Genomic DNA, 144179 nt, shown 5'->3' on the forward strand with positions numbered 1-144179 from the left:
AGAAATGCTGGAGTCATTAACAGGTCTCAGGGCATCATGACCACTCTCCATTGCTTTACGGCTAGATGGGGGGCTTCTGAAACTTCTGTTGTAATGTGGTGTCCTGGTATAGAAAAGGTTAAGAACGACTGCTATAGATTATTCTATCTTTGGAAATATTTTTACCAACAGGGCTTAACAGGAAATCCTCTATTATATCTTTTGGCATGTAGAGTCTCTTGAGCGCTTCTACAAACTATTTAACTCAAAAACCTATCTAGAGTCTTCCACTCTATCAATTTTTGATGATATGAAAGCCAAACAATGCTGTGTTTTGCCCTTTTCCAAATCTCCCAAGTCAGAGGAAATAGAATGAAATTTCTTTGCCCTTCCTGATTTTCTGAGTGCATGGGAGGGGTCGGACAAGTCATAGTTCGAAATGCCGGTAGTCCGACCCTTATAACACTAGTGGCTTGGGAGTTATGCATATAAATGACTTTTGCCTGTTCCCAAAAGAGCTGTATATTTCTGGAAACCTTCCCTTCAGGCTGATAAAGAGAAAGAGACGTTCCATAGCTCTGTGGTCAGAATAAAGGATTCATATGAGCGTCACACGCGGACAGAGCGTGATTATTCAGAGCTGCAATAATTAGTGACTTGACAATATGATACTGAACAGTGCACAAGTGCTGGCATTGACTGGGATTGCTGGGGGGAGATGGTGGACATTGTAATTTAGAGGACTGGGTTTCAACAGATGGGCCCTGTGGTGGCAAATGATTGTCATAGCTGTTTAAAGAAAAAAATGCTAATACATTGGAAGTGGATGATTATATTCAGGGAAGTGGCCAGCTTTTGTGTTTTAGGGGATGGAGATATTTCTTTTTCCCCAAGGATGGTATTAAAAGTCACATATATACCTTTTTATACCTTATCATCTTATGCTAATCGCTCATTATATCTCACAAACTACAGAGTCAGGCCAGGAGCTTACTTGAATACAAGACCTCCAAGGAAAACCCAGTAGCCTTAGCTAGTGGTCTTGGTGAGTCACCAGCTGGAGATCAATATTGATTCAGCACTCTATTGTGGTGATGGCAGGTTCTATGCTACAGGAGGTGCCATGCTATAGATGAGATATAAAACCAAGATGCTGACCATCTGTGGTCACAGAAGGTCTCCTGGCTCTTTTTCTAAGAGAAGGGACACAAATGCCAGTCGTGTTGCTCTTTGCTGTTCAACAGCTTCTGTGTTCCACCTCAGAGGTGGATGCATTTTAACAGTGGGCAAAGTGATCTCAGTATATCCCTTACTTACTTCCTGTGCTGTTATACAGCTAACTTAATTAAGCGCTTTGAAATCAAGGCAAGATCATGAGGTACTCAGATATTATGGTAATGGGGGTTCTCTGAGTACCTAAAATAGATAGATAATACAATTAAAAAGCATGTGAATTTGAAGCCTGGATATCTCTGGTGGTGGGAAGGAGACAGGCTTTGTCCGCCTGTTCTTGCCATGCCCATGATTATACTGCTAGGTCAGGTCCACAGATACCCCACAGCTGTCATACCAGACATCTTGACTCCAGCAGGCTCAATCAATAAAGCAAGTTAGCTGATCTCTCAGCTGAAAGGTGCTTCAGAGCAAAATGGCACTTTGGCTTCTCCCCATCAGGAAATAGAAATCCAAGTCATGAGCAGATGGCTCAGCTAGATCCCTTCCAGGTATCTCTGAACTGATGCATGGGAACCATGGTATGAAGTCTAAAGGGTTAAACATCTGCTCAGGTTCTGTGACTGGCTATAAGAAGAGGAGGATTTGATGCCTGAGAACATCTTCTTTCTGAATTAAGCTCCTCATTGTCTGTGCACAGTTCTGGTCCAGTCTACTGATATAACTCCCGTTAGTGGACTATCTGAGCACCTCACCAACTTTAATCAGGACACTGCTGTTATCCGCACTGCACATGTAGGGAACTGAGGCACTGAAAGGCTAAGGGGCTTACCCAAGCTCACTGAGGAAGTTGGTGATGGAGAGCCTGAGTGTCCCAAAACCCCGCTATTCCTCCCTGCCCCAACCCTAGGACCGACCATCCTTCCTCTCTATCAAGATATCAACTAGGTTATTTTAGTGGTGCTCATTATCATAATATGTGAGCTCCTCCCAAGAAAAAATAACACATCATAATGGGCTAAATGGCCTAAATTGTCTACAACCACTAGAAGATAGAGGAGAGGGAACCAGTATGATCTCATGGGTAGAGACAGCAACTGGGAGTCAGAAGTGGTTTCCGTACTGACTGGCTGTGCAACATGGGAAAGTCACTTAATTTCTCTTAAGCAGCCTCCCACTTCCTATGAGCCAAGTGCCCTCACCTTCCTCCTTCACACCCGCTTGCGGGTCCGTATATAAGCTCAGCATTGCCAACCCTCAATGGTCAAAAATCATGAGTCAGGCCCCCCAAAATCTTGAGGTTGCATTAAACATCACCAGGTTTTGTGTTTTAAAAAAATCAAATACATTCTGATTTATTTTATTTGCCTGCTGGTTCCTGATCCTTTAGGGGTCTCTGGGGCCACATTTTCAAGATTTTCTCCACAATCAGGAGGGCTAGAATTTTACTTTCTTGAAAGCTGAGAATCTCATTATATTCACAGGACTTCAGAAGCTGGAGCTTTGAGAAAACCACCAAATATTGCATGACCCATGTTAAAATCACAAGAGTTGGCAACACTATGACATCTTATCTTTGGCACCTTCTCAACTGTTCCCCCATGTGACATACTCCTCTGAGGTAAGGCCTGATCAAACTCTTTTTGAAGTTGATGAAAGTCTTTGCATCGACTTCAGTGGGAGATGGGTTGGGAGATTACATGATAAAGTCTTCAGGCCAGGCGACAGTCCTATTAAATGATCCATAAAGCTCAGTGCATGTTTAATGCACTGTACAAATAATAAAACATTCTGTTCCATATTGAATATTTCACGGAAATAAATAGGAGAATGAGGAAAGGAAGTTCCCTAACCTCTAGTGGATTCACCATCTCTTGGTGTCTTTAAATCTAGACTGGGTGCCTCTCTGGAAGATGTGCTTTAGTCAAACACAAGTTATTGGGTTTAATACAGGGGTAACTCATGGAAATTCTCTGGCCTGTGATATACAGGAGGTCAAACTAGATTATCTATGGTCTCCTTCTGGCCTTTAGCTCTTTGAATCCAAGATCAGGGCTCTCTTGTACTAGGAGCTGTACAAACACAGCGTAAGAAACAGTCTCTGCCCCAAAGAGTTTACAGTCTAAACAGACAAGACAGAAGATGGGTTGTTATCGCCATTTTGCAGAAGAGGATCTGAGATACAGGAGATGAGTGACTTGTCCAAGGTCACACAGGGAGTCAATACCAGAGCCAGGAATTGAACTTACATTTCATTCTAGTCCAGTACCTCTTCCAGCTCCTATTAGCTTTTTATTCTAGTACACCTATTAGACCAAAGTTGAAGTCTCTTTCCCAGCTCCTCTGGCCAGATTAGCAATAGTATTGCTAGTGAATTTACTCATACACAAAAGGTTTCTTAGAGGCAGGATACCTGTGAGATGTCTCCGCAGGCCCCGCTTTACACACTACACTGGATTCCCTGAAATAATCAAATTAACCCTACAGAATGGGAAGTGGAACGGAACAATTCTGAGATAAAGAGTCAGATTCCACTACATTTAAGCCATTTGGAACATTAATAGGGTACTGATTTGGTGGTTGGGTGGGATAGAGTTAATTATACCTTGTTATACACAATATAGGTAACAGTCCAAATTAATATATTCATAATCTGTAAAAACTAACATGTATTATCTTTTAAAGCCTGTTTATCCACTAACCCTTTGGCCCTCCACAGTGACCTGGAATTTTTGCTCTGTATGGCTTTCCTCAGTGTAAATGAATCACCAGAACAGCTTGTGACATTCTTATATTCCTCTCTATTTCTTTTTTTAACAGTAATTGTGTATATTTTAAGATTTCTTGAAAACCACTTCCCTTTTCAAACAGCGTTAAGTACCTTCTCACCAGTCCTACTTCCTCTTCTGACTTGCTTAACAAACTTTTAATCTTTCCATTAGTAACAGAGTTGTCTAAATTAAAGTACAAATATTGAAATCTTAAGACTAAAATGCTCCTAAATTCAGCGAAACTTGGAAATCCACTCTTGTGAAATTTCCAGCATGGTTCCAGCACAGACATTTGTATAAATTCAATTAAGCATTAGGGGAGCTGCAAGATTTTTGGAGTACTGTGTACAATTTTGGGTACCACACTTTAAGAAACGTATGGACAAATTAGAGAGAGTCCAGAGGAAAGCAACAAAAATTATAAGAGATTTAGAAACTATGACCTGAGAGGAAAGGTAACTGAGCGTGTTTAGGCTAAAGAAGAGAAATTTGAGAGGACAACTTGATGATAGTCTTCAGCTCTGTAAAAGGTTGTTATAATTGATTCTCCATGTCTGCCAAGGAGAGGACAAGAAGTAATCAGCTTAGTTTGTAGAACGATAGATTTAAGTTAGATATTAGGAAAAAAAAACTTTCCAACCGTAAGGATAGTTAAATAGTGAAACCGGTTATCTCGGGAGGTTGTAGAATCTCCCGTCACTGGAGGTTTTAAAGACCACGTTAGACAAACACTTGTCAGGGATGGTCTAGGTATACTCGGTCATGCCTCAGCTTGAGGGGATGGACTAGATGACCTCCTGCGGTCCCTTACAGCCCTACATTTCTATTATCGTATTAGGGCTGTCACTTTCTGGAGTTTGTCAAATAGACAGGCTTGTGTGTCATCATAATGCACCTAGTGTTGATAGTCATCATGTTGCGTCAAAAGGTCTTCACAACACAATGGGATTCATAGATTCCAAGGCCAGAAAGGACCATTCTGATCATCTAGTCTGACTTCCCATATAACACAGGCCATAGAACGTCCCCAAAATAGGTCCTAGAGCAGATCTGTTAGAAAAAACGTCCAGTCTTCATTTACAAATTACCAGTGATGGAGAATCCATTATGATCCTTGCTGAAGAGTTCCAATGGTTAATTGCTCACACCATTAAAATGTACACCTTATTGACAACTGAGAGTATGTCTACATGGCAAAGACAAACCTGCGGTTGGCCCATGCCAGCCAGCTCGGACACATAGGGCTTGGGATGCGGGGCTGTTTCATTGCTGTGTAGACTTTTGGGCTCGGGCTGGAGCCTGAGCTCTGGGACTCTCCAACTCCAGAGGGTCCTAGAGCCTGGCCTCTGGCCAGAACCTGGAGGTCTGCACAGCAATGAAAGAGCCATGCAGCCTGAGCCCTATGTGTCCGAGCTGGCATCTAGTTGTGGTGTAGATATACCCTGACAGGTTCTGAATGTGATACATGGACCGATAAACATCCCAGTACTAGTGATGTTTACCCACGAGAACTAAAACAAACTGTGGAAGGGTTGGAGTACAGTGACTATAGTTAATTTCCAGGGCAAAAGTAATGTTCACTGACAGAGGAGACAAAATGGTCTTTGTGGTTAGAGCTCAGGACTGTCATAACTCCCTTGGTGTGATCTTCAATGAGTCACATGTTTATTCTGAATGAAATTCACCCCTGTGCAAAAGGCCAGCATGAGACCTATGTCCTCCAAATAGGATTCACATGGTGCACAGCAATTCTCCTGATTCTCTGTACAGGGTTGGATTTCACCCTCTGTGCCTCTGCATTTTCCCTTGCACAATGTGGATAATGACATTTACCCTCCTTTGTAAAGAGCTCGGAGATCTTTGCCTCAAATGAGCTCAAGAGAGGGCAACATATTATTAATTGATTGATAATGATGATGATTCTTATTGAATACTAGCCAGCATAATGCACAGCATTGGAGAGCTTCCCTTTACATCTGCATTGAAAATAAAAACCAGAGGAAGCAATTTAGATCACGAGAGAGAGGGGAAGATGCTGGCAGAATTGGAACAGGCCAGGTGTTTGCTACAGGGTAGAGCTATGTGGTTACCAGATAGAAGGGAGCTAGATAAGAAGGACTGTGAGCATATTTATGGCCATCTGGCACCTCTAATTATCCAAATGATGAGGCTGCCTGAGCATTCACTGAAATGTGGAGAGGGAGAGAGTCTGTTTAGGCAGAGAGTCGCAAGTGCTGCATGCTTTTGACGTATGTTTTTTTGGAAATGTTTTATATCACTTACAAGATTATTTATGTAACTAGGGAAGTATGAAAATGAGTCCAGAAGGAGATTTAGAGGCTATTCCTTCTGAGCTTTCCTTTCATGCTTGTACCAAAGAGACAACAGGAAAGAGAACTGGTGCATCTGTAAGGCAGTGTGTTCTTGTGAATTCAGCACAATACTGGGAATCAGAAGGTACTGGCTCTTATTCCAATATTGCCACTAACATGTTAATTCTTGCAAACTGTATCTTCAATCTTGTGATATCTGGCGATTATCTTAGAGCCCCTGCTCCCAGAGTCATGTTATTTCATGGGAACCTCAACTTTCAATTTAAAAACACAAGTAAGTTTCTAGTCCTCTAGTCCCAAAGTTTGAAAATGTGACCAGAGTACAACCTAAAGTTTCAATAATCAGAAGGCAAATAAAGAACCTAAATGGTATTGTTATAATTTTATTTTTTAAATGAAAAAAAAAAATCATGGGGGTGCAAAATGCTGGTGGATTGGAGCATATAGCCCCATCATCTCCCCCTCTCTTTTTTCACTCCCCCTCTCTACCACCATGCAACTAGCCAATCATGCATCACTGTAAGTTTCATGATTTAGGAGGCTTTATTCATGATTTTTGAACACTTGGCTTGTTGTGTGTGTGTCACAATTCTGGGCAACTGCACCTGTATCTCCCTTAGTGATCCAGCAAGGGCACCCACTCTCAGACTTCCAGCCCCTTAGCTGTTGCCTTTCTTGGGTGGAGACCAACATCTCTCTCCCTCTTGACTGGGAGTATTTCCAGACTGCACAGCTCCCAGCCTACACTGTGAATTCCCCAGCAAAGTCAGGCTGCTTTACTTTTCTCTTTAGAGATGGTAAACAAGGTAATTGCCACAGTAAAGCTACCACACAGCTTTTTCTAAGCAAGCACATTTATTCTTAAGGTAAAAGCATCACAGGAAAAACATTTAAAACAATAGAAGAACCTATGCACATGCTAATAAGCTTACCAGAGATCATCCTCTGACTCCAACCAAGGCTCTGGACAGTAAACATCCTTCAAACCCCACCCAGGGGTTTTCCTATGGTCACAAGTTCATGACAGCTTGAGCTCAGAACAAACACACTCAGTCTTATGGGGACCTCAGTAGGCCACAGTCCTTCAAACCCTTCCCTAAGGATCGGGGCTCCCATTGGGCCAGAAGTCCTGTCTACTTGCTGGTTCAGAAAAGGTCTTGAGTCAGTTTAAACTCAGGCTATTTATCCAAAAATCCAAATATTTATCAAAAAATCCCCCCTCTTCTTTTAATTCCTGAAGAGCTGTGGTCCTCTTTCCCCATGGAATTACATACAATTCCTGGTGCATAATGATACTTCAACTTAATTAAATAAAGTTTAACTTATTAAATTAAGGTTTGTCCAGGATATTGCAGGAAATTGCCATCTCGGTCTCACAATGATCTTCCAGTACAAATTTGATACTTAGACAGACCAGTGATTTGATCTGGAATGGCAAGAAGCTGGATAATGGACTTAACAGAATGACTGTCTGCTCTGATATGGCAATTCCTACCTTAGAAATTATTCATATCTTGTTTTGGGAGCAGTATTGGGAAATAAGTCCCTGTAATGGTGCACAGTGCTCTCTCTTGCCACTGAGCCAAACTCTCCCCACCAAAATGCATATTGTTAGACAGCATTAAAGTACTAGTGGATTCCAAGCAAACAATGTATTACTGTTCTGGAGCCTAACCTCAAAAGTCTGCTGCTGCTTGAGATAAGACTCACTGAAATTAACGTTAATGTGATTTCAGTCATTCATACACAAACAGGAATTGAGTTTGAATCTAAAATCCAGAGTAAAGAACAAAAGTTTATCAGTAGCCAAAGAGGGCTAAAAGACCCTGTCAGAGAAGAGCTGGTTTGAGGCCTGGTCTACACTACAAAGTTAGTTCAAAGTAAACTGCCTTATGTTGGCTTAGTTGTGCATATATCTAAACTTAAAATTTTGATTCCACCGATGTAAGCACTCCATTATGCTGACATAGTAACACCAACTCCGCAAGCAACGTTTAGCCATGGTTGATATATCGATGTGAATGCAGTGCGAATGTAGACACTATGTCAACCCTAGCAGTCCTCCATCAGCTGTCTCACAATGCCCCACACTGACCGCTCTGGTCACAATTGTGAACTCTACTGCCCAGGGGTCACAGAAAACAGAAGCCTGCCCACCTTTAAAACTCTGTGAATTTTTTAAAATACCTTTTTCTGATTGTCCATCTTGGCAAGCATACCTAGCAGGTCCCCTTTGCTGTGTGCACCTGCCAGCTGACCATGCTGGCTACATGCTCCAGACATGCTCTGGCTTGGAGTAGACATGAAATATTGGATCTCCTGGACTTACGGGGAGAAGAGGCTGTGTAAGCACAGCTATGGACCAGCCATAGAAACATGGACATCTATGAGCATATTGCACGGGTGATGCAGGAGAAGGGGTACAACAGGGACCATCAGCAGTACCATATAAAAGCGAAGGAACTCCGGCAAGCATATCAGAAGGCCAGAGAAGCCAACTGTTGATCCAGTGCCTTTTTTAACTTCTAGAATGAGATATTGGCTAAAATCACCCCCGCCTGTGGAAAATGTGCCAGTATTCGGTGGCATTGCCCTATACTCATAGTTTCATGCAACCGAGCAATTTCCTCCTCATTTCCCTCACCCCTGGCAGGCCATACTCACGATGGATGGTGCTGTGAGTGGTGCCATGCACATGCACTCTGAAGCAGAAGTGTCAATAAGCATCTCTTGTTTAAACTTCAAGGCCAGCAAGGGAAGGGATTTCTGAACCTTAACATTATCTTTCCATTGTGTCTATACTGACATTGGTACTACTGTGTGTTTTATATGTAAATGTTGCTGTTGTAGTTTTGAGGGGTTCCCCTTCTATCCCCATGGAAAGCCTGAGCCAGATAAGGAGGAGAAAGAAGAGGACATGGGATGACATGTTTAGTAGATCCTGCAAGCCAGTGCTTCATCAGACCATGAACAGAGGGCCTGGAGGATGAATATTGCAGACTATATGGAGAAGAAAAGAACAGACAGGAGAAAGGCGCAGAAGTTGGAGAGGGAGATACATCAGGACATTACAAGGCTTCTCCAGCAGCAAACACAGACGCTGCAGACTCTTGTGGACCCACAGGTTCGACAATCCCAAGCTCATGTCCCTTTGTAGTCCTCGGAAAACTCCATTGCAGCACCTCCAAACAACCTCCTCAACCTTCCACATGGCATCAGGGCCACATCCCTACCCATACCACTACTCTGGGGGACATTAAGGACAACCACAGCTTCACATACACTGACCTGTGAGAGGCACAGCTGATGTATGTGTAGCTAAAATGGACATGGATGTTCCTTCCTCTTCTTTAAGCTCTGTTCCATACATTTATGATGGTTTTGATGTATTTGCTTTTAACTTGCATAGAAGTTTTGAAGTGTTTTTGTTACTCTGTGTTAGGCGCCCAGGCTCCCTGTACAATGAATGGGGAGAGAAAGGCACCTTAGAATGAGATTCACAAAAGCCAGCATGCTAGACAGGGAGTCACCTAAGATACCCAATGGGAGATACCAACAAGAGGGGTGTGTGCTAAGCCCTGCCATGTCTTGGAGGTATGTGCCTAAGTCCAGGTTGCAGGGAGACGCCCATCTCTGCTTGAGATTCTCAGATGTGAATCCTTTCTTGTTGGTAGGCACCTACACTGTCAGCAAGAAGCTGGAGCGGGGGACTTCCCTTATAATTTTTAGCCCAGAGGTTAGGGTACTTACTAGGAATGTGGGAGACCTAAAAATTCAAGCCCCCCCTCCTCCTCAGAGGGAGAAAGGATTTGAGCAGGACATTGCCACCTTCTAGGCAAGTTCACTAACTATCAGGATATGAGATATTCTCATGTGAGGCTCCCACGGTCTTTCCTGTTGAAGTTGTTGTAACTCTGGATAAATAAAAGAGTCAATAGGGTGGTGGAACTGGATCTTGAGTCTCCCAGCAGAGTGTTCTAACCAGCTAACAATAGAATCAGTCTCATGCCTGTGCAATAGAATCAGTCTCCTGCCTTTTGAATTGAAATCCAGGTCTCCCAAATTGTAGGCCGGTGTCCTAGCCACTGGACTAGCTGTATTCCCTTCAGAGCACAGCTTGCAGGTCTTTTCTCAAGGAACAGCAAATCATGCCTACAGAGTAAATGCACTGAGGTGAGCAAAGGAGGGGTGACAGGATAAGGAAAGCACTTTTAGAAGCAGCATACATACCATTACTTTGTGGCAACAAACGGGAACGGATAACACTGAGGTAGTTCACCATAAAATAAAATAAGGTGGAAAGTGACTGGAACTCATTCTCATCTCCAGCATGCATAACTGCCAGGAGGCAGCGTTCCTATCAGTGCAGAAGCTCCTCAAGGCACGGCACTGGCATTATTAGCATGCATGGGCTCTGCTGCAGGTACTGCAGCACAAGCAATTACATTTAAGCAGCCTCAGGGCTGGGACACAGCCAATTTTTCTGTCTCACTATATACCATCCCAAGAGTCAGCAAGGGATGCTTTTAAGAGCAGCACTGGAATTCAGTTGCTAAGCCTCTTTCATTTAGTCCAGTCTCCCCTGCTGATGCTTCCTCACCTGTCTAAAGCGCTTTGAGGTCTTTGGATGAAAGACACTGACTAAGTGCAAAGGATTGTTTTTAGCAATCCAACCCTGCTTGTAAAAGAGAATTTTGGAAAGTAATTTCATGCTAAAGACTTATGAAGGGCCAAATTCCATCCTTTAACTTCAGTGAGAATTAGATGCATGTGTGTCTGAGTGCAGAAATTTGCCACTCATCTTTAGCCTTTCTGAATTAAGTTTACTGGAGTGTGAACAGAAACTTGTCTTCCTCTGCGTTCTGTCCAATGATGGCCTCATATCCCTGGCTGTACTTTGTCATCTGGTTGCTCACTGAAGTTATAGGAGACATGTAGAGATGAGTAATATGCCTTTGTACTGTTATATGTTAGTATAGGGCATGGCAGAAGTTCCAGCACCCAAGATGGATAGCACATATGCTTCTTCCAGAAGCAAACACTAATGTGTATGGGACAGGGGAAGTGTATGCTACTCTTGGAATCTGTAATGCACACTTGAGAGTGTACCATCAGCCATGCCCCCTCAACAGGGAATGCTGCCCTGGTTGGCAGTATTATATCAGCGGAGGATGCACTAGCTAGCATTTCTCCTTCCTCTACTATTGCCAGCCTTGACAGGTTTTGGCCTCCAAGTCTCCTAATTCCCAGGCTAGTGTCCTAACCACAGGACCGTCCTTCCTCACAAGTGATGAAGAGTAAAATAGATTTTTTTTTTTAAATTCTTTCAGATGCAATAGTCCAAGACATTATCAATAACACAGGTAAGGGATTTTACATATATATGACTTTTTTTTAGCTACATCCCTTTAGCCGCATTTTCTCCTTTATTATTTCTTACTACAGAGATTGCAGAAAATGATGATGTTATTACGGTGCAGTGCTACAATCCTGAGATGGATTTATTTTTGAATGTCCTTGCCCAGCAAAGAATACATGTTGCCAATCTATTGTGCAAAGCATCTGTGGCTAAAGGAAGTGGTTTCAGCATGCCTTCAAGCCTGCAATCTTATTGTGAGAGCACCTGACTGCATTTACTCATATGGAAAGTCTATTCAGCTTGCACAAAATGGACACTGAAGAGCATGTATGAGTCGCAATGCTTGTGTTGTCTTCAGAAATGCTCTTACTAGTTTCCACTCACTATTTTTTGACCTTTCACTTTCCTGTTTAATTTCACCTAATAATCAGTTGCTATTTTAAGGCACACTGACTCACACCCCAGATTTCCACTCCTCTTCTAGTAGTACCCTCTTCAAATGTTCTGAAATACTTCTGGAACAATGTTCAATAGTGCTGGCACTGATTTTAAATGCACCCAGAATGCCTATTGGTTAGAACTGATGGCACAAACAAGTTTAAGTGGGTTAAAACACCCACAGACCTTTGCCCATCATTCTAACCATACCTCCTGTGAGATTTGAACTTTACACAACTTTGTTTTTCATTTTTGTCTTCTGCATTTCCAGAGTTCAGATGCAACTGGCAGCACTGACCTCTAGGAAAGGTTTTTCTTGTGGTATAGTGAATCCTGATTTTTATGAAGATCTCAGGGGAAATTAATATCTAAGGCATGTAAAATCATGGAAACGCAGTAACCTGCAAAAACTACAGTTTTCAGTATTGTGAACAGGTGACTTGTACACTTGCACTACAATACAGTCTGCACATCCTGTGTAGGGTCAAAACACCCTTTTCCTGGGGTTTAACTATTAATAAATTAACAACACAACAAAGCAAAGTTCAGTCCAACTCTTCAATTATATTCCCTGTTCACTCTAGTGACTCAACCTGTACTGCCAACCTCAAATGTTCAAAAATCATGAGTCAGGGTCTGAAAAATCATGAGATTGGCTTAGAAATCATGAGATTATTTTAAAAGAATTATGCATTTTGTGTTGGTTTTGCTTTCTGGTTTTTTAGCCTTTAAGTATTGAGTCTTTAGGAAAAATATCAAGTAGCCCAATATACTTAATAGAAATATGAGAATTGGCAACACTAATTGTAAATATACATGTCTCCTCAAAGCCTGTGAAAACAGATGGACATTGCAACATGTCTGGAAGGTTGATTAAAGCTGGGTTCTGGTTTGCCAAAGAGAAAAACAAATGCCTGATTGAAGGACACCTCACGGAAAATGCTCCTTCCTGTTTGCCACACACAGTGCGTGGAGGATCATGGGTCATACAATATATTGTGAATCTTACGAATATGTTTGCTGTCCTGAACAGGCACAGCCAAAGGTAATGAACTTGCTTACTCCTATAGACTACAGGAACACTTGGCAGCCTGAATCCTGATAAAGCACATTAGATTTTGAAAGAAAATTGAAAACGTATTTCTGGGAATGAAAAGGATAAAATAGTTTGAGTACAGACAGTCCTGGATAGTAGTTTCTGAACAGCTTGATTAGATTGCCTGGGAAGGAACAACCATCCTGGATGCTCAAAGGAACATTGATGCTTAGGAAAACAGTGATATTATCTTACATCAGATTGGGTAATTTCTACCCACCCTGCACCTCCACTTCCATTTCCTTTTTTTAATCTGGCTCACAGATGTAAGGGTTTGCTATTCTACATTATTTGTGCCCAGGTTTCACTTCGCACAGCCATGCACTTCAATGCTCTTTGAGATGAGTCATCATGTTGAAAATAAGTTTCTTGATGCAACATTAGAGAATCCCAATAACTTGAAAGTTCAGAGACAGTCTGTGTACTTGTGAAGTGTTAATTCCACCCATGTTTTCTCAAAGTGATACAGGAAAAAAAAGTTGTGTTGATTTTATTTTTGGCCTAAGCCACTGAGAAAAGATATAATTGTTTCAATTTCTTTTCCAGAACACTACAACCTGATCTATAATATTTTAACTAAGAATATAATCTTTATACTAAAGAAATTCTGTTATATTATGGAATTCAGTAGCATTGTGGAAAATATTTGCATCAAACCACAAATACACTGTGCTTTAACAGAATCTGGGATTCCAGGTTCAATGTGTTTGTGAATCTCAAACTACGCTCACAAAAGTTTGGGAAATATGGGCTATGGCTGTTCACATATCCATGAAGCTCATAAATCTCGTTCCCCGCGGGCAACCTCTCCCACCTCCCCAACAAACATGAGAGCTACCACACAAGACTGATTAAGGAGAGGGAAATGGTTGGCAGATGGGGGTAGAAAGGAACTGGCCGTGGGGGATGTCATCCAATTTAAATGAACCTGCCCTTTTTTGATTCACTTGACAGGATTCAGTTTGCAAACTCCTTTGTTAAACAAACACTTGTAATGTTTGATGAAAATGTGCTGTTTACTGTTAAAATAGCAGTTCACTCCAGAGATAGAAGCATTTTGGAAATGGATGAAATGATCCTTATTTATATTGTAGCTTGTGTAATATTTCTTTATGGGCCTGATTCTTCATTGCCCAGCACCTTGTGTAGTCATTCACACCAGTGCAAATTGGGTGTAAAATGTTGCCAGTCTGATTCAGTAGTGTATGAATCAGTAATGTAAATGACAGTACAAGGAGAAGGGCAATAGAGAATCAGGCCCTATGCCTGTAAAGTACTTTGGGATCATATACTTGGATATCACAAAGCAAACACTTGCCACAGTATTGGGGTTAAGGATTATCTCAGAACCAGGTAAATTCAGTGGTGATAACATGAGAAAAGACAGCAAATTAGCCATGACCTGCAGCAATATCATCGCAATCTGTGAGTTCATTAGACTCTATGAGCTAAGCAGCGTTGGCCCAGCTTAGTGTTGGGAGGGGAGACTGTCAAGGAACTCCTAGGTACTGTAGGAAATGGTGTTGGTGCTCAAAGACCACAGCTACCTTGGTAGACTGATTGATAATTTAGTAAGTGGCACTTGTCCATAGAAGCCAATAATGAACCAAGATCCCATTGTAGCATTAGGGGACATTGTTGATGGTACTGTCTTTTTGATGCAGACATAAAACTAACTTCCTGGCTTCTTGTGGTCAATAAAATATCCTGTAGCACTTTTTTCGAACCCCAGTACATTGGCAAAATTCGAACTAGAATGATTACATTCCATTTACAGAAATATCCCCCATGGTTTCAGTTGAATATAGCACTCTTTTTCATTTTCTGCTCCAAACTGCTATGTAGGTTGCTGGGCATTATTAACCATCTGCTGTCTCACAACAGAGATGGATATACAGTGATTCACAAAGTGATCCCAAGTAGAAGGCTAAATCCAGAAGTTCTTACTGAGTTCTTACTCAGTCCTTTCTCAAGCAACATTATGATTAAAAGGTGGCATAATTATTATTTTATCACAGTGGTGCTAAAAGCCCCAGTCCTGGACAAAGATCTCATTGTGCTAGGTGCTGTACAAACACAGAACAAGGGTGTGTCTACACTGAAAATGAACATGTGATTGTAGCACAGGTAGGCATATCTGTGCTAGCTGTAATCTAGCTAGTACAGGTAACAATAATACTGTAGATGTGGTGACATGAGCTTAAGCACAGTCTAGCTGCCTCACTACAAGCTCATAAGGGAATCTGTTTATGCTGAAGGCTATGCTACCTTGTCTACACTATCATTCCTACCTGTGCTACAATCAGACATAAGAACATAAGAACTGTCATACTGGGTCAGACCAATGGTCACCAATCCAGTATCCTATCTCTGACAGTGGCCAGTACCAGAGCTTTGGGAGAAGTATACAGAACAGGGCAGTTGGAGTGCTCCATCCCTGTCTTCTCCTCCTGGCTTCTAGCAGTCAGAGGTTTAAGGTTGCCTCGAGCATGGGGTTTAATCCCTGACCCTTTTGGCTAATAGCCATTGATGGACCTATCCTCCATGAATTTATCTAGTTCTTTTTTGAACTTAGTTATACTTTTGGCAATCACGACATTCCCTAGCAATGAGATCCACAGGGTAAGTGTGATAGTGTGAAGAGTACACACTTTCACTTGCTGTGTAAACATATCCCAAAATTAGACTTGGAAGCATAACATTTGTTGTCAGTAAATGTCAGTCAATGTCGATTTCACCATCCAAAAATAAACAGAGAAAAAATATTTCCATTGATAATAATTTAAATTTACAGGTAGGCCAAGTAAGAAAAATGCTGCTTGAGAATTGAGTTTGATTTAAGGGTATTTACGTTGTATATTTTGACTTGTGACATTGACAATTTGTGTTTTAAAAGTTAACTTTAACTTTCTGAATCTCAGTGTCTACTGTCATAAAACAATTATTGCCTGATTCCCCCTCCATAATTTCTTGCAACTGTTAAAATGTATATAATTAAAAATTTTAAAAAGCTTAAACTCCACATTGTTGCACAACTATGAAAAATTAAATAGATAAAAATGCTTAAAAATAAACCATCAAAATGATTAAAAAATTGAATTTTGCCAATCCTACCCAAAAGACATAAATGTCATTTCATTTCTGGATAGTTGGAACGAGGATGCATTGGTTGTGTTTAGCCCTGGTTTATTTCTTGATCATTTTCCATCTTCTGTCAGTGTCTGGTTTTTTTAGTTAGGTAATACTTGTGCTCACTAAACAAATTCAAAGTCGGCTGTATTTAGTAATGGAAAGACAGTGGTGATCCTATAGTCATCTGACAGACCAGACCAGGAGACAGTCCAGATGCAAGGGCAATGCATCTGTGTTATCAGTAGGCATGTCCTTTATATGGATTTCTCCTTGCATTCGTTCATTGTGTTCAAAGTTTTTAAATGCAAAACGTGTTCCATATGTTCTCTCTGCAAATGCACATAGTCAGGGATGACATTTCTCATCACATAGCTACCACAAGCAGGTGGAGGAGGCTTTCTCTTATAAACTTTTTCCAGATTACTGTGCGTCCCTGTTTTTTAAAAAGCAGAGGATCTGAAAAAAAGCATTTTTTCAACCCATACCAGCATTATTCCCCTGAAAGTTAGTGGTGGAAATGAGGAAGCTAGGGAAATCCCCACTCTGAATTAGAGGTTCCTTGGCTATAAATATCCAATAATTATCCAGCCAGAGACTTCATTCTCCCTTCTTTGATATATTGTCTGTGGGTTGTTATCCTCATTTGCTAAATATATTATGACATGCTATTTACTTCACATCCCTGGGATGTTCGTGTGGTTTTTTTTACCCTGTAGGAATTTCACAACTAAATCATTGCCCAACTGTGTTTGTGTAAAGCCGAGCTCTGCACCACCCAAGTCTTCTCTCATTTTCCTTTGCCCATTTTATTCTCCCCTCATTTGAAAATGTCACATGGCTTGATTCCACTTCCATTTATACCCATTTGCACACGTAGAAAAATGCTGAATGTTGCATACCGGGATTTGAAGGGGAGGTAAATGTGGTGAGTGCTTTCGCTTTTGAGTACGTCTCCTGTAAATCCTCCCCTTTTCCATTTTAACCACTAGTGTGATTGGGTCTTGACTTAACCAAAAAAAAATCTATTAAAAGAGTTGCTGTGAACCTGCAATGATGAGTAATTCTGTGAGCATAAGAGCTCTGCTTTCCCCAGAGCTATACTTCATTTCCTAGGAATATAGGATGTGCAATACCATATCAGATTGTTGGCCAATCTATTCTATCATCCTACCTTTAGCAGTGGCCATTGCCTAATGCTTCAGACTAAGGAGGAAAATAATACATCCAGTCAATTATACAATACTGTGCAGAGGTCAGTTTGTACCTTAAAGCGTCAGATTTGATTATTTTATCTTAGCATGCATGTTGTGACACACAGCTGAGCTACAGCCATGTTGTGACTCAGGGGCTGCTCTAATTTACATAGTCTGCCTATGGCCCCTAAAGGCTGTTGCAGCAGACAGGAATTACCAGGACAAAGGCATGGCCTGGCTACAGCTCCATTTCTCTAATTATCCTCCCCTGCACCAGAGGTCTAGAAAAGGGGGTGACAGAAGAGCTGCTATGGTTGCTCTACACCACACCGGAAAAGACAGCTAGACAGGGAAAATCCTCCAGTGATTGGATCTGCTGGGATTAAGACTGCTTTGTGCTACTGGACCAGCCCAAAGCAGTCTGGGTGCACTGGAGGATCTGGCCTTGTAACTGTAAATATAAATCCAGTCCTTTTTTTAAAAAAAAATAAAACAGCAGTATTTAAGATGAGGATTTCCTCCTACTGCAGTGAAGTCAACAGGATAAATATATGACCAAAGGCACCATAGAGTGCTGGGAAGAAGACATGGTTAGGCATCAGGAACTGTTAAATCCTATCCCAGCTCTACTACCAACTTGCTTTGGGCAAAAAACTTCAGCTCTCTGATTCTATTACCCCATCTGTAAAACACAGATATTAAACATCATACCTAAAATACAGGTATGATGTGAGAATTAGCTAGTAAATAGCTGATAAATCCTTTGAACAAGTAAAGCACTATATGAATGTTAAAGTGCTCAGATACTACAGTGATACTTGTCATTAAATAAAAATATGAGGCCTTATTTTCCAGGGCTTTGCACCTTGCGTAATCATTCACACTGTTCAATGTGCAGTAAAATACTACCATTCTGATCTGGTAGTGTTTACACCTACTTCGCAAAGATGCAATTGACTGCACAAGGTGCAAGACAAAGGAAAATTAGGCCAGCTCTCCTTTAACTGACAGCCATGATGACATATGTCGCTGAGTACCTAAACCCTGCTGATGTTTATTTATTCAAGTCCTTGGTTTTCCTTTGGAATCATACATTAAAAATTGCATTAATGAACAGTGGAAAAACATTGCACTAACTGTTCACTGTTAAAAATTAAAATATTTTGTTACAGAGTTTTAGGGATTTTTTGGGGAGGGGGGTTGGTTATCAGTTGAAAATATTCAAAATGATTTTTTTTAAATATAAGACACCATTACAAACCCATCAAAATGTTTTTTCTGTTCATAACAATATATTTGAAAAGCTTTTAAGTAAAGCAAGCCACCTGCTCTCAGCTTGTCACAACAAGATATGTATAATATCAAAGGAAATGATGTTATATGCGTCATTGCTTTCTTTGGTAAACAAAAATAATGTAATTAACATTCACATTCCCAGCAATGACAATTTAAACAAAATAAAAAGACATTGTGATAGGAAGCACATTCTGTAGAAATGCTAGTGTTTAGAGTTGGAGATGAATCTAGTTTTCAGGCAATTAGCTAAACAAGAAGTTACAGTCTTTTCATACCAATGTGATATATTGTTTGCAATCTAATTTTGCATATCCTGCTTTTTTCCCCACTTTGTTTGAATGAAAGGAAAACTTAACCTCTTTGCACCCCTGAATTCTTTGTTATCATATGTAAAATGTCCTGTTTTGTTTGACAGTGTGAACCTGAGTTCACTGACATTTACTTTAAGAAATGATAAAGAGGGATATTCTGGTATAAAGATCACCCTGTTTAAGCATGCAGACCTTTCCAGGTGAAATTAGATTATACATATTTGAAATGTAAGAGTTAAGATCCACCTGTGCATGATACATTGGTTTGTGCAGAGAAACCACTTCTTGTGAAGGTCAGTTAGATAATTAGTGCCGGGTGGATCAGTGTTGGATTAGGGTTGATCTTACTCAGCTGTCTCTTTTTCTGCATACCATACATCTTAAAATTCTCAGACATGCAGTACATAGTGTACACTCAAACTATTAACAGGCAGATATTAAATCAGCATCTAATTTTAACTCTATGCCAACACTTACAGATGCTCTCACAAAGCTATGACAGTGGAAAGCAAGAGTGGATTTGTTATCCAATAAGGGTCACCTAAATAAATAAATAAATTGAAAGTTGTTTGACTTACATTTTTTACTTGGATTGTAAACACACTTGGGGGAGGGATCATCTTTTTTGTCCTGTGTTTGTATTGCACCCAGCACAATGGGGTCCTGGTCCGTGACTGAGACAGGCATCAGTCCAGGTTGCAGGTGATAGCATGACAGCTTCTATCATGGCTGACACTCTAGGAATTAACTGGGGACCTCCTGAACTGAAAGCATGAGTCTTTACAACAGGAGTTAAAGAGCCAAGTTCTGTAATTGAGGACAGTAATAAACTTACATCACCTGTGGATGGAGCACTGAGGGCAACATAACACACACTGACCAGTGGGTTACAGTGCCACAGGCTTCTTTCAGTGCTTCTGCTACCTCTGTCTGATGGTCAAGTTCTGATAACTAATAGAATTAATCTCTCCCAAAGCCTTTTTCTTATTCTGTTATGACAGTGATTGGATAATGTAACACACATACTACTTGGGCCATTAGTGGATTTCTCAGATGATGGAAGCCACTGCATTGTCCTAGCTTGTTTTTTACATTAAAGGCAAAGCATACGTGGTGATCCTATGGTTCATACCTGTAATACAGCTGAGAAAACCATACCTGTCCAACTAACACAATATATGCAAGTGGAATTGTGCTGTAAATAAGGTGTCATGAAACAAAAAGAACATGGAAAATTATCTTTGCAATGCCAGCAGATGCTTTTGCCCCTTCTCAAGGCTGAGTTTAATAAGATCAGCAATATGACAAATACAGTATATTGTAATTGTTTTGTATATTTCAACTCGGAAGTCTTGAGGCTGAATCATATCTAACATGCTCAGACCACTATATTTCAAGCATACTTGGAAAAATGAAAAGGTCAATACTGTTTACCGTAGATTCTTCTCTCTACCCCACCTATAGCGGCAGGTATGGCACCTAATCTTCAGCCCAGGGGGTAAACTCTAGTATAGTCCTGTGGATTTACTAGACTCCCAAGAATATACTGCCAAAATATAGCACCAGTGGCCTCTACAATATGTCAGACCCAACATAAAAAAATTAGAATGAAATCTTTTGGACGTCTCGTGCCTTGTTTGGAACAGTGAATTTAAGAAGAGAAGCAAACTTTTTTTTTTTTTTTTAATAAATTTGGAGTATTGGTTTCACAAAGCCATTACATACCAGACAATGTGGTACAAGAGTCTCCAGGCTGTTATGTGAATGAGGTCTTTCAGGCATTGCACACTGCTTCACTTGTTCCCTAAAGTAGTCCTTTCTGGTAGCTAACCTCTCAGCTGGTGAGAACAGAGGAAGCTGGACCAAGTGCCATTTGTCTGTCAACTATATATATATATATATACAGATGTTCCTTTTTGTATTTTCAATTATGTACTTTTTACTGCATTTAACAATATAGGAAAAGACATGATATTCTTTTAAACTAAAGAAATCAGAACTTGATCACCTCAGATGTCAGCTGTTTGAGAATAATTTGCACCCCTTAGGAACCAGCTCTAATAAAAATTAGGTCTGAGCATTGGAAATCTATCACAACTAGCTTGTACATTGTCAAATATTAACATAGCAAGAAAGAAGTCCTCTATCTCTCCTCTCCCTACATCACATAATCCTCAAGTGAAAGGGCAGGATAGAATGTTTGCAGAATGTATCCTTCTCCTATGCACTGGTTCACTAAAGAGAAATTGTTAACTATATGTTGTTTATAAATACTGAGCTTTGTAAGGATAGCGTTTGCTGGGAATAACATCAACAGAAGTTGATCCAATAAAAGATATTACCTCACCCACGTAGTCTCTCTAATATCCTGGGACCGACATGGCTACAACTGCACTGCACCTTGCAGGCTTAGTTCACTTGCAAATGGAAGTGTAAGTACTGTAGCAATGATGTGTATTTCACCATGTGAAAACCAATCACTCCTTAGCCTGACTTGAGTTCTTCAAATATCATTACAGACAGAAGCAGATGCTATTTGCTTTGCTGCTTTATTACCCTTCGAATGCTGAGATTAATTAAACAAATTGAGCTAGAGATTGCAGAGCCTTCCAAAAGAAGTCATTTTAATTAATCATTTTGGATTCCTTACAAAAAGAAGATAGCTTAAGTATGGTAAATTTGTGATCCCTTATTCTGTGAAAGATTCCAAAACTACTTATTGGTTAGACTTTTGTGCAGATGGTGCCCTCTAGTGCTTGTTCTTTGTATACAAAGGGCCTTAGTGTAAATGAGAAGCAGACCTTTGTCATTTAAAAAAACACCTCCATAAATTATTATAATTAAAGAAATATGCACATCCTGTTGGGGGCTTTCATTGGGATTGTAAACTCAAGGACCCTCCATTTACTTATTATTTATTAGAATTGAATATTGATATTGTGGTAGCATCTAGAGGCCTCAGTAGTGTTTGGGAGGCCCCATAGTACTCGGCACTGCACACTCACACACACACACATATGAAAAAAGACAAGCCTTGCCTCAAAAAGCTAAGTTTCATCAAAAGCTCCACATTGCAATGACCCGTCCTTCTGGCTGAAGTGCAAATGTGGGTCTCTCTTGTAACCTGCCTGCCAATGCCATTTGACGCATCAGCCAGATGGGGTCACTCAAGATCAAGATAAAAAGGGCCTCCATAGTACAGTACTCAGTCTCTTGTGAGAATACAATCACTTAGAAAGGGATTTGAATTTCTGGACATCATTCTAGGCAGGAACCTTATTTGTATCAATAAAGCATTGAGGCAGAAATAAGATTTCAGTCCTGTCCTCCCAATACACAACATTACTGTGTATCTCATATCTAAAATGGTAAGCACAGTAATTGTGGAATATATTGCTCCACAACCATGGACAGGAAATCCCAGTAAAGCAAGAAACCATCCATGCAAGATGGTTCTACAGGGGAAATCTCATTGAATTTTCCTTCTTTCTTGGCCCCCTTCCACAGGTTTTCCACACTAGGGAAATCTGACCTAAGCTTTGATTAGAAGACTTAAAATATTGTAAAGATATTTTAACAGTTAGGAGGAGATTTTCAAAGCCCCAACAGGAGTTAGTTGCCCAACTTCTATTAACTTTCAGTTGAAGTTGGTGCCTCAGTGCCCCATATGCCTTTGAAAATCTCCCCTTTATTCTGTATTTTTGTGATCTCTAAATCTCTTACTCACCAATCAGACAGCAAATAGCTAGGACTTTCACAAGCTGTTGCTGTGTTTTAGAGGCACAAGGGAAAGGTGGCAGACACCTTGCCAAACACCTGGTTATACAGAATATGGCTCCTTGTAATATGCACTTAAAAATAATTGAAAGTACTAAACTGGAAATTACTGTCATGTAACTGGTGCCTTGATAGTAGGAACTGATTTCACAGCACTTAAACCCCTTTAAAAAAAAAAAAATACATTTTGTTGTCATCTGACTTCCAGTTAACACTGTGTAATGTGACCACAGTAACAGTATTAGAGTCCAATCCTGCACTCCTTGCAGAAGGAAAACTGAATTTGACTTCAATGAGAATTTTCCCTATGAGAAAAAATATAGGATCAGGCCTTTAATAACAATTTACACTATTAAGCAACATATTCAAAAATATCAGCTGTCAAAGAGGTGTGATTTAATTATGGGAATAGAGACGGGGGACAGAAATTTCTGATTCCAATCCCTGCCTTGACAATTACTTCTACTGTGACTTTTTGCAAATCTTCTCATCAACTTGGGCAAGTCTACTTAATATTTCCCATCTGTAAAAAGAGGTTTACAAAGTGTATTGGCCTATGCATTCTGAGGATTAATGTTTGTAAAACATTCTGAACAACAAAAATATGTATCGTTATACCATTCTGCCCACCATCTTGCATGCAGAACTCTTCTTCAGCTCAGTGATGGGTTTTGCAAAAAAAATCAATGGCAAAAGATATTCCCCATAGTTACATTTTTTCATTTGCCTACTCTATTTTCTTGTTAACAGTACTAAAACAGAGAAACTTTACAAATGTATGTTTTATAAATAGCAGATGCTCAGCTTCTGCAACCAGTACAACAAAAATATTTTCTAAAGGATAATGAAAGACATTTTTTATATAAATGTACAGTAAAAAATACAATATATGTTATAAACAATAATTTTACAAGGAACACACAAGATAAAAGATACACTGAAATAAACAAGGGAAAGATAAAAGTAAGTACAGATAAAATATAGAATATCCATTTTAACAGTGCTAAAGAAAACACAGGGCTGGGTAGACAGGTCAGGAGCAGGACACAAACACTATACCCTTCTGCACTCAGTGAAGGTCCACTAGAGTTTCAAGAGGAAATTGTGGCCAGGGTGGATCTGCAGTAGAGAGGCTCCAATAAAGCCAAACTATGAGGGGAGCTGCTGAGGGTCCAAGCTCAGAGGCATTGGGTCTCTGAATGGATGACCAGGGCCTATCACGTATTCTCTGGGAACCATTAGATTTGTGCACTGAGCCCATAGCCTCCCCACCACCTGCATACAGATAATGGTGAAACCCCTATAAGGGGCTCTTCATGAAGACTACTGCCTCAGAGCCACATCATGGTTCGACCCTATCCTTTAACACAGTTAATGCAAGTAGTATAGAGTGTCCCTTAGAGAGTATGACATATACACTAAAAGATGCAATTAATTCTAATTAGCTATGTATGGAAGAGGCGAGTCTGAAACTAACCTAAGGCTAGTCACAATACATTTCTTGTTATATATGTTATAATTTTACTTTATAAAGCAGAATTTTAAAAAAGGAATTAAAAAATGGGGAAAAACTCAGAGACAGGGATTCCAGCACAGATCTTTACAACACAGTCTGGCCTGATAGGTTAGTGTTAAAAAGCTATATTACATTTGATTGGGTTTTCAACAAAGACTAGTAACTGCTCCTGGAAAGCAAAATCTCATCTAGTTGTGCAATTGTATGAATAATATGTTGGTAAAATGCTTGTTTAAAGTTGAATTCCATTTAACACTATCTTTGGAAGAAAATTTGAATGAATATTCAGCACCTGACTCATCATTTTCTAAAGTGGCTCATCCACTAAGGACCAATTGACCCTCTGGATTTCAGAAATTAACACTGTACATGTGATTGTGTACCCTGACTTAATATAGTGTTAATTATTTCACTTATGCTAATATTAAGAGTAATTATTTCACTTACTGACCCTTGACATTTTGCATTAATGTAAATGTGTATTCCGGTCAACATCAACTCCAGATTCAGTTCCTTCCAACAGGCTATTTCTAGTCAACATGGGAATAATCTGCAGAAGGGGCTATGAGTAGAAGGCATGACCACATCAGTGAGCACACATGCATACACATCTCAATCATCCCCCTTGACTGTTAAATCACACCATAAAAAGCCCCTTCTGAACTCCGGTCATGGAAGGTCTGTAGGGAAACCACTTTCTGATCATGTCTGTAAGAGGCCAGAATAAGTACAGCCAATTTCTGCCCTGTGCTCCCATTGCTGGCTGTGAGCAGTGTGAAAATTTTGCCCTCTGACCTGTGTAAAAGTTACAAAGACAAAAGTCAAGGATATGCAAATGAAAATATTGGAATAGAGCCCAAAGGTCTATTGACCCTTTTAGAGTGTGCTCTTATGAGGTGTTATTTTAATGGACTTGCTTTCTGTTTATCCAAAGTAACTTCAGCTACTGTATATGCTTGATATAACAAGTTCATGTGAATGAACACAGAGAATCAATATATTTGAATAAGAACTTAAAAGTCTAGCTAAACAAAACGGTATTTAAATAATATTTAAAGTACTATTAAACATTAACAAACTTCTAATACTTTATTTTGGTGGTAAAATACTTGAATTCACTTTGACAGAATAACATTAGTTTGAAATTTTTTTTAATTTTATTAAACAAACTAATGATTTGTTTCTAAGAAATTAAAAAGTTCAAATTCACATCTTTTTCAAAGTTTCTTTTCATTCTCCCCTAGAGACTGAAATTGAGATGAAGATATTTTTGTAGAGATTCTTTTTTTCTTCCAATTTGCAATATGAGAATTTCTTTCACCCCTACAATTTTAGATTTGAGTCAGTATTCCATAGGAATTTTTTTTATTTCTGAATTTTTTAAAACAAAGTATGTTAAGGAGTTTTTAGGGGGTTTCAGCAGAAGTTTTGCTCAACTGTTTAACATTTTCCTGTGCCTGCTTCAGCATCTGCTGTAGTAAAATCCTAATGAATATCTTTAGTTCTCTTAGCAGTTCATGCATGTGGCCAAGTTGCATTTGTTTTGATCTACTATTACGATTGTTTGATATGTGTTTTACTGTTTCTGCCAACTTCAAATGATTAACTAGGCTAGCAGTATTTGCTTCCTTTCTGTGCCAATTACTTGTCTTCTGTCTCTTAAAATGAGTTGACATCATTAGGTACTCCCAAATTTGCTGTGAATTGGGGATTTTGTAGTAATCAATCCTACATTTACTAATTTATGGTGAATTTTAGACACTTTGATTTTTTTAATCTGTTTATTTTTTATATCTCCTAATGAAAGCTGTAATTTTGTGCCTATCGGTCTTTCTGCCATTCCCTCTTCTGTTTTCTTTATCTGCTTTACTATTTCTTTGCTCCCTTTGGTTTTTAAAATGCTATTCTGATCATTTGTTTTAAATGTATTGAATCTGAATTTATGCTCAAAATTATGCTTTATCTTATGAAAAGTAACAGAATGAGGAGTTTTCCAAGAGTTCATGTGTGACAACTTTCTTTTGTTTTCAGTTCTTCCTATATGTTTTGGCAAGGACACTGTTACTGGAGGCTGAGCAGTACTTTTTGATAATATTAAAATGTTCATGTTTGGTTTTTGCATTCTTATGGGAAAATGAGTGTTATTTGGGGATTTTTTTATTTTAATACTAATATCAATTCCTCTAATTTTTTCGTTACCAAGTGTTCTGTGTTTTGGCAGGTATTTAAGAAAATCACCAAATTTCTGCAAGAAATTATTCAAAGATGTTTCTCTTGAATTTCTTCTAAAACCAATTAGGTTTCTCTTTAGTCTTTTTGATAATTTACTCTGAACAGTCCCTGGTGTAAAATAAACTGACAAACAGTTGGATAAGTTATATAGATCTACTGGATTTTTAAAATCCTTTACTCTTTTCTGTATGTATATTTCTCTTTTTCTTCTTTCCTTCAGTATTAACATTTGCTCCTTCTTGGCATTACGTGTTGAGTTCTTTTTTCTCCAGTTAGCTTTTCTGTTCTCAGTGTCTTTAGTATATTTTAATGTTTGTAGGTGTTTTGCTTTTCCAGCACTGGGATATAATCCTTTGAAACATTTAGGAGTTTGTTTCTGATTTCTAAATGTTATATTCCTGACTTGTTCCTGCATTTTGCCTTTAATGGTCTGTTTGTTTTCTATCATACATATTTGTGTTTTGTTGCGTTTTCTGGACTTCCAACTGTCATTTCTTATAGCCATTGGCATTGGCTTTGCTAAAATAAATCTTTTCCTCCTTTTTTTCCAAGGTGTTCTCTTTTTTTCAGGAACCAGTCTAATCTTTTTCTGTGAAACACCACAGCCTACATGAGTATTTTGCTTTTTCTGAGCAATGATCTCGTGAAGACTCTAAAAAAGAAAAATATATAATAAATTATTAGTATGCTCCGTAGTGCATGTGTGTGTGTGTGTGTGTGTAATTTTATATTTTCATTTTTATATATCTGCCATCTGTTGCAGGTCACAAACTACCTACCTACAACTGTAAGGTACCTAGGAATTGTCATACTGGAATATTTCATCTAGTCCAGTATCCTGTCTTTGATAGTGGCTGTTACCAGATGCTTCAAAGAAATGGACAAGAAATCCCACAATGAACAGTTTGGAATAACTGGAGGAGGTTAGGAATAACAGGAGAAGCTGCTTCCTGACATCCATCAATTAATGGTTGATTTATATTTTAAAGCATGAAGGTTTATAACCATACTAAAAGAATTTTAACTAACGTAACTGTAGATGTTCTCATTATTCGAACAAATGTGCCTGAGTCTTTTCTGAATTCTACTAAACTCTTAGTTTTAATGATAGCTTGTGGTAATGAGTGCCATAGGCTAATTATGCTTTTTTGTTTTGTTTTTGTTAAAGTAAATTCCTATATATACACACTATTGCCTAGTTTTCTGAAGTTTTTTGGTTTTTTTGTTCAAATGCTTTAAGAAAACATATAATGTTGATATAAAAATATGAGGGGAGGAGGCCTACCTTATTCGTATAGTCAGTCTGCAGGCTACAGACCAAATGCAATATATAGATATTGATTATTCACAGTGATGTTTGTGTAATGCAAACTGAGTGTAAAACATTACCCAGATCAGAGTGGCAGCATTTTACACCTTACTTTCATTCACTTTGCTCATTGTAAATGACTATGAGGAAGTGGAGAATCCGGCCTTGTCTACACTGAGACTTTATCCTGGTTCCAGCAACCATTAGTCAGCTACCAGTGCAGCTGCATTGATACAAACCCTGAGTCTAGACAAGGAAAGTTATGATTTGCACCAGTGGAGCATATCTCTGGCTAAAACTGAGCAGAAGCTCCATTGGTACAGATAGGAGTTTTCCTGATCTACATTTGAGGTTTACACTAGTTCAGCTATAACAATAGGTGGCCATCGATTAGGAAGGTCATCACACCCTGAAATATTTCCAGAAAGGGTCCTGGCAAAAAAAGTTTGAGAACCCCTGTACTAGAACAAGTAACTCTATAATAGACATTTTTTCATACCACATTTGGGAGGCAGGGTTGTTACATTACTAAAATAAAATAAAATAATTTAATTAAGAATAGATTGTTTACAGAAGTACTACTGTATATTTGTTATTATTTTATATATGGAGATTTTTTGTACAGCCGATAATATATGTAAAATATTCATAACTTATTATAGATGATGTAATTAATCTGTCACAGATTTATGGGGCTTAGTTGCATTTTTTCTATTACTTAAGTTTAAGTAACATTTGCATTATTTTTACAACTTTGCAACACAAATTAGAGCAGCACAAAAGTTGACTAGCCACTTAAGTTCCAAACATAGGGGTCTCTATTATCTCTGAAACTTTGGATTTATGTGCAGTTCTTTTAATAGTGCTACTCTGTGTTCAAATCCTCTAAACAGTGATACCAGTAGAAGAATAGATTTAAGAAAATTTGCTGGTTTATTTTTTAGAAACACAAATTCTTAATAAACAACAATGGTGGTTGGCCCCAAATCTCCTATTAAAGACATGTTTCCAGGAATGGAAGATAGGAGTGTGAAAAAATTAATGCAGCCTTGGGCTTTATTAACTTTTTGTTAGGATTTGTCTACATGGGAAAGTTTTTCAGTATAAAATGGACAAGTTTTACCAGTTAGGCTTGTCTATATGGGAAAGTGTTTTTGGTATAATCTAAAAGGTTTGAATTTAAATTAATATAGTTATACTAGTATAACCCTCTATGGGGACAGTCTTATTCTGATATTAGATTGCCTTTTTGGGGGGTTTAGCTTATGTTGCTTGGGAAGGGACTTAAACTGAACCAAAAATTCTTACTTTTACCAGAATAAGAGTGTCCACACAGACAGGTTATACCAGGATAAATATACCTGTATGATTATTTTTGTATAACTGGTAAAATTTACCAAATACACAAGGCCTTATACTGATATTTAAACAGTTGATCATATAGGTATAGTTATACCAGTGTAACTTCGTGTGTAGACACTCTTATTCTTGTATAAAACTGCGTGTTTAAAGTTTATCTTAAACCCATTCCCAATCAACATAAGCTAAACCAAATAAAGACACTCTTCTATCAGAATTGTTACATAGGTATATCAGTTATAGGTGTGAATGATATCAATTTACATCATAGGTTACACAGAAAAATCATTCCTGTGTAGACATGGTGTTACATTACCTACAGGGTTTGAAAGGAGAATATGTCCCCAAACCAGCCTACGCCTCTCTACTCATACCCCTTAACCTTCATCTACACAAAATGGGGGAAAATCAGCCACACTGCATAGTCTGTTCTTGGTCCAAATAGTGGAATGATCAGTCTTTGCCTTGTATTTAGTAATTGTATCTAACTTTACATTCTTACCTTCAAAGCTAACTGTTTCCTAGGTATTACTTCTGTTGGTTCCAAATCTCCCAGAATCTTTGACATCATTTCATTAACTTCTTCACTGCTGTGGTGCATATGTGATGTCAATAATTCCTCTATTGAAATAAAATATCATAAAAAACCCTGTCATAGGGATGCACTAAACGTATCAAACAAACAAGTAGTAGCTTGAGTGTACATTCATTTTTGGAAATTATTTGATAAAGTGTTTTTGTTTAGAATACCTCCAAATATTTTATATGTCTTAAAATGGGCTGAATAAAAGGAGGACTCTGCCCAGACATTACAAAGGGGTTCAGAACCATGCACAGTCAATTAGATACCTTAACCACATTTTATATATATTTTGGAGGTGCTTGTCTCCATAGTAAAAAAAGTCTTTGAAAACATAGTTAAAGTGTGGATTTATTTAATAAGTTCAATAAGAAAAACAAAATATTACTTCCCAATCAATCAGTGGTTTTTAATGGGATCTAATATTTAACATTTTGTGAAAATTGTAAGTGATTCCATTGAACAGGTGTAATAAAATTAGAAGCATTTTGAAATATTATCTTTTTTTAAGTGTACATTGATTTTATAACATTTATTTGTTTCCTTCTCATATTGTTAGAAATTAGAAATGTAAAACTAATCAATATAGGATATGTATTTAATTTAATATTTACACAATAAAGTGCAGCTTATTGTGTAACTACTTCCATTTATGCCAAGGTATTGACAACGAACACATTTGATGATGAATGCATTTTACGATAGGGTAAAGAAGGCATTTTGTTTACTACAGATAGAGAAGGCAATGAAGCCAACTTAGACTGTATTAGCTAAAAACTGCAGTCAGGATTTACAGACTAAGGATATGAAGTCACAGCAGGGCTCCCAGAACCCTACCATCATATCTCATGGCTGCCCTTGGCATCATCCCTTGCAGTTTCATCTCCTCAGAAGGCTTATTTTTGTACCTTCCCTCCATCAGTATTTGTAATACCCCAATCATACAGACAGGCAACCAAAATCAATTCAATTAATTGTATTTCAATTCAGTAATACTTTATTGGCCTTACAAGCTAGACAAGCATTGCTACAGTGTAAGAGAGGCAGAACATAAGAACTCTATCATAAGTAGGTACAATTTGCCCAGAATGAGGCAGTATCAGTAAGGGACAAATTGTCTATGCAAGCTTTCATTTCTTCAGTAACAGTGCTTATATTCACATTGAGATTATTCTATTAACAAGTGTATGTAATAATGTTTCCAAACTAGAGTTCCATTTCTCAACAGTCCTGCCCTCTTAGTGGGGCTTCTCTGTGCCAGGCTAGACCTCTAGCATAAATGACACTGCTCTAATTTGTGCTGGGCTACCACAAAGTCCATAATATCTCAAGACATCTGTGTAGTCCTACAGAAGGTTGTAAGGCTAATGTTTAAAGCATTTTAAATACATAACTATTGTGCCAATCTAGTTTCAAGAGTCCTGAATGAGCTCGCCAAAACACAGCTTTGTAATCTTAATATAATTAAGAAGAAAAAATGGATTCTTAGCCACATTTTAGAATCACCACAGAATAAATAGTAGCTACTAAGAACAAGAGAAGCCATACACTGGAATAGTACTATATTAGGAGCTAGTCTGTGCTATTTACCTCCCTTTAATTAAGAAGCATCAAAGTTCCAAGCAAACATTAAAAAAATAAAACAAAAGGGCTAACAATACAGCATTATCCTTATGTTCTCAGGTACCATAATGACAGCATGAATAAGAATACTTATGCAGATAAAACAGACACATAGATTTAGACACTCCTACCAATTTAAGTCTTCAGATCATTAAATACTCTAATGATAGTCTCAGACAAGAAAAATATGATCTGCTTTTACCTGATTCCTTTGGCATTATGATAATATCAGGTTTAGATCTTCTTGACTTCATTGAATCAGTTTTAAAGCTGTCAATCTGTGTTAATCTGACCTTTGAAAAATATAAGTGATTCAGGAAATACTGTGTTTACACTTCTAAAAGCAGTAGTGAATGTGTTTGTTTCACTCAAAACAAAATGTAAATACAACTATCAAAAGTCTAAATTCAATAATTGTGAAATCTGACAGAAGCATAGTAACAGCAGGGATGGACTGAGCGAGAATTTGGATGTGAGAATCGTAAGGAACTTTCAGGAAGTGGTACTAGTGTATAAATATCTGGTATTCTTTCTTTAGAGTTAGTACTTAACCCAATGCTCTATTGTACAGCACTGTACTGCAAAGAATGCACACAATGTAAAATAAAGTTCTTAGCAATTTACTGTTATTAAAAATCCCATGATTATTTTGCTAAAGCATGTTATCCCTGATGTCCTGAATAAATTCTAATGTGGATTCTCCTATTCTGCCTATCTAACGCTCCTTTGCAGTTTCATTTGTAGATGTTTTCCACTTCTTTTACTAAGCTTAAGTATTATTGTTGTATGCTGTTAAACACTGGCTGAATTTCAAATGAAGATGAAGTAATTCCTGAATACCATTTGTATGCCAGTCTCCATTTTTAAAGTCTCTTGGGTTCTTTCTGATGAAAGATGCTATCACTGACTTACACATGATATTGTGAATTTTATAAGTGTTTAAAATTCAAAATACTAACAGTTACAATACAAATATAAGGTCATTATTATTAAATGTGTGTGAACCTATCAGTTAACTTAATTGAAGTGCTATAATAAAAGTTTAAAGTGCTTCAGTACACTATCTAGATGCTAGGTTAAATTCATCCATCATGAAACTCCATCAGTTATAGTAGAATCTGAAAAATGAAGAAAGCTTTCCATTATTCTTGCTCACATAGTGTACCACAGAACTCAGTCCACACACAAGCTTGCCTAAACCTTTGTGTTTCTTTCCAAAGCACTAGTCAACTCAGATCTGCTATTAAGCAGTTATATACAACACTGTTTATAGGTGTTCAAAGTAAGATTTACAACAGCTGAAAACACTGGGTCTCTATCCAGGAGCAAACTTTTGTTTCTAACCTTAATTTTTTTTTAAATTGAAGATTACAATAAAACCACTTTCAGCAAAACAGAGTTAATCTGAAGCATGAAATTTGGTTAATGATTTTCTTAATCACTTTTATTACATAGGGAGAATATGCCTTAAAAATACTGTTATAGTAAAAAAAGTTGACTCTAAAAATCACATTGTGGTGTCCCATATGTAACTCTCCCTCAAGTATGTCCAGATCCAGTGTGCTCAGTGCATGTCAAAATTATTTTTTTTCTATTAGCAGCACTGTGACCTGAAAATCCAACTGTAGTTTTTGCTGTATACAGACTAACACGGCTACGCCTCTGGAACTGTATTATTCCTGCCTCCTTACATCATTACTAGTACAAAAGATCCTAAACTCAGAATACAACTGATGATTCTGTTGACAATGCATACAGCTCTTTCAACTAAAACTGTATTGGCTCTGCAGTGCTAACAGTATTTGAAATTTGTTTGTGTATATTAAGTAAAAAGAAATTGAAAGTGCACAGGAAGCAGAAATGTAGAGTAAAAAGGTGCCAGTATTTAACAGTCACTTCTCTGAATACAACGTTTTAATATATCCTTCCTAATAATAAAAAAGATTTTACCTTGTATGCAATCTTGCGACCTGAGAGAAAAGGAAAGTTGCATAGTTTAGAAGGATATCCATAAGAAATCTTACTTGACATTCTTTCCAAATACTTTCTTTTGATGCTTAAACATTTTCCATCCTTTGTTAATTAGAATATACAACCACTCAGCAATTGTAGATTTTGAATCCAGTCTCCATTTTTATTATATTTTATTGTATACTTAATATTACAAAATTAATTTTCAAAAACATGGGATCTTCTCTTTAATTTTACCAATTTTCCAATTGTGTAATTTGCTCTTATTTAGGTGGGTTTAAATACTTTCATGTGCCTTTGATGTTTTAATCCTGTCCTTTTAGCAGAAAATTTTCAAAACGAATTTTGTTCCTCTTTTATCCAAAAGAAAGCACCATTTTCAAAGGTGGATTTCTCCTACTTGTTTATTTAACTAGAGTTTCTTTTCTTCAAAGAGCAGAAGTCTTTCCTGCTTGCAAGAATGTAGCAAACAGACACTGGGAGGATGGAAGAGAATGCATGTAATGGGAGATGCACTTGGGTAACTGAGGTCAGAACTGTGCCTAAAGTATTCATAATAATTACTCTATATTCAAACAAATAATTTTTAACTGAGGACAGTCTAATTTATTCCTTCCCTCTCTTCTGAATTACCTCTTCTCTCTGATCCTCCCCAATTTTGTTATCCTTCTCCATTCCTTTCTTTCCATCCAGTCTGTATTGTCACTTTCTTGTGCCTTCTTTTTGGCTACTCCCTTTTACTATGCATTGTCTATCGTTCTCCTCACCTTCCCATTTCCTTCTTACCCTACTCAGCTCTTGCTTTCTGTATTAAATTCTTACCCTTCACTGCACCTCACTCAGTTGTCTCCCCCTTATCCACTAGATCTGTTCCATTTCTACCACTCCCTTGATTTTGCTTCCCATCCTGTTCCTTTTTTATTGTTGTGTTCAAATGCACTACCTTACCATTCTTTTTCCTTCCCAATCAGTTTCTAAATACTTTTACTCTCATCCCATTCAAAATGTTCTCTGCCTTTTTCTACCATATCTTTCTCACCCACATTCTACTCTCATATGATCTGTGTGCTGCAGAAAAATTAGAATCCTAATCTCCAAATGGCAGGAGACAGGCCCTCTCCCACTCACCCTCCTATTCTGCATGCGAGCTGTCAGACAGCGCTTCAGAAAACGGGATTCAAGTAACTTTCATTTTGCTACCCATCTGTCAGCAATGCATAAATGCTTATTTTTAATCTGAATTTATCTTTATTGTTGAAAGAAGCATTAGTAAATGCTAGAACATATCATGTATATTGTTTTAAAGCACCACATAAAGATGGCAAAAGTACCTCTTCTCTCCAGCATAAAAATAAATATGTAATCTGAATCCATTTAATTTTCTGGGACAGGCGCCCTTTCCCCAGTGCCAGAAACTGTCAGTTTTTATGTAATATGTGGTTTTCTTTTGGTTTGTCCTGGCGTCCATTAAGTTTATTTTTGGATCTTCCCCCGTTTTTGGCAGGTGAGTTAAGAGGCATGAGGATAGGGTTTCCTCATCTCAGTTATTTTTTTAAAAGGGACATGGTCAAGGTGGGAAGTCCAAAACTAAAGCTTAACATATACTATGGTTTAAATGTTGCTGTCTGTCCAGGCAAAATCATGAGCCCTTCAAAATTAAGGCTAAAACACAGTAACATCATTTTTTTAGATGACTGCCCACTGAGTAACAAATGCAGATCATGAACCTATGCATACAATACACATGGAGTCATCTCTTTCTGCTGTGCCAGACTGATCCATTCTTGTGAATAAGTAGGATATTGGATCCATGTGAACTGCAACACTCTCACTCTCCCTACCTGGCCACTTTAGTCTGAGCTACTAGCGAACTGGAGCTATTCCCATTCTCATGAATGTGTATACATTTTGTGTATTGTAATAAAAATGGAACACTGAATCTGCTGTTAGCCATATAACAAATTGCAATCACATGATACATGTAATTTGACAGATGTTTTGCTCTTGACACAGGAACTAAATTTCAACCAATTGCTAGAGGCCCTGCCAGGATTATAGGCTTGCCCAACTTCTTCCCCTCTTCTTTCAGCAGCAGAACTCACTTATTCCCCACTTCCCTTGTTGGCAGCAGTCCTGGAGTAGACAGAAACTCTCTATGCTGAGACTAACACAAGAGGCAAGTCATCATTCAATTCCCCCATCCCTCATGTCCCACAGAAGGATCAGGGGTAGCAACACTAACAACCTCCAATAGCAGGCAGACCAAATGGAAGGCAATTATTTGCCGACCTACCCCATCTCCAAGAGCCCTCTTAAACTCTTATTTAAATCAATGACAGTCTATCATTAAAGGGAGTCAGATTAGGCTCCAACAACAGTATGGGATTGCCCTCTGCTTTTCTAGTCACTTATGACCCTGCTTTTGTCCACGGTCCCCATTTTATAGGTGGTGCTCCCAAATAATATTTTGTAAAGGCCCATTTCCTGGACACGTGATTAGGGGAGAATCTCGGCCTTCATTTAAAGTTTCTAGCCTTTATGGCTAGAGAAAAAATTGAAAATGTGAACCAAGTGTACCCCAAATGCTCAGAAACCAGAAGGCAAATAAAAGGAACCAAAACTGTTTCAGTTTTAATCTATTTGTAAACCAATTTCATTATTATTTTGCAGCCTGACATGATTTTTTTAACATTTATATTTATCAACAGTGAGTATATAGCCCATTTTCTTTTAACCATTTCTTCCCCAAACTGGTTGCTGCCAAGCACAAAATGTCCTCGCCATCTTGCTTGTAAGGACATAGTGGCTTAGTGTTGCCAGGTCTCACAATTTTATCACAAGTCGCACAACATTTGGTGCTTTTTTTAAAGCCCCAGTTCCTGAATTCATCTGATTACATGAGAATCTCAGCTTCTGTCTTTAAAAAGTGTTTCTAGCACTCATGGCTGCAGAGAGAAGATTGAAAACATGACAACTAAAAGCTACATCAGAAGATACATTTTAAAAAAAAACCAAATTCTTATTTTCTTTAAAAAATCACGAGTTTCAAGACAATCTCATGATCTTTGAGTGTACGGGATTGGCAGTTATTTATATGCAGATTAAAATATACCCCTATGAGTGAAATATTACCTGGGGTGAGATTAAAACAGCTAGCAAGTAAGAGATAGCAGAATAGGGTGCCTGTCCCAAGGGAGATTAAAGCCATAGTACCCAAGTGTGCCTGTGGGGGAGTTACGATATTTTGCCAGTACTTATTGAGTCCAACATAAAAAAGAGGGTGCGGGGTGTAATGGTCTCCAAATCTCCCAGTGAACCAGCAAAAAAATAATATATTCAGAGAAAATTTGGGGTGGTGCAGATATTTTGTGACCTGTGTACTTGACAGAAATCGCCTTATTTTTTTTTATTTGTTTAAACTAGCAACTGCCAAATAAAAAACTTTTAAATCTATGAGGGGAATGATTATTTAAAACAATTCTTTGGCTCTGGAGCACTACAAAAATCACATTTTCCAGTCAAGATTTGAGGTGAAAGTTCAGGATTTTGGGTGGGTGTTTCTCTTCGGGAAGGGGGGGGGGGGAGGAATTAAAAAAAATTAACAAACTGACAAGAATGAATTTATTTTCTGGACATTGTGTAGCAAATGGTGGTTCAAAGGTGGAATTTATGGCACTGGGCGGGAATTTCACCCTCCTCCTCCCCCTCCCCAAAATAAATCATTGCGCCACAGTGGGGCAAAAGGCGCGGGAGGCTGAGGAGCGACGGTTGGACTGGAGCCGAGGGAGCAAGCGCTCGCGCCACTTCAAAGCTTAATCCCCGCGCCGCGCCGGCTGCGCACAAGGCGGGGTGGGGGATGGGGGGGACTGCGGCAAATTTCAGCCAGTCAGCGGCGGGTGGCTTCCTCGGCCCCTGCTGCTCCACGGGGTAAAACCCGTGGATAACGGCTTTCCCGCGCTCAAGGGCCAATCAGCAGCGCCGCGGCAGGCAGCCCGCGTTCGGTTGGAGTCCGGGGCGGGGGAGGGGGAGAGAGTGTGGCAGCAGGCGGTCCCCATCCCCATCTTAGTTACTACCACAGGCGTCTCTGAGGAGGCTGCTGTGTGTCCCATTTGTTAGTGTGCAGTGACCCTGGGGAAAAGACAAAAAGGGAAGATGGGGAACAGCACTGCCACGGAGAGAGAGACACAAGCATAGCAGAAGGAAGGCGGGGGAAGGGCAGGAACATAGGGAAGCAAAATATGGGGCATAAAGAAAGTCAAACAAGTGAGGGGCGGAATAGGACGAAAGGGGAAGGGACAGGCAGTAGCTGGGAGGAACTAGAGAAAGTATGAGGACAAATATGCACGGGACTCGTGCAGCTACTGAAAATCTGAGTGTCATGGTTACAGGCTCCTATCTTGTCATGACCTTACCCGATAACAAAATGGATGACACGCACCAGTACAAACCTTACTAAAGGCACATCTTATCTCTGTTCATTGAGAGAAAGCACCAGACTTTGCAAACTTGATACTGACATAACTGTCCTACCCCTGGAATCCCCCCACGGTCCATAAATGTGCTCAGGCAGCAGCTATCACACAACTAGCAGGGCAGACAAAAGCTATTAAGATAGTTTTTGAAAGGTTTATTAGACTGTAGAGAGAAAGTACAGGTCATCATAGTTGATAAAACATGATACTCACGTTTTCAGAACACACCTAATAATCCCCTTAATATGAATGCCTTAAGGCTTCACATTATTTTTTTAAAAATTTAAATGGAGAGTATTGTGCAGTACAATTAAATTTTCCCTTTTTCTACTGGCATACCATAATGCAATATTTTTACTTTTGTGCAGACTTGCAAGGCTATGAAAGTGTACCAGCTCACATCCAAGATACAACCTTTGCCATTTCAAAAGTCTAATATTTTACTCAGCCCCCACCATTCACCTCCCCCCCCAAAAAAAAAAAAAAAAAAATCCACTGGGGAAATAAAATAAGCACACAGGATTTTGTGAGGCTAATTTAATGCCTTTCATTCTGAAGCATTGGAAGTGCTTTGGAAATACACCAATGGAGTAAATCAGTCATTTAGGAGAGAAACCATGTAGGTAACTAGCTTATTCAAGTGCATCCAGGGGATTTTTGCCAAGGATACTGGACCAATCCCAAAGTAAAAGCACTGGGATTGTCAAACTCCTTGCAGAGTATAGAGGGAATAGCTTTCTAAAGTCTTACCCGAAAGAGGTCTCATTATACCTACCTCAGAAGAAAAATAGGCTAGAAGTTTAGTTCCAAGAGATACCTACCTCAACACTTTAGTATTTACTTATGGGCTTTTTTTCTGGAAGCCAATATTAATGTGGGTTGTGGGTTATTCAGAGTGTAAGGTCTTTGGGACAGTGACAGTATGGTACATAGCAAATCGGACCCTGGTCTGTAGGAGCTACAATGCAAATAAATATCAGAACCTGTTAACAAGTTCACTAAACCTCAATTCTATAAACAGCATGTCAGTCAATCTTCTTGGAATCATCCTTTCACAATTTTAGTCACTTGATTCTCTGAAATATGGAATTCAAAATGCTGTTGTGAAAAGCACTATGTAAGAGCTAGGAATTACTGCTTATACAAGACTGAATTGTTTTCTCCCCCCTCCATAACAATCCCACAGACCTATGAACAACACTTTAATATATTTTAGAACTTGAGGGAAGTGCTATTACAGTTATAAGAACTTTACAAGAACAGGTAACTGGCGGTATAAAAAACAGTGTAAGTTTCCATTAACTGAGAACTGTACTTGGAAATAGCAAGTGCTGCTTATTCCACACTGATACAAACAAAAAATGCAGATATAGACTGGAAGCTATATATTAGAACATTAATCCAATACAACAATAAAATTTCAATTTATTTGAAATAATTCAGTTTGAAAAATTTTAATTTAAAATTTACAGCACACGGGGAAGAAACACATTGTTACAAATAAAAATTATCAGAAGAGTGCTGCAGATTTTTTTTTTTTATTTAACACTGTCATGGCTTTATTCAAAACACAGTTGCACAAAATCAATTACTTCAAAGTTTTTAAGGAAAGGGTTTGATAAGGAACTGAACACACTATATACATACTGCCATACAAAGAGCATTAAAATAGGACAAAACCTCTACAAAATATAAAACCCACCCTTACATATTTGCATGAAAAAGACCACCCACCAAGCAAAAAAATTTCAAAAGTTATCTGGAGGCTCTATGTGTTACCTTTATTTTTTAAAAAAAGCTGTACTATCTTGGTTACATGTCAAGCTGGCTGGCAAATGTGGAACTATATTTAAATGGTAACTGTGGAAAAAAGACAAAGTTACTTAGAAAGTCAGAGCTGTATGTGAGGCTCAGACTTCTGTAAGCAGCAGCTGATGCATTACATTGTGAACTGTTTTAAAAAATGTAAGCCTGCATGTTTTATGGAAGGATCTGCTGACCACTCCAAAGATAATTAAATACTTTAACCTTTGTAGCATTGGATATTTTAAGGCAGACCTGTTGATTGAAACAAGACTGTTGGTAACTTTAGTAATTTCCATCAAAAATCTCTTAAAATAATTTAATTTCAGTTTAACTCTGTATTTAAGTACAATTTATATATGCCTCAGTATGACAGTCAAGTATAACCTTCATATTGAGAGATATTTTAAAGTACATATTTGTAAATAGGAAGGTTTTATCATTTGCCGAGACTAAAAAAAGTTAACATTCAAAGACAAACATATAGGGAAAAAACTTTGAGATAGTAAAGATGAATACAAAGCAACTGCTTTGAACACAGAGCCTCCATGACAAAAGAAGGGGTGTGCACTTAACCTAAGATTCTAATTCATTTAATATTCATATAACAAACATGGGAACTTAGATTGTGGTTGCAAATGTTGTTTCATTAAGTACTTTTCTAATGTCTTTACAGATATCCATTTAAAATTTTAACCCATTTAATCAATTTATTTCCAAATCTTTTGCCAACTGCCTCAAACATTCCATTCAAATGCCTCTAAAAGTTGGCTATGCTTTACAACCACACAAACTATGATTTAAGGCTCTAATTCAGGTGGGAAAAAAAACAAGAAATTGGGCTTTGTGGACCTCCTTGGCCATGCGGTTTGTCTTAACTTGATTCAAGAATCATATGTCACATTTAGGCTGCGTTTATACAAGCTAGGAGTGTGATTCTCAGTAGTTTAGCCACGATAGCATGGGCAACGACAATACGGTTTAGCAGTGCGGAGTACAAACCCACCTGAACCCTATGGGTATATACTCAGCACAGCTACACCATGCTGCTGCTGCCCATGCTACTGCAACTATATACTATTTATACTCATGCTACCTCAATGAGAGCTAGCGCAAGCGTATGTATGCTAGCTGGAAATCACACCCTTAACTCATAGTATAGACGCAGCCTTAAAGTCTGCCAGCATGTGAAATGCCTTATTAAATATTTACAGGTAACTCTGATATATGGGTGACTCCACTATACAGGTCCAGGAAATACCCCTGGTATCTTCCCCAGTTTAAAATGTAGTTACTGTCAGCCAAGAAAGATATATAATAAAAAAATAGAGTCTCTTGAATAAAGCTGTGTGATATTTGGTTGAGTATCTATTTGAAACAATGTAAGTTAGTGTTGCATTGAGATGCCTTGTTTGAAATCCAAATTACGAATGTGAAAGAGGAGTGCTGTGTGTCTGAATTTCTATTTTGCATTGGCTCAAATGGGAAGTGAGAGAGTCCATCAGGGCAGAATTTATTAACATCTGCTGATCACAAGTAATCTACCAGAGAAAAGACAGGCCTGCACATCTCCTGCATTTGCAATCAGCTATGTGAAGTAGAATGAGTTCCCGTAGCTTTCCAAGATAGAAAGCCAAGAACTATTTACTGATGAAAAGGAACTTGAATGATTTAGCTGCAACCAGATACAAAAGTTTAAAAAGTGACCTGCAAAGATGAGAGAATTGAGCTCACACTCCTTTTTGTTGCTTTTTTATAGTTTATAAAGGCCTTAAAGGCTACTTTTTTAAATTAAGAAGTGTGTTTGATAGAGATACCCGCTTATTTTTACATTAGAAATTCAGGTCCTGTTTCACCTCTAGTCTATGATAGTTGGGGACCTAATGCAATGACAACATAAGAGCCAAGTGAATGAAAGTTGAGCATGTAAAGCCTTGTCTACACTAGCCCTTATCCTGGCAAAACTTTTGTCACTCAGGGGTGTGGAAAAAACACCCCCGAGTGACAAGTTTTGCTGGCATAAGCGTTTGCGTGGACAGCATTATGTTGGCCGGAGACGCTCTCCCGCCGACATAACACAGCTAACACAAACACCTATGCTGGTAAAACTTATGTCACTCGGGGTGTGTTTTTTCACACCCCTGAGTGACAAAACCTTTGCCGGCATAAGTGCTAGTGTAGACAAGGCCTCAGAGGGAAAGGGACTGTTAAAAACTTTGGATTGTTTTTTAGTTTTTTTTTAAATACCTATTTAACGTCAATGACTAAACATTTTGGAGAAAGAAAGCCTTTGTTAAGAATTCCACATCTCCACCATTTCATTTAAAGCATGAGAGCTAACAACACACATCCTCAAACATATCCAGCAAGTCCTTCCAAGCACACAGTCAATATTCAGAATTAACAGGGAAAAGTAAGCCTTAAACCTGTGTGGGCCTTCTTCATAAGTAATAAAATAGCTAAAGAGGGCATAAGCTTTTTTTTTCCTTCTCTAAATCATTCACAGGTCACTTAAAAAAAAAAGTGAGAATAATCAAGTTGATTCCAAGTAGGACCTGTGGTCAGCTCAAATGGATATAACCAACTTTTCATTTGAAATAGAGTGTTGACTTTATCACATTACAGCATCTTTGATTTCAGTTTATATATCACTTTAAAATCTTGAATGAAATTCACCATACTAAACCCATGTAAAAATCTGTCTTTTTTAATTGTGGACTAATAATGACAAACACAGCAAGCTTGTATATAACAAAAGAAGTCCAAATAAAATTCTAGGGGAAAACTTGACAATGGGTTCAGTGATTATAGGGCTGAAAGTTGTTTTCTACATATGTTCACTACCAGGCTATTACATCTTATTTGGAATGATAAAAAGGGAAAAAATAGTAAAACCACACTTTTCCTATAAAAAGTTAACATGTTATCTTCTGTAAGGACATCTATGGTACATGGAGACATACAGATCTGCATGATCACTATTGCGTATTCTGTAACTTAAAGAGTCTGGTCCTATTTGTTTCTATAGTGACTTAATCATCCTCTTCCTCGCCCTCATCTTCAGGATCTCGTTTCCTCTTCTCCCCTTGGACGCCCTCTGCTGAGGAAAAGAAGTTTGCATATATATGATTACACTAAATTTAAACACCAACAATTTAATGTGTTGTGCACTTACCTATACATCTAGTGGACTACTTCAAATTATCTTATTTCTTGAATGCATTCATTACTATACATCTTTGTGCTGTTGATATTTTTGAAACTACCAGTTTCTTATTTATTCTGAGTAACTCAGGTGAGCCATATTAAGTTGAATACTAAAACTGAACATATTACATTTCATATCGTAAACAAGTTATTCTTCAATCTGTCAGACATCTGGATCCTTTCATGTCTGCACTATAAATTATATATAAAGTAAACTAGATTCTATAGAAATTTAAAATGGAAAAAGGACACATTTAACATGATTTTGGTTTTACTAACCTTCCTTTCTTAATTTTCAACAGTTCATACAGAAAATGTGGCGATAATTAATCCAATTGGCCTACTATGCACTCTTGTGGCCAAATCATGAAATGCAATTTAAAAAACTTAAGATTTGACATTCTCAGGCAAAAAACATTTTCTGGCCATTTAAACATCCTGACTGACTGCTTTACTGTTTCAAAAAGTACAGGTGCTACTTTTGACAGACTGAAAAAAATAGTATTACTAGTTCAATATTGGAGAGACAAGATAAGTGAGGCAATGTCTTTTATTGGACCAACTTCTGTTGGTGAGAAAGACAAGCTTTCGAGCTTACACAGAGCTATTCTTCAAGTCTGGGAAATGTAGTGTCACAGCTAAATACAAGGTGGAACAGATTGTTTAGTGTAAGTAGTTAATGCATATTTCAAGGAACCATTCAAGGTGTTAACGGGCGACTTCACCTTGAATGGCCCCTTGAAATGTGCATTAACTAGTTATACTAAACAAATAAACTGAGAACATTTCTCAGACTTGAAGGGTTCTGTGTAAGCTCGAAAGCTTGTCTCTCTCACCAACTCTCAGAAGTTGGTCCAATAAAAGTTATCACCCCACCCATCTTTCTCTAATACCCTGGGTACAACATGACTACAACAACACTGCATAGTTCAGTATTGGTGATTTTAAAACCAGATCACAAATCTCCAAAGACGTATCCAGTTAAACCAAGTGTTTAGAATAAAAAGCTACCAATGCAATCAGGAATTTTAAGGTTTGTCTAAATTAGTTTCAAAGGGCTAAACAAGAACTCAAACTTTTCACCCTGTAAATCTCTCTAAAACTGGCCAGTCCTTACTGAAAATGAGTAGACCCATATAAATAACTCACCCAACCCATCACAGTATGTACATGTTTACTACATATTCAGTGGTAGTAGTATAATCCTATTATTAACAACAGAACAATTATTAATCTAGCATCCAAAAACATGGTAGGCATTTCATAAACATAAAATGACTGGCTCCAGCCCTAAAGATCTTGAAATCTAAACAGACACCCTACAGGGATGGAAGGGTACAACCCAAAGTTCTTTTAACATTTCCTTTTTTGCCACCACTTTTGTCTATTTGTCTTTTGACTGGCAGTTTGTTTGTAACCTTTTCTTATTATATTTAAGGCTTACCCAATTTCTCTTGTTGATTCTTTTCATACTTATTGTACGCATGAATATATAGAAGTATCCCACTCGTATCATGAAAAGAGAATTCTTAATAATCTCAAGAGACAGAGCTTAAGTTCATTCCTTCTAACACTATGTATGACAAGCCACTTTTCCTCAATACTAGCAATGCATTTAGTACCAATATATTCTCCGAGAAGGATGAATTTCCTTTATCTTTGTTTGTTATCAGGCAGCTGGTCACTTTGCTTGTTAATATCCTCAAGTTCCTAGGTCTCAAGATGAAGTCATACAGAACTCCTTTCTCTCAGACATCTATTGCCAAGCCTGTCTATATTTATAGAAACTACATAAAACAGTAATGTATGGGATTTAATTTAAACTCTAAGAAGCTACTGAAAAAAAGACTAGATGTGAAAAAAATCCAACTAATGAGTTTAAGCATACAGCCTCTAAACAGGACATTGGATTTTGTTTTTTCTTAAATGACACCCCCTTAAAATACTTTATATAGATGCCATTGTGGGGGGATGGACGAAGTCCCGAGAATGTAGGCCCTGACCAGGGAATTCAGACACTTCTGATGCATTAACAACGAAGATCTTTTAAATTTGTGCTAAATGAAGTTTACAAAGTTCATGCAACATCCCCACCTTAGGAAGTTAAGATTTCTATAGCTCCTCCACTTGGCAACTTTCCCCGTATTCACTTTAGGACATTAAAATGTTTCTATAAAAATGCTTAGAAAGTTGTTTTTTTCACTTTTACTCAAAAATTAAATGTGAAGGTATATTGGTTAAGGGAGAAAAGAGAGCATATGAAGTAATGCATGGCTGTTTAACTAAATGCCTAACTTTTGAAATCTTTTGTAAGCCCATATCAGGATACCTACCTTCTTTCCCTGTGTTTACATACCTTCAAATAGACTACTTAGACACAATCTATACCAATGGACTGCTAGTCTCAACCTGCTAAATTACAGAAGTTGAAAGAACCAAGTAATTCAGAAGGGTTCTGAAACATGCTATTTTCACAATTAGTGAAACTTACCTTCTTCTTCCTCATCACCTCTTTCTTCAACATAGTCATCATCATCTTCTTCATCCTTCACAATATCCAATATTTAATTAGATTTTTAAAAAGTGCAGTACACCTAAGGTTAGTTTAAGCAGACTTTACTTTATAAAAAACTTGAAAAAAAGCACTTACTCCGTTTAGTGATCATATACTGTATTTACTCTCTCTCAGTTTATTACTAGACAGTTGTATGAAGAAAGGAGGCCAAATTCTTCTCTATATTGCACTTAACTGGGTTGCAGAGATATAGACAACCAGAATTTGGCTTGTAGTCTGAGTTTTTTCCTGTTACTTCCCACTTATCAGTCCTTTGTGATGCCACCAGGAACTTACAAAATGACACATTAAGGAAGAGCAAGACAGTATAACAAACAACAAGCGGTTATCAAAAGGTCACAGAAATAAAGGATTGTGAAAATGTGTAGAAACCATGGCAGCAAGAGTAGATGAACTAAGAACAGATATAACTTTTTGCAACTAATGTCAATAAAGAAAAAAATACAGTAAATGTCAGTTGTTTCTAAACAATGAGAAGCAAATTGCTCTTTCGGGTTTGCAGTTGGTACGTTGTCTTAAATTGGACCAACTTGTTGCTATAAAGCCCAAACAAGCTCTCACAATGTTGTGAGATCTCTGCAGTACAGCCAGAATTGATGACAAACTAGAGCCTTATTTGCTAAAACAGTAACTGGTACATTAGATGTTATAACGCATTCATTTATTACACCATCTGGTAAAAATTTGAAGGCATTACAGTTAAAATGTCATCTAGAATTTTGTCTTTAAACACAAAAAGAATTTGAGACAAATTCTTGCTGAATTTAAGGGAAGTTTTGAATTAGGCTGCTTATTTCAAGGTCTGGTTTAAATGGTATAATTTGGCTGATTCTAGCCCTCATTTACACTTTCCAAAATACGATAAAAATCTAACAGACTTGGACTTTCTGAATTGCATGCTCAATATAGGCCACCTTATCAGTAGCAAATAAGAAGCATCCTCACTATCTACCTCTGTTGTGCTACCATGGTTTCCAACTCCTCTAAAGCCCTTTTTATGCATTCTGTAATTCCTTGTCTCCCAACAGCAGCTGTACAGAGAAGCTCCACAAACACTGAAGATTTTAACACTGAAGAATTTCTATTCTTCTTCCAAACCCTTGTTTGTCCATTCTCAGAGGAATTTCCCCAAAGGTTCTTTCTCAACTTCTCAAATCAAATTTAGTTCAGACTTCATGTAGGGTCTTTCAGCCATCACCTCCTCAAAAATCTCAGTGCTCTGATAAAAGGTTACACATATTCTGTAAGACTATACAAAGTACTATAAACATTTCATTATGATCAATAAAATGACCATAAAGATCAGTGGTTCTCAAACTGTGGTGTATGTACCACTAGCAGTACACGCACAGCAGTCAAATGGAATGCAGGTTGGTTTGAAGAATAGTATTAAAATAAGAATCTGTTATAGCTGCACTGAAAAGTTATGAAGGTGGTATTCCAAATACTTTTGGTTCTAAATGTGATACAGAAGGTCTTATGAGTGCAAGAACTGCTGCCACACAGAAACAAAAATAAATATCCTGTTTTCTGTACAGAGAAAGTGTAGATGTCTAGCTGTTAGAGAGAAGGACTAAGAGTCAAGACTCCTGTGTTTTATTTCTAACTGCCACTGATTCATGTAGCCATGATTAGGTCATGTCACTTTTTCCTAGGCTCAGTTCACACAACTAAAATGGAGACACTTATCTGCTTTTTTCAATAAGCTTGTGATAATTAATGTTTGTAAAGATCTGAGATCCTTGAATTAAGGTGCTGCACACCTAGCATAAAAAAAAATTAAGTTCTGAGAGGAGTTACTGGTGATCCAAGGGGATAAAAGACCCCTAAGGCAGTAGTAGTTACAAAAAGCTTGATTTTTCCCCGCCTTGTTTAATTTTAATGTTACTTAGATAAAGTAGTATTGACAATTGTTGCTATTCTAGATTACCTAGTCGAGAAAAAGAATATTTTCTTCGCTTTGTCTATAAAATTAGTTATCTACTTTACTCCAAAAAAAGATTCTGACAGTTTAGTTGGTAGTAGTGTACAATTTCAGCATTCTGGGGGGAGTCTTGTTTTGTCTAGCTTACAGAAAATGCAGAAAGATTTCATTTTAGGTGGTGGGATGGAAGTTTAGAAAAATAAGAGTCATATCCTGAAGTGAAATGCAGAGAGATATTTAGTTGATAGGCAACACTTATGCTGAGCTAAGTCCTTTGGAGAAAGAACTTTATAATCAAAATTTAAAATAGTCTGTAGCTTTACATACAATACTAGATATATCAGAATCAGTTTCTATAAATTAATGTAATGCATCTGTGTTTAGTCACATAGCCTCATGAAAATTGTAAATCCTAGAAACAGAGTTTGTGAAATTAAAATTTCTTGGATTGAGTAACTGAAGTATAAAATTTACCTGAATCTCCTCTTTCATCAGATATGACAGGCCCACTTCCTCTTCTTCTTCACCCTCCCCCAAATCTGAACCACCATCATCTTCATCCTCATCCTCTTCATACTCTCCTGGTGGACCAGCTTCATCCTCATCTTCATCATCATCCTCATCTCCTTCTGCAAGACAGTAAATAGTTCCATATATCCTTGCTTAAAACTTGACAATTTGTTCATAAAATCATCTTACACGCTTCCCAAAAATTTAAGAGAAGTTAGTTACGAGGTCTTTTCCAAAAGTTTTAAAAAACAGACAGCATCCTGGTGAAAAGAAACTTAAAATATATGACGACTATAAATGTATAAACACATCACTAAACAAGTAATTAGATACCAAGGTGATAGGGGCAAAACCTTGATCCTATAAGCGACTGTGCATGTGCAGACCTCTAAGCCTGCAGGGAGCCTCAGTGAAGTCAGAAGGAAAGGGGATTGAGTGGTTTTTGCTGCATGGAGTCCCTTGTAGATCAAGGCCTAAAATTTAAAAGGACAGCCAGTTTAACCCAACACACTTGACTGAATTGTATCTCCTATTAGTCCCAGGAAACACCTCTAGTTAGAATGACAAAGATCAGAGAAGAGATCTGATTTTATTTTGTACATTTGCAGTAGCACATAGCCACTTTCTCTCATATAGGCAGTTTTGTATAGGGTTTTTCATACAGGGAAGACGTTTTAAAGATAGGTAAATATAAGCGTGAACTGCAAAGGCTGGCAGAGGGAATTTAGGGAAAGGTTTAGTATCTGAAACTACTTTTTTTGAATTTACTAAATTTCAGGTTGCTGCCCATTAAGAGATTTTCAAATACTATTAAGTTTATGTATCTATTGTTTACACATTCAAAATGGAGCATTTGACAGACTTAGTTTCTCTTTGGTGTAATTCTCTTAAAGAACACAACTCAGATTTAAGTGTGAGGACTGAGACGTAATTTAAAGCCATAGGACAATCCACCACAATAGCAGCACTGAGACACTCATGGACAGCACTATGTGAAACAAATATTTTAGATGTCTTTCATAATTGTTCTGACCATGTTTACTAACTAGTAAAGCTAACAATATTTAAAGAAAGGCTTGCTTCCTTCTATCTTTACAATGAAATCAATGCAGAAATTGTAATAACTTTACACTTCTACAGAGCCTTCTCTCTAATTTCAGAACCATTTACAAACAAACTTTGCTATTGAGGGCAAATTCATTAGTGAAGAAGGTGGTATCCCTATTTTAGAGGTACGGTAAGTGGATGCGAGGTCACAAGGGGTCTCCAGTACTAGTTTTGCTACAGACCTCCTCCTGTCTGTTGACTTCGAATACAAAGTATGACTACTGAAATAGAATTATGATTTCCACATAGATCAGATATGAAGTGAGAAAATCCTCCCCAAAAAAGCTTTCATTAACAAAATGGATTGCCACTGGCTGTCTTATTACTTTTAGTGTAATTATATCTTTACTCAAGTGCAAGTCTCTCTCCTTTAACAAGAATTGCTAAACATTCTTGACTATGTCCTGAATGCAGTTCTTCCTATTACTGTATAACTCATCATAAACATTATTTGAATATTGAGTGAATGCTACAGATCTCTACTGCAAAAAATGCAGCTTATGATATTGTGCTACTGCAGTTCAAGAGTCACTCTAGTTCCAACTTTAGATATTGATAGCTTAAAGTATAATTTTTGTTACTAGCTATACCACATTTAGAAAAATTACCCTCATCTTCCTCCTCTTCGGAGTCAGGTGCCTCGTTATCTTCCTGATCAAATCCATCTAGGTATGTGATTTGGTGAAGCAGCTCAAAAACACTTTCTCTGTAATCCTCCAGGTTTGTGATCTCACAGTTGAACAAGTCGAGACTCTTCAAGTTTTTAAGATTTTGCTGAAAATGAAGAATTAAGAATTCTCATCTTTTTCTTCCAGTTAACACACAACTACTTGGTGCCTTGAACTACTGTACGGTCATTTATCAAGTTGCAAGTCATAGCCTATATATAACAGACAGTACTCAGCTACACAATTTATTTTGTACTCACCACCTTGGCTCTTCACTCTTTGCACTGACCCTCTTTTATATGCAGAGTTCAGTACAAAGTCTCTGTTCTGATAATTAAGGAAGCCCCCCATAAGGTCACTGAGATATCACCTGTCCCTCTGTATCTATGACTTTTCACAACAGGTATATTCCACCAGAAGAGTGAAACTATCAGCCAATGGGAAGTACCTTGTGAGGGCAGAACTCAGATAGGAACTGGACCTAGACTGTGGAACTTATACCTCAAGAGATAAGAATGACCACAGAACTGACCACAAGATTTATTTCTTCAACTTAGCTTACCCTCAGTTTCTACATATACACAAACTACTTACACACACAAGCAAATTCATAGGACCTAATCAAGCTATTTCTCCGATAAGCTTGGAAGGAAGAAAGCTTTTTTTTTTTTTCCTTCCTGTTTTTTAGATACCGAAGAGTTGCTTAAATCCTGCAGTTACAGGGGTCATTACATCAAAGCGCACTACAGAACATTTAGTGTGCCATGGAAGAGTCCAAACACCAGCTGGTGTGCTGCAATCCAAGGTGCACACTAACAGACTGTACAGATAAGCGCAAAAAATCTAGTACAGGTGACTCCCAAACTTTTTCCATACTACAGAACCTCTCTTAAAAGATAGTCTCATGGATACTTCAAAGTCACTTAACATTCGTGGGGCAACTATAATTGCTTACACAGAAAAGTTACTAGGCAAGTAATTATAGCATTTTTAGCTTCTTTCAGTGCATTTTAGCAACTGAAAGCCAAGGAGCTCAGCAATACTTAGCTAGCCAGCTCTACATGGACTATCCACCACAGTTTGACAACCTCTGATCTGGTCCATGACCCTGCTAACACAGAATAGCTTCCTATAGTAAATTTTCAAGTATTGTCTTGACTGAACTATGGGATGATGAATTTATTACAGCAGAGTTATTCAATACAGGACTGATTGGGATATTGATAAATCTAGAAAGACAAAACACACAAGTATTACTTGAACTGGCAAAAAAACTGAAGTATGGAAAAAGTAAACAATATTTTGCTCACTGGATGCCTTTCAGTTTTGTTGAATCTATAAATAGGGATAAACACCTAGTTTATATTTTATTGATCTCCTATGTAACATTAGTTTAAACTCCATTTATTGCATTATCCATTGTACTTGTAATGCCTTCCTAGTGTCATCCACTTACAACCGATACTATTGTGTTCAATTATAATATTATGCTCTCCTTTTTTCACTGTGATACTACTTTTTTTTTAATTTAGAGATTTAACAATGGCTTACAATGCTTATAAAAACCCCTATTTTATGCTTACCAGGGCTTCCACAGTGCTAAGATCTTTGATTTTGTTGCCGCTTAGATTTAGGTATGTGAGATTCGGACATTTTTCTGCCAGGACTTCCAGGCCTCCTGAAATGATGTTGTCACTCAATTCCAACTATCACACAAAAAAATTGGATAATTAGATGGTTGGTTTTATTGCTACAGAAATTAAGAACCTGTATTTTATTGTAACAATAAATGAATCACAAGACCACTTGACTTCCTGCATAGCCCATAAAAACCTCAGACTACTTACATAAAGGAACCTATACTGAATGCGTATTACTTATTTCCACAGCACTTTAAGGAATTATGTGGACCAGGCACATTGTAAACAATTTCATATTTGGGTCCCCATCCTGCAAACACTTAAGTATGTGCTTCACTTTAAGCCTGAGTAGTCCCACTGACTACAACTGGACTATTCACATGCTTAGCACAGTTAGTTTATCATGTGCTTAAGTGTTTTCTGGATTGGAGCCTTTTAAGCAGGAAGTGAAATCTGACATTAAATCCTTGTACAGATTTAACTTGGGCATAATGGTTGAAATCCTGGTTCCACTAGTCATGGGCAAAACTCTCAGTTACTCCAATACAGCCAGTGTTTCATCCACTGGAGCTGGTTTTCACCTAATACATCATCCCCAGCTCCTTTCTCTCTTTCCATTCAACTGCATGAAATATCTTTTACCTAACTGAAAAAGTAATATTGTACTCTTGATCACTCTCCCAGACATTAACCAGTGCTAGTTACATGTGTTAATCAGTACTTGAATTGTCAAACTCTGTTTGAAAAATTACTTTGAAGTTTACAGAAATTACAAAAGATAATTTCTAATTAGAAGCAATTAAACTCAGGATTTTTTGAGATCTGATCTTTAAGTTAATGATGTACATGACAGAGTACACACATTAATGACCTATAAATATTATAAGAACATAAAAACAGCCATATTGGGTCAGACTAATGGTCCATCTAGCCCAGTATCCTGTCTTTCAGCAGTGGCCAGGTGCTTCAGAAGGAATGAAGAGAACAGGTAATCATTAAGTAATCAATGATGGGTGTATTCTGTTAATAAATCATTGATTAAAAGCCACAGCATCAATGAAAATGCTACTAACATAAGAAGGATATACCAGACCCTCATTTCTAGTGTTAAATAGATAAGCCACTTATTGTTCCAAGAGTTTTTGGACATGAATAATTTGAACATAATTTAAAAGTATCCACACCAATGTTAACTCTTGAAAAGTTTAGATTGTCATCACTTCACAGCCCTGCAAACATTCTAGTAAGACATTTCAGTGTGACACAAATATGATTGTGAATACTGGAAGTGTACAAGATGTGTTATCCAATGACTTTTACATAAAAAAGGGTATAACACCAGCAAAAGAGAACTGACTGTTGTAGTCTAAAAGTACATACCTTTCGGAGCTTACTTAAGGTGGGGAGTCTGGCCAGTGATGTCAGTTCTACATTGGCCATACTGAGAAACTCTAGTTCTTTAAATGACTCATTCAGGCCTTCAATTTCACCATTGCTAGATCGACAGTTATCAAGCACCAACTCTGTCACCTTCAAACAGAATACAAAGTCACTTTTCAGTTTAATGAAGACCATTAAGCACACTGCATTTGATCTAAACCAGCAGCTTGACGAGTTAAACAATTAAGACATGTTTTCTTTTTAATTTAGGCAAAAACTGAAGTTACAGAGGCCGCATCACCCCAATTAACAACACCAACCTATTAAAAAAGTACAGTATACCTATACTTGCAGCAGTAGAGTTTGAAGCATGGTCATAAAAAGGAAAATAAGTAAGAGGCAAACTTTAGCATGTTAATGGTCAGAAATATATGGCTGTGGATAACACAATAACAGAACCACAATGATACATGTGGGCTTTTATATGACTAGAAACATGGAATTGCCAAACGAGATCAGATCAATGGACCATCAAATCAATTACCCTGTTTCAGATATAGGGCAGTACCTGATGCATCAGAGGAAGATTGCAAGGAACCCCATGCACACTGGACAATTAAGGAATAATATGCCAATGAAGGAAGTTTCTTCCTTAAACCCATCAATTAAGTGGTCAACTTATACCCAGAAGCAAGAGGGTTTTATATCCCCAATTTTTTTTTAAATTCTACCAATCTAACTGTGGATATTCAAAAGAACCTAATCCTTTTGCAAATCCTACTAAAGCTCTTTGCCTCAATACCTGGTGGCAGTGAGTTCCATGGGTTAATTGTGGATTATGTTAAAGAATTTCCTTCTGTGTGTTTTAAAAGTGTTACTCTATTTCACAGAATGTCTTGTATTATGAGAGGGGGTATATAGGATCACCTAATTGACTTTCTTTATACCATCTGCTGTTTTATATACTCCTCTCATAGGTTATAAAGAGGCACTACATTTTTCCACAAACCTCTGACATTTTAAACATCCTAGTTGCAAGAAAAAAGGATGCAATCCAATATCAGGATGTTCAGCTTTGAAATAAGTGTGGTTCTAAAGAACATCACTTGTTGACTGGCAACTTCTTGGTTATTTTGGTGGATAATAGACAAACAGACACAAAATTTAGAGCCTTATTTCACACCATTACGAGAGGAGACAATAGAAATATCATGGCTTTGCTCTTACTTTTGTCAATTTGAGTTGGAGCCTCAACATTGTTTTAAATAAAGTTTGTAGAGGATTTTTCTTCGAAAACAAAAACAAGCTAATCTTTTATAAAAACCCTAACTAGTCTGTTGGGGCTACTCCAGTCTCTTATGTTAAATGTTTATGCTCATCTAAATGCATTTAGGCTTTTAAAATATCTGAAATGATCATCAAATTATGTACTGTTTATTCAACAAATGGTTTTTATGCACTTTTCCTAGATTCACTGTAAGTCAGGTCAATCTTGCAGCCTGGGGCTAAGTAACACCACTTTCTGATATCAAGAAATCTGGACTTTACTGCTGGGGACACCTAGATGTACTGGTCAATAGCATTCTTACTGACCTAAATGCAAAAGCATCTGCTACAGCCACAAGTCATTTGTTGGCTGAATTCAACAGCAGGGAAGCGAATGCTGCACGTTGATCAGTCTGCTCTCCATGCAGCTAGCACAGCAGTCAATGAAATTACTACAGGAGATTAATTGAACCACCTCATCTCACCCCCAGTAAAGTAGAGTGAACCAGAATCTTTCCCAAGACAGAAAACAAAATATCTATCAATTAGAGTGAACGCCTGAAAATGGTTGCCTTAAACTTCTGTTAAATACGTTTGTTTTTTTAAGTCCCAACAGGCAATCTATAGGAGCATACTTGTCTACATATAATTGAATCTTAAAATATAAGCACACACATGGGGCTCCCCAATTTAAAAAGAGGTTCATCATAACCAGACTTGCTTGTATCTGCCTGAAGAGGAAACAAAACGCTAAGAAAAATATTTAACATGCAATCCGCACGTGGCAACGCACTTCAGGACTTTCATCCTGCTTCCCTATAAAAGAAACAAAAAGTTCCACTATTAGCTGCTTCCATTTCCACCAGACTTTTGTTTTGAAGTTAAGTTCGAGCAGCAGGGGATGGCATTCTCTGTAGCACTGCCGGGCTGTGACTGTGTGTACACCTCCCCACTCCCAGCACGGAGTTAGCGTAGGAACTACAGCTCCTAGTACCTGACGACTAGCCGCATGGCGGGCATAGCGAAGCCAACCCTGTTGTACATGACCTCGCAACATCAACCCTCATTGCTTGGTGGGTGGAGGTACAAACGAGAAGCCTATCTGGTCTCTGATGACTGAACGGGACCCAACAGCAATCGCCTTATCTGCCTTTAGCCATTAGGAAGGCCGGTTATAAGCAGTACGATTTCAAGGAAAAGAGAGGAGGGTGCCATTACCCCATCATGCGCTCTCTGGGCAGAGCTGAAAACTCAGGGAAGGAGGGGGGTAAGGAGAAAGAAGAGAGTAAAAAATGATCTAGTGCAAAATAAACAGCAGCAAATATCAGCAGAGAAAGAAGGGGGGGGGGAAAAGCATTTTACAAAGATGTTTTATAAACGTCGCCTGCCTTTCTCAGATCACTGGAAAATGCACGGCAGGAAATCAAAACCATGTACCCAGCCAGGTCTAAAATGGATTCGGTGCAAGTGTGACCTGTTTACAATATCCAGTACTAGATAGAAGTTAAAAATAAATAAGGCAAATCACGCCAGCGATGGCAACCAGAGGAGGGGTCACAAAAGTTAAGGAGGGCCATGTATTCCTCTGCTCCAGCTCGAGGGATCCTAAAAAGAAAGAAAGAAAGAAAAAAAAAACCCACCCCAACCCTCCAGCTGGGGAAGCATGGTGGGTGACCCAGATTTGCCCATGCACAGAGAGTTAAGTTAGCCCGGAAAGGAGGGGAGAGAAGTTCTCTTTTCACTCCAAATCCAGCCTGGACCCCGAACAGGGGAAACACCCTTGAACTCCATCAAGAACGAGCCTGGCAAAACTAAGAAGAGGGTCCTCCAAAGGGGGGTGACCCAGGCCCTCAGCGCCAAGAAGGGGGGGACGGGACACGACACGAGTTAATTTCTGCTCTCGGGTCACCCCGAGGAACCCTCTCAGCCCGGGCCCATCGGCAGGGCAGGGGGGCCCATCGGCAGGGCAGGGGGGCCCGTCCGACGCACGGGCTGCCCCCACTTGTCCAGCAGGGCCGCGCCGGCTGAGCTGGAGAGGGACGCCCGGCCACCGGCGAGGGGGAGACGGCGAGGGCTGCGGGGATGCAGCGCGGCGGAGCCGCCAGGGGATTACGCGGCTGCACAAGCCGCCCCCCCCCGGGGAACCTTTCGAAGCGTGAGGCGGAAGGAGGGACGGACGGGCGGGCGGGAGCACGGCGGCCTCGGAGCGCAAGAGGCGCCCGGCCCCACGTGGCGACTGCCCCCAGCCCGGACCCGGGCGAGGTATCAGCTGTTCAGCGATGGGGGGAGGGGGTCACGTCCTCTCACCTTCTCCGGGGCCCGATTCCTCAACTCCAGCGTGATGCGCTTCTTCATCTCCATCTCCCCCCCTCCCTGAGGCCCCCGCGCCGCGAGGGAGGGACGCGCCGCCGGGCCGACGCCGCTGCAAATGGAGGCAGCGAGGCAGGCGGAGTTGGGGCTCGAACTCCGCCAGCAGCCACCCCACCGCACCCCCTCCCCTGGCACGCTACACACACGCAGCTCCTGCCTCCTCAATGGCCGCTCGCGCACTGAGCCTCCATGACACGGCGCACGGGGCCCCCTCCCGGACGCCCCGCCTCCGCGGAAGCGTCGCCTCCCCGCCACCCATTGGCCCAGAAGGGCTCCACGCCGGGGCGACGGGATTGGCTCTGCCGGACGCCCGTCAAAGGGCGTCTCTTCCGAGCCCCGCCCCACCCGCACGCGGCGCCTTTCCTTTCTTTGTGCGCTTGGCGCGCGCCTAGCCCATGTGGTCCGCAGGGCAAGGGCAGGGGGCTTCCCTGCTGGGTGGAGTCCTGACTAGTGTAGGGCGGCGGGGGTGTGCAGAAACTGAACTGACGTATGGGTGTGTGTGGCGCGGCCTTGCACACTACACTGTAGCATGGTCGTGTGGCACAGAATGATATGCACGAAACTTGTAAGGTAACGTTGCATTAAATATCCAGGCCCGGGTACAAACTGGTTTCTGGCCCAGTGCACAAACTCCATTGGCTAAATGGAGACCAGTTAGCTCTCCTTTTGTGTTCCCCAAATCCAGACTAATGCATTCCTGTACCCAGAGTCTACACATTTTGTGCGGGGCGGCTCTGCAAACTCCATAGGTTAAATAGAATAAGTTATATTACACTTACTTTAGTTAAAGGGTCCTGATGCAAGAATACCATAAAAAGCTTCATCTTGACAGTTTTTTACCCCAATCCTTTAAATTTTGCTGCCTAAATAAAAAAGAGATTTAGCTGTTCCCAATGCACCTGTGATACCTTGTTCCTGATACGTGCTAGTGCAATAGCAAAAACAAATTGCCAAGTTTGGGGCTCTGCTTAAAAGTTGGATCCTGTTGGGGTTTTGAGCCTTAAGTACCTAGGTTTCACTGCCTAAATAAAGAATAAATGTAAATACAATTTTATATTTAAATAGAAATCCAGACCCCAATGCAGCTTGGTGTAACTGCCACAAATTCCCAGGTCCAACATCTGGATTCTGCTGCTCCTATTGTACCAACCCCCATCCCTCTCCAGAAAAAATAGCTGGCCAGTAATGACACATACCAGTCCAGAAGCTCTGCAAAAAACTATATCCTGCTAGATATAGCCAAACTTTTGCTCACAGCCCCATCTTCTCCATACTCCATTGCCTAAATAAAGAACACAAGGCCCAGATACTGATGGGGTGTTTTGGGCACTACCACAATACAAATAATGGTAATATGCATACTAGAAGGTCAATTTTGAGTCATATTTTTAAAATTAAATGAAAAGATTTAACTATATGAAGATAAATGCCAGAAATCCCTACTGCCCAAATACCTGTTTGTTATCAGCTGGCAGGTACCCAGAGGCACTATGGTACAAATGGATCTTAGATGTATTTGAAGGAGGATGAGAGCTGTGACTTTATGGAGTAATTTGCGGTGAGTGCTCCATAAAATAGGGGTGCCCTGTAAAAAAGCACAAAGTTTCTTGTGATTAAAAATAGGCAGTGAAGGCAGGCACTGTTGATGAGGGGCAGTCGTAAAGATACAAGAGCAGATTAGTAGGGACGTCCTTAATTGTGAAGGGCCTTAAAGATAAGGTCTAGAACCTGTATTAGATGTAAGAGGGGGGAAGGGATAATATGGTCAAGAAGGATTAACTGAGCAGCAGTAATTTGAACGGACTTGTCAAGAAGGCCAGAGATGAGGGAGTTATAGTAACTGTGAAGAAGAGATGGTGAGTGCCTGGAAAAAGGTTTTAGCAGTGTGGATGCAGAGAGACAACTATGTCTTAGAAAAAGTACTGAGGAAAAGGCAGCAAGATTTGGACTTGTCCTGATATGAGGTTCTAGAGAAAAGGCAAGAGTCCAGTATGTCACCTGGTTACAGGCCTGTGTGAAGGTGATGTTGTGAATAGTCCAAAACTGGACATTATAATAATTGACTAAGAACACAAATATTTGCTCACTGAGGTTCTGTTTGTGAAAATTGGCTTCGCCAAAGCTCATGGGGCAAGGGAGGGATGTGACTACCCAACAGACAAAGCTGGGTTCACTATTTAGACCAGAGTGGATAAAAATGGTGATTTTATAAAGATTACGTTTTAAAGTCAGTTTTTTTTTAGTTTCCATGTTGCTAGTTCTTTACTTTCTTCCTGTTTTATAGTCTCATATTGGTAGCAGGAATGTTCTGTACTTGTTTTTTTAGCAGAATTTCAGATTTTACATAGAGATTTGTTTTTCTCCTAAGAAGTTTCATACTAAAATACTCATCTGTGCTGCAAAAGACAAGACCAGAGCCTCGTTAACACCCTTACTGCAAGAACCCCACAAACTCTCACACAAGATGAGCAATGGGGGTGAAAGCATGGCCCCACAGAAGTCAATGGGAGTTTTTGGCATTGACTTCAATGGAGGCAGGATTTCATCTGTGGGTTTATAAGGTCAAGATCTGTATGTCTCATTATGACTGAGGTTTGGTCTACACTAGCAACTTATGTCGGTATAACTATGTCACTCAGAGATGTGGAAAATCCACACCACTGAGTGATGCAGTTATACCGACCTAACTCCCAGTGTAGACAGCACTACGTCGACGAGAGGGCTTCTCTGGAAGGTGGAGTACTGACATAGGTAGCGCCTTCATTGAAGCACTATTTCTGCATCGGTGCCACTGCAGCATATTAAATGCAGACAAATCCTGAGATTTCTCAGATACAGAAGAGCTAAAAGTGGCATTTTAATTTCTGACTGGGAGCATATGACTTCTTCTACAGCACCTTTACTCTAAGTGTCATGGTGGGAGACACCAGGTGGCCCAGTTACATATAGTCTTACAAGTTCTTTTACTTAGCATAAAGATATTGTTCAGTCTTTGAAGAAATGTTGCATTGTTAATTTTGTGATGGTGTTCCTTTGGGAGAGCTAAGGCTAGCAGCAAGGGAGTTTGCTCTCTGCCTTAATCTCTCTAACTAGGGTTAATTTTTGAGGCGGAGTTGCTTCCTCAGAAATGGGTATTGGTGTTTGGGCTGAAATTCCTGAAAGAGGGGATTGCCTGCATGCTGTTTGACCATCTCTGTTCAAGGACTTGTGTATATAGTATAAAATAAAGAAGTTACACTAATATACTAATATACTAATACACTGTACCATATACTTGGGTGATAGATTCTAAACCTAGTTAACTAATTAAACAAGCCATAAGGATTAGCTAAGCTAAACATATTTTTCTAGCAACATCCAACATAGCAAACAGTGTAGGAATTTACTTGTTAAATCACATTTACACTAAAAGGCATAGAGTCTTGAAGAATGATGCATTGCAAAGTGAATTATTTAAGTTACTAACCAGTTGATTCACATTGTTCTCCAGGCATATCCACATCTTCATCCACATAATTTTCTCCCAATAAGCAGTTTTCTTTATGATGTTTCATTCTTGCAACTAGGCCCTGCATCTCCTTCTTGCACTGCTTACACTTGACACGTTTTCCTTTTTTATCCAGGGAAGGAATTTCTTCAAAATATTCCCAGATAAGGTCCCTCTTACACCCAGAAATCATGGCAGTTTTTCTGTGGAAAAAGCGTGGGGGAATATAGGAAGCTGTGTGTGTACTGAATAATGTCTTCCCTTTTTCTTTCCAGTCCACTCCACTGTTCCTTTCTACTCTGCCTCTGTCCTTTGTCTCTCAGTTTTTAAGATAGTGTCTTAACTAACTCCTCTGCCGTGCTTGGCCCAGCTCCACCACCACATAAGCACAGAACAACAACAGTCCTATCCAGCCTGTGTCTTTCTTTGCACATGTGAGTTTAGTCGGCTGAGAAACAGAATCTGAGACAGAAACTGAAAGCCCAGTACTTTCAAGAAGCAAGAGCTGGTGGCTAGGCTGGGCAGACTAGAGCCATTAATTCATTTTTGTGAGACTGTAAGAATAGGCTTAGCATGTTTGTGATGAGATTTAATTGTAACTGTTATTTTTTAAATGAGAGAGAAATTTAGTATTTTATTAATGATTTAAAAAAAAACAATTTAAATAAAAATAAAGATTTAAATAAAACCCAATTTTTTAATTTTTTTTTTTAAATCATTGATTTTTATCCACCCTGTCTGGCAAGGGGTTAAGAAATGTTATGGCAAAAAATACTGAATATTCTCCCACCTCTGCAACACATTTGGATTAGAAAGTACTCTTTATCATTCTGAAGAGAATAAAAAGTCACTTGTTAATGCAATAAAAATGATGGTCTCTCACATTTGTTCTAGGAGCAAACTGCAAAGATATTTGTTGTTTGCTACAGTATAGTGGGGAGGTAGCATAACTATAGTTAAGGATGAGACTAGTTTACTGTTTAACAGCCAATATTTCTAAGAGCTCTAAAATCCAGATGCTTACTTGGATGTCTTGAAAATTGCTGTGCCTCGTAGAGATCTGGGGTAGGGTTCGTGCTCCTAATTTGAGCAAGGAATTCTAGAGATAAGGACACCACCAAAAGTTACATGACATCAACATTTTACAGTTCTTATAATTTTTTTGCACACACTTGGAACTGAAACTGTGGCCGTGATCCTCCATCCTGTAGTATGGAGAACAGAAGACTGAGGGGGACATGACAACAGTTTTCAAGTACATAAAAGGTTACAAGGAGGAGGGAGAAAATTTTTTCTCCTTAACCTCTGAGGACAGGACAAGAAGCAATGGCCTTAAACTGAAGCAAGGGCGGTTTAGGTTGGACATTAGGAAAAACTTCCTAACTGTCAGGGTAGGTAAGTGCTGGAATAAATTGCCTAGGGGGGCTGTGGAATCTGCATCACTGGAGATTTTTAAGAACAGGTTAGACAAACACCTGTCAGGGATGGTTTAGATCAGTGGTTCTCAACTTTTTTTTACAGAGTACCACTCGGGTCAGGTACAGTCAGGTCAAGTACCGCTTCACCTGACTGTACCTGGCCCGAATAGAACTCAGTAAATTGGCGGGGTTACGTGGAGGGATCGATGCCCTCCGCCGAAACCTTGCCGCCGTTTGACAGTTTTCGGCGGCAGAGAGGATGGGATTTTCGGCGGCAGTGGGCTTTCTCGGTGGCGGCAAGGGGGGAGTGGTCGGCGGCGGCGCGGTTTCTCGCCGGCGGCAAATGGCGGGAAACCGGCGGCAAGGGGGTTTCGCAGCGGGGGGAAATTCGGCGGCAGAGAGCTTTTTCCGCAGCGGCGGGGGGAAAGATTCGGCGGCGGCAAGGTTTCTCGGCGGAGGAAGGGGGAAAGAATTCGGCGGCGGCGAGCTTTTTCGGTGGCGGCAGGGGGGGATTCGGCGGCGGAATCGGCGGCAAGGTTTGCCTCGCGTACCACCGAGCCGTCCTCCGCGTACCACTGGTGGTACGCGTACCACCAGTTGAGAACTGCTGGTTTAGATAATGCTTGGTCCTGCCATAAGTGCAGGGGACTGAACTAGATGACTTCTCAAGGTCCCTTCCAGTCCTACAATTCTACGATTCTGTAAACTCAGTAGCATCCACTCAGGACTGATTTCAGCTATAGTCTGCATCCACTGCCCCTTTGGGAAGCAGTATTTTTAATATTCAGGGTGGAAGTTGTGTCTTCAGTGTGACTTTAGCCAAGATGACAAGTCTGAGAACCGGAACCCATACGGAGTATCGTAAAACAATTACAACCCATACTTGATGGGGACCACATCCCAAGAGACAGAATATTTGTAGATCTTTTTTTTTTTTACCTCGGTTAAAATGGAAATCCTGGTGCAACTGTATCTATTTTTGCACGGCCAACCCACCATGGTGTTACTGTGCTACATTAGGGCCAGGAATAGAGTTAGAGTGCAAGTTGGAGCACTTGGTAAAGGAGTTCCTCAGATATCAGTCCCTCCACTCCCAAATAAGGAGATGATTTTAATAATCAAAGGGAGGTTATCTTAAAAACTGTTATGTCACTAAAGGGACAGGAGTATGTATACCTCTTGCTGGAAATTTGCAGTATTTTGGTCAAGAGGTTTCTCCGGTACAGTATTCCAATAAGGAGCTGATTTTAATATTTAAATTAGTATTCCACAAGAGTGGCTGGGGTAGATCTTGAGTTAGAGGAGAGGAAATCATCCATGGGGATGAATAGGTCAGTTCATATCCCTCAGAGCTATTGTGGCAGGTTTTATGCATATTTATGGGGTTTTCTAATCCATATGGAAACATCCTATTGCAATGAACAGGCCATTTCACACCTCTGCCAACCCATGCTGCAGCAGATTATGCAGAGCCACTTCTCCTTATACTAGCCTTTGAAGTGGAGTCCAAAGTCTAATGCTCTCATTTGCGTTTCCGTGGGATGTGGATTCCTATGTGCCTACATCACTTTTGAAAAAGGAACCTAGGTTTCTAAGTCACTTACACACTTTTGACAGCATTGCCCTTTATTCACTGGGAAACAGAGCATAGACCTATTTTATGTTGGCCCCATCAGCTAATACATTTTGATCATCTCTGGATTCAAGCTAGCAGCCTGGAAGTTTAAGGTTCTGTAGCCTATACAAGCCTCCTAATCTGTCTATTTCCACCCAAAATGTGACTTTTAAATAACTTTGGATCTCTAGGGGAAAAGTTTGTCTTTTCAAAGTAACGGCACTGGTCCCCAAACTTTTTGCCCCGCGTCCCCCCTTACTCCTGTTCCTGTCCTCTCCTCCCCCCCACCTGGGGCTGGGAACCTGGGGCCTGTTGCTGCGCCTGGGAGTCGGGCCATGGTCGGGGACCTGTGGTTAGGGCCAGGGCCGAGGGGGGCTGGGTGGCCCTTCCTCCCCGCCCCCTGTGAGTGCTGGCCCTGGGCCTCGCTATGCCTCCCCCCAAAAATGTTCCTCTGCACCCCTGTAGGGGGGTGTGCCCCAGAGTTTGAGGACCTCTGACATAAGCTTTTAAAATGTCAAAAATCACCTCTGTTGAATTCAGTAAGTTAGTAAATGATTAGTATAAAGCATTAGACCAAAGATCCCACAACAGAAAAATTTGTTCTTTTGTTTTCATTCCTGATCGAAGCTTTGTGGATTGGACTTGCGGTATTAAGTACTGGCTGAGAATAAAGTGTCACAGACAGGATGTAACGCAAGAGGCCATCTGGCCTAAGCATTAGCAGACCTTGTTAACTGTCCAATGACAGGCATCGGTGCCTTCCTCGGATGGTGACAGGAGGTGGTGCAAGAGAGTTGTAGCTCAGTGTAGTGTGTGTGTGTTGCAAGATTGAAGAAGAGGCTTAAGCCTGGCTGTACTTTTAGCAAACCACGGGATCTTTTATGCTAATCAGCAGGTACTATATTAGCAGCACAAATTGTTGAATAATTTTTGATTGGGCAGCCTTGTAAGTAGATGTTTTAGACCAGTGGATCTCACCCTGCTTACCATTGCGGGCTGCATTTGCAGCTCTCTTTGTGTTATGTGGGCCACATACACACAATATGTATACTACCTGTATGGACCTGAGGATGTCACCTGGGCCGCAGCTGTGTGCCGATGGGGCTGTGGGTTGAGAACCACTGTTTTAGGCCAGTCATACTATTTTATTTACTAATAATATGATTATACTAAATTTTCTTATCAACAAATGTTTCTTCCTTTTTTTGTTGATGTATAAACCGCTAGGACCCTGTGAGGTAATTTTCAAAAATAAAACTTGTTAACATTACTGTGTGCCAGATACCTGAACGCAACAAATTACACTTCTAGGTCTTAATGAAATTAATACAGATAAGCACATAATTAAGCATCTAGCTGCAATATAGTACAATTTAAGGACCCGTGTTCCTCCATACCAGACAGTGGTGTGGAGGGGAGCAAAACCATGGAGAAAGGCGTAGTGGGGACATGTATAGAGAAAACATGTATTTTTAGGATGTTCCTCTCTACCTCATGTAAACATCTATGTACCTTTTTCCAAAAGATCTGGGCAACAGATGATACATGAGGGAAAAGGAGGCAAGACAAAAAAGATGTTTTCAGATAAGATTTTAAATGAGATGGCAATGTGATGAGGCAGGAAGATAGCAGGAGGATGTGGAGGCGAAGAATCTTACACCAACAGGTTTGAGATTGTATGGAGAGGCAGAGACAAAGCCAGTGTTAAAGTAATGAAGGGAACACAGAGGGTATTTGTGTAAGGAGAAACACATATGCCAGTGTCACCACTGGTAACTTACTGGCTATTATTTGTAAGTGGTAGATTATGTTAGGCCACAGAAAATGATAGAACCCTGGCATCGGGAACATGTGTTGCTCAAATCTGCTGCACAAAAACCCATCCGCTGGGATATATGTCTTTATATTAACAGTTTGCTTTGGTTTTTATTTAAAGTAACTATGTTAGCCTCTTCTAAGTTAGTTGCTGGGATATATGTCTTTATATTAACAGTTTGCTTTGTTTTTTATTTAAAGTAACTATGTTAGCCTCTTCTAAGTTAGTTGCAGACATGCTGTTCAGCTTTATTATCTTCATGGACAATAAAAACAATACTGAATGATGTAGGGCAGGATTCTATGCGGGCCCTGACTTTATTTAATGTCTAAATGTCAGATCTCATTCAAAGTACAGCTCCATATTAGTTTATGCTGGTCTCAAGCAGTGCAAACCGAGAATTTGGAAGAAGCCACTACTAAGTAGTTAAGCAACAGTTTACTGCAGGATTGACAGTACTGGCAGACCAGAAGTTTGTGCTCTTTCTCTACCAAAATAGTTATCAGTGGACCCCATCTGCATAGTGCTAGCTAACCAAATTATCAGTGATGTTCTTTTTCTGTCAGCTAACACAATCATCCCACTGGGAGAATCTTTGATCACAGTCTGATGTTCAGATGATTCCTGGACGATGGGGCAGCAAAGGTGGAGACAACACTGTCATCTCATGCCTGGTTGGGGCCAGAAATATTTAAAGCTGGTGAAAGATGTCATGTGGACAGAGACTGATGCCCTCTTTTTAGAGAGGCAGTGTAGTCTGGTGATCATGGAGACAGGCGTTCCTAACTTCTAATCCTGAATCTGACATTATTTGGGCAAATCAGTTTATTTGTCTCTCTCTGCCTGTACAATGGAGATGATAATAATAATACTTATCCGCCACTAGGGATAGGATAATTCGTTAGTTAAAATATAAGGCACTATAGATGTGCTGGATTATCAATCAAAAGAACAGGTGGGCTGCAATAATATCCTCTGTAGTTGCTCCTCCAGTGTGTCTCAGCCAGAAGGACCACATGCATGAGTGACAGAAGAATTCACTCTCCATGGTCCATTCAATCCTTGAACTCTCTGATCTGATTGCCAATAAGTAAGCCAATTACCGCTGAATATGGAGGTGTTTTTTGTGACTTGTGTACTGGGAATTGGCCAGAGACTGACTCATCAACTCATTTCATATAACTAAACAGTAATGACTTTTGATTACTATTGTTACAGGCTGGATTTGAACCCATGATCTAAAAATAAAGAGACTCAGTATCCCTGTGCAAGCCAGTGCCCTTATTTAAAGATACTAATCATTTATGTAATCACTTTATTTCCATACAACTTTAGTTTAAATTTGGAGAAAGCAAATAATATAAAAAACCCTAAAAATATTAACTTTATTGCCATGATTAAATAGATATTTATGGTTACATACATTACATTTACTTTAAAACTCAAACATTATATTTACAACTATGACATTCTTTCTTCTCTCTCTGTTATATTCCTTTCCCCTACCCTGTGTCTGTCTTGTGTATTTAGAGTGCAAGTTCTTTGGGGCAAGGACTGTCTACTATTCTGTGTTTGCATGGTGCCTAGCACAATGGGACTTCATTCTTGTTTGGTCTCTAGGCACTACTGTAATAATGATAATATAAATGCTAATCTGGTGTGCTTTGAACACAAGTTTCTTGCACATATTTGACTGACGATTCTTCACTCACCAAACGGCACCCATATCATAGGTGATATAGGTAGATAGACAGAGAGATAAAAACTGTTGAGCTGATGAGACATTCAGAAGTTTTTTTATTTATTTTTCTATCCATTATAGGCATGGGTCAAAATTATTTTAAAAGGATAACAGCTTTTTGAAAAGATCATTTTAGTAATTCATTAAAAACCCAGAAGGTGGCGCTGGCAACTAACAGAAATACAGCGATAGACTGAGATATTTCCAGTCATACTTTTTTCTGAAGGAACTAGGACTCTATTGCATCTGAGAAGTGATTAAACAGACTCATGTCATTTTCCTGAAACGCTCCCCCTTCTACTCTGAAGGGACTGATGAGCCCAAAATGTTGATTCTGGCCTGAGTCAAATAAGATCTGAGCCATATTTACAACCAGCTCCTCCCCTACAGTTGTGCTTCACTCTGGCCATTTCTTCTGCAGTTCTTCCTCCTTTCCAACCAATACCCTCCTCTCTTACTATTCTGTCCCCTTCCTGAGACCTCTTCTCCTGCTGGTCTGCCAGACTTGCAGCTCTCCAAGTGCCAGGACCTCTCTGCGGCTGCTTCTGTCTTTGCATTCCTCCCGGCCCAAAGGCAATATAAGGATGGAGCTCTGCTCCACTCTGAGTTTCCTGGCCCTCCTTTAAAACCAATTGCTACTAAAATGAAAGTCCTCATCTCTCCGCTTTTGTCTTGCTTTCCAATTCCATCCTCTTTTCATGTGTCGCACAGGTGTAGAAACCAGATACGTATGGTGCCAAGACTATTTTTTCTTGATTAGAAATAAAACTAACTAACCCAATACTGCAAATCTTTACTTGCATGGGAATTGCCATGCCGGCTCAGATTGATGGTCCAGTTTGCTTTGTATTCTGTAACGGTAACCAGTTTCAGATGCTTCAAAGGATGAAACAAAAAATTGTTACGGACAATTACGCAATAACCTTCTTATCTGGGAAATTTCTTCCTAACTCCATTCTGTTAGTGGCTGGTTTATGGCCTAAAAGAGGATTTAGATCCTTTTAAAAAAGCATCCGGTGTAAAATAACTTTGGAAGTTCTTATTATACAAGCAAATTTCCATTTTTTAAATCCTACTAAGCTCATGACCCCAATGATACTATTAATTAATCATGTTTATTACTGTAGATTCTGGAGACCAGCCAAGAAAGGAGTCTCCTTGTGTACAAACACAAAGTAATAGACAGTCCCTGCCCTGAAGAGCTCACAAACTAAATAGACAAGGCAGACATGGGGTAGGGGAAAGAAGAGCTTAATTTGTGCCGGCGCTTGCCAGGGCTGAGACACCCAGCTCTTCTAGGCTTGGCAGTTCATAGCCCCGGCACCTCTGGGCTTGCTGCATCACTTATGAAAGTAAAAATATTGCTTGAGCCCCGGCACCTCTTTTATTACAAATTAAGCACTGGGGGAGGGAAGGATATAACTTGGAAGCAGTGTGAGCCATGTGATTGTGGCCAACATTATGTTAGATGATTTTTTTTTTTTTTTTTTTTAGAATGGGTGTGTTCAATTAGTCAGGAAATAGCAAAATAGAAAGACCAGGGAAGAGAGAGGAGTGCTGAGAATAGCACGGGTGACAAGAGGGACGGAAGGAAGGAGGAGGCAACGTGGGGCAGTTGTGGAGTGAAGCTGAGGTGGAGAGACAGAGGAAGGGTGTGGAAAGGGTCGGTGCAGACAGCCAATCAACACAGGAGAGAATCTCTTGAGAGATCTTGTGGCACTGAGTTCCACACATTGATTATGCATTATGTAAAACCTTTTGTCAGTTTTATATTTATTGCATTTCAGTTTCACTGACTGTTCCCTTGATCTTATACTATGTGAGAAGGTACCTAGGAGTGCCTGAATGACCTGCTCTACAACTTTTTATTTTGTATGTCTCTGTCATGTCCCTTCTTATTCTTCCCTTCTCCAAAGCACAACCAATTTTTTCAGTCTTCCCTCATATAGAAATCTCTAACCATTTTGTCACCTGTGTCTGAGCCCCCTCTATTTCTGATATATCTACTTTCAAGACTACTCTAGTGAGTGAGAGTTTGCAGGATTTATGACCAATAGGAATCCAGAGACCTGAAATTCTATCTTGAGAGACTAGGAACATAGGCATATAAGCAAGGCCAGCGGGCAACATCCATTTTAAATGTAATGACAGAGATGATTATTTATGGGGAGATGAACCAGGCACTGCAATTTGGACCAGTAAGTATCCTTACTCCATAATCCTCTTTATATATTGTTTGTTTCAAGTGTCTATAAAGCAGACCTTTTCTGGATGCAGCTGAAACTATTCAAGAGTAGATCCAGAGGCTAGAATAGTTCCCTTTGCAGTCCAGGGAGATATCATCAGCTGATCCAATGATGTCAGAACATCAAATAGCACTACAAGATCCAGAGCAAGCAGCCAATGCTTCATTTTATTTGCACATATTTCATCTTTACAATAGAACCCAGTGAATGGTAATCAGAAAATGTGAGAGGAAGAAATAAAGAAGATATGAAGAGTGAGTCAACAATTAATGCAATTTATACTACTTATGAGAAAACAGCTGTTACATCTATTTACATCTTTGTGTTTCAACATAAATACATAAACTGCACTAAAAATAGATGACTGATTCACTGTAGGGGAAGTAATTTACAAGTGTGGCAGTGTTCTTTTTTCCCCCGCTCCTTGTGTAATGTTCTAATTCAAAGCAAAGCTGTTCACATCTGAAATCAAGGGAAAAAATAAACAAGTTGTCATGGTAACTTTCCATCTATTTTTAATTTACAGTGTACAGTGATAAGGGACAGATCTTCAGTATAAATTGTCCATTGAAGTCAATGGAACTTGGATTTTATTGTGAATAGTTTGCATAACTGTATCCAGAAACTAATAATTCTAGGAGCAAACATCAAACCAGATTTAGTGGAACTGAGCACAGGTCAAAGAATGCAAAGGACAATAAAATTGCTCTGATAAAAAGAAGTCAACATTTTATGTAAGAAACCATTTGCTAGGATCTAATGAAAATTGGTTTTTTGTTTTTTTTTGGAGGATGAGATTTACATATAGTCACTGTGTGTTTGGAAGAGCCTTGAATCATGACTGTAGTGAAATCTCAGAGGCAAATCCTCGCCTAGTGTAAATGGTCCATTGGACTCAATGGAGCTAGGACACATGTTTTTGTCCCAAAAATCAATGTGAATTAGGTTCACAAATCACTTAGGCGGTTTTGAAAATTGTATCTTAAATCACTTGTCTATACCTTGCTAAGCTGTGACATTGCCTGTTGTGATCTCTTCTCTGTTCTTCTGGATGCTTACTTGTCCTTCCTCAGTCCATCCAAAACTCTGCCACCAAATCATCTCTTTCACCTGTCATTTTGATCTTCTCATCCTCTAATTCATATCCATCAACCAGCTCTCCTTTGCACTACATATCAATTTCAAGGTCCTCTCCCTTGCTTTCACCTGCAACCCATGCGCTCCTTTGCATTCCCCTAGTTGTTTCCATTCTATCATTGATGTCAGCTTGATTTCCCCTTCATTTCCTTCTCCCGTTCCCAGCTTTTGTAGCTTCTTTTGCCAATCCACCACGCCAACCTCATTCGTGTCACTTCGAAGAACTCACTTCTGCCATGTCACTTATGAAAGAATAGCCAACTACCCCCAGAACTGAAATTAATAGATACACCACGGTGTTTGCATGTCTTACTGAGTTACTGCAGAGTCTACTTATTGTACTCATTTCCGTTTTTCCTTTCACCTTTTTTGTCTAACTTTGGCTCTCTCTCAGTGTTCTGTCTGGTTTTTACATTGCAAGCTTTGTGGAGTGGGGATAGGGTCCTTTCCTTTTGCTTTGAAATTCCTAGCACATCTTTGGGTGCTCAGAATGAGTAGTAGTAATTTCCACTTGGAGTTATAGCACGCAGCTTTCTGCTGCCTTGGAAACTAGCAAATGGTTGCTGGATCAAGAAATCAGCAGTGATGGCCTATGAATACCCAAGTAACAATACAGAACCTCAGTACCTTCTACAGAAGAATTATGAATCGTTGTAGCAAAAAACATAGAAGATAGAGAAGGACAACGAAGAAGGGAAGATGGCCTTGGAGTGATGATCCTGCAGACTCTGTCACATTCTGTAAAGTTCACAAAATCAGTCATTCTGAATACCGTTGCGTCAAAGCTAGAGTTAATGTTCGTCGCCCTTTGTAGTGTCTGGGGAAAGAGTTTCAGCTGCTTTGGAGACTCATTAACAGATGGCTATACACTCTCTTTAAGAGTGGCAAGGCTGTTGAGTCTATTAGCGGAATTGAGAGGGAATATCAACAGATTGGTAGAAACTTGGAGAGGTGACATATCCTTTTCTTATCTTCCTCCTCTAGAGCCCTTCAGTAATCATGCACTTGGTACTTTATGCAGTGTAGTTGTAGCTGTGTTGGTTCTAGGATATTAGAGAGACATAGTGGGTGAGGTAACATCTTTTATTGGCCAACTTCTGTCAGATGATCCAATAAAAGATACTTACCTCACCCACCTGGTCTCTCCAATGCACTTGGTTTGACCAACAACACTCTAGCCATCAGTCTGTCATGCTGGCGTGCCTCAGAACTAATCCATGATATGACAAGATAAAACTGAATCGGTTCTGAGTTTTGAGTGAGTTTGATAGTCTTCGATTATACAGCGGAACTAGAAATGGTTGCAGTAAATATTTTTCTTGACATTAGCATCTTCTGCATTAACTGCAAAAATAACCAGGTCTACAGCATGTTCATTATGGGTTTCAGTTTAAGTATTCGATTAATATTTTTTTGGCCAGAATTTATTTGATTTTACATTTTTGAATCAAGAATTTGGTCAATGTTTTTGTAAACAAACCCTCTGTAATGGGGACCCTCACCCCTGAAGCACCTCCTGGTGGCACAGTGCAGTGCTTCAGTTATGTCTGTGCCTCAGTTTCCCCTCTTGGCCTTTCAGTAAGTCCAATGAGGCTTATGTATATTGAACAGTGCCCTTTCAGGGTTGGATTTATTTAACCCAAAGGTGGAACATTTACACAAATAGGGCTCCAACCCAGCATCCTAGCTGGAGGGGAAAGAGGCTGAATGAACCTTTGTCCATCTACCCCACTTATGTTCAGGTCCCTTACTAGTGAGGCCTCTTGACCCAAACCTCTCTTCTGGAGTCAGGCCTCTTGTCATCCAGTGAGGAAGGGTCTCTCCTCTTGGGCCAAGGTCCCCATTGAGGACAAACCACGACAGCCCTTCCTCGGAGCAGCATATAATTCCTTTGATCTGGGGCTCCTGCTCCTGTCTGGTGAAGTCTGTCTATTGGGACCAGGTTTTACTGGGCCTTGGTATTCATAGTTCCCTTCAGCCTCTCCCACCTAGGAGCGTTCTGCCTTGGTTTCCTTTCCCTGTAAGCTCCCTCACTAGCTCTCCCAGAGAAGCCCTCATCCTAGAAGCTTTCCTCTTTCTTCCTTCTGGGGACAGTTCCTCTTCTCAGGCCCTCTGTTCTCTAGGGAGACCCCACTGGAAATAGCTTCTTAGCCAGCTCCCCTGAGGAGCTCTTTCCCCAGGCACTTCCTTCCTGTGTTCTCTCCTGCCTGGGCCCACATAACCCTTCATAAGGCCCAGACGTTCCTTAATTAGCTACTGGCCAGCAATTTAGGCAGATGAATTGGGGTTGGTTCATTCTCATTAGCAGAGCCTGTCACAGGTAAGCTGAGGGCCTGACTGCCCTCAGGGACCAGCTGCCTGTGACACTCCAATCTATAGACCGTAGTTAAAGTTAAATATATAATATTAGGGTGATCTTCAAAATGGGACTCAAAGGGGACTTAAGTGATACATAGCATTTATGCTGGCCCTCTGCACACAGCTGAATATCTCTCTCCTTGAATCATTTTTTGATGATTTTCTTAGTATATTTTTAAAATAAATTTGACCATTTAAAAAAAAAACTCTCCACCCCACTGCAACAACCTTTACTGCAAATAATAATTGCATTTTTGTGTTTTGAGGAATAGGAAAGAAACGATTTAACTTACCTTTCCAAATAGAATTTCAATGTCAGCATAATTATACAGGTCTGTGTAATTATCTAAATGACAAAACGGTTTTGGTGAGTCTATTTGGATCTTGTACAAATATATCTAGAGTTATTGAAGGTGCCTCTCACATACCCAGAGTATCTATGTTCTATTTAAAGTCACGCATCAGAACAAATGAACATTTCTCCCAGCCTACTTTGTGCTCTATGCATGTCAAGCATTTTGAACTTTGGAAAACACAAGAAGCCCCGAACCAAATTAGCTTTGTAATGTTGGACTTAAGAATAAGAGCACATACAGGAAGATAGAAGAGTATAAGGACAGTCTTTGTTTCAGATCCTGTAACATTTTCTAATAACACCCTAGACTAAGAAAGTTGATCAGAAAATTCAAAACTGGTGTTTGTTTGTTTTTTTGGACACATGTAGATATTGGTATTTAGCTGTTTATCAGCTATGCAGGAACAATTTAAATATAAAGCTTAAATATTTTATTTTCCAAATCAAAAGAAAACGTTCATGTTTAACTTGATATCTGCATCAATATTTATATTCATAATTGTATAGGGTGATACTTCACACCTAGGTAAATGCCAACAGACCTTCCTGGAAGCGTGATAGACGTGTATTGAATGGGGTTGGATGGTGACTGAGTTTCCTATCAGTTGCTGATTGCTCTCTGTGCAGTCTGTCCTCATAACTGGATTTCCCTTGTTGGGAACGTCAACAGCAACTGTAACTGTTATACAGCAGAGTGTTTTTATCCTGGGATATTTTGAAACTTGCACACAACCACAGCATTCCTGGGGTTGGAGTGTATGTTAGGATGGGGATATAGAGAAAACAAAATAAAATAATTAAGTTGTTCAAGGGTATATGTTTTAACAGCCAGACTTCAATGTTATCCTGCTGAGCTAAGAGGCTCCATCTGCACCTTTTGCACATGTGATACACATTTGTGCATTCGGAAGGTACATTTATGTGTAAGCAGGCTCTGAATGAGCTCTCCCCTGACATCTAGTGATGAACTGGGGAAAAGATCTCAGGAGCAGAGACACACCTACTTTGCCTAGAGGATCAGCAGGGAGACCTGCATTGCCAACCTGATCAGTTTTGTCTGTTTTGAGTTAAAATTCGCTTCTCAGCTTTTTGGCTAAGAGTGATAAAAATGATCTAAAATGTTATATCTGTTCTTATCAGTTTAATCTTATAAAAAAATTTGGAACTCCCCCCTCCCCCCCCAATCAGCTTAGTCTGATCTGTTACATCTTCCGCCTCCGTATGAGGATCTCATATATACACTGCGTTTCTCAAAGCTACACGTGATCTGGCCAAAACATTATCTAAAAATTTTGAATTCAAGGATAATGAAATGTTGTATCCCTGTTGTATGAGTGATGGGAAGCAGGTCTGTGCTTACCATGTCCTAATGGGGGGTGTGTGGGGGGGTCACCCTATATTTAACCTTATTCAGTAAGCAGGGAGTTGTGATGCCAAATAAGACTTAGGGGCCGTGGGGGTGGGTGTTCTTACCTGGAGGTATGGACCTCTTTAAAAGATCCTAGAAGCCTTTTGATTCCCTCTCCTTCCCCCCATGTTAAGAGCCCACTAGATTCATTTGAGAGTCCTGTTTTTTTCTCGGTGATCACTGAGCTGAATTCATTGGTACTTGATCTAAGGGGGCTGAACCTTAGAACTAGTCTGGAGCGTTGTGAAAAGAGAGTGCAGAAGAGGCAAGCAGCAGAAAGGTTCCTCACTACCCAGTGAAATCACTGAGAACGGGGCTAAGTGGTGGAAACTCAGAACATCATCACAACGAGAGGCGGCGGTGCTGACAGCAGTGATAGTGGCAGAAAACAGCAGAGCAACAAGCTGTGACAGCGACAGAGACAAACAGTGACTGAGACTGCAAAGATGCTGATGAGAAAGGGGCTGCAACCTGACGCACCCTACATAGATTTGTGCCAGGGTCTCCCTCTCGCCGCAGACAGGACAGGGGTCGGCCAGAGTTCGTGAACCACGCCAGGTACATGCCTGTGCTTATGGATCCTTCAACTAATATCAGTTGACTTCAATAGACAATTTATACCAGCTGAAGATCTGTCCCTTATCACTGTACATTAAAAATAGATGGAAAGTTACCAGAAGCCTTCAACGAATATCCCTAGTGGGCCATGAGCGGAGTGGAGTACACTCTGGCCCACCTGGGTGCCTTGCCCTCCTCAGATGACAGCAGGTCCTGCCACTCGGCACCAGGGCAGGTTACGAGGGTGAGGAAGTGGGCGGTATGAAGCATGTACAGAGGTTGTCTGGGCGCGGTTTGGAGGCAGACCGGCTGGTTGTCGTGCTGCCGGCTCCCATGGCATGTCAGGGCATCCGGAGAGCCTTCCACGGGAGAGGGTGTGGAGGGAGAAATGGGATGACACAATGGTGCAATGGTAAAAAAAAAAAAGAAGTGAATAAACTAACCTGAACTAAACTCCATATTCCCCGGATGAGAAGTGGGTAAACTCTATTTACCCTTGATTGCGCTATGGTTTAGGGAGGACTACACAGAGAGGGAAGAGAACCTAGGGAGGAAGGAGACCCAGGAGAGAGCGGCAAGGGGAGTTCCCTCTCTTTGGTGAAGGCAGGCTGCGAAGAACCACATAGAGTAGGTTAGGCTTCTTTGGGAGACCTAGAGATAGGGCCTGTAAGAACTTGAAGTAGGGAGGTCTTTAGGAGAAGCTGCCAGAGTCCCTGGAGAAGAGAGGGGTGGTAAAGCAGTGGGCAAACCTACGAGGAAGAAAACCAACTAGGAAATCTCCAGGAAAAAGCCCTGGGAGGTAGTGCTCTGCCAAAGAAGCAAAGCAGAAATTCTGCAGTCCTTGGAAGTAGGGGTAGAGAGCAGGGAACTTTAGCATAGACTAGAAGGGGCAGAAGGACATTTTGTCTGGATGTTGGTGTGGAGTCTTTTGTTGGGCTTTTGTTCAGTCCCAGAAGGGGACAGAACTGGAAAGAGGTGACCTGGCTGGAGGGCTGGTCCATAGAAGATGTAGCCAGAAACAGGCCATCGCAGGCCCAAGAGATGATCAGTAGCGGTAGCTAGAGGCGAAGACCCCTGTAACACTGTGACCTGGCGCAAGGGGTTCAATGGTAGTGCGTGGAGCTGTTTAGACTCCCTTGCAGTCATGCTGTAAACTCTGTGTCTCTTCTTTGGACAGCACATAAGTTGTGAATAATACATGTCAAAAGAAATTTGAAAACACCGAAAAACATTTTGTTTTTCTAAAGGAGATGCAAGAAAAAGCTTAAATTCAGGTTAGACTATCTTTACATATTTTATACAACTTGATCAAAATGCAGTACAGTATGTTTTCTCACCATAGAAAAAAAATGTACTGTTCCAATAGGAAAAATAGTCATACGATTTCTGTTCTTCTCCTGCAGCATTTCCTGGTGGGGTGGAGGGAAAACAATACATTAGTGCAAAAAGCAATACAAGCCTGTCTTTGTACATCCTGAGAATTGAGATTCTCATAGGGCCAGACTCTGAATGCCTCACTCCCACTGGTGAACAGCTACACACATGAATAGTGACGTTGATTTAGTGGGATTTGTGCTAGTAATGGCTCCCTAGCGGGAGTAAGGGTCACAGAGTAGCACAAAATTGGCTTTGAGAGCCTTGGATGAAAGGCATCATATTACAAATTGACCTAGACTTGTGTGTGAGAACTCATATTTTCCTCTAAAGGTATGTATTTGGAGCTATTGATCCATGCTGGGCAATGCTAAAGTTTTTTGTACTCTTCTATGGGCCGGAATGTTTAACACGGATATCAATTTCTCAATGATACATCTATGAATTTTAATATATTCTCCCATTTCCTTAATATAGAGACACCATAAACAGGATTTTGAATGATATTTATTACTGCTTTCTCTTAAAAAGATAGAGCCCTCCTCACTTCCTTTATCTTAAGCTTCTTAAAATGAGGTTAAACTTCTGATTGGAATGAGCTTTCTAACTCTCTAGCCTTACTAAAATTGTACAGTGTTAAAGACTCAAGAAAGGGGAAATGGCTAAATATCAGTCAATTCACTTTTTCAAAAGTCTGAGTTTAAACTCCTTTTTTAGGCTGTAATATTGCAAGGCAGTTGCATTTTTGGGAAAGGCCCATTTGTGTAAACAGTTACTGCCACGCATAGGCATGCTGCCATGTATAGATCCCAGCTTGGACTTTTATTTATCGATATTAGAGTGTCTTTGGTCTGTATTTTTTCTCTTCATCCCCAATGGTTGTTCATTGTTCTGTAAAAGAGTGGGCTACTTACCTACTGGATAAGTTGATTTCTGCATGTTTTGTAAAGAACTTTGGTATGAGAGTTATTGGTGTTTGGCCTACCTTTTGTATCTATCATGATGTTCTTGCTATTTCATTTCATTGGGCTTTCGGTCTAGTGTTCCCTTACTCATTAGGCAAATGGATGTGCTATTAAATTAGGAAATAGAAGAACATCATCTTCAGTTTTATGCCCAGGTTGACTTCACTTTTATTACACTATTTAGGATTAAGATTATTAATAGTCTACATATTTATTCCATAGTTTAGATTGGGGTGAACTGGCACTCCATATTTTGACACACTCAAACTTTAGAGGGGTTTGAAATCCAGGCCTGAATTTTACAGTCAGAGTCTATGAAGCGGGCTGAACTAGAAGCCCAAATCTAAATAAACCCAATCTGTAAAGCTGCTAGAAAATTGAATCCAAACTCAGATCTAGATTTCTCTGTGAGCCAAATTGGAGCCCAGTTTTTCCAAAGCATCCCAGAACTTGGGGGGAAGCTTGGAATCTAGACCTAATCCTGCTTCTGAATTGTGTAACTTGTACCCCTCTCCAATTCAAATGTAAATAAAACCCTAAATAATTGTTTCCTTTGAAAATATGCTGTCCTCTTTGCTTTTATAGTCTGAACTTTAATTTGTGTCCCTAAATTATAAATTCTTCTATGTCTTAATCTTGCTATAGCAGCCTCTCTTCAAAAGCATTGTTCCAGTCCAATCAGTTCTTTTAATAACATTATATTGGAACTGTGGATATCACTTAGTATTGTTTGTGTCATAATAAATTAAGTGTATTTGCTGGTTGTTAATTAGCTATTGAAGGGTAAGGAAAAGAGAACAAAAACTGGTAATTTCCTTCTAGAAATCCCCAGCAAGCTGACGTCAGTGTTTATAACAGCTTGTTTAACATATTCTCAAGCAGAGTCAAAAGTAAATACATTTAAAAACAGGAAGTTGAAAGTATGAAGTTAAAATGATGATAAAGCTATCTTGTCCTTTTTCTTTCTTTCTTTTTTTTGTTTTTTTGCATAAAATATAATTAAAAACATGCTGAAAAGCTACTGACTTGTATAGGTGAAGCAAAGTTAGTTTTAATATTTTGTGTTGTAGAAAAAAAAACCCAACCCTGAAAATGATGAGGTGTTTCTACAGCATACGTCCAGAAGGATCATAAAGTGTCTCATGGAGTTTACCAACAGATTTTTACACAAACTTATTAATAGTTGTGCCCAGCCCATCATTGGAAAGCAAACATCTCTGGGGTGAATGTGGCAGCTGTTTTAACAGGAACTCCATTAAACAGATTAGGAAGACAAGAATGTTTTTCCTATTAGAAACTGCTTGAGGTATTTAGATAGACAGAATGTAATTATCTCAGGTGAAGTCTGGTCACTACCCTAGGGTTAACAACACCCCCACTCTTACAGAAAGGTTTCAGAGGATCTTTAGTGAATCAAGTTTACGGGACATTGGCTTCACATCTGATTTGAAAGGTGGCAGCCCCTGCAGCACAGTGTCTTCTTTTGCCAGCATAGGGCTTTGGTGCTGTGCTGATCTAGAGGATAAAGTGACACCTATGGACTTTCTGAAACTGCTTCTGACAGGAAATCTAGCTTGAAGGGCTCCCATCAAGAATTGCACCAGCCTCACCTTGCTTAAAATGAGCAGTCTAAGGGATCCTACCATATGGCAGTTTGGCTGCAGTAGATTTTTCTACTTAATACGTTTCCTATCAGATTTGAAAGGTTTTGTTTCATTTCACATTCAGGTAATAGAGCAAAGTAGTGGCTTCCAGAGAGCATCTATTCTGCTTCATCCTTCAGAATCAAAGCATTAGCCGGAAGCTCTTCCCCTCCACGTGTGTATCAGAACACCCTTCTGAAGACCATGCATGTGTCTTTTGGGACACCTAATGAGAACACTTGCATCACTGCCTCTGCATCTCCTCTGCTGGAATCCTCGCCCACAATCATCTCCTGTCTCCTAGAATAATAATCAAATCTCTCCTGTCCAGACATAAGCATGTGTCAAATGCAGCTGCCTGCTGTTCTGTAAAGTATTTTAAGATACAGTTTTACGTGGAAAGTATTGTATCAAATAAAACTGTACCCTGTAAGCACACATCTGTTGCACTTTACTCTGATTATTGGTGATCACTGTCTTTCACTGATTTATTCACCTTGTCCTCTCCTCTTGATCGTTATGCTAATCACATGGCCAAATTAAAATAAGAGTCCAAACACATGATTACTAACTGCAGAAAAAGCAATATTCTTTTACAAGTACCTGATCGGTATGATTTCTGGATCAGTACAATTAACAGCATCACTGAATTAACTGCAATCCACAGAAAAGTTAAAGTAAAAATATTTACCCAATAAAGTCTGGAGAACCAAGGTTGCTGTTAGTAAAAAGCCCATTCTGTCACAGTTGGTACAGCCCACTGAGTGCTTCTTAGTCTTGTCCTATTCTGTAGTTTTCTGAGGAACCAACACAGTTGCTTGGGGTGTAACAGGAAACGACTTTGCTCTAAGGGTTGGAACAAGTGACCTCATGTTTTGAGAAAAGGCAGGACAATTTTGCCCAATTTTTTTCCCCCAGGAGATTACCTGTATATGCCATACGCTGTACTGTAAACTGAGCTGCAGCTCATCCTGTTAAAATGTGTTAAATCTACAAGTGGAAACAGAGGGAAAATCCACTGCATAGTTCCAGGAATGGCACTGCTTGAAGCTTTTGATTTGCAGGAAGGGTTCCTTTTGAACACAGATTTGATTACTGACCTTTTACAATGTGTCTCTTGGCAAACAAAGTTAGCATTGTTGTTTGGTATTCTAGCATCAGGTAGCTAGCAAAAGAGTAAAAGGTTGCATCAATTCAATTGTAACTGTAGAACATTTCAGGAAATATGGTCCTGTTTCTTGCAAGTCTCTGTCTAAATGAGGTGTTGCAATTAACAGTCAGATAACCAAGAAAATTCTGCAGCCTGGGACTCAGAACGCCTGGGTTCAGTTCTTGGTTCTCCTATTGACTCTTTTTTATCTCAGCTAATTCATTTCACCTCCCTGTGCCTCAGTTTCTCCATCAGTAAAATGGGAACAACAACACTCCCACAGGTATTATGAAGCTTATTTAATTTTTGTAAAGTGTGTGTGGATATCCCCAGATGTGAGGCACTTTCAAAGCAGTATTATATCTTTATAGAATGCTTGGTGTGTCATTGGAGTGTTTGGAGTAGTGTAGTTTGTATGGATAAGTGCCTCTCCTTTTCTTTATGAAAAGAACAACAATTTTAAACAAGAAGAAAGATGGGAAAAGTCTTCCTTAGGAGTCGTTTTACTTGCAGAATGTTTGAGAGAAGGCAGCCACAAAGGGAAGAAACTGGAGAAAATATCCCTTACACAACTCAGATCACTACTTCTTCATGAAGCCCTGTGAAGCATTGTGAAATAATAAGACAAAGTCAGTGCTGCTGAGGAACTTAGTACATCAGATTCTCCAAAGTCCACGTTTCTTATTCTTCACTAGTGACCTTGACTTTTCCCATCAAATATATTTTTAAGCACATCCCACAAGAAACACGTACAAATGCAGCCCCTGCCACAAAGAGCATAAATGTAATGCATCATAACAAGTCAGGGACACAAACAGACTAAAAAGTAGGGTGGAAGGGAAGAGAAAGGATGAGTAGATTGAGGATGAGTTTGTGAGATTGCCAAGATGAGTCAGCCATGTCTGTCTTCAGGGCTGCATTACAACTTCTCTTTTTGTTTCTCATGTTCCCTGTTCTCTCATTTCTCATAGATGAGAAATGGAAGTGTTTTGTTAGAAGGGGTCTGAACAAGGTGAGAGAGATATGAGAAACAACTGTGCAAAGGTTGTTCCATGCATAAGAGGCAGCAAGGAAGAAAGTACATAAGAGAGGACAAAATGGGTATCAAGAGTGGTTGAGTGAGGGGGCATGTGTGTGGGTGTAGAAGGAGGAATGCAAAAAGATACGTTAGCAAGGGGCTGCACAGTGTTTTTCTCCTCCTTTTGCTGTTGCTACACGTTAAGGACTGGGGTTAGAAAAATGAGATTTTTAAACTACGAATTGACATATGGATAGAGCCTTGCATCCAAATGGATCCCAAAGCATTATACAAACTTCAGCTCATGTACACATTTCATGCAAGGTTAACTTCATCCACCATTAGAGTAGAACACGACAGCAGTTTAACAGTATGCCGCAACATGGAACTACTGTTAAGGAGGAGAGGAAATGAAAACTTGCTGATCCACAAATAAATAAATAAATATCAGAAACAAAAACCCTACTTCAAGCAGAGTTTTGATCCTGTAAAGGGAGGAGTGCCAGAAATGCTGTGAAGTCCATTAGGAAATTTGCCAACACTATTGATTTTTATGTGGCAGCTGTGATGGGTGGCACTTTAAAAACCTAATATAGATATAGCTACATGGAATGGAATACTGCTATATCCAGTTGAACTGTAAGAGGAAGGGGTGATCTAGGCAGGCAGAACTCAAATGTTTCCTTACTGGAATTAGGCCAGAATAAGGAGGTTAACATGTCATGTTTTGCAAAGAATCCTATGGTGTTTTTAAGGACCACAAGACTCAGGACCTTAATTTTACATGTCTAAAAGAGAGTACCTGCGGGAGCCACAGTGCTTCCTTACACTGCACTGGGGCAGCATTACTGAAAATCACAGGTGCCACTTCTTGCATCAACCTGGGTTTTCCTTGGAGGTCCGCCATTCGCGTACCCTGCTTTGCTTGTGTCCTCTGAGAGAATTACAGCATGTGGCTGCCGATTTAAAGTGCTGCTTCTGATTTAACTGTAAAAGACTTCTGACATTCAAACCCACTTCTGTTTTCTTGCGTTTAGTTTCTTGGTTTTTTTTAGGGCTTGCCTACACTATGGGCGCTCCAGTAGCACAGTGTCACCTCACCGTAGCTATGCCGCTGTAGAGCTGTAGTGCAGAAACTTTTTACAGCAACAGAAGAGGGTTTTCCATTGCTGCAGATAATCCATTTTCCCAAGCAGTGTCTGTCAGCCTATCTGCATCTACACCAGGGTTTAGGTTGGCATAGCTATGGCTCTCAGGAGAGTAAACACCCCTGAGTGACATAGTTATGATATCTAAATTTTACATGTAGACCAGGCTTTAGTTCTAGTCTTTATTCCTGTTGAAAATCAGAATGCACAAAGTACTGGAAAACATACTATAGGGAACAAGCAGGGTGATAGACTAAAGGACCTAGGTCTTCATCTTGGAAACCCGTGATTCCTTTTCAGAAACTACTTTCAATTTTCTCCATGGATGGTTCTCACTGTAGATTTCATTGTGTGAGTGTTTCTTGACCTACGTGCCAGAGAGATGAACAGTAAAGAGACCCTCTGTCAGGAACTGACTGTGCTGAGCTTCATTGTATAATGAGGAAGTTGCATGTTTTGTCTCGGTATTTAGCCGGAGCAGAAGACACCTGTTGCATGGATGGTGGGGAAATAGTCTTTTCCAGCAATAGAAGCAAGCCAAAAAATTCACTCAGTCCCTGAGTGGAGTTTATACCGTTTCAGTCCCAATCAGACAAATTCACTTGACCTGATGCTAAGTTACACTAAAGCCCGGTCTACGCTAAAATGTTAGGTTGACCGAACTACGTTGCTCAGAGGTGTGAAAAATATACACCCTATACCAATGTAGTTAAGATGAGCTGACCCCCCCCCCCCCCCCCCCCAGTGTAGACAGTGCTTGGTAGAGGGAAGAGTTCTGTCAACCTAGCTACTGTCTCTTGTGGAGATGGATGAACTACAGCAATGGGAGAACCCCTCTCATCACGGTAGCGAATGTCTAGACTGAAGTGCTACAGTGGCGCCGCTTTGGCATTTTTAATGAAGACATAGGCTAAGATTCTTTATGTCACTTTGGCCTTAAAGTGGGTGGAGACAGCACCCTGGCAGTCCCATCTCCACCAGTGGCTTCCCTGAGCTGTTGTAATGGTTCTGCACCGATACTGCCTCCAGACCCGGCATAGGTGGCAGATCAGGGGTATGTCCAGAGCCTGCTGCATTATAGATATTCTCTACTTCCCAGGGTCCATAGGAGGCCATGGGAACCAACTATAAGTTAGAGTAGTCTCAGTGCTGCTCTAATTCATACAAGGAGTTGGACAGTGGCCTGCACAGTCCCAGAGTACTGTGGGGCCATTTTTGCCTCCTCACCATCCCTACTCCAAGTGCAGAAACAGAGTAACTGAAAATCAGGTCCACTCTTTGCATTTGTAATTTTCAATAAAATCCTTGTATTACTTAAGGTTTGTTGTTTTTTCTTCACTCTGTCTTTGGTAACTTTGTTTCACAGTTCAGGCTGTAGAAGATGGTTCAGAACAGCAGGCGGAATTAATCTCTTACATGAATGGACTAACCAAAATGTTTTCATTCTCCAACTTCCAGACATCCCTGGTCTGTCTTCATGTGTGCCAGTGGTCCAGTACTTAGAACATGCATCAGGAATGCTAGCTTATATCCTCATCCCTTTTGCCTTGACTGACTGTAGTGGTGGTAGGTTTAATTTTAGGCTGAGGATATGAGGAGATGGATGTGTAGATGATGATGTTGAGAACCCTTTGCTTTAGGAAGCTGAATGTCATATCCCAGCTATAACAGAGGGAAGCAAAGCTTAAAGGGAAATTAAAGATTGGATGGATGAGTAAATGAGACTGAGTTAACAATGAATCAAGCCCAAGTGGATTACATTACAACATTCCTGAGGAAATAGCTGAGGAAGGACATTGTTGGATGATTTAAATAATAATAGGGGACAAGAGGTGGTCTCTGTTAACTTCCACAGTACACGTTATCTGTAGGAAGGAAGCCTGAAGTATTTCCCCCATCTAAATAGTCTGTCTCTGTTTCTGAAACAAGACTTCCGCTTCTCGTTAGGACATGGTAACACATAACAGTTTTGAGAGAATCAAGCTAACAGTGAGGCAGATCACTGAGATGCAGTTTGCTGGTCTTTCCAGAGGAGTCTTTAAAAACCAAGATCCTGTATGCTTCCCATCGTCATGAGAGAAACTGTGGTACTTTCCATAAGAGTAGAGGTTTACCACCGTGCCTGATTAAAGTTTCACTTTCCCTCACTCTTTTGTAACAAGTACTTGCTTGGACACTGTGTCCTCCATCTGAGATGAGGCTGTATCAGTGGTGCTATCTGTGCAAATTTGGAAGAAATGATTAGATCCTTTGGATGAAAAGTGCTATTTTTTTTTACTAATTATAAAAATAACTTTCCAGTTCAGGAATGTTGTTTTCTTTCATTTCCCCTATACATGTATGGCTGCCATTGTCATTTGCAAACTAGGACTGCAACATGCTGTTTACCTTGGCCACAATTTCAAGAGATTTGTTTGGCTTTTCCAGATTTTTCTGCATTTTCCATCAACTCAACCTGTGAGTTGCTGCGGGCAGCTTCCGATCCCGATTCCTTTTCGGAGACTCCTAGCGAATGGATACTGCAACTTCCCTACTGCGCACATAACTCATCTTCTCCTTCACATGGGACCGACGAGGTGACCAGACTAGTGTCATTTCGAGACCCGTTGGAAACAGTTGGAGGATAGATTGCTCTGTGGTCATAGAAGGAATGTGCTTCTCTTCCCCACGACTGACTTTTTCTTCTGTGTGTTCTTCTGTGTCTTCTTCTGCTCTTCTTCTGAGTCTCCTTCTGTCCATTCTCACTCAGGAGTCAGCTAACCATAAAGATATGATACAGCCAAAATGAGAGGAAGTTCATGGCCGAATCAACAAGATAGGAATGTCACATCCATGTCCAGGATGGCATTTAAACATTGCACCCTCAGACCACTTCTGTTACCGCCTCCACCACCGCCCCCACCAGAGCAGCCAACTGGCTAGCTATCCATTTCATTTTCCACTGCCGCTACCATCGGCTGAGGCCCTGGGATCCATTATCACACCACTGGGCCTTCATTATGCTGATCCCAAATGTTGCCCTGATCAGACCGAGTCAGGGAGATGGAATCAGATGATATCACCCCAGGACAATCACCCACTCCATCTGCTTTGACTAATTCCTGAACACCTGAGATGTGAACTTGAAATCCCTGCTATTATTCCCTCCTTAGTGTGCCACTTGCCATCCCATGTTTGCCTCATGTCTAATCAGAGTCTGGCTAGCCACCCAAAACAAATCCAGCTTTTCCAACATCGCTGTGAGCCTATGACCAGAAAGGCAAGCTATATGTGATGGGATATCCACCCCACACAAAGCAGACACCTGGGGAAGAGCCAGGGGTTGAAAGGCTGATTGACAATGGAGCCCAGCTGAGCAGGAACAGGTGCTGCTTGTATAGAGCTGGGACATTGACAGCAGAAAGTGTCCGAACTCACTTCCGTAGTGGGACGAGGAGTGCGAGATGGCATTTAAAGAAAGGAACAAAGCCTATTAAAAAAGTGAAAAATACAATGAATAGTGATGATTTAATGACGTACGAAAGAAGTAAGGCAATAGCATAAAGAATTAAATCAAAGAGAGTTGGGGGAAGTACGGTGGGTAAATAAACAATATACCAAGACATCAGACGTATACAGGCAAATTAGAAGAATGAATGGAATTCAGACCGAGAGTAGCCACATCCCAGGTCTTTTTATTGGGAATGACAACACAATTAGAAGTTTTGATAATGAGAAAGCAGAAGTTTTAGCAGACACTTTCTGAGGTGTGAGTAAGGGTGAACCACAGTGAAGTTTTCTTCTAGATTAAAAGACAATTAGTTGAAGAGAGTCACGAGCTATTACGTAGTTGGGGTAAACATGAAGATAACTATTCTCATTGAATGACTTTGTATGTGAAAAATTGAGAAAGCTGTAAATATCAGCAAGAATACATCCCCGGGAGTATTACTAAAAAGGTGCTGTTACATTACCTGAAAGACACAGGGCAGAGTGAGAGGATATAAACCACTAAGTATTGAGGAATTATAGTTGACGGTGAGTATAGACTATTCAGTCAAGTCTGCTTCACCATAAAAAAGAGAAAAAGAAAGAGGCTAAAATAGAAGTAGTCTGCAGTGACTCCCTGGGAGGAGGGTGGTGTGTTTGGAGCTACAGTATTAGGTAATGTGCAGTCACTGCCTGGGAGGAGGGCATTTGGGCGGGTACACTCAGAGAGCTGGAGAGGCTAGAAGATAAGAGCAGAGAAGTAGGAAGAAGTCCAGGGGAAACCAACAGGGTCTGGGTGCAAGGAGACATAGGGAACCTAGGCTGAACCCAGAGAAGTGGGTGGCTGGGCCCTGGTTCCCCTACCAGCCATTGGGAAAGTGGCACAGTTTGAGCGCTGGACCTGCCTGAGACAGATCATCCAGTGAGACTTTTGTTATGTTGAATTCCTTTTAATTGCTTGTATTCAGAGAGAGAAATCAGCACAGGATCACAGAGAGATGCAACACAGGGAGCATCTTTATGGAACTAACATTAAAACAAACCAGGACTGGCTGAGCTATCCCCTAATAGTCTAACTCTATTGCTATGGCAACAAGCTAAGCTCTGTTGCTACGGCAACCTAGGCAATTAGGCAAGACACAAAATACACAACTTTGATACCCTGGAAGGGGAGGACTATAGTGACCTGACTGGAGGGCTGAATCATAAAGAAGGAATACCCCAAGTTCCAGAGAGAGAGAGAGAGGAGCCATGCTGTGAGGAAAAGGGCGTCAGACCTGGAATGACGTAATCCCCGCGGCAGCCAGGAGGAGGTGCCCTAGCGATGCCCTATAAACAATCCTTTTAGCCCAATTCTGGTTCAACCTTGGCAGCTTTCAGGATGTGATTTTTGCAGCAGCTAGTTTGCAAGTAAGAAAGACCCAGACAGAAGTTGGATTTTCTTTGTTCTTTATTTTCCATGTGTGTGGGTCTTCCTTTGTTTTAAAGGGAAAAGAATTGACCTTCGACTAAATCAGCAGTGGGTCAAGCCTGTCTAAATGGACTTTTTCTCTTCTCCCAACAAGAACAGTTGCTATCACATTTAATGCCATCTAAAAAAACCTGATAAAGAATTTTCCCCTATGAAAACACTCTGTATAACTAACAGGAAAAGGAGTAAGAAATGGTTAAAATAGGTTTTTAGCTAACTCTTTGAGCTTCAAATGCTTTAATTGTTTTCTGAGTGTTAATAAACAGTCTTTGTGATGGTTATAATGGGAGTCACCAGCGATATCTTGTCACGAAACCTTGGACCACAATTAATTGTTTGATACTGTAACAGTCAAAGAATGGTTTTATTAACATTCCATTCCTCATTGGCTGCAGGATATTCCTCCCTGCTTTTCATTACAACATGCCTCTGATAAATACAACACTTCAGTCTCCAGAACTGTCAGATCAGCAGGGTGCTAAAATCCTAGCAGGACCCATTAAGGGATTTTCCTTTGTCAAACTGAGGTCAGTTATAAAGAGAGAACTATGGTCCTGATTCTCATGCACATCCAGGCCCCTGTACAGCAGTGTTGCAGTGTGAAGGACCTTGTGGTGGGTTACTGCCAGAGCAGCGTAAAAGGGTCTCAGTATAACTGAGAATAAGTCCCTTTGTCTCTTTACCACTAGATGGCAGTGCAGCAACACCCACCCCACAGCTTTTGAAAGTAAGTCGGGGTGTTGGTATCAATTTATTCTTTGTATGGGTAAATGCATTTAGCCTATGATTTGTTCCGATGCATAGCTGCATTCAGCCAAACCACATGCAGACAGCTGGTAAGGATGAGCATGCAGGGCTTCAGTCCTACTGTACATTGAAGGGCAGCCACTTAGCAAAAATTAGATCTAAAAATCTCATACCACATGGAAATGGGCCAGATTTTGCCCATCCGTTTTGTGTGTGTGTGTGTGTGTGTAAGTGTAATGTTCAAAATTCATCCCCTACGATAAACAATCTGCTCCCTGGTTCCGCACATTCAATAACTGTCCAAACAGGGAACCAACTTCTCTTTCGGTCTGCTTTTTTGTTTGCTAAAACACTTACAAAAGTGATCAAATGTTTCACAAGTTGGAGTGGGATGCTGTACAGTCACATCACCATATAATGCCAGCCATGTCACCATCAGAGAAAAGGAACTGATGTGGAAGAGTAATTCCAAAAAAAAAAAAAATACAAATGTAAAAAATGTAATAGATCTTATTTTTTTAAATGATGGTAACTGGAGATTGTGCAAAGATAATGAAACAAATCATAAATCTTGAAGCCTCATTCTGCTTTCTTGTGTACCCCAAGCTCCCATTTACTTCAGTGGGACTTTGGGGTGCATAAGGAACACAGGATCAAATCCCTTATGTAAATCTGTAAAACAACCCTCTTTAAAGGCTTGATCCTATTATCCTCATAGCAGTCATTGGCGAAGCTCACATTGACATTAATGGTGCAGGATGTGGGGATAATTGAGGAAGTAACAGTAACCAAAGAGAAAACAATTTCTTCAAATATGTGATGTCAAAAAGGGTGTGGAGACAGATATATTTATAACAAATTGTATTTCAAGCCCAACCACTTCATATTTTAGTAATTAGTAAAGTGCAGACGTGAGTCTCTCAGAATTTCTCTCTTTCACTTTCATTTTTCCCTCTTGCATAGCTTTGTGTTTTTTGTTTTTTTGTCAGACCATGCCAGTTAAAAAGGGACTTTTCATGTATTGTATCTCACAGCTGCATACTCAGTCTGGAACTGAAAAAGGAAAGACCAAATATTAGTATTCTTAATGGGAATCTGTAATCGCATATATTTAGCTAGTACTACTTATTAGGTAACAAGACAAGAAACCAAATTCTGCTTTCACTTGTACTGTTGTAAAATGAGAATAACTCCTCTGAAATCAATGGAATTACTTCAGTTTTATGTCAGTGGGAGAGCAGAATTTTGTGTAGAGGTGTTTTACAGAAAAGTGCTTAGATTCTGATCTCATCTCCACTGGTGTAAATCCACAGTAACTTTACTGAAGTCAATGGACTGTTGCAAATGACAGCAAACTGTGACCCCAAAGATTTCAGTAGTAACTACAAGTTAAATTCTCATCTCAGTTACCACAAGACATACAGGGGATTGGAGTCGCATCAGTGAATCTGCTAAAAGAATTAGACCCCCTCTGAAATTAGAACCATGCCATTCTAAAATTCCTATTTTCACTTTTCTTTCCTTTTCAAAATTCCTAGAAAGATTAAATGTTTTAACATCTAGTTTGGGTCCAAAGGTAATTTTAAGAAAAACGTTTGCAGGCCATCAGGTGGCCTGTTTTTGAGTTATGAGAGAGTGAAAAGTATTTAGGCCAAATTCTGCCAGACCAATGTGGGTCTGAGTAATTCCACTGCCACTGGGGGCAGCTCTTGATTTATGTCCATGTAACTCAGAGCAACATTTAGATGAATGTGACCAATTGTTCAATCCCTTTCCCCTTTTTTTTCTGGTTCCATGTAAAACTCATAAAGAGCCATATAAAGCACTGCTTCATACACCACTGATGGGCAGCCTCCTCAGGGAGGAACGTGGTAATACAATAGCAATTCTGCACTGGCAACCCTACAAAGCAGTTGCTTTCTACACTAGGCGGGAAATGAAGAATAGCTTTCTCACATGAAACTTCAGAGGAAATCAGGCAGTCAGAATGTAGACACCTGTGTTGGAATTTGGCCTGGACACTGGTTTAACATCCTATTAATTTACTGTATCTTTCTGACATGCTAGTGACTGAAAAAGCACGTTACCTGTGAAATCTGCCTCATGGGTATTTGATTCCCTGGTTGCACAGCTCTCCCTGCTGGAGGAAAACAAAAGGACAGTTATAGGGCTGTGTGATGCATGGCTGCTTCCTAGCAGATACAGTTATAAACAAGTTACCTCTGGTGGGACACTTTCTGAAGAGCAGGATCAACAGCTGGATGACGAGAAGGATGAAAATACAAGACAGCCCAACATACAACACGGAATCGCAGTTTCCTGCAGAGAGAAGAGAATAACATTAGGTGCTGAGCAAAGCATTGCTACTGGAAAAATTCCATTAGAAAGGGTGGGTCTGTGCAATCTGCTTCTCATGGGATGCTGTGGACAGAAGTGAGGGCTTTCCCCTAGAAATCCACCTTCTCAAGTCATTGTCACGCACCCCACCTGGAGGGGGAGCTAGTGGGGCCAGTTGACCACATGGTGCTGGGTTGGAGCCACTGGTAGCCTGAGGTAAGCTAAGTCTTTTTGTTTCTTAATTCTGCTTGCCTGTACAGTAAATTATTTTGTCAGGGGTTGATTTATTTCAGGCTGAGAATCTCTGTGCCAGTGACAACGAGGGTGAGTTAAACAGAATTAGAATGAAAATCATTTATTTTAGGGAACATCTTAGACTCATAAATATTAGGAATACCAAAGGCCTGTTATTGTAGGCCTCATCTAGTTCACCTCCCTGGCTAGTACCTACAGTAGAATCACTAGTGCTTTAGGCAGTCCAACTTTAAATAAACTTTCACTTGAGAGACAATCCCACAACCCAATAGACCTCACTACCGTGAATCCTGGTTATTCATCCTACATTTTCCTTTGCTCTGTTCACTCCCATTCTCCTAATTATTCCATCTCAGAGCACCCTAACCATTCTCCTGTCTCCTTGGAATTAACACTCCTCAAACACTCATAGAAGCAACGCTCAAATAGGGCCTGATCCAAGACTGACTGACGTCAATGGGAAACTTTCCATTGACTTCAGTGGGCTTTCAGGCAGGCCCATAAGGAGAAATATCTAGGGTAGGTTTTGCCACAGATCCCACTGCGTAACATTGTTCATTGAATAAAAAATGGTACTGAGAGAGTGAGGAAAAACAGGTGATGAGGAGCTACCATAACGTTCTCTCACAGTTCAATGTAGCTGTGTGGGTCCCAGGATATTAGAGAGGCACGGCAGGTGAGGCAATATCTTTTATTGGACTCTGTTGGTCCAATAAAAGATATTACCCCACCCACCTTGTCTCTCCCACAATTCAAGTCCTCTAGGAGTTTTTTATACCTCGTCCCCACTTCTCATTTTAGTTATTTAGCTCAGCGGTAACCCTTTAAATCTGTAAATTTGTCCTGACTTGAGGTGAAGTTTTCAACAGACACCGTGATGAGGAACAGAGGATAAATGTCTCGGGAGATAGAACAGGTTAGATAGGATACGATACTGGACCTGTTTCCTTGGAGACTGTAGCATTGACGCGTCTCCCGGTGCTGCTGTCCTTGGCTGTACAAGTGCAGGTCGTTGCCTGGTTCCACCTCTCAGAAGGAATTGTCGTTAGGCTCCAAACACTGAAGACCCCTTTCCCATCTATGGCTCCAGCATCCACCTGACCCTCAGACTCCTCCTCCTCACCAGTGTCCCAGAGAACTGTCGTCCAGGGAGGAGTGAAATCAGAGAGCAGGCAGAGCAGAGGAATGACAGCGGGAAGCTCAGCATCCTCCAGGACAGCGGGCGTCAGTATGGAAAGTCTCGGCTCGGAGGCATCTAAAAAAGAGAATTTGACTCTCAGAAACTAGAGATTGGAAAAGCTATTGGCTCAGCTAGTCCATTCCCATCTCCTACCCCTGCCCCAGCCAGTGCAGCGTGTTTTTAAAGTCTCATGGTTTGTCTGTTGCAGTTGTCAGTGTCTTACAATATGGGGCATCCACCTTGGGAGACTTCCCCCTCTCCTCGCTGCTCAGAAGTTTGTCCTGACATGATCATCGTGAATTATTTGCTGAGTGCCGACAGATTGTTCAGTTCTGTACGAAACGCACAGGAAGAGCTGGTCAGTCTGGTGGTGAAGACACAAGACTGGGAGTCAGGAGGCCTGATATCTGTTCCCAGCTCTGTCTCTGACTTGCCCTGTAACTTGTGCCTCAGTTTCCCCAACTGTAAAACTGGGGAAATGATACTTACTCACAAATGCTACTTAGTCACCTTTGCAAGGTGCTTTGAGATCTAGCTGTGAGAAGCCTGAAAGAGGAGCCATTCTTACGTAGCTATAATAGTCAGGCTAAATGTTTCTATTACATTCATCCCATTTTGTCTGAGTTACAACCTCTAGTAGTGCCTACAGTAATTCCTCACCTTCCTTTTTAGGGACACTCTTTGGAATATTTGCACAGAGTTTGGATCAAAAATATGTAGATTTTGATAGTCATATATCCACATCCAGGTGGCCCTCAGACGACTCCTCACCGGGGTCCCAGAGAACTGCACTCCATGAAGGAGTGAAATCAGAGAGCAGGCAGAGCAGAGGAATGACAGGAAGCGGTCAGCATCCTCCGGGGCTGAGGGCACCAGGATGGAAAGTCTCGGCTTGGAGGCATCTAAAAGAGAGTTGAGTCACAGAAACTAGAGGTCAGAAAGACCTCTTAGTGGTGGCTCATCTAGTCCATACCCAGCTCTTACCCCTTCCCCGGCCAGTAGATAATATTTTAAGTATCTAGTGTATTGTCTAATCTAATTTTACATATCTTAAATGATCGGACTTCCTTTGCAAGGAGGAGGATTTCTTTTATTAATTTCTTCCCATTACACTCCTTCGTACCACCCCAAACTATTCCCCTCACTCCTTGATGTTCTCAGTATTCTGAATTCTTGCAGAGGGTGGAGATTCAAAAATTAGACACCTCTTTAATACATTATATTCTTATGTTCAACTCCCGTTGAACTTCTAGAGGAAAAATGTTTCCCCATGCAAACCATAACAGCTGGAATCAGTTCATGAAGCTCAGTGAATGCCTAGTAAAGAGCCAGGTTAATAAAGTGTTATAAGGACAGCAGGAGGATACATCATGTCCCAGGCTCAGTCAGCTTTCACTAGGTACGATCAGTGAGCGTGAATATCGGAAGGCAGGATAATAATAGTAGCTAGCACTGATACACTTCTCAGCAATAGTTAGATCTCAAAGCACTCTACAAAGGGGAGTAAATCATTGAACCCATTTTAGCTGGAGAGTGGTAGACAACCAACAATTCAGGGTTATAATACAGGTTTCCTAATGCACCGTCTCATACAGTATCCACTACCTGGATTGTTCTACCTCTCTGCATAAATACTGATGACTTAAAACTGAAACGGTGTGTGTGTGTGTGTGTGTGTGTGTGTGTCAGATAATCACAACAGCAAGATTGTATCTCAGAACCAGGGCCGTAATCAAGACTGGGCAAGCAGGGCAGCCTCCTAGGGTGCAAAGCCAAGGGTGGGGTGCGGGTGTTGGAAAAAATGGGGCAGAAAAGAAAGATCAAGATGCCTCCTGCCCCATCAAGTCCCTTCCCATGAGGACCCCAAAGACTGTCAAGCCATCTAGGGGCCCTGAAGGTCTCCCCATACCTGCCCCTTAGGCTCCCTTCGACCACAGCTCTGGGCTTCTCAGCTCCCCCTCCCCACATGGGCCTGCAGTCACTGCCCCCCCCCAATCTCCCCTGCACCTGACGTAAGCTGCCCTTTGTCCCTCTCCTTCCCCTGCAGCCCCCCAGCTCCCCTCTCCTGGAGTGCTGGGGTGGGTCCTGTCTCCCCCAGCTTTCAGACCCCCAGGTGGCCCTGGTACTGGAACTGTCTGAGTAGGGAATGCAGCTGCTTGCCTGCAGCGGGCGCTGCATCCCCACCCTGGTCTGGAAGCTGGGGGATCCCTGGCTAGGGTGACCAGATAGCAACTGTGAAAAATCAAGACAGAGGGTGGGAGCGCAATAGGGGCCTATATAAGACAAAGTCCTGAATATTGGGACTGTCCCTGTAAAATCGGGACATCTGGTCACCCTGTCCCCAGCACAGCAAGCCCCTTGCCCTGGCACAGGGCAGTGCAGACCACCACCAGCAGCAGGGGGCTGCCAGGGGCAAAGTTCCGCGGGCGGCTCCTGGTCCGGGCTGTGGCAGTGATTGAGGCTTGGGGATCTGGGTTTAGAAGTTTGGCTCAGCTCTGGACCACCGCAGCATCCCTCAGCCACTTTTATCCCTGACGGAGCCTGGCCAGGAAATTCCCGGGAGCAGCAGGAGGAGGCGTGGCCAGGAGAAACCTGACTCAGCCGGGCTCTGTCTGCTCAAGCCCTACTCTGCTGCGGCTCGCTGGGCAAAGGGCCGGGGCTGCTTTCAGGGATCGGCCCTGGGACCAAAGCCTGGGTCATGCCTGCAGCAACCCCAGCCAGCCCAGCCGCCAAGGGGAGACAAATGAAAACAATAGGGGGTGCCAATGTGCTTGCTCGCCCCAGGTGCTAAAATGCCTAGTTCCGACTGCCCCGAACCCCTCAGACCACTGGAACGTCATTATCCCAACCCACTGGCAACTTACCTGTGACAATTAGCCTGGTCCCACTCCCAAAGTTCGGATATATATAAGCAGCAAGGCCACAATAATAGACCCCAGAGTCCTCTCTTTGTACGTTGTTGAGAATCAGAGAAAACGTGTTTGTCGTAATGTTCACTTGACTGGAGTATTTTTCGTGTGGAAGTGCAGCATACGCGTAACTCTGGTAAATCCCATGCAAACTTCCATTCTGAAGCTCCTTGTACCAGAGCACGTACTCTCTTCTTGTTGAAAGCTTACAGTCTATCTGTGCAGTTTTTCCAGGGGCCAGCAGGATCTGTGCTGGGCTCTGTTGGATCGATATCCCTTCTTGTGAAGCAGTCACTGTAAAGAGGAACACAAAAACAAGAATACAGTAATCACTTGTAACAGACTCACCCTTTGCAATATACGCTATATAACACATCATCTGCTCCAAGAAAAATGTCCATTGTTTTAAAAACCTGGGATGGTGTGGGGGGTAACCTTATTTTTGTAGTAATTTATTTTCTTAGGATTCATATACACTACAGGAAAACTGATGTATTTTAAAATAGACGTTGCTGAAAATTTTATTTCCAGTATAGTATTTTTGCCATATTGTCATGTGTAGCATAGCTGTAACACACACAATAATCACTCTGTGCACACGGACGCTCGTCAGTTGCTTTGCACATCAACATCACCTCTCATCCAAAGACGATGAAGCACTTATTGCAATTAACTAAGCCTGGCCTCCCCCAGGGATACTAGTGAATAATATTTAGCACTTAGAGCCCGGCACATGATAATCAAAGTGCTTCGCAGATATTAATGAGTTAAACCTCAGACTGTTCCTGTGAGATGATGAAATATTATCCTTGTGTACAGATGGAGAAACTCTATCACAGGTAAGTAGAGAAACTTGGCCACGGACACACAAATTAGTGACATGATTCTGAATAAAACCCAGGTGTTCTGACTCCTGGGTCCTCTACTCTTTCCACTAGACTGCACTCTCCCATTCATATTAACCTTGAATCAGAGTTTAAAACAATAAAATTAATGTTATTTTACCAAAATTTTACATGAAATGAAGTGCTTTATTATCTTAGACATTTAGGCTTAAAATCACCTTTTTGATTACCAATAAAGAAAAAAGTAATGCCCCTGGAAGCCTATATAAAATACATGAGCATAAAAGAGAACTGGATTGTGAACAATAATCCATTACAGTATCCAAATTCTGAAACTATATTCAAGGTGTTGTGGTTAGCGCAACACATTATTTCATTACAGCTCTTAGGATATCAGTTGGTGAACTAAAACGTATGACTGTTTAGCTCTCCCCATCAGCCCTTTTTGGTGTTACTCGTATTTCAGAAGCTCTTTGCACATGAAAGTAATTTTCTGTAGTAAGGTAGAAAATAAGCATGAAAAATGAGGCTAAAATACTCACGCTGCAGATAGAATAGAATTATCCCAACTATCTGGTAACACATTTTCTGGCTTTCTTCAGTATTGCAAAGTTGATGCTGTGAGAAAGGTTGATGACTGCTAGTTAATGGATCTCTTGATGAAAGACTTCATCACGTGGAGAGGAAGATGTCATATTTCCTCTTAAAGGTCTGTGGGGCAATATGCATGACAAAGGAGAGGGCCAGGAGATATTAATAACCCAATTCAAAATCTTACTGTGACAGCCAGCAGGGCAAACAAGGGAAATAATATACAATTGTCTCTAAAATTCATTAAACAAGAAATTCAAGTTCTGACTGTGTGGCAACAGAGTATGTATTTTAAATGGAATCTTTCATATAATTGGATGGATGGAGCAAGCCCTTCTTTGGACTGAAACTTATGTGGATTATTTTCTGTGCTTCAGGGTTTCGGACATTCATATATATTTGGGGGATGTTAGCCCCAATAAAAAGAGAATAAGGTGTGCCACCATGGCCATAAAGATTCCCCTGGATATTTTAACAAAGGATAGAGGAAATCATTGAAGAGGCTCATTGTGCACTATGGAAGTGGGGGAAATGTACAAAATATATTCACTTGCTTGTTGAGTTATTATTGTAGATGAAATAAACATTTTGGGAAGAGGCCCTGTGGGAAAGGAATGGATGGATCTAGAAAATAGAAGCGTGGTAAGGTTACTCCTGGTAAAATCTTTGAGACATAACCTTGTAGGTTGCACAGCTCGCTACCTAATGCATGTTCCTTGCAATAACATTCAAAATAATTTAGAGAGAAAAAGAACTGAAATACACACTGAGATATCTCAATTCCTTTCTTGTAAATCCTTTTCACTCAAGTATTTGGAAATACGGTTATCTTACATATTTAAATATTTTAAAAAATCATTTGGAAATCACGTCTCATTGATGTCTATCTCCATGGGAAGTTTAATATGGCACAAATAACCACACAGACCTTAGTGGCTAATGTCCTATATAAGAGACCAAGGCTATTTCAACACCCAGGAAATTTAGGAGATGGCTACTATCTGAAGCTTGTTGGTTGCATTTGTCATTGTGCTTAGAAATATAAGAGGTTACAGGAAGTAGCCGTGGATGGTTAATAGGCAAGTTTTAATTTTAAATATTTCTGGTGCATTTTACATTTTATAAATGTGATTAATCGAATTGGGAATGAACTACTTGGCTTCAGTATTCTTTTTTTTTAATGCAGCTATTTGATAGTGTGTTCATGGTTTAAAAAACACGTGACAATCTGAGAATTTAACATATTTGCCAATCTCCTTATAAAAAATTGGCTAAATCAATCTGAATGTTTTGTAAAAATAATTTCAAAACTTTTCTCACCTAGCCAACCACCTGTACACTGATCATGTATCATCCCAGTGTGATATGAACCAGCAGAGATACTATACCCTAAATACCAAAGGTTTCGCAAGGCTGAGATCATTTTATCCTAATGATGATAACACAATTACTATTTTATTTGTTACTTCTGTAGTACTATAGTTATTTAAGGTACAGGTATGTTAATGGTGTGATGCTGACATGCCCGTCGGAAATTCTTGTGGATCAAGCAAATAATCCTTGCTATAATTGTAACAGAGAAGCAATTCAGGCATCTTGGCAGGACTGTCTGAGACAAGATTGCAATGCCGTTGATTGTGCTGTACCTGTTCCTTATTCTCTCCCGTGCTGTCTACCTGACCCTTTCACTGCTACTAAATTTTCTTGTTTGTATTTAAAATAAAAATCTTTAACTTCTACAAAGCTTTAACAAAACCATAGAGTGTTCCCTGGCTGCTGTTTATCTACTTGGTCCCTATTCATTTAACTAAAGGAAATTGAGAGTGTTTCACCCAGTCACATTTTTTTTACATACATTCATTATAAAACTGATCTTCACTAATGAAAATCCGTTAAATGTTAAATATTAAGACAAAGTTTAAAGCTACCATAGGCATTAGATTTTTATTTCTATGATAAAAAGCACCTAACCCAGGATCTAAGCTGTCCTGAACAATTTTAGAAAAGCAGTCTGGAACATCTGAATTTTTCTGAGTAAATTCTTCAAGTCCATACACAGGAGTTTACTGTGCAAAACCGTGTTGTTAGAAGATAATTCAAATGATCTCAGCCAAACAGAAAGGATTGTTGTGTTTTCAGTTAGTCAGAGTGTTCACTGCAACTAATAAATATATTCTCACTCCCAAAGAGCATTTCCAGAAAAGAAAAGGGTTTATTCCACACCTCTTTTCTTTACATTTGAAAAACGTTTCTATGAGGCTATCCATTTCCATCTGTCTTTCAGCACTTGGGACTCCCTTTGAAGTGCATGTCACTGTAGTGTAAAAATTGATACAGACTGCAGTCCAGAATTTTGGGTATTTTTAGCATAGATCAGTTATCTATTTCCAGGATTTATAATGCCACCCACAGCTGCAGAATCTAAGTACCTGACATATAAAGGTAATAGCAATAGCAAAGTCCCTAGTGAGCTTTAGGAAGGCTCTGGCTTGCCTCCCTTTTAGACATAACTGAACTTGGGGTTGGGGTTTTGTTTTTAATTTTTAGATTTTATTATTTTACTTTTTGGTTTGTTTATTTAGTTAGGCTGATTTGTTTCAGTGTAATGTTTTGAGGGTTTGTGGGGTTTCTTTGTCTATTTGTTTGTTTTTGCTTTTTCAGTTAGAGGGGCTTTTCATTTTGCTTGTTTGTTTAGTTGGGCTTTCTCGGAGGGAATGAGGTATCAGTGTAGTGAACATTAAAATCATTTGCAAAAGCTCACAGCTGATTGCTGGAGTATTTGCATCTGCCTGTGGTCAGCTTCAACTTATTACTTTTGCCACTCTTGTTTTGTTTATCAGATAGCAAAACACTTTATTTTCTTGTTGTCTGTAGTCACTTGTTGTCGAACGGTTTGACCACAAAAGAACCAGCTTTTGTTAATGAACTTCTCACTCACTGAACCACAGGGGGGAAAAAGATAGCATACATGTTTTTGTAATGTAGATCTAAATATATCTCCTTATTGTTATCTCTTTTATCTTCTGAAGATCATTTTAGCTCAGCTGCACAAAAAGACATTAAGAAGCATTTGTAGATCTATGGCTCTAATCCTGCAAACAGTAATACAGATATGTGCCAACTGTATTCCCATGAGTAAACCCATTGATTTCAATGGGACTCTTAATGGAAATAAAGTTAAGTCCTGGCATAATTTGCAGGATCAGGGCCTATGGTTGTATTTATGGGGGCTCAGTGGGCCATATCATGCCTTTCATGAGAAAATAGCACAATATGGTGCAATATTCTTTGCAGTCTCTGTCCCCTATGGCACACATTTTCCCCAATAGTGACAATGAACCCTTAAGAGATTTGGAGGATTAGCTGGGATATGCATCTGAAATGCCTTGTGATTCTGCAGTCCTCACTCAGGCAAAATTCCCACCTACAACAATGGGAATTTTGCCTAGTGAAGCAACAGGCTCTAGCCCTGAGTTTGGAAATAGGGCTGAAAAATCTGACCCAAACATCTGATCCCAAGAGACTTTCAGCTCCTTGTTTGAGCTGGGCCGGAAATACTGTGTCTGTCTGCATGGTTTATCTATTTTTGTTTTTAGCTCAGAGCAGAGAGGCAGGAAACAATTTTCTCAACTTAACCAAAGGTTTTCAAACTTCAGGGGAGTTTCAGTTTGGGTTTAGCTCTAATTTAATGCAAATGGTTTACATGTCTCTCGCTGTCACCTGAATGTATCCCATTTAAATCATTCCTATCAGTATTACTGATATTACCCAGAAAACCTCTTTAAACCATTTAGAATAGTGACTTTCCCATGAAAGTTCCTTTTTGATGTAACATAGAGTTGTAAAGTGGGGTCCAATTTTTTAACGAACGAGCTTGATTTAGCCGTAGCTTACACTGACAGAGGTGCTGACTTCTCCTTGCAGCATGGGCACCTGCCTGCCTTTGTCCAAGTGCTGCAGAGAAGAACTGGTCCTAAATGTGGTGGTTTTCCACAGAACATTTTTGACATTTTGTAGAAAAAAACCCTAACATTTGTTGGTTTTTGAGTTTTCAACAAATACTCACACTTTTCTGAGGAAATCAGATATTTTCAGCAAAAAAATTTATTTTGTTTCAGATCCACTTTTTTCACTGAAAACAGTTGCAATGGAAAATCTCCCACCAGGCTCAAGGTCCTGCTGAGATAGTCGATATTCCTAATTCAATATTCCTGAGAAGCAGCAATGGTGAGAAACTGCTTTTTGCCACTTTTGGGTTTATTGAGAGGCTTCAGGCTTCCTCTCAGACGATGAACTGGTTGTAGTGACACACATGTTCACCAACTCCAGACCGGATCATTGTAATTCACTGGGTCTGGGACAGACAGTGAAAACACGAGGTGGGTTAAACAACCAACAAACCAAATGCCATGGCACAAAAAAGTTGATATCCAGAAAGAAGATCAATAATATTTGAAGAGCCAGATAACAGGCAGAGGCATTAATGCCCCCCTGTGATGTAGTGTATAGACCCTACAAGGCAGCAGACACGCAAGGGTTAAGGCAGAGAGCAATCACTTCCCCAGCTGCAGCTAAATGGCAGGTTTAATAAAAGCTGCAACCCAAGTGGAATGGAGCAGTTGCCAGCAAATTGTCTACACTGCATGGCTGGCCCAGGTCAGCTGACACGGGCTTGCAGGGCTCAGGCTGCAGGGTTATAAAATCTCAGTGTAGACGCTTGGGCTCGGAGACTACATTAATTGAAGGGTGCACTCATACCCAGTCGCAGTAGTTTGTGATCCAAAAGGTCAGGAGGCCCTCTCAGCGTAATGCTACCATTCGCTGGGTGTGCAGAATGAGTGAATTTAGGATGCAGACCGTTCTAATGCCCCTGTCATTCTGCCGGCGCTGGATTTACACCATGGATTAATTTGGACCATTCTGTCTGTTTTAGGAATTCAATAAAGGAGCGAGAACTGTACCCTCAGAGAAATTAAAAGGTGCATTAAAAACTATCTGAGTCCTAAACTCCTTTTTCAGCCATGTGCTGAACTCTTAAAAACCAGGTTTCCAGGATGGGTGATGCGCTGTTTGCAAGAGGAGTGTTAAATAAAGCTTAGTAACCTGTCTGAAACTGTCCAGCTCGAACAGTCCTTTGACCTAGCATGGAAGTGACTCATGTTATGAAATGTTGTCAGACAGGGTCCACGTGTTTATGCCCCAGTGAAGTTCGATTCAAGGAATCACAACCAGATCAGGATGCAGTGGCTGACGGAGAGGAAAAATCGTAACCCACACGGGGATCCGAGCCATGAAACTCACAGCTGCTTCACTGCTAACCTCAATGACAGCGGCCATTTTGTAAGGTGGTGTCTTTCTTTAAAAGCTGATGGTTTGTTTTTACTGCCTCTTACTGATCTTAACTGCTGCCGCATGTGGCTCAGTTGCAAAATATACCTCAAAAGTAACCTCATTTGTCCGCCTAAACTGTAAACAGCAGGAAGTCCCAAAAAGAACCAAACCCATGGAGGTGGGAGATTCCCTGCTGCGATGGGAAAGACGTCGGCATGCATGGAAGGGGGCTGTTGGCCCCTTCTTGGGGGAGGGGCCGATGAGAAATCAAGATCCTGAGATTGACAGTGCTTAGGGCCAATGGGGAGAGGCCAATGTGCCAGGTCAGTCGGATTGACAGGTCAGGCAGGCCAATGAGGGAGCCTGGAGCCCCCGGAGGCCCGTCCTCCGTGTGAGCTGGAGCTGCCTGAGGCAGAAAGTAGGGCAGAGCTAAGGGGAGAGCGCGGCCTGACCTGGAGCTAGAGCAGCCCGGAGCTGGTAGCTGGAGCCGCGCTGACAGGGAGCCAGGGCTGAGCTGCAGCGGGAAGCCGTGGCCCAGAGCTGGGGAGTGGACGCCGGCCGTGCCACAGGTAACACCGGGGCCGAGCTCGGTGAGCGACTGGGCAGAGCGAGGGGCAGAGCCCGGCTCAGGGGGATGTCACCAGACAAGAGGCTTCACAGGCCGGACTCGGAGGGGGGGTCGTGGCCCCGCCGGGGGGGGCTGACACTGGGGAGAAGGGTCCTGCCACCTAGCGCCTGAGGGCGTGAGGCCAGCGCCAGAGCAGGCGTCTGACCCGCGGTATCGCCGCAGCCCGGCCAGGGCCAGGGTGGGAGGCCTGGGACGTGTGAGGAACAGACTGTGTGAGCTTCCCTCCCGTCCCAGAGACGCTGTGTGTGGTTTTCCCCCTGCCCACCGGGCGGGGTCACTAGCTTCCTTTAACCTTTCCCCTTCTGTCTTTTTACAGTTGTTTAATAAATTGTGTTTGATTTGAATTGTATAGACCAATCAGTGCGTCAGGGGAGCGTCCGGTGTGGAGAGTGTATTCCTGGAGTGGGGACACCTCAGCCCCTGTCCCAGGCGGCAGAGTCCTCGTATTCCTGACAAGACAGGAGTTAAGCCTCCCAGGAATCCTGAGCCCAGCCTTGGCGGGATACCAGGACTCTGCCGCGCGGCAGAGAGGAAGGGGAGGCCTCACGGTCAGGCAGGCCTCTGGGGTAAAGGGGGTTGGAGCAAGGATACAGATCCTTCCGCTAGCCAAGTCCACCGGGGGAGTGCGTAAGCCAGGAAAGTTCCCCACAAGAGCTGGACCGTTTCCCCGCTTACCAATACAGGTATCTTTGCAACATATTGGTGCATTTAGGGATAAATCCCACCCTCACTGTAGGAGCAGAGGGTCGCAGACAGTGGAACAGGTGTGATGTCATTTCATAAAGGGGTCAGGATTGCAGGAACCTGCATGTGGCCTACGCACGCCCTGTGCTCCCTGGAGCTTGGAGTAGCAGCTGTGGGGTGGCTCCACCACCATTTTGTGACCTGGGAAGGAGACAATTCCTTTTCCCCCCTAGAGATCCTGAGCTCAGTTACTCAGGCAGGGTGCTGGGAACAAGGATCTGGAGCTCAGGATCCTGCCTTACTCACACAGGCAGTCACGGTGAACTCAACTCCTCATGTGTCTAAGCCAAGGCCTTAGTGGTTTGGAAAGGGGACATGAAAGGGGACCCACCGAAAACTGAACATCCAACTGACGGGGCTTGAGACTCAGGTGTGTTACCGGTGGCACAAGCGGGGCCAGAAAAACCCTAGTTGCAGAACCAACCTTGGCACCCTGACGCGCACAGCAGATGGAACGGGCAGCGCCAGATTGAAGTGATGCTTTCCAACTGTTTGGAAGTTGCTTATGGCTGCCCCACAGAAGATGCTGTAAGCAGGATCCTGCCACTGGCCGGCCGTATCATTAGATGGTGCAAGGTGAGATTATGAATGGGAAACTGTCTGGATGGAGCTGTTAGAGGTCAGGCTCTCTCCGCCTCCCCATTCTGGAGCACCTATTCCCCTCATTTCCTTGGGAGATGGCTGTTTTTCTGGAAGGGCTTGATTCACAGAGCCTCATGCCAGCGCCCATGTACCCTCTAACAGTAACAATGCATTATCAAGGGGAGGGGCTCCCTAGCCTCGGATCCTGCCGGTGCTGCCTGTTTTGATGCCACCTCCTCATTTTGAAGCTGTAATTCTAAATGTTGCTTATTTAAAAAGTGTGCCACCCTCCTCCCTCGCGTTTCCGTTTCTCTCTTTAGCAGCTGAGATGCATGAAGCTCAGCATGTTGTATACGAGAGGTGACTTCTTGCAGTCCTTGGGCCAGATATTTCTTTCACTGACACTGGTGTACATCCAGAGGAACTCTGGTGAAGGCAGTGGAGTTACTCTGGGTTTACAGGCTGTCACTGAGAGCAGAAGACAGCCCTTTGTATTTCATTTAGGGCCAGGCGATGAACCTCTCACTCCCATTGAGAAGCCGTTATTCACAGCAGGAGTCCCACTGAAGTTCTAGGGAGTGCTCACATCCATCACTTCTCACCACTGTGGGTACAGGTGTGACAATCTGACCCTTAATCTCTATGTTCTGTTACTGGATGCTAAGCCAGCCCTGTGGCTCACCACAAGTAACAGTAAAAATACAAAAATTCAGGCCTGATTCTGATGTAAGTAGTGACCCCAAAGCCACAGCTCTATCGGACTTGGGCTGGGATCTCTTTAAAATACTCCCTCCACACAGGGTCAGTGCTTGGATGGGAAACCTCCTATACTATAGAAAGTAGCTTCACCCATTCAGTAGGTGAAACTTTCACCTTCACTCAGCACCCAATTCCCATCCTGGTGATAGGGAGGCGCTATGATGTAAGAAGTGGCACCTTTCAGTCAATATGGAAATCCAAATGCCCATCATCCTGTACTGATTTTTTGCAAGAATGTCAACCCAGAATATGGGTTCAGAGAAATGACCATGGAAGAGGTTGTATTTCAAGGAAACTCCCATCACATCATAGCACGTTACAAACATGAGACTTTCTGTATTTCTCTCACTTTTTCTTTCATTCTTTCTTTCTGCATCTCTTGTTTTAATAAAACACAAACCATTTTTGTGAGACTGTCAATTACAGAGGAGCATTTCTATCATTGTACGTCAAAGTCGCATATTCAGTCTGAAACAGAAAAAGGAAAGATGAGACATAATTAATTTTATTTGGGAATATCAAAGGGCATCAACGGATCAGGTTTTGTTTTATAAGAATGTGAAAAACATATTTCAATGGTGCAGATTTTTCTTCAGTCCTCGGTTGTTGTCTTGTCTTGGGTGCTGGGTTTAGTGTGCGTGTGGCTAGATGGTATTGGTGGCTTGTGATGTACGTAAATTTGGACTAGATGTTCTGGTGGTCCCTTACAAAAATATACACTGTACTATTTCACCATCCCTGAATTGCAGCCACCTCTGGGCTGAAACCCAGCAGTTCTTCTGTAGTAACGACCCTACACAACACTTCCACTAGAAGAACAGAGAAGAATAAATTAAAATGAAACCTCAGCGCATTCAGGAAGCAGTGTGTAAGTACTAACGTTGGAAATTGGCAGGACACTGGTTCTAACCCCCTATTGTTACTACATTATATCTCTCTGACATATCAGTGGTGGAAAAAGCAGTTTACCTGTGGCATCTGTCTCATAGGTATCTGATTCTCTCTTTGGACTGCTTTCCCTGATGGATGAAACACAAAGGGACAGTTATGTGGATGTGTGAGGAGTGGCAGCTTTGTAGCTGACAGAGTTATGAATGAGTTACCTCTGATGGGGCACTTTCTCCAGAGCAAGATCAACAGCTGGATAAGGAGAAGGATGAAAATGCAGGGCAGGCCAGCATAGAACACAATCATACAGTTTCCTGCAGAGAAAAGAGATGCTGAGTATAGAAATCTATTGAAACAGGTGAGCCCTGATTTCTATGTCCCATGTAACAACGTGGGCAAAGGGAGGTCTTTTCTGCAGAGCTCCACACTCATTACACTGTGCTCTGTAGCATGCTGCCCTCCTGTATGCCTGACCTCCAATTCATAAGAACAAAAGAACTTCCACACTGGGTCAGATCAATGGTCCATCTAGCCCAATATCCTATCTTCCGACCACCACATCTTCCAACAATGGCCAATGCCAAGTGCTTCAGAGGGAATGTATAGAACAGGTAATCAAGTGCTACATCCTGTCAGTCATTCCCAGCCTCTGGCAAACAGGAATTCCTGCCTATCCTGGCTAATAGTCATTGATGGACCTATCCTCCATGAACTTATCTAGTTCTTTCAACCCTGCTATAGTCTTGGCCTTCCCAACATCCTCTGGCAAGGAGTTCCACACGTTGACTATGCACTGAGTGAAGAAATACTTCCATTTGTTGGTTTTAAACAAACCTGCTGCCTATTCATTTCATTTGGTGACCCCTTCTTTTTGTGTTATGATGAAGAGTAAACAACACTTCCTTATTTACTTTCTCCACACCAGTCATGATTTTATAGAACTCTATCATATTCCACCTATAGTCATCTCTTTTCCAAGCTGAAAAGTTCCAGTCATATTAATCTCGCCTCACATGAAATCTTTTCCATACCCCTAAGCATTTTAGTTTTCAAAATTTTTTATGTTTTTTATGTTTTCAAATTCCAGTGTATCTTTTTTGAGATGTGCGACCAGATCTGCACACAGTATTCAAGATGTGGGCATACCGTGGATTTATAGAGAGGCAATATGATATTTTCTGTCTTATTATCTATCTGTTTCCTAAAGGTTCCCAAAACTCTGTTAGCTTTTTGACTGTCTTTGCACATTGAGTGGATGTTTTCAGAGAACTATGCGCAATGACTCCAAGATCTCTCTCTTGAGTGGTAACAGCTAATTTAGACCCAATCATTTTTTATGTTTAATTGCAGAATAATTTCCTGTTATAATGGATAGTGCTTTATCCAGTCCTGTTTACAGGGGCTTCCAGCCCTGCCCCATGGCATCTGTTCCATTATCTGTTAGATCTCACTGTCAGGACGCTATTCCTAACATTCATCCTACTGTTCCCTTTGTTGAATTTCTTCCTGATTCTCCTAGTTATTCCCCTTTGGCTCACCTCAAATGTCCCTTCTGTAACCTTGTTGTGCTCGCATGCAGGGGAAGGTTCAGGCTGCTTGACCAGAAACCCATTTCTCACCACTGAGGATTGAAACATAAAGGTTTTTAAAGAGCTGGAGGTGGAAAAGGTGGGTGACAGGAGAACGACCATAACTGTCTGCCCCACAACTCATGCACCCTTTCATTGATCTCCAAAACCTCTCCTCATTTGCATCAATTATTCACCTGAATTTTCCTGCCTGATTCTGTCTATTTCTCTAACTTGCAGTAGATGTTGCTGATTCTTGGTGCCCAGATACCATAGTGAGGGGTGTAGTATAAAAGCCCCGATAGATAGGTTAGGTTTGATGATACGATACTGGACCTGTTTCCTTGGAGACTGTAGCACTGATACGTCTCCCGGTGCTGCTCTCCTTGGCTGTACAAGTGCAGGTCGTCACCTGGTTCCTCCTCTCAGAAGGAATTGTCATTAGGCTCCAAACACTAAAGACCCCTTTCCCATCTATGGTTCCAGCATCCACCTGACCCTCAGACTCCTCCTCCTCACCAGTGTCCCAGAGAACTGCACTCCAGGAAGGAGTGAAATCAGAGAGCAGGCAGAGCAGAGGAATGACAGCTGGAAGCTCAGCATCCTCCAGGGCAGAGGGCACCAAGATGGAAAGTCTCGGCTCGGAGCCATCTAAAAAAGAGAATTGAGTCACAGAAACTAGAGATCAAAAAGGCAGGTTAGCAGTAGCTCAGTTAGTCCATACCCAGCTCCTACCTCTGTCCCAGCCAGTGCTGCATGTTTCAAGAGTCTAATGTTTGTCTATATCAGTTTTCAATGTCTTATTCTATAGGGCATCCACCTTGGGAACTTCTGTTGCTGCTAGGAAGTTTGTCCTAATCTGACCATCATGAATTATTTATTGAGTGCAGACAGCATGTTCAATTCCATACAAAGGCAGAGCAAGATCTGGTCAGTCGGTGATAAGGACACCAGATGGTGAGTTAGGAGGAGGCGTGAGATCTATTCCCAGCTCTGTCTCTGACCTGCTGTCTGACCTTGGAGACAAGTTCACTTCCTATCTTTGGCTCATTCTCCCCAACCGAAACATTAGGGAAATGCTACTTAGTCATCTTTGCAAATTGCTTTGAGATCTATGGATAATAGAGGAACCATTCTTTCTTTTATATTATAGTTAGTTAATCTAAATTTTCCTATTTTTACAAACATCCTATTAGTCTGAGTACAGCCGTTGGTTGGAATATTTGCACAGAGTGTGCATCAAATATATACAGATGTTACGACTCATACATTGTATTTTTATGTTCATTTCATGCTGTGCTGCTTGAGACAGTGAATAGTCCCCTGTATGAATACATGGGCAGAATCATTTCATAAAGCTTGGTGAATGCCTGAAAAAGAACCTGGTCAGTATTTAAGTCTTAATAGGATAGTAGGGCAGATGAAACATACCTCCTGACCTAGGCTCAATAGGAATCATTACAAGTGTGAATATCAAATCTGATTGCTAATTTAACATACCACACCAAAGGCAGTGCAGTACTAATGCCTAGCACTGCTACGGTGCTTTTTTATCCGTGGATCTTAAAGGACTTTTACACAGGAGAGTCTTTATCCCCATTATACAGATGAGAAATCTGAGATGCAAAGAAATCCCAGGTCAGATTTTCCAAAATTTTCCAGATTTTTAAAAGCTAGGTTTTGATCGGAGCATTGTATATGCCTGGCCATTTATTCGGGCACCCAAATCAGAGCTGTTGGGTGCTGATTTCTCTTAAATATCTCACCCTCAGTGCCCAATGATTCAGGAAGAGAACCCAAGCCTCCTACTTCCCCATCCCATGTCCTGGGTCACTGCCTGGAACCTGCTGCCTTCTTCCACAAATACCAAGGCTAAATGTTGAAATGGCGATCAGTCACAACCTTGCAAAAAAGACAGCATCTCCTAGCATTAGGTTACCATTGTTCTCAACCATTGGAAACTCACCTGTGACAATTAGTCTGGTCCCAATCCCGAAGTTGGGCTGTAGATACAGAGAAGCAGAGAGGCCACAGTAATAAACTCCCGAGTCATCTCTTTGTACGTTCCTGATAATTAGAGAAAACTGATTTGCCATAACGTTCACTTTACTCGAATATTTTCCAGTTGAAGTTGCATATGGAGAACTCTGGTAAATCCACTGTAAATTTCTGCTCTGTTCTTTGTACCACATCACACTCCATTCTTTTTTTGAAAGGCTACAGTCCAGCTGTGCAGTCTCTCCAGAGGGCAGCCACACCTGTGCTGGGCTTTGCAGGATTTGTATCTCTTCTTCCGAGGCAGTCACTGTGCGGGGGAAGAAAGAAGTGTGTTAATACAGTGAGCAACTGGAAAAGGTTCGGCTTTTGTAATACGCCATATAGAGCAAGTGATTGAAGAATAGCAAAATGTACTTCACCATTAAAAATTCATTTTAATTTTTCTCTATTTCTAGCCATTTTTTAGAGAGGATTCATGTAGCCTGTGTGGGAATTAATGTAGTGTAACAACAAAAACAAACCTCCGAGTTAGAACCTATGGTAGAGACCTCCAGTTCCCTGCCCTAATCACAAGGCTACACATTCCCACTTGTACTTACCCAAATCAATGGTAAAAAAACTTTTATTTTACTAAATTGTACGTGGAAGAGTCGTTTATTAACTTATCAACTTGTATTTCAAATTTTCTTTTTGATAATTCTGCAGAAAAATGTAATACATCTTATGTAATACATCAGTATAAAAGAACAATAGATTTTATACCCCAATTCAGAATATTAACCAGAAATTATTTTAAGGTGTTTGTCTCAGACATTCAGGTGGCTTTCATATAAAATATTTCATCACCTCTCAAGATTTCAGTTGATGAACTAAAAGAAGTGAATTTCTCTCTCAGCAGGTTGATGTTCGCACCCCGTGGAATTGCAAAAGGTCCTTCTACAAAAAGGTAGTTGTTATTAGGATGGTGGAACATAAATATGAAATAAATCAAGCTAAAATACTTACTCTGCAGATAGATTAGAATCATCCCAGCTATCTGGTGGGACATCTTGTGCCTTTCTTCAGTAATGAATAGGTGATGCTGTGAGACAGACAGACACCTACTAGCTAATGGATCTCTTGATGAAAGGCTGTGTCACGTGGAGAGGAAAATGTTCTATTTCCTCTTAAAGATCTGTGGGGCAACATGCATGACAAAAAAAGATGACCAAGAGATATTGAGGACCCCATTCAAAATATTACTCTTTGTGCCAGCAGAGCAGACTTAAGGGGAAAAAATTCCTTTGACTCTAAAATCTAGTAGAAAAGAAATTCAAACTCAGACTGGGTTACAGCATAGTGTGTGTGTCAGAGGGAATATTTGTGTCATAACTGGATGCCCATAACAAGACTTCCTTCTGACTGCAGTTCAGGTGGAATATTTTCTGTGCTTCAGGGATTGATAAGGTCAGATGGTATTAGCATCAATAAAATGGCAATAACTTCTCTCACTATGGTTTATGAAAACTGTGTTAACATTTCATTTATCCCTTTAAATTTCAGGGATTGTTTCCTGGTCCAGCTTCATGTCTGTAGGTAAGTGTGTAATCTAGGCCTAGCAGCTGTAAGTCTGGATAGCCTAGAACAAAGTGAGGTGAGTTGTACGTCTCTCTTTTAAGGAGCAGCCTGCTTTGTCTCTCTCTGGTTTTGATTATTTTTTGTTTTCGTTCTGGATTCTATGAATGAAAGAAGTGTTAGGTTGCAACCTTCCAGCATGAATATTTGATGTTTTTACTCTAACTTCTCTATTTGTATGCTGAGAAAGTAACAATCACCAAGAGGTATATCACATGATTTAAACAAAGAATAGAAAAAACCAACAAGCAGGTTAATTGGGCACCATGGAAATTAGCAAACATACCATTTAACTTGTATGTTTAGTTATTAATGTCAGTTTAGGAAAGGACTGGAGGTCGATACCACTACGAAAGGAATGACTGGGGCTAGAATATGAAAGTGTGTTGGAGTCACCCCACTTGGGATAATTTGGGGCAAAGCCTACTTTTATGATATAATTTCAGATACGGGCATAGAACATGTTCCTTAGTGTGATGTGCAAAATGTTTATAGAGAGAAAAAAGTGAAATTCCCAATAAGAGAATCTATATCCATCCCCTCTAAACAGTTTTCACCCAGGCAGTTGGGAATGCAGTCATCTCTGCGGCTTGTCTTTACTTGAACATTAAGGCTGAGAGTTCAAAGCTCCATCAGAGATTTGGTGACCCAGTTCCCATTAACTGGACATCCAAGTGGCCCTTTTAAAGCCTCAGCCTAAATAAAATCTGACTGCAAATCAGGGCCAGATCCTCTGCTGAGCCCAGTCTCCAGTTACCCAAGTTGAGGCCATATATAACTTTGCCAGACTGGCGGCTGCTCTAAACTGCACCAGCTGGTTATGACTTCCGAGGAGCCATTTGCCAGCTGGGGATACCCCGCGTGCAGCATTCTGTGGCCGCACCCCACATGCTGTGGGCTGCAAGGACTGACTGCTGCTTTTACACCCCCTGGCACTTGCAGCCAGTTCCTGCTCCCTCTGCATCAGTGGAGCAGCATGAAGGGACCAGAGTAGGGGCCAGGGTTTTACCCTTGTCTCATTGACGCCTAGCTCCAGGAAAAGTTGAATGTGGTGCAAACACCTCTCCTGGCCTAAGGGAATTAAGCACATGCTTGAAGAGAGGAAGGGTGGTGTGGCTGTCAAGGTGCTAGCCAGGGATTCCCAATGCTCTCTGGGCCTCCATTCCCCAGCTGTAAAATGGGGATAATTTCTCCCTACTTTGCAGTGGAATGGTTAGGATAAATCAGTAGATAGATAAATTAAAAGACCATTGCTGAAGTGGGGACCTAGTGCCATAGATGTACTTTGTGCAGGTACATCAGCATCATCCCATTCAAAGGTCCTGTGGACCGAGCAAATCAGCGTAGCTAGAATTCAGGCTATGATATTGGTGTGGTGCTCACGGTAACCATGAATCTGAGGAAAGTCTTTTGATCCCTGCATTGGCGGCTCCTGGCCAGTGACGCTGGGCCCATGTCCTAGCAATGTGCCCTGCTTCCTGACCCTGTGGTCTCTGCCCCACTCAGGTTTAGCACATCTGCCCCTCTCTTTCCATCTACAGAGGGGTGGATGCACCAATCCTGAGTGGCACTGTGACTAGGTGGGCCAGATCACACTCCCCCAGGCTTGACCCAGCCCCTTGGGGGTATAGGAGCAGGATGAGTGCAGGGAGGTCTCGCTCTTCAACCCCCCCACACTCACGGGCCCCTGCTCCCTCCCTTTCTTATGGCGGTTTTCCTGTTTCTCTGCCTAAAATTGGCTAACAAAGTGTAGTCCTGGCTATAACAGAAATCTAGCCACATTGGGGCAGAAGCACCTAAATAACTTGAGAGCCTCAGTCTCATTTTTAAAATTGATTTAGCTACTTGGTAGTTTAAGTCCCACACTGACTTTCAAAGGTACCTAGGCTCATGAGAAGCAAATTTCAAGATATTTAAGAGATTAAACCTCCATTTAGTCTTCTAGTGAGGTTTTCAAAATCAGTAGGAGTTCGGCACCTAAGTCACTTGGGCACATTTGAAAATGTGCCTTAAAGACTATTGCCCCCAGTCACACTTGCCAGATACTAACTCAGTTTACACTTCATCTTCTCCTGTACAAGACTATTGAAAGCAAAGACGCATGCAAAGTTACTATAATCGTTTTGACTGTTTTTATAAAAGATAACATAGAAATGATATCAAACTAAAACCAAGCTTAAAAAAACCACAGGCTACAGGACACACAGCCATGTTTGCTGCAAAGGACCAGTCGTTTAAAAATAGATCAGAACTGGCTGCTCAGATAGTTGCATTTGCTGCTGTGGTCAGTTTCAGCCCACTTGTTTTGCCACTTTTCTTTTGTTTGCTCAGCTACTAAGCGCTCGGACTGATTGTTTTTCAGTTCTCACTCCCCACGCTTGGTTACCAAGGAAGTGTAAACTGCTCCGCTCAATTCATCTGTAGCCAGAGTATGGCTTGAGCAAAGGTGAAGCAGAACTGTCCATGAAATGACTGCAAAAACTGAAACCCACCTTTCAACAGTGTTAGACAAACTAAATGTTACAGCTCAAACCAGAGACATTGAGAAAATAGATCAGTCACTAATTATCCTCTGTGCAGTGTGGCCCAGTGGATAGAGCACTGGACAGAGACTTGGATTCTATTCCCATCTCTCCTGCTGGGTTATCTTCCCCACTCTGCGCCTCAGTTTTCCCATCTGTAAAATGGGGATAATGTTACTGACCTCCTATGTAAAGCACATTGGGATCTATTCATGGAGAGCCTGGAATTATTAGCATTAATAGTGGGGAGCCAAACAACATGCACTGATATCAGAGCCACCCCAATTGGAGGACTAATCATGATGCATCATGTTGCATGAAGCACTTGCAGTACAGCAATGATGCCCCTTACTGCCCCAAACTGTGCTAACAAGGCCAGACCCTGCATTCCTTGTGCACCCAGCGCTATTCCACTCAAACCAACAGGAAGTTGGGAGGTGCAAAATGCAGGATCAGAAACTGCACAGTTTGGAGGCAGGTGACAAAGCTTGAGCTGATCTGGACTCTCACAGTTCAGCCACAGGGATTTCCTGGTCTCATTTCTGAAGCATTGAGGATTCTTTTAAAGTCCTTCAAGAGCCAGAACCTCAATTAGTGCAAATCAGCAGCCAATTAACAGTTGGGCTGATTTCTCACAATCACAGAAATTGAAAACAGCTCTGCCAGTTCCTTCTCTTTGTCCTATTGAACATTTATTCCTAAATACATACCTGAACAGAGCAACTCTTCCCTAGAGAAGAGTGCTGTATTCAGGCAGGCTCAGTGCTTGGAACTGCTATTGCATCTAATGTCTTGAATGTACTATTTATTTAATTCCTCATTTGCTTTGTCACACAGGGCAAACTACTGGCTCAAATAAGGAGGTGAAACATCCATGGGACTCTCTTGGAAAACCGAGTTGGGATATACATCAGTATGTAAATTACACAGCAGAGACCTGGTTAACCCAGCAGTTGTAAATACACAAAGAGGCAGAATCATCTGGGCCTGGGTAAATTTAAGTGATGAAGAAAAACTTTAATTTGCACTAAGAAGCCATTTTCTGGGTTTTCAAAATCAGTGAATTTAGGATGGAGGCAGTTCTAATGCCCCTGTAATTCTGCGAAGGCTGGATTTGGCCTTTTCTGTCTGTTTTGAAAATTCAGTAGAAAAGCAAAAGCAGCAGACTCAGAGGAGTTAATGGCTGCATTAGAAACTGTCTGAATCTAAAACTCACTTTTCAGTAACATCCTGAACTTTCAGATCAAAGTTCCTGTGATGGTGTCCATGCTAATGACGTGCACTGTTTGCATAGAGGAATTGTAAATAGAGCTTAACAGTCTATTTGAAAATGTAACTGAGTGGGGTGTCTAACTCTATGAAAGTCTGTGTTTGACCGTGCGTGGAAGTGTCTAATGTTAGTAAATGTTGTCAAACAGAGTCAAACCACTTCTGCCCTTCCTGTGTTGGGCTGGAATCCCTTTAGATTGCTCCCACCACACAGGGATGGGAAACCTCCTTCACTACAGGATGTGGTGTCACCTGCTCAGTTTGTGAAACTATGTCCTGTTGCATTAGAATTAGCACGGACTGCCCATCTTGATGATAGGGTGTTCACCTCTTCTAGGCTAGTGGGGGGTGAATGAAGCTGAGAAGGGGCCAGTTGAGTGGATAGGCCACAGCTGAGGGGAATTAGGTGGCCTATGTAACCCCTGAATGATGTTGGAGCCCAGCTGAGCAGGAACAGGTGGGGGTGGTATTAAAGCCAGGAAGCCAACAGCACTACACCCATGTAATGAAGATGGCTGCAGTCATTTTCTGGGTTTAAGCAAGTAAGGAAAGGAAGGAAACCTAGGGGAAGAACAGAAGACTTGTAGATCCAGGCAGTGCAGGAGCGGATTACCTAGCAGGATGGTAGAGTGGTGCTGTGGCATCAGAGCAAAGTAGGAAAAGGCTCTGGAAAGCCCTAACGAAGTGGGATGTGACCAACCTTGGCTGCTGATTCATGGGTCCCTGAACTGAAACTAGGAGTTGACAGCAGGCCTGGGTTCCCCTACCAGCCATGGGGAAGTGGCACAGTCAGGGCAATGGGTTTGGAGACCGCCTGAGATAGTATGTCTTGGGAGAGGGAAAACACGTGGTGATCTGGCCAGAGGGTCAAGGCAGGAATAGGGAGCAGCCAAGCTAGGCAGAGGAAAGGTGCAGAGTCTCAGAAAGTGAGTCGGGCTGTGGTGAGAACGAGATGATGGAAGGGGGTGTTGGAGCTGGACGGAGCTAATCCCATGAGCAACCAGGAGATGGTGCCCTGGAGTGATGGAGCGAGTGAGTTCTGTGACAGGGTGCTGTGGTGGGGGAAGTAACGTGTGAGCTGAGATGTAAAGCCAGTGCTCAACAAACCTGCAGGCAAATCACTAATGACCCCATGTGGCTTATTTTGCATGAATGGAGGTGTCAGGCCCGGCTATGGGTTCAGAGACATGACCAGGGAAGTAGTTGTTTTTCAAGCAAACTCCCATCCCATCATGCGCATTACAAACAAGAGACTTTCCATAGTTCTTTCTTTTTGCATGTCTGGTTTTTAAAAAACAGAAATCACTTTTGTGAGACTACAGCAGTCAAAGAGCAGCATTTCTGTTGTTGTACGGCAGAGTCGCATATTCAGTCTGAAATGGAAGAAGGAAAGAACCGATGTTGTTATCAATTCTGTGTATGAGAGCAGTACTTAGACACCCCAGCAGAGGCCCTGGTGGGCTGGACACTGCATGCACATGGGAAGGGACAGGCCCTGCTCTGAGGAGCTTAAAGTCAAAATACACAAGGCACAAAATGGGGGAGGGGAAACAGAAGCCCAAGAGCTAAAGTGAGTTGGCCAAGGTTGCTGAGCCGGTCAGTGGCTGAACCAGAAAAAATATCCTGGCTCCTGGTCCAGTACCCTCTGCTAGCCCAGACTGCCTCCTGTAGGGTAATGTGATTACTGGGACTCTACAGTCTCTTTGCTTTAATTAGCACTGTCCTTCCAGAGTGCCTTAGCCAGACAAGGGGGGTGACGTGATATCTTATTGGACTGATCTCTGTTGGTGAGAGAGACAAGCTTTCTGTGTAAGCTCAAAAGATCGTCTGTCTGTCTGTCTGTCTCTCTCCAACACCAGTTGGTCCGATAAAATATTTTACCTCCACCACCTTCTCTCTCTAATATCCTGGGACCAACTTGGCTCCCACAACACTGTGTAACTAGACCATGTGTTTTACAGACTAGTTGTGCTATGCCTGAGGTCAGATTAGATGAGCTGGTGGTCCCTTACAGAAATATACACCGCACTATTTCACTATCCCTGACCTGCAGCCACCTCTGGGATGGAACCCAGCAGTTTTCTGTACCAATAACGCAACACAGCACTTCCACTAGAAGGGCAGAGGAAATAATTCAAATGAGAATTCAGGAGGCAATGTGCAGATAATTGGCTAGGGCACTGATTCTAACCCCCAGTGGTTAATGCATTGGCTGGGATAATTTAGTTGTGGTTGGTCCTGCTTTGAGCAGGGGGTTGCACTAGATGACTTCCTGAGGTCCCTTCCAACTCTATGATTCTATGATTTCATGCACTCTATCTTTCTGATCTGCCAAAAGCTGAAAAGCCAGTTTACCTGTGGGATCTGCCTCATAGGTATCTGATTCCCTCTTTGCACAGCTCTCCCTGATGGATGAAACAGAGAAAGAGACAGTTATGTGGATGTGTGATGACTGGCTGCTTTATAGCAGTTAGAGTTGTGACTGAGTTACCTCTGGTGGGGCACTTCCTGCAGAGCAAGACCAGCAGCTGGATAAGGAGAAGGATGAAAATACAGGGCAGCCCGGCATAGAGCACAATCATACAATCTCCTGCATCTCTTCTCTCTGCAGAGCATAAAAAAACTCCCATCAGAACAGATGGGCAGCTTATCTCTACGTCTCATGTAACACCATGGACAAAGGGAAGTCTTTTTCCCAAACCTCCACACCCATTGCTCTATGTATGTTCTGTAGCATGTTGCCCTTCTTCTGTATGTGGAGGGAGTGGGATGTGCAAAGGACAGGGGCCTTGCAAAAACCATAGTGGCCAACAATCTGCCATGCAAAGTCTTTTTCTTTCTCTCCCCCTCCCCCCCCCAGTTTCTCCAACGTGTGGATCTTTGAGTTTCGTGGTCAGATTCTAGTTGGGTCCTTTTTTCCCAGCAAATGCTGAAGCATTTAGGAAATTAATAGAAGGCTGGACACACTGTTCTGTGTCCCCTGGAATTTGTTTGATTGTAGAAGTTAAAAGTTTTGCCACCATAACTTTGTCTGCATAGCTCCTTTTGACTCAGGAACTGAAATATGCTGTGCTGGTGCAATGTGCCTTCATCCCGGTAAAACTGCAACTACACTAAGGCTTTTACAGGGGAGTGACCATAACTGTCCGCCCCACAACTCAAACACCGTCTCATTGGTTTCCAAAACATCTCCTAGCTTCCATAATTTATCATTTAGCAGAGCCATCTTGTCTGCTTCTGTCTATTTCTCTAACTTGCAATAGATGTTGCTGACTCTTGGTGCCCAGATACCATGGTGAGGGGTGTAGTATAAATGCCCCAGAAGATAAGTTAGGTTTGATGATACGATACTGGACCTGTTTCCTTGGAGACTGTAGCACTGATACGTCTCCCGGTGCTGCTCTCCTTGGCTGTACAAGTGCAGGTCGTCACCTGGTTCCACCTCTTAGAAGGAATTGTCATTAGGCTCCAAACACTGAAGACCCCTTTCCCATCTATGGCTCCAGCATCCATCTGACCCTCAGACTCCTCCTCACCAGTGTCCCAGAGAACTGCACTCCAAGGAGGAGTGAAATCAGAGAGCAGGCAGAGCAGAGGAAGGATGGGGGGAAGCTCAGCATCTTCCGGAGTAGAGGGCACCAGGATGGAAAGTCTCGGCTCGGAGGCATCTAAAAAAGAGAATTGAGTCACAAAAACTAGAGATTGGAAAGGTGGGTAAGCAGTAGTAAGTCCATACCAAGCTTCTACCTCTGTCCCAGCCAGTACTTCATGTTTTAAAAGTTTAATGCTTTGTCTATGCCAATTTTCAATGTCTTACACTATTGGGCATCCACCTGGGGGACTTCTGTCGCTGCTAGGAAGTTTGTCCTAATCTGACCATCATGGATTATTTACTGAGTGCTGACAGCATGTACAAAAGCAGAGAAAGATCTGGTCAGTCGGTGATAAGGACACCAGAAGGTGAGTTAGGGGGAGGCGTGAGATCTCTTCCCAGCTCTGTCTCTGACCTGCTGTCTGACCTCAGAGACAAGTTCACTTCCTATCTTTGGCTCATTCTCCCCAACCGAAACGTTAAGGAAATGCTACTTAGTCATGTTTGCAAGTTGCTTTGAGATCTATAGATGAAAAACAGATATCGGAACCATTCTCTCTTTGATATTTAATTTAGTCTAAATTTGCTTATTGTTAGAAACATCTTCTTAGTCTGAGTCAGAGCCACTAGTAGTGCCTGGAGTAAACCTTGCCTTCCTTTTTAGAGACACACTTTGGAATATTTGCACAGTGTGCGTATCAAGTATATACAATTGTTGCCACTCATACATTGTATTTTTACGTTCAATTCATGCTGTGCTGCTTGCGACAGAGAATAGTCCCCTTTATGAACACATGGGCACAATCATTTCATGAAGCTTCGTGAATGCCTGGAAATGAACCCGATCAGTATTAAAGTCTTAATAGGATAGCAGAGCTGGTGAAAAATACCTCTTGTCTTAGGCTCAGACAGTCTCAGTATGAATCATCACAAATATGAATATCAACTCTGATTGCTAATTTAACATACAACCCAGAACACAGGAAAGTACGAATGTCCAGCACTGCTACGGTGGTTTTTTATTCATGGATCTTAAAGTGCTTTTACACAGGAGAGTCATTATCCCCATTATACAGATGAGAAATCTGAGATGCAGAGAAATCCCAGGTCAGATTTTCCAAAAGATCCCAGATTTTCAAGAGCTAGGTTTTGATCAGAGCATTTTTAAAATCCGGTCATTTATTTGGGCACCTAAATGGGAGCTGTTGGGTGCTGATTTGTCTTAAATATCTCACCCTCTGTGCCCAATGATTCAGGAACAGAACCCAAGCCTCCTACTTCCCCACCCCATGTCTGGGTCACTTGCTGGAAGATTCTGCCTTTTTCCACAAATACCAAGACTTAACACTGAAATGGCGATCAGTCACAGTCTTGCAAAAAAGACAGCATCTCCTAGCATTAGGTTATCTTTGTTCTCAGCCATTGGAAACTCACCTGTGACAATTAGTCTGGTCCCATTCCCGAAGTTGGGCTGTACATACACGGAAGCATAGAGGCCACAGTAATAAACTCCTGAGTCTTTTCTTTGTACGTTACTGATAATTAGAGTAAACTGATTTGCCATAATGTTCACTTTACTCGAATATTTTCCTGTTGAAATTGCATGCCGAGAACTCTGGTAAATCCACTGTAAATTTCTGCTCTTTTCCTTGTACCACATCACACTCCATTCTTTTTTTGAAAGGCTACAGTCCAGCTGTGCAGTCTTTCCAGAGGCCAGCCACACCTCTGCTGGGCTTTGCAGGATTTGTATCTCTTCTTCTGAGGCAGTCACTGTGCGGGGGAAGAAAGAAGTGTGTTAATACAGTGAGCAACTGGAAAAGGTTCGGCTTTTGTGATACACCATATACAGCAAGTGATCGAAGAATAGCAAAATGTACTTCACCATTAAAAATTCATTTTAATTTTTCTCTATTTTTAGCCATTTTTAAGATAGGATTCATGTAGCCTGTGTGGGAATTAATGTAGTGTAACAACAAAAACTAACCTCCAAGATTAGAACCTATGGGTAGAGACCTCCAGGTCCCTGCCCTAATCATAAAAATACACATTCCCACTTGTACTTACCCAAATCAATGGTAAAAACTTTCATTTTACTAAATTGTACATGGGAGAGTCGTTTATTAACTTATCAACTTGTATTTCAAATTCTCTCTTTTGATCGTTCTGCAGAAAAATACGCCAGCCCGCATGTAATACATCAGCATAAAAGAACAATAGATTTTGCACCCCAATTCAGAATATTAACCAGAAATTATTTTCAAGGTGTTTGTCTCAGATATTCAGGTGGTTTTTATATAAAACATTTGATCGTCTCTCAAGATTTCAATTGATGAACCAAAATAAGTGAATTTCTCTCTCAGCAGGTTGATGTAAGCACCCCGTAGAATTACAAAAGGTCCTTCTGCAGAAAGGTAATTGTATTTAGCATGGTGGAAAATAAATATGAAATAAATCAAGCTAAAATACTTACTTTGCAGATAGATTAGAATCATCCCAACTATCTGGTGGGACATCTCGTGCCTTTCTTCAGTAATGAATAGGTGATGCTGTGAGACAGACAGACACCTGCTAGCGAATGGATCTCTTGATGAAAGGCTGTGTCATGTGGAGAGGAAAATGTTCTATTTCCTCTTAAAGATCAGTGGGGCAACATGCATGACAAAAAAAGAGGACCAAGAGATATTGAGGTCCCCATTCAAAATATTACCCTTTGTGCCAGCAGAGCAGCCCTGAGGGGAAAAAATTCCTTTGACTCTAAAATCTAGTAGAAAAGAAATTGAAGCTCAGACTGGGTTACAGCATAGTGTGTTTCTCAGATGGAATATTTGTGTCATAACTGGATGCCCATAACAAGACTTTCTTCTATCTGCAGTTCAGGTGGAATATTTTTTGTGCTTCAGGGATTGATAAGGTCAGATGGTATTAGCATCAATAATATGGCGATAGCTTCTCTCACTATGGTTTATGAAAACTGTGTTGAAATTGAGATTTATCCTTTTAAATTTCAAGGGTTCTTTCCTGGCCCTGTTTCTTGTCTGTAGGTAAGTGTGTAATCTAGGCCTAGCAGCTGTCAGTCATGAAAGAACCAGTCTAGAACAATGTGAGGTAAGTTGTGTGGCTCTCTTTTAAGGAGCAGCCTGTTTTGTCTCTCTCTGGTTTTGGTTACTTTTTGTTATCATTCTGGATTCTAAGAATGAAAGTCGTGTTAGGTTGCAACCTTCCAGCATGAATATTTGATGTTTTTTTATCTAACTTCTCTATTTGTATGCTGTGAAAGAAACAATCACCAAGAGGCATATCACATGATTTAAGCAAAGGATGGAGGGAACCAACAACGGGTTAACTGGGCGTTGTGGAAATGAACAAATATGCAATTTAGCTTCTATGTTTGTTATTACTGTCAGTTTAGGAAAGAACTGGGAAAGGAATGGCTGGGGTTACAATATGAAAGTGTGTTGGAGTCACCCCACTTGGGATAGATTGGGGCAAAACCTACTTTTACGATATTATTTTAAATATCTGCATAGCACATGTTCCTTAGTTTGATGTGCAAAATGTTTATAGAGAGAAAAAGTGAAATTCCCAATAAGAGATTCCAGATCCATCCCGTCCAAACAGTTTTCACCCAGGCAGTCAGGAATGCAGTCATCTCTGCGGCTTATCTTTACTTGAACATTAAGGCTGAGAGTTCAAAGCTCCATCAGGGATTTGGTGACCCAGTTCCCATTAACCGGACATCCAAGTTGCTCTTTTAAAATCTCAGCCTAAATAAAATCCGACTGCAAATCAGGGCCAGATCCTCTGCTGAGCCCAGTCTCCAGTTACCCAAGCTGATCTTCAGGCCAGATATAAACTGGCCCTGACTGGTGGTTGCTCTAAACTGCACCAGTTGGTTATGACACCCAAGGAGCCATTTGTGAGCTGGGATACCCTGTGTGCAGCATTCTCTGGCCACACCCCACGTGCTGCGGGCTGCAAGGACTGAATCTGCTTCCTTTACACACCCTAGCATATGCAGTGAGTTCCTGCTCCCTCTGCGTCACCGGAGCAGCACAAAGGGGCCATGGTTTGACCCTTGTCTCATTGACACCTAGCTCCAGGATTAGTTGAATGTGGTGCAAACACCTCTCCTGGCCTAAGGGAATGAAGCACATGCTTGAAGAGAGGAAGGATGGTGTGGCTGTCAAGGTGCTAGCCAGGGATTCCCAATGCTCTCTGGGCCTCCATTCCCCAGCTGTAAAATGGGGATAATTTCTCCCTATTTTGCAGTGGAATGGTTAGGATAAATCAGTAGATAGATAAATTAAAAGACCATTGCTGAAGTGGGGACCTATTGCCATAGATGTACTTTGTGCAGGTACATCAGTGTCATCCCATTCAAAGGTCCTGTGGACCGAGTGAATCAGCGTAGCTAGAATTCAGGCTATGATATTGGCATGGTGCTCACGGTAACCATGAATCTGAGGAAAGTCTTTTGATCCCTGCATTGGTGGCTCCTGGCCAGTGACACTGGGCCCAGCTCTTAGCAATGTGCCTCGTAACCTAGCCCTGTGGTCTCTGCCCCACTCAGATTTAGCACATCTGCCTTTCTCTTTCCATCTACAGAGGGGTGGATGCACCAATCCTGAGTGGCACTGTGACTAGGTGGGCCAGATCACACTCCCCCAGGCTTGACCCAGCCCCTTGGGGGTACAGGAGCAGGGTGAGTGCAGTGTGGTCTCACTCTTCAACCCCTCACACTCACGGGCCCCTGCTCCCTCCCTTTCTTATGGCGTTTTTCCTGTTTCTCTGCCTAAAATGGGTTAACAAATTGTAGTCCTGGCTATAACAGAAATCTATCCACGTTGGGGCAGAAGCACCTAAATAACTTGAGAACCTCAGTCTCATTTTCAAAATTGATTCAGCTACTTGGTGGTCTAAGTCCCACACTGATTTTCAAAGGTACCTAGGCTCATGAGAAGCAAATTTCAAGATATTTGGGGGCTTAACATCAGTAGGAGTTAGGCACCTAAGTCACTTGGGCACATTTGAAAATTTGCCCTAAAGATTATTGCCCCCACTCACACTTGCCAGATACTAACTCAGTTTACACTTTATCTTCTCCTGTACAAGACTGTTGAAAGCAAAGACAAAGGCAAAGTTACTATAATCGTTTTGATTGTTTTTATAAAAGATAACTTAGAAATGACATCAAACTGAAACCAAGCTTAAAAAAACCACAGGCTACAGGACACACAGCCATGTTTGCTGCAAAGGACCAGTCGTTTAAAAATAGATCAGAACTGGCTGCTCAGATAGTTGCACTTGCTGCTGTGGTCAGTTTCAGCCCACTTGTTTTGCCACTTTTCTTTTGTTTGTTCAGCTACTAAGCGCTCGGACTGATTGTTTTTCAGTTCTCACTCCCCACGCTTGGTTACTAAGAAAGTGTAAACTGCTCCCCTCAATTCATCTGTAGCTGGAGTATGGCTTGAGCAAAGGTGAAGCAGAACTGTCCATGGAATGACTGCAAAGACTGAAACCCACCTTTCAACAGAGTTAGAGAAACAAAATGTTACGGCTCAAACCAGAGACACTGAGACAATAGATCAGTCACTAATTATCCTCTGTGCAGTGTGACCCAGTGGACAGAGCACTGGACAGAGACTTGGATTCAATTCTCATCTCTCTTGCTGGGTTATCTTGGGTAAGTCATGTTCCACTCTGTGTCTCAGTTTCCCCATCTGTAGAATGGCGATAATGTTACTGACCTCCTTTGAAAAGCACATTGGGATCTATTCATGGGGAGCCTGGAATTATCAGCATTAATAGTGAGGAGCCAAACAACATGCAGCGGTATCAGAGCCACCCCAATTGGAGGACTAATCATGATGCATCGTGTTGCATGAAATGTTTGCAGTACACCCATGATGCCCCTTACTGCCCCAAACTCTGTGCTGACAAATCCAGACCCTGCATTCCTTGTGCACCCAGCGCTATTCCACTCAAACCAACAGGAAGTTGGGAGGTGCAAAATGCAGGATCAGAAACTGCACAGTTTGGAGGCAGGTGACAAAGCTTGAGCTGATCTGGACTCTCAAAGTTCAGCCACAGGGATTTCCTGGTCTCATTTCTGAAGCATTGAGGATTCTTTTAAAGTCCTTCAAGAGCCAGAACCTCAATTAGTGCAAATCAGCAGCCAATTAACAGTTGGGCTGATTTCTCACAATCACAGAAATTGAAAACAGCTCTGCCAGTTCCTTCTCTTTGTCCTATTGAACATTTATTCCTAAATACATACCTGAACAGAGCAACTCTTCCCTAGAGAAGAGTGCTGTATTCAGGCAGGCTCAGTGCTTGGAACTGCTATTGCATCTAATGTCTTGAATGTACTATTTATTTAATTCCTCATTTGCTTTGTCACACAGGGCAAACTACTGGCTCAAATAAGGAGGTGAAACATCCATGGGACTCTCTTGGAAAACCAAGTTGGGATATACATCAGTATGCAAATTACACAGCAGAGACCTGGTTAACCCAGCAGTTGTAAATACACAAAGAGGCAGAATCATCTGGGCCTGGGTAAATTTATATCCTGGGAGAGGGAAAACACCTGGTGATCTGGCCAGAGGGTCAAGGCAGGAAGAGGGAGCAGCCAAGCCAGGCAGAGGAAAGGTGCAGAGTCTCAGAGAGTGAGTCGGGCTGTGATGATAAGGAGATAATGGTAGGGGGTGTTGGAGCTGGACGGAGCTAATCCCACGAGCAACCAGGAGACGGTGCCCTGGAGTGATGGAGCGAGTGAGTTCTGTGACAGGGTGCTGTGGTGGGGGAAGTAATGTGTGAGCTGAGATGTAAAGCCAGTGCCCCATGAACCTGCAGGCAAATCGCTAATGACCCCATGTGGCTTATTTTGCAAGAATGGAGGTGTCAGGCCAGGCTATGGGTTCAGAGATGTGACCAGGGAAGTAGTCGTTTTCAAGCAAACTCCCATCCCATCATGCGCATTACAAACAAGACTTTCCATAGTTCTTTGTTTTTGCATCTCTGGTTTTTAAAAAACAGAAACCACTTTTGTGAGACTACAGCAGTCAAAGAGCAGCATTTCTGTTGTTGTACGGCAGAGTCGCATATTCAGTCTGAAACGGAAGAAGGAAAGAACCGATGTTGTTATCAATTCTGTGTATGAGAGCAGCACTTAGACACCCCAGTGGAGGCAGAGGCCCTGGTGGGCTGGACACTGCATGCACATAGGAAGGGACAGGCCCTGCTCTGAGGAGCTTAAAGTCGAAATACACAAGGCACAAAATGGGGGAGGGGAAACAGAAGCCCAAGAGCTAAAGTGACTTGGCCACGGTTGCTCAGCTGGTCAGTGGCTGAACCAGAAACAAATACCCTGGCTCCTGGTCCAGTACCCTCTGCTAGCCCAGACTGCCTCCTGTAGGGTAATGTGATTACGGGGACTCTACAATCTCTTTGCTTTAATTAGCACTGTCCTTCCAGAGTGACTTAGCCAGACAAGGGGGGTGAGGTAATATATGATTGGACCGATCTCTGTTAGTGAGAGAGACAAGCTTTCTGTGTAAGCTCAAAAGATTGTCTGGCTGTCTCCAACACAAGTTGGTCCAATAAAATATTTTACCTCAACCACCTTCTCTCTCTAATATCCTGGGACCAACCCGGCTCCCACAACACTGTGTGACTAGATCATGTGTTTTACAGACTAGTTGTGCTATGCCTGAGGTCAGATTAGATGAGCTGGTGGTCCCTTACAGAAATATACACCGCACTATTTCACTATCCCTGACCTACAGCCACCTCTGGGATGGAACCCAGCAGTTTTCCGTACCAATAAAGCAACACAGCACTCCACTAGAAGGGCAGAGGAAATAATTCAAATGAGAATTCAGGAGGCAATGTGCAGATAATTGGCAGGACACTGGTTCCAACTACCTGTGTTTAATGCATTGGCTGGGATGATTTAGTTGGGGTTGGTCCTGCTTTGAGCAGGGGGTTGCACTAGATGACTTCCTGAGGTCCCTTCCAACTCTATGATGCTATGATTTCATGCACTGTATCTTTCTGATCTGCCAAAAGCTGAAAAGCCAGTTTACCTGTGGGATCTGCCTCATAGGTATCTGATTCCCTCTTTGCACAGCTCTCCCTGATGGATGAAACAGAGAAAGAGACAGTTATGTGGATGTGTGATGACTGGCTGCTTTATAGCAGTTAGAGTTGTGACTGAGTTACCTCTGATGGGGCACTTCCTGCAGAGCAAGACCAGCAGCTGGATAAGGAGAAGGATGAAAATACAGGGCAGCCCAGCATAGAGCACAATCATACAGCTTCCTGTATCTCTTCTCTCTGCAAAGCATAAAAAAACTGTCAGAACAGATGGGCAGCTTATCTCTACGTCTCATGTAACACCATGGACAAAGGGAAGTCTTTTTCCCAAACCTCCACACCCATTGCTCTATGTATGTTCTGTAGCATGTTGCCCTTCTTCTGTATGTGGAGGGAGTGGGATGTGCAAAGGACAGGGGCCTTGCAAAAACCATAGTGGCCAACAATCTGCCATGCAAAGTCTTTTTCTTTCTCCCCGCCTTCCCTCCCCCAATTTCTCCAACATGTGGATCTTTGAGTTTCATGGTCAGATTCTAGTTGGGTCCTTTCTTCCCAGCAGATGCTGAAGCATTTAGGAAATTAATAGAAGGCTGGACACACTGTTCTGTGTCCCCTGGAATTTGTTTGGTTGTAGAAGGTGTTGACTACTCTTAAAAGTTTTGCCACTGTAACGTTGTCTGCATAGCTCCTTCTGGCTCAGGAACTGAAATACGCTGTGCTGGTGCAATGTACCTTCATCCCGGTAAGACTGCAACTACACTAAGGCTTTTACTGGCATAGCCATGTCGGCAAAAATTCACACCATGGCCCAACAGTTACCCAGTGAAAGTATAGACCAGCCCTAATCCTGCTGGCTTGCACTGGACATCGTTCCATGGAGCCACTTCTGCCATTGCAGAATTATTTCCTGTTATAATGCTAGTGCTTTGTCCAGTCCTGTTTACAGGGGCCTCCAGCCCTGCCCCTGGGTATCTGTTCCATGATCTGTTAGATCTCACTGTCAGGAAGCTATTCCTCACATTCATCCTGCTTTCTCTTTGTTTATTTCCTTCCTGATGCTCTTAGTTATTCCCCTTTTGCTCCTCCCAAATGACCCTTCTGTATCCTTGCTCTACTCACCTGCAGGGGAAGATTTGGGCTGTTTGATTAGAAGCCCATTTATCACCTCTGAGGATTGAAAAATAAAGGTTTTCAGAAGGGCTGAGGTAGGAAAGGTGCGTGACAGCGGAATGACCAGAACTGTCTGCCCCACAACTCACGCACCCTCTCCTTGCTCCAATTACTTATCATTCACCTGAGCCATGCTGTCTGATTCTATTTCTCTAACTTGCAGTAGATGTCGCTGACTCCTGGTGCCCAGATACCATGGTGAGGGGTGTAATATAAAAACCCCAGTAGATAAGTTAGGTTTGATGATACAATACTGGACCTGTTTCCTTGGCGACTGTAGCACTGATACGTCTCCCTGTGCTTCCCTCCTTGGCTGTACAAGTGCAGGTCGTTGCCTGGTTCCACCTCTCAGAAGGAATTGTCATTAGGCTCCAAACACTGAAGACCCCTTTCCCATCTATGGCTCCAGCATCCATCTGACCCTCAGACTCCTCCTCACCAGTGTCCCAGAAAACTGCACTCCAGGAATGAGTGAAATCAGAGAGCAGGCAGAGCAGAGGAATGACAGCTGGAAGCTCAGCATCCTCCAGGGCAGAGGGTGCCAGGATGGAAAGTCTCGGCTCGGAGCCATCTAAAAAAGAGAATTGAGTCACAAAAACTAGAGAGTGGAAAAAACTATTACTAGTAGTTCAGCTAATCCATTCCCATCTCCTACCCCTGCCCCAGCCAGTGCAGCGTGTTTTTAATGTCTCATGGTTTGTCTGTTCGAGTTGTCAGTGTCTTACAACATGGGGCATCCACCTTGGGAGACTTTCCCCTCTCCGTCACTGCTCCGACGTTTGTTCTGACATGATCATCGTGAATTATTTGCTGAGTGCTGACAGTGTGTTGGGTTCTGTACGAAACGCATAAGAAGAGCTGGACAGTCTGCCAGTGAGGACACAAGATGGGATCAGGAGGCCTGATATCTATTCCCAGCTCTGTCTCTGACTTGCTTTGTAACCTTGAAGACAAGTTCACTTCCCCTCCGTGCCTCAGTTTCCCCAACTGTAAAATTGGGGAAATGATACTTACTCACAAATGCTACTTAGTCACCTTTGCAAGGTGCTTTGGGATCTAGCTATGAGAAGCCTGAAAGAGGAACCATTCTTACGTAGCTATAATAGTCAGGCTAAATGTTTCTATTGCATTCATCCCTCTAGTAGCGCCTGCAGTAATTCCTCGCCTTCCTTTTTAGAGACATTCTTTGTAATATTTGCACAGAGAGCAGATCAAAAAATATATAGCTATTACTAGTCGTACATTGTATTTTTATGTTCAATTTCTCTGTTTGAAGCAGTACAGCATGATAGTCCCCTGTATGAACACATGGGCAGAATCATTTCAGGAAGTTTGGCGAATGCCTGGAAAGGAACCTGATTAATATTAAAGTCTTAATAGGATAGCAGGGCGGGTGAAACATTCCCCTCGTCCTAGGCTTAGGCAGTTTCAGAAGGAATCATCTACAAGTGTGAATATCGAATCTGATTGGTAATTTAACAGCCTGCCCGGAATGCAGGGAATTTTAACACCTAGCTTTGATGTGGTGCGTTTTATTCATAGACCTCTCTGCCTTTATACAAGAGAGTCTTCATTCCATCATAAAGATGAGGAATCTGAGATGCAGGGAAATCCAGGGTCAGATTTTCCAAAAGTTCCCAGATTTTCAAAAGTTAGGTTTTGATCGGAGCATTTTAAAAATCCGGTCATTTATCTGGGCACCAAAACAGGACCTGTTGGGTGCTGATTTCTTTGAAAATCTTACCTTCAGTGCCCAGTGATTAAGGAACAGAACCCAGGTCTCCAGATTTCCCACTCAATGCCCTGGCTCACTGCCTGGATCGTGCTGCCTCTTTGCACCAAGGCTTATAGCTTAAAGCTGAAGCAGGGGGATCGGTCACAATCTTGCCGAAAAAGAGAATGATTTTTTTCACATCGCCTTCTAGCACTGAGACATCATTGATCTGAGCCATTGGAAACTCACCTGTGACAATTAGTCTGGTTCCATTCCCGAAGTTGGAGTGTAGATAAAGGAAGGCAAAGAGGGCACAGTAATAAACCCCTGAGTCATTTCTTTGTACATCATCGATAATTAGAGAAAAAGTTTTTTCTGCAATGTTCGCTTTACTTGAATATTTTCCATCTGGAAGCGCAAACTTGGAACTCTGGTAAATCCACTGTAAACTTCCACTCTGTTGTTCCTTGTACCACATCACACTCACGTCTTCTTCTGATATTTTACAGTCCAGCTGTGCAGTCTCCCCAGACAGCAGCCACATCTGTGCTGGGCTTTGAAGGATTTGTATCCCTTCTTCGGAGGCAGTCACTGTACAGGGGGAGAAAGGATTGTGTTAATACAGTGAGCACTGGAAAAAGGTTGAGCTTTTGCAATACTTTATAAAGAACAGAGGATGCAAGAATACACAAAATGCATCTCTTTGCTAAAGATTCATTTTAATTTTTCCATCTTTCTAGCTATTTATTTTGTTAGGATTCATGTAGCTGTGTGGGAATTAATGTAATGTAACAACAAAAAAACAACCTCCGAGTTCAGAACCCAGCGGCACAGACTTCCAGTTCCCTGCGCTAATCACCAGGCTACAAATATACACTCATACTTGCCCAAATCAGTGGTAAAAAAACCCTAGTATTTTACTTAATTGTACACCAAAGAGTCGTTTATTAACTTAGCCATTTGTGTTTCAAATTCTATTTAATTCATTCTGCAGAAAAGTACATCAGCCCATATGTACTACATCAGCACAATAAAAAGGGTAACTTTTGCATCTAATCCAGGATATTGTCCAGAATCAGAAACTATTTTCAAGGGGTTTGTGCCTGGCATTCAGATTGTTTTAAAACAGAATATTTGATCACCTCTCAAGATTTCAGTTGATGAACTGAAAGATGTGAATTATATCTCCCTCCCAAGTCGATGTAAGTGCCTCTCCGAATTCTAGAAGGTCCTTGTGCAGAAAGTGAGTTGTTTTTAGTGTGATAGAAAATAAGTGTGAAATACTTACTGTGTCACAGAAAATAAGATAAAAAGACTTACTGTGCAGATAGACTAGAATCATCCCAACAATCTGGTGGGACATCTTGTGTATTTCTTCAGTAATGAATAGGTGATGCTGTGAGACAGATAGACGTGTGCTAGCTAATGGATCTCTTGATGAAAGACTTTATCACGTGGAGAGGAAAATGTTCTATTTCCTCTTAAAGATCTGTGGGGCAACATGCATGACACCAGAAGAGGGCCAGGAGATATTGATAACCCAGGTCAAAATCTTACTCTGAGAGCCAGCAGAGCAAAGGTGGTGGAGAATATTCCTTTGACTCTAAAATCTATTAGAGAAGAAATTTAAGATCAGATTGGTGTGTGTCTAGTGTAATCTGCTGGGTTATAATTGGATGCCCATAACAAGACACTCTTTGACTGCAATTCAGATGGAACATTTTTTGTGTTTCAGGGGGGCGTAAGATCAGATGGAATTAGTATCAATATTGTGATGTATGAAAACTGTTAAAGCTGTGGTTTATCCCTTTTGAATTTCAGGAGGTTTTCCTAGTCCTGCTTGCTGACTGCAGAGAGGCATGCAATCTGGGCCTAGCAGCTGTCAGTCTGGAAAGAGCCAGTTTAGGAAAAGTTGGGGTGAGTTTTGCTTCTCTGCCTCAGGGAGCAGCCTGCTTCATCTCTCTCTGGTTTTGGTTACTGTGTGTTATCATTCTGGCTTCAAAGAATAAAAGTCATGTTAAGTTGCAACCCTCCAGCAAGAAAATTTGATGTTTATCTACCTTCTCTGTTTGTATGATGTGAACATAACAATTGCCAAGAAGCATATCACATGGATGTCAAGGTTTCCTGAAGATTTTAGCAAGGAATGGAGGCTCATTGGGCACCATGGATGTAGGGAAATTAATAAAAATAAAATTTAGCTTGTGTGTTTAGTTATAACTGTAGATTAAGGAAAGGGCTAAGAGTAGGTTCCTCTGGCAAAGGAATGGATTGGGCTAGAATATTCAAGTCGCAAAGTGACCCCATTTCGGAAAATATGGGTTACGACCTTCTTTTTGGAGACTTATGTCAGATATGTGCTTAATGCATGTTCTTTAGCGTAATGTTCAAAATTGTTTACAGAGAGAGCCAAATGAAATGCCCACTAGGAGATTCCAAATCCATCCCTTCTAAACAGTGTTCACCCAGGCAGTCTGGGATATGGTCATCTCTGCAGCTTGTCTTTACTGGGACGTTAAGGCTGAGAGTTGCAAAGCTCCAGCAGGGCTTTGGTTGCCAAGCTCACATTAACTGGGCATCCCAGTTGCCCTTTTGAACCTCAGCTAAAATAAAATCCAACTGCAGATCAGGGCCAGATCCTCTGCTGAGCCCATTCTCCTGTTCTCCCAAGGTCGTCTTCCAGCCATGTATAAGCTGGCCCTGCCTTGAAGCTGCTCTAAACTGCACGAGTTGGTTATGACTCCCAAGGAGCCATTTGCCAGCTGGGGATACCCCACGTGCAGCATTCTCTGGCCACACCCCACATGTGGGCTGCAAGGGCTGGCTCAGCTGCCTTTGCACCCTCTGCCATGTGCAGCCAGTTCCTGCTCCCTCTGAGTCACTGGAGCAGCACAAAGGGAGCAGCGTGTGGGCCAGGGTCTGACCCATGTCTCATTGACACCTAACTCCAGGGGGAGGTTGACTGTGGTGCAAACACCACTCCTGGCCTAACTCGTTCCCTGGGACTTCAGCACATGCTTGAAGAGAGGAAGGATGGGGCGATTGTCAAGGTGTCAGCGAGGCACTCGGGGGTCTTCCATTCCAGTCCCTGCTCTGCCACAGGCCCCATGTGTGACCTAGGCCGGTCACTTACATCCCAACGACTCTCAAGGGATTTAAGTGCCTTCGTTCCTTTTGAAAGTTGGATTTTCTCCCCAAAGCCCATAGGTGCTTTTGAACATGTTACCCCGAGTCTCTCTGGGCCTTCATTGCCCAGCTGTAAAATGGGATAAATCCTTCCTACTCTCCAGCGGGGTGGTGAGGATAAATAAGTACACAGATAGATTAAAAGAGTTTTGCTGAACTGGGGGTCTAATGCCATAGATGTGCAAGGTACAGCTGCCTAGGTGTTATGCCCCATATAAAGGTCCCTATATATCAGGCAAATCAGCTGAGCTAGAATTCAGGCTATGATTTTGGCGTGGTTTTCACAGTAATCATGAATTTGAGTAAAGACCATGACCCCTGCAGTGGCAGCTCCTGGCCAGCGAGGCTGGGCCCGGCTCCTAGCAATGGATTTTGAAACCTGGCCTACGTGGTCTGAGCTCCACTCGGGTTTGGTACATCTGTCCCTTTGTTTCTGTCTACGGAGGGGCAGACACCCCACAAACCTAGAAGTACAGTGACCATGTGGGCCAGATCGCAATGCCCGGACCCAGAGCCAGATCCAGCCCCCCAGGATAGAAGGTGCAGGATGAGTGCAGGGTCGTCTCACTCTCAGCTCCCTGCCCCTCCGGTTCCCTGCTCTCTCCCTTTCTTATGGCTATTTTCCTGTACTTCTCCCAGAAATTTATTAAAAATGTTCATGATAAAATCATAGCCTGAACTATAATTGTAACAGGAATCTAGCCAAATTGGGGCAGAAGAACCTAAATCCCTTGGGAGTCTAAGTCTTAATTTCAAAAGTGGTGTAGGTACTTGGGAGACTGTCCCTTTGATTCATTTTTCGGTGCTATTTAGGCTCCCCAGAACCAGATTTTCAGTTCTATTTAGGTGCTTAATGCTGCAGCTAGGTGACTAGTGGGGTTTTCAGAATAAATGGCACCGAAGGCATTTTGGCATGTTTGTAAATTTGCCCTAAAGACTATTACCCCCAGGCACATTTTACTGATATAAATTCATTTTACATTTGGTCTTCTCTAATACAGCTCCATTAAAATCCAAGACAAAGGAAAAGCTACTGAAATTGTTTTGATTGATTGATATTTTCATTTCTACAGTATGTTTGATAAGCAAGCCCATTGAAAGCGATCTTAAAAAACCACAGGCAGCAGGACAAACAGCCACGTTTGCTGCAAAGGAGCAATTGTTTAAAAAAAGATCAAAACCAGTTGCCTGGATAATTGCACTTGCTGTTGTGGTCAGTTTCTACCCGCCTATTTTGACGCTTTTGTTTTGTTTGTTCGCCTAGCAAAGTGTTGGGGCTGATTTCTTTTTTCAGTTCTGCCCCTCCTGCTTTTGGTTACCAAGGAAGTGTAAACTGCTCCCCCCAATTCATCTGTAGCCAGTGTATGGTTAGCGTGAAGGTGAAGCAGAGCAGTCTATGAAATGACTACAAAAACTGAAATTTACCGTTCAGTGGTGTGAGACAAACGAAATTTCATGGCACAAACCAGAGACACTGAGAAAATGTCTGCCACTAATTATCAACGAGGCAGCATTAATAATTAGCTCTAGTGACCAGGCAGCGTTGGGCTGAGACTCAGGAGACTTGCGTTCTATTCCTGTCTCTGCTGTGGGCTGATCCTGGACAAGTCAGTTCCCCTCTCTGTGCCTCAGTTTCCCCATCTCTAAAATGGGGATACCATTACTGACCTCCTTTGTAAAGATCTACTCATGATAAGCTTGGAATTATTATTATAAATGAGGAGCCGAACAACATGGTATCAAAGCCCCCCAGTCGGGGGATTAATCAGGGTGTACTGTGCTGCATGAAGTTTTTGCGGTACACCCATGAGCCCCATTAAAGCCCCACAAACTCTGGGCTAACAAGACCAGACCCTGCGTTTCTTGTGCACCCAGCACTATTCCACTCAAATCAACGGGAGGTTGGGGTGTGCAAAAATGCAGCATCAGAAACTGCACTATTTGGGGACAGGTGACAAAGCTTCAGCTGTTCTGGATTCTGGAAATGAAGCCCCCTGGATTTCCTGATAGTCTTATTTCTGAAGCAAGCCGCACTCTGAGCATTCAGGAATCATTTAAGGTCCTTCATGAGCCAGATCCTCTCCATCAGTGTAAATCAGCGTCAGTTCATTGCCTTCAGTGGAGCAATGCTGACTTACAATCTGGTCCCAAGTATCATGTCAAGAAATAAGGTGCAGTGGTGGCTAAAATACTGAGGCAGCTGGGAGATGCATTAGCCCCTGAAGGCCATCGCTCAAGTGTTCATCACCCGTGGTTGGGGCCACACTTTCAGAAAAGCCCAGTGCCCATTTAGGGTATGTCTACACTGCAGCTGAGCGTGTCGCCACTCAAGTGTATGGCTTTGGTGTCACCAGGGGCGGCTCAGGCTGCCCACCCACATGCAATTACATCCGACCTCCTGGGTACATACTTGCATGGCTAGCCTGAGCCACCGCCCATACTGCTTTGGCAACACTGCCCTAACTCAAGCAGACCAAGCGCATGTCTGTCTACCTGCGCTAGGAAGCACCGTGCCAGCTGCAGTGTAGACGTATCCTTAGGCATCTCAATAAGGGCAGATTTTTACAAGAAGTGGCTCATTGGGTGCTGACCTCTTGAGAATCCAGCCCTACGTGTGCCAATGGGAGCTACTGGGTGCTGAGCTCTTATGGAAATCATTTGCAATAGGCAGCAGGTACAGTGCTATCCACACAATTGCATCTTCTCCCAATCTTGTATGCAGCAGCCTGATGGTCAGAAAGGCCTGGTGCATGCTGTGTCTGTACTGGACGTGGTTCTGTGCTGAACGATCTCTTGCATATTTTACATTGTGCCATGTCCTGGTGGTTATTTCGTTATTCTGAATCATTCTAATAGATCCCTATTTGATTCAAATGCAGCAACAGCCGACAAGAAATAGTTAGTCCCCAAAGGATTCTTTAAAAAAACCCTGTGAAAAGCATCTATCACCATAGCACACACCCCCCAGGAGGCGTTCCTCACAAGAACCGACCAGGATGTTGGACCTTTTGCACTTTAGTAGCGTACCAGACGTGTGCCTTTAGATTTCATTTTCAGGATATTGTTTGTTAGAATAATGCTGTTCACCAAATATCTGCTTTTGTCTTTCACAGGTAAAGCTTTTGCATTAGTCATAATGTTAAGCTTTAGATATGAGAAAGGAGCCTTTTCAATAAGACATTGGCTTTTGTGATATCTGGTAGCTTAGGACAGTTCTACTGCAGTTTAGATGCTCTTCCATTTACTTTTGCACAATTTAATCTGAATTCATTTGTGATAATTCTGAACTATCCTGATTATTTAGGACAGATTGTGACCAGCTGAAAATTGACTCTCTCACACCCTCTTTTATACCTACAGTGATAAAAGTGCAGTCATTTCTGCAAGAATTTCAGCCGTTCCTGTTTGTGAACATTAATGATACAGCAAAGATCCAGTGCTCTTACAAAGAAAAATTAGTAGTAGTAGATATAGCAGTTCAGTGGTACAAGAGACGAGAAGGTGAGGCACCCTTTTTATTTAAGAGATGCTCAGATAATCAACAGATAAGTAAAGTTGCTTGTGTATCGGAAGGACACACCTTGACATTGGAGATCCGCAATGTCCAAAGGAGTGACTCTGGAGTTTATTACTGTACCGATTCACACAGTATCTTCTTGACCTTCAGCAAAGGATCGACATTGATTGTTGGAGGTAAGGAAACAGAACTGAACGCTTAGAAAAGAAATTGAATGACAATGCAGACATATTTCATGTGCACGTTAATATGTAAAAAGATGGTTTGACCACTTATTAAAGAGTCCGTTGTTGAAAGAAAGGCTGATTGACCCCCAAAAAAGAGCAAGTAAACAGTAACTGCTGAAAGAAGAGTATATTTTGCATAATTAAAAATATGAAAATAGCAAAAATGAACTCTTAAAAAATGTCTGTCTTATTCCTGCTCTGGGCACAGGTTGGGAATATTTTAACCACAGAGCCATGCTAGTTTCATTTAATGTCTTGAAATTAGGAAATGTTTTTAGGACTACACCAGTTTCTAGAATTTCACACATTTTCCCTTCTGCTAAGCGCAAAATACGTGTTTAGTTTTGGCTGGATAGCCCTTCATTTTTCAGATTCTTCTTATTTTCTTAATGTACGATACCTTTTTTCATTTGAGCTTCTTTCATCTCAATCAAACTGCAGCTCAGCTGAGCATCACACTGAACTCTCTGTTTTACTCTGCTCAGACAGTTACACCACCAGCAGTCAGGTGCTGCCTCTGGCTCCATCTCCCCGCAGCCTCCTCTCCAATGGAACTGCTGACCTGGCTTGTCTGGTCTATGGAGTTTCCAACCCAGTCCAAATTTCCTGGAGTGTTTCTGAGGCTCTGCAGGAAGAGGGGCTGATGCATTCACTGAAAGCAAAAGATGGCTCCTCCATGTTCATAAATCACATTAGCATCCCCATGGAGATCTGGACCAGTGGGAAGAATTTCACATGTGAAGTTAAATTCAACTCTTCTGGCAAGAGTGTTAAGAAAGTTGCGAGATATATTGAAGGTGAGAGATTTTATATTAGCTTCTGGGACTAGCGGGGAGTAAGATTTATAGCACTCTGAGAGCCTGGGACATAATGAGCGTATCACTGGGACTCCTTGGCACTATGTTGATTAAGATGGCAATTAAATAGGAATGCAAAGAGACCATGGTCAGACCTACCTAATGTATTTTGTAATTGGAGAAAGCTCTTACATATTGGGTAATATTTAGGAGCAGGCTGATCAACAGAGAATTTTGGGAAAGGATAAAGAGTAATTCCAGTGCTCACAAGAGAGTAATTTTCAATAGAAACTGTCAGACCAACCACACCAGAATTAAATGTCAACCAGTGTTAGAGGAAGAAAGGCAGAGGGGGCCACTAGGGGCAGAGGAGAGCTGATTTCTGGTCAGACGTGGAAAGGCGATGAGGTGAGGAGAGATCTACAGGGAGGATTTTGTAGATGGCAGGAGGTGCAGAGAAGATTCTCATTACAGGAGAAATAATCAGCCTAAGGAAAAGGGCACAGGAGAGAGACTGAAAGGCGCTGAAGGCTCCCGTAGTCTCGCTCCTCAGGGGTTATGTCCCATGGTGAAATGGGGTCCAGGAGAGAGGAGCTGGATGCAGTGGAATCATAAAACTCTTAGCTCAAGTCAGCAACTTGTGTCTCTTTTCTGGCTTCTTCCACAGCCCCTGCCAGGGAATGCACATATCACATTGTGGGCCTTGCGGCTGGTGCTGGTCTGCTGCTGCTGCTGGTGTCTCTGAGTCTCGTCTGGGCCCTCTGCCCTTCCATTCTAGGTAATAAACACAGCCCAGCCCAGACACTCTCCTGCAGAGAGAAATCCTACTCCCCTGCTTGCTACTGGGGACTGCAACTGCCCCACCCCACACATGAACACACTGCAAATGTCACAAGTGCCAGGACTAATCTCAGAACATTTGTTTTCTGAATTTTCAGTTTCCTGTGTCGGGAGAGCATCTTTGTTCTCAGTGACAAAGGGAGTGCTGTAGAAAGGCTTCTACTGCCGATGGCCCACGCACCTTGTCTGTAGTTCACAAAGAGCAGTAGCATTTCTGATGAGCCTCTCTCCATTTGCCATACATGGAGGTGCCCTGCACACATACAGCTCAGATGCACCATTAGTCGATAAACCACAGTTGGGGGAGTGACAGTGGAGGAGGAAATTTTATTGTTGTCTGTTTGTTCCAGGATTCCAGCCCAGGATCTCAGCACCTCCAGCTTCACAGGAACACCCGGTAGGGCACTTCACAAACGATCTCTGTCCAAATGAATGTGTGTGTCTCAGGCATTTCTAATTCATCCACCAACTTGGGCACTTGAACTGATTGATCTACAAAGAGAAGGTGTCAGTGAGGTCTAGCTGTTAGAGTAGCAGAAGGGGAGCACAGAGTCGTATTGCTAGCTTTGGTAATATACTGTGGCAAAGCGGGCAAGTGAATTACCTGCTCTGTGACTCAGTTCCCCATATATAAAAAGTACATAACAAAACATACTGCACAAGCATGATGGGAAGTTTAATGTTTGTTTGTTTCTGACTGTACCTCTTACAGGGTTTTTGTGTGGAGGTGGGAACATTTTTGGCACTTAAAAGATAAATAATTATAAGCAATTATATTTGTAAAGCACATGAAGATTTTCCAGTGACAGGTGCTATGGATCTCTGTCCTCAGTAGTAGACATTCCATTTACACAGGTTTAGATCTGGGAAAATATTATCAGCTGGTGAGTTCTTAAAGTGAGAATCCAGCGATGGGTTTCATTTTGGTAACACACCCAATTTATAGGAAAAGTAGAAGAATAAGAGATGAGAGGAAATTCTTCATCAAGCTAAATGCTTTTGGATGTTCAGCTCCGTCTCAGGTTGTATCACTTAATTTTACAAGGAGGTGGCTAATTTTACTAAATGTCACAAAACAGGATGGAATCTTATACGCTCATCTGGATTTTGATTCACGGAATCACAACAGGCGCAAGATGCAGCGATCGGCGAGAGGAAAAAGTGTAAAACCGTGAACTATCTAGTGCTGGGGAATCCACACGTGGGAACTGATGGCTGGTTCTCTGCTGATTGGAAGCAGACAGCTGGAAGAAGGCTCTTTCTGTCTCATTAAACTTTCTTTTTATTTTCTCCACTTCTCTGTTTAGAAGATAAAAGTTAGAAAATCCCCAAAGAGTCCAACCTCATCAGGTGGGAAATCTCAATTTGGGATAGAAAGGCATCATGGTATAGATGACTTTACACTTCCCTTGTGTATTAGATTGGAAGCTCTTTGGGGCAGGGATTGTCTAATTGTTCTGTGTTTGTGCAGAGCCTAGCACAATGGAGTCCTGGTCCATAACTGGGGCTCCTGGCTGCTATGGTAATACCTTCACCATCATCATCATCCACCCCCCATACCCTCCACAGAGGGACCCAGACACCGCTGAACAGCTGCAGCTTCCCTGCACAAACATTGAGGCCAGATGGTGGCATCCTGCAGAAGGGACGTGCAGCCCCCTGCTGTTCAGCAGGCACGTGCTCCCTTTGCAGTAACGTTACACGGACGTGCGATGGGATTCGGAAGGGGAAGGCTGGATGCGGGAGGGGCTGTGAGGGAGGAGAATCTCTCCCCAGGCCAGTGCTGGACCTGCTACCCCACTGCTTCCTCTGCAGGCTGCTGCTTTCCCCCAAGGATGAGTTCCACAGGCCCCATGTGCCAGCCCCTCTGCCCCATCCCACAATAACACACATTATCAATGGCTGGAGCTTTCCTAGTGTCAGAGCCTGCACGCTCTGCCTGTTTTGATCACTATTGGTTGTTATTCAAGCTGTCATTCTGTCACTCATTAAAAAGAGACAGCAACCCCACTGGTTATGTTTGTGTTGCCTTTTTTACGTGTTCAATGCATCAAACTCAGCTAATTGTGTAATAAGAAAGGTGAGCTCTTAAATCCTTTAGGTCAAATTCTGCTCTGCTTTACAGCAGTGTAAATCTGGAGGAGCTCAGTTGCATTCAGTGGAGTTACTCTACATTTACACCGCTATCTCTGAGAGCAGCATCCGGCCCTTTCTATCTTATTTCATATCTGTTTCTTTTGAAGAATGATAAAAAAAAATGTGTTCCACGCCACTTGTTGCACACGCATCTTCGAATATGGTAAGAGCTGTTCTAAGAGGACTGGGATCAACATTCTCCATCTCCACTAAAGGCAGGAGAAGAAGTCATGGCCTTAATCTGCAGCAAGGGAGTTGTGGTTAGATATTAGGGAGAACTTTCTAACTGTAAACGGAGTTAAGCACGAGAGCAGGCTTCCAAGGGAGGTTGTGGAATCCCCATCATAGGAGGTTTCTAACAACAGGTTGGACAAACACTTGTCGAGCACAGTCTGGGTTTACTTGGTCCTGAACTTGATGACTTTTTGAGGTCCCTTCCAGCCTGACATTTCCATGAATGCCAATAAATTGAATGACTAAGGGCCTGAATCTGGTCCCGTGTTACCCTGAGTACTGAACCCAGCGGGGCTGCAAGATGGCCCATATTGCCATTGAAACTTAAAATTGTGGTCTTGAATGATTGGTGACTTGAACTCACTGACGATCTCATGATACTTTCTGCAAGAGAAGAGTAGCTGGCTGTGGTACCTTGGCCACCTTCCTATTTGGGTAATTGCTGGGGCTGGTTGGCAGTTTTTAGAAGAAACATTTCTTTGTCAGAAAATTCCGATTAATTGAAATGGGCAATTTTTATGGGAAAAGGGCTGGTTTTGATAAAAAAAAATTTTTACTTGGGCAAAGTTTTTGAAAATCGTTGAAATGTTTTATTTCTGTATTTTGCAAAATGAAAAATTCCAGCTTCCCAGCTCAAAAAAAGAAAATACTTCAAAACAATGAAAACAAAACGCTTCCATTCACCCAAATAAAAAATTATTTTCGGTTCAAGAAAATTATTGAGATTTTGACTTGTCATCCCAATTTGAGATTTTTTGAAATTTTTCCTGTCTTAAAAATTGTTGTGTGATGGGAAATCCATTTTCTGTCTATTTTCTCGTAATTGCATCACTGTAAAATGGCTCCTGCAGCTGCAGTTGACTATGTTGCTCCTTTTCACTTCCTGCCCAAAACTACTGTGCAGTGTTGCTGTAGGGCTATGACATGGCTGCCTCCCTCCACCCCCACAGTGGATGAAGAGGTTTTATTATGCAGCATAAGGGCCCAATCTGGCATGGTGCTAAGCACCTGCGGGACACCCCCAACACTCAGCAAAGTCAAGGGCAGTGGTGGGTGCTCAGCTGCTCTTAGGGTCAGCACCTACGTTCAGTTCCTTAGCCCTGCACATTGTAAACATTGTCCCTGGGATGCTCAGAGCAGTGAATAGGGCGTTGTACCGTTACCAAGCAGTGTTACTGGGAGGGTCATAACAGGCCCTTGCAGGAATTGTGCTCGGGATGTTGTGCTTGAACAGTGTTATGATTTCTAGGCGCTTATCTGTACCACCGCTGACAACATGCTGCCTCTTAACAGCGAGCCGGGGGACCTGATTGTCATTTGCACTAAGCCCCTTTCCACCATGGCAATGTACCGAGGCCTGGAGGTGGGTGTGACTGTAACTTATGCTCCTCTAAACTCCTCTTTACACTGGTGCAAAGGGGAAGTTGTGTAATTGTGAGTAATGCCCTTGGGCTAGAAATCCTGCAGAACCTTGGCCAGTCCAGCCGTCCTTCGTCAGGCCAAACTCCTGCTTCCATTTAACATTGCCTCAGTCAGGGGCTAAAGGAGTTAGCCCAGGTGGTTACCCAGCAATGGGGGCTGGAAGGGGGCGGAAGGAAGAAAGAAAGAAGATGGTCCCCTGCATTAGAGAGCTGCCTGGAATGGGTTTGTGACAGATCGATTCCCACTTTTCCAGGGGAGCTGCATTGAGTCAGTGCAGCCTCAAAAACGGGGCACTGTCTAAGGCAAATGTGGCCACGTCATTGAGGGAATCTGTTCTTTTCTGAGCCAGTTGCTCTATTCGATAGTCCATGTTGCCTTCTATTGTCAGCTGTGTCAGAAGGGTCAGTGAGAGATGCACTTTACTTCTATCTCCCTACTTTGTGAAGCCAGACACATTTTTCTATCCAGTCCTGTTGAGTTCATTTTTAGCCAGGTTATTGCTAGATCCAAGAGGAGGCGCTTAGCTTCCAATGACTTCAGTAGGAGTGAGTCACCTGACCCTCTTAGCCATGTTTGAAAATCCCGCTGGGCACCTCTCTGCATCTATAGCAATCTAAATACCTTTGAAAATCTGGCCCTAAGTCACTTTTGAAAATGGGACTTGGACACTTTTGAAAATCATATCCTTCATCTTATTTCTCAAAAATGTCAGAGGTTTCAGTTTGATGATTTAAAGTGCTATTAAAGTCCTCCAAGCCGAGACTCCAAATGATTGTTACAAATCAGCTTTGCACCATCCAGAAGTATGGTACATTAATGGACCAAACATGGAAGACTGGGGAGAGATTTAGACTGGGACTGTCAAAAGACTTAAGTGATTTAGGAGCATTTTACTTGGAAAGTCACGTGGTTTGTTTATACACATATCCATAGGAGACACTGTGCCATGTTCTGGATGTTTAAAGTTATTCTAATTCATTACAGCACATCCCTGTGCTACTGGAATGCAAAGAATTTCTACAAGAACCCTCTGTAGAGTCCTTAACCCACCCATCTAGTATCTGTCATTAGAGCACAGCCTCCTCAGAGGCGTTCCTCACTGAAAATGAGCAAGACCCTGTATCCACTCACTGCAGCAGCGAACTAGGCATCAGCCTCTGGGCTAGTGTCTCAGGATTTTTCTTTTCCTCTTTTTACAAAGATGATCTTTGCCGAGTATCTGGTTTTATCTTCCTTAGGTAAAATGTCTGCATTGAATTTTGGAACTGAGAAAACAGCCTCTTCAATAGGATGTCAGCGTTGAACATCTATCATGTGTTTGGAAACTTGTGCTGGATTTTAATTTCATTGCCATTTACTTGTACAAAGATTTGCAGGTTTTTTAGCATTTAGTTTGCAGAACATAAATATTATCAGATGAAGTATATTCTATTCGTGTCCAGTTCTTCTGTGGCAGTGGGAGACCCGCTGGATACTGACTGTAACAATGTTTTATTTCTCCAGTCCTAGGAGTGAAGTTATTTCTCTACCAGACTCAGCAGATCCAGTTTGTTGAAGTTGGTGACACTGCAAAGATCCACTGTTCCTCCAAAGAAAATCTGGAAGGAGGAAGTAAGATGTTTTGGTATTTGAGAAGAGAAGGTGAGACACCCACATGCATTAAAAGGTGTTTGGATGATCAAAATGTAAGTAAATTTACTTGCAAACATGAGACTCATGGCTCAACACTGGAAATCAGAAACATCCAAAAGAGCGACTCCGGCATTTACTACTGTGCATTTAGATACAGCAGCTACCTGCTTTTCGGGAACGGATCCAGGCTGATTGTTGGAGGTAAGGAACCATAGCTTGTTTAAGGAGGCTAATGACTGATTGACAAAGCATATTTCATGTTCCCATTAAAATGTATGAAGATACCATAGCTACTGAGGAACTGTTAAAAGGAAAGCATGCTTTAAGCTAGAAAGATCAACTGAACTGAACTATGAACGCTGTGGGCAGAGACGGAATATAATATGCATATTTTTTGTAACTAAACAACTTCAAATTTGAAATGCTGAAAATAAGCCTTTGGAGTTTCTCTGTTACTGTTGAAGTCCCCCAGGTAGGGAATATTTCTAACTGAAGAGTCATTACAGCATGAAACAATATTTTGAGTTAATTATATGTTCTTACGAGAGCATCTCCTTATAAAATTTTAACACAATTTCCCTTCTGGGTAGTGCAGATATTTATTGCGCTGTATCCTAGTTAGTGTTCGCATGGTGATTTAATATTTCCTTCCGGAGACTTTTTTTCCTTGAATTATTGTCTTAGTGAATGATTGCATGCAGTGTTGTAGCTGCAAAAAAGTATGGGTTGGATGAATGGACTATAAAATGGATCGAGAACTGACTAGAGCATAGGACTCAATGAGTAGTGATCAATGGCTCCATGTCTAGCTGGCAGCCGGTCACAAGTGGAGTGCCCCAGGGGTCGGTCCTGGGGCCAGTTTTGTTCAACATAGAATCATAGAATCATTAATGATTTGGAAGATGGGGTAGATTGCACCCTCAGCAAGTTTGCAGATGACACTAAGATGGGGGGAATGGTAGATACCCTGGAAGGTAGGGATAGGATACAGAAGGACCTAAACAAACTGGAGGATTGGGCCAAAAGAAATCTGATGAGGTTCAACAAGGACAAGGGCAGAGTCCTGCACTTAGGACGGAAGAATCCGATGCACAGCTACAGACTGGGGACCAATGAGCTAGGCAGCAGTTCTGCAGAAAAGGCCCTGGGGGTTACAGTGGATAAGAAGCTGGATATAAGCCATCAGTGTGCCCTGGTTGCCAAGAAGGCTAATAGCATATTGGGCTGCATTAGTAGGAGCATTGCCAGCAGATCGCAGGAAGTGATTATTCCTCTCTATTCGGCATTGGTGAGGCCGCATTTGGAGTATTGTGTCCAGGTTTGGGCCCCCCACTACAAAAAGGTTGTGGAGAAGTTGGAGAGAGTCCAGCGGAGGGCAACAAAAATGATTAGGGGGCTGGAGCACAAGATGTATAAGGAGAGGCTGAGGGAACTAGGCTTGTTTAGCCTGCAGAAGAGAAGAATGAGGGGGGATTTGATAGCAGCCTTTAACTACCTGAAAGGGGGTTCCAGAGAGGATGGAGCTAGGCTGTTCTCAGTGGTGGCAGATGACAGAACAAGGAGCAATGGTCTCAAGTTGCAAGGGGGGAGGTCTAGGTTGGACATTAGGAAAAAGTTTTCACTAGGAGGGTGGTGAAGTACTGGAATGGGTTACCTAGGGAGGTGGTGGAATCTCCATCTTTAGAGGTTTTTAAGCTGAGGCTTGACAAAGCCCTGGCTGGGATTATTTAACTGAGGTTAGTCCTGCTTTGAGCAGGGGCTTGGACTAGATGACCTCCTGAGGTCCCTTCCAACTCTATGATTCTATGTACTGGTCCTAAGATAAAAGAGAGACAAGGTGGATGAGGTAATAACTTTTATTAGACTCACATCTGTTGGTGAGAGAAGCTTTTGAGTTTAGGCAGAGCTCTTCTTCAGGTCTGAGAACGACACTGAGTAAATTCCCAGACCTGAAGGAAGAGCTCTCTGCAAGCTAGAAAGCTTGTCTCTCTCACTAACAGAAGTAGGCTCAATAAAAGATATAATCCGTCACCCACTTTATCTCTCAGAGTGAAAGTTTAACATCTTTTATCAGACTGCAGTTCATCTGATACCACACT

The 144179-nt window shown here is 41.5% G+C and overlaps 4 protein-coding genes, 1 long non-coding RNA gene and 1 gene segment (V, D, J or C); 2 read left to right on the forward strand and 4 right to left on the reverse strand.

Moving 5' to 3' along the window:
* Window positions 1-39320: 39320 nt before the first annotated feature.
* On the reverse strand, window positions 39321-56551 carry ANP32E (acidic nuclear phosphoprotein 32 family member E). Of its 2 annotated transcripts, none has more exons than XM_067569717.1 (7): window positions 56308-56551; window positions 52735-52884; window positions 51298-51420; window positions 49655-49820; window positions 47904-48058; window positions 45422-45476; window positions 39321-42823 (listed from the first exon to the last, which is right to left on the reverse strand). In XM_067569717.1, exons 1-7 carry the CDS (start codon window positions 56359-56361, stop codon window positions 42756-42758), a joined length of 771 nt encoding a protein of 256 aa, XP_067425818.1. In that variant the 5' UTR covers window positions 56362-56551; the 3' UTR covers window positions 39321-42755. The 2 variants fall into 2 exon arrangements, with proteins under 2 accessions (XP_067425818.1, XP_067425817.1); XM_067569716.1 differs by having other exon boundaries at window positions 39321-42820; window positions 56308-56496.
* Window positions 56552-68841: 12290 nt separating this feature from the next.
* LOC137167504 (uncharacterized) lies at window positions 68842-79528 on the reverse strand. 2 transcript variants are annotated; one of them, XR_010924124.1, is made up of 6 exons: window positions 79418-79528; window positions 79183-79308; window positions 75847-75918; window positions 72482-72534; window positions 70458-70568; window positions 68842-69155 (listed from the first exon to the last, which is right to left on the reverse strand). It is a non-coding gene; the product is annotated as an uncharacterized lncRNA (long non-coding RNA). The 2 variants fall into 2 exon arrangements; XR_010924123.1 differs by lacking the exon at window positions 79418-79528 and having other exon boundaries at window positions 79183-79412.
* Window positions 79529-87697: 8169 nt separating this feature from the next.
* On the reverse strand, window positions 87698-97033 carry LOC137167403 (immunoglobulin gamma-1 heavy chain-like). The gene is made up of 6 exons (XM_067569533.1): window positions 96931-97033; window positions 94130-94468; window positions 91026-91340; window positions 89714-89812; window positions 89581-89633; window positions 87698-88546 (listed from the first exon to the last, which is right to left on the reverse strand). Exons 1-6 carry the CDS (start codon window positions 97031-97033, stop codon window positions 88508-88510), a joined length of 948 nt encoding a protein of 315 aa, XP_067425634.1. The 3' UTR covers window positions 87698-88507.
* A 6959-nt stretch (window positions 97034-103992) lies between these two features.
* LOC137167404 (Ig heavy chain C region-like) lies at window positions 103993-119621 on the reverse strand. The segment is given in 8 exon segments: window positions 103993-104122; window positions 104624-104673; window positions 104758-104856; window positions 106447-106761; window positions 108077-108415; window positions 116870-117181; window positions 118540-118878; window positions 119579-119621. Coding segments are annotated over 8 exon segments (1545 nt in total).
* A 14730-nt stretch (window positions 119622-134351) lies between these two features.
* Window positions 134352-138655, forward strand: LOC137167460 (uncharacterized). Its single transcript, XM_067569629.1, has 6 exons — window positions 134352-134388; window positions 134636-134968; window positions 135505-135816; window positions 136451-136594; window positions 137007-137053; window positions 137736-138655. Exons 1-6 carry the CDS (start codon window positions 134352-134354, stop codon window positions 137829-137831), a joined length of 969 nt encoding a protein of 322 aa, XP_067425730.1. The 3' UTR covers window positions 137832-138655.
* A 2966-nt stretch (window positions 138656-141621) lies between these two features.
* LOC137167405 (immunoglobulin kappa light chain-like) overlaps window positions 141622-144179 on the forward strand; it is a 4159-nt gene continuing 1601 nt past the window's right edge. The window contains exons 1-2 of the mRNA XM_067569535.1: window positions 141622-141686; window positions 141952-142281. Coding sequence (XP_067425636.1) covers window positions 141650-141686; window positions 141952-142281 — 367 coding nt within the window. The 5' untranslated portion in view covers window positions 141622-141649. The remainder of the gene's footprint in view (window positions 141687-141951; window positions 142282-144179) is intronic.

This window comes from Emydura macquarii, unplaced genomic scaffold (assembly GCF_026122565.2).
Source record: "Emydura macquarii macquarii isolate MOO-44397 ecotype Brisbane River unplaced genomic scaffold, CSIRO-AGI_Emac_v2 contig_2924, whole genome shotgun sequence".
In the NCBI taxonomy this organism is placed as follows: Eukaryota; Metazoa; Chordata; order Testudines; family Chelidae; genus Emydura; species Emydura macquarii.

Coding starts and splice junctions, on each gene's coding strand:
- ANP32E (XM_067569717.1), bottom strand. CDS start 56,361: ATGGAGATGAAGAAGCGCATCACGCTGGAGTTGAGGAATCGGGCCCCG. Junction 49,821..51,297: donor TTAGCACTGTGGAAGCCCTG/GTAAGCATAAAA, acceptor CTTCATTTTCAG/CAAAATCTTAAAAACTTGAA. Junction 42,824..45,421: donor AGGTGATGAGGAAGAAGAAG/GTAAGTTTCACT, acceptor TCTTTTCCTCAG/CAGAGGGCGTCCAAGGGGAG.
- LOC137167403 (XM_067569533.1), bottom strand. CDS start 97,033: ATGATCTCAGCCTTGCGAAACCTTTGGTATTTAGGGTATAGTATCTCT. Junction 89,813..91,025: donor TACAGTCTCCAAGGAAACAG/GTCCAGTATCGT, acceptor TTCTCTCTGCAG/GAAACTGCGATTCCGTGTTG. Junction 89,634..89,713: donor CAGAAAGTGTCCCACCAGAG/GTAACTTGTTTA, acceptor GTTTTCCTCCAG/CAGGGAGAGCTGTGCAACCA.
- LOC137167460 (XM_067569629.1), top strand. CDS start 134,352: ATGCTGTTCACCAAATATCTGCTTTTGTCTTTCACAG. Junction 136,595..137,006: donor CCTCTGCCCTTCCATTCTAG/GTAATAAACACA, acceptor TGTTTGTTCCAG/GATTCCAGCCCAGGATCTCA. Junction 137,054..137,735: donor CAGCTTCACAGGAACACCCG/GTAGGGCACTTC, acceptor GTCACAAAACAG/GATGGAATCTTATACGCTCA.